This window comes from Cryptomeria japonica, chromosome 11 (genome assembly GCF_030272615.1).
Source record: "Cryptomeria japonica chromosome 11, Sugi_1.0, whole genome shotgun sequence".
NCBI lineage: Eukaryota > Viridiplantae > Streptophyta > Pinopsida > Cupressales > Cupressaceae > Cryptomeria > Cryptomeria japonica.
In genome coordinates this window covers 289,210,624-289,354,802 of record NC_081415.1, presented here as the reverse complement: position 1 = coordinate 289,354,802, position 144,179 = coordinate 289,210,624, and the positions used below count along the sequence as shown (strand labels likewise).

The 144,179-nt window shown below is 35.8% G+C and overlaps 1 protein-coding gene across 4 annotated transcripts; it reads right to left on the bottom strand.

Moving 5' to 3' along the window:
• Nucleotides 1-61,852: 61,852 nt before the first annotated feature.
• On the bottom strand, nucleotides 61,853-135,867 carry LOC131060783 (uncharacterized). 4 transcript variants are annotated; one of them, XM_057994405.2, is made up of 11 exons: nucleotides 134,922-135,867; nucleotides 134,542-134,757; nucleotides 134,335-134,464; nucleotides 133,999-134,127; nucleotides 133,692-133,754; nucleotides 120,135-120,193; nucleotides 119,819-119,929; nucleotides 104,230-104,287; nucleotides 104,051-104,119; nucleotides 62,367-62,430; nucleotides 61,853-62,050 (listed from the first exon to the last, which is right to left on the bottom strand). In XM_057994405.2, the coding sequence occupies exons 2-9, from the start codon at nucleotides 134,659-134,661 to the stop codon at nucleotides 104,103-104,105; spliced, it is 687 nt and encodes a 228-aa protein (XP_057850388.2). In that variant the 5' UTR covers nucleotides 134,662-134,757; nucleotides 134,922-135,867; the 3' UTR covers nucleotides 61,853-62,050; nucleotides 62,367-62,430; nucleotides 104,051-104,102. The 4 variants fall into 4 exon arrangements, with proteins under 4 accessions (XP_057850388.2, XP_057850198.2, XP_057850316.2 ...); XM_057994215.2 differs by lacking the exons at nucleotides 61,853-62,050; nucleotides 62,367-62,430 and adding an exon at nucleotides 87,173-87,858 and having other exon boundaries at nucleotides 134,922-135,866; XM_057994333.2 differs by lacking the exons at nucleotides 61,853-62,050; nucleotides 62,367-62,430 and adding an exon at nucleotides 91,644-92,156.
• Between the last annotated feature and the right edge of the window lie 8,312 nt (nucleotides 135,868-144,179).

Sequence of the window (144,179 nt, the reverse complement as noted above, 5' to 3'; positions counted from 1 at the left end):
TACAACTATCTCCACCTAAGAGGTCTTCTTTGACTATAACCTTTTCCCCAAGATTCAAAACTTTATTCAAAATTTGAAATTGTTTGCCAAAAAGTTGAGCTTCCACTCCCACTATTGAGAACAAGAACCTAACGCTCCTCTGACCTGCATGGTCTTTACAAATTCCCTCATCATGTTTTGCAAGAATAGTCTAACTTTAGAGGCATTTATTCATGTCCATGCATTTGTTGTGGCTGCCACCTATCTCACCTCAACCAGTTCCCTTGTATCTCCTTCTGGGAGTGATGAGGTTGAAGGTAGGTTATCATCTATACATTTATCTAAAGGCTTACCCATCTGTACCAACAACTTCTTATATTGCTCCAGTTGTGCCTTGACCTCTGATTGGGAGATTGCTCCTTTTCTACTCATCCCCTGATGACACCAGTAGCAAGTTCTAAAGTATCTATCTTTCCCCACTTGGTTTTTTTACGCAATTTGACCTGTGAAACCTAGTATTTCGGGGAGTCTTGACCTTCAGCTTGTGTTGGAATTGCTACATCAACAATCACTTCACCAGAACTTGTCCTTGACAAATGATGCATTGTCTTTGCTCTCTTTGTTTTCCGTGGTTCTTTAGTGATGGCCTATTGTAATGTAACCTTTGGTAACACCACATTGTTTTTCTTCTTAAAGGTCAAGTTTAACCATTGTGGCACATCCTTATCTTTTTCACCTTCATGTGGCACGATATCAATAGTCACCATGTGTACGTTTGACTACTCCTCTACTTTATCTTTCTCCTCTCCAACCTGCTCCTGAGTTTGAATATATGGGGTTGATGTAGCCGGTGGAATTTGGGCAGTTCGAAGAGTGACATAAACATTCAACTGTTGTTTCTTATGCAAATATCCTAACCTATCATTCATCTCTTCTTCAAACTCCCTACCACCTTTATTAGTTTTCTCCATACCTTGCTTGGTAACTATCTCTTTTAGTAGACCTTCTTGGTCTTTTGGAGTTAAGACCAATCTTTCATCTTGTGAATCTTCAGGCTCATTTCGTTCCTTCTCTCCCCCAAGTGGTTGCTCAACTAGTAGACCATGTTCATCAATGTTCATGGGGTCAACTGGTACCTATTCCTTGAGCTTGGAAAACTTCTTTTCTTTCTTCCCTTCGGTTCATCTTAGTAGCAATTGTTCCATAGGTTGCTCATCCTCTTGGTCATAATCTGATTCAATGTTATGAATGCTTACATTTTCTAAAGCAAGAAACAATAATGTAGTTACTTGAGGTAGAGTTGTTGATGTTGTTGCAAAGACACCAAATGATGTTGGCAGAGGGGTTGTAGTGGCTGACGCCAAAAGTGGAGCTTGTGTGGTTGCAGTTGGCGAGGGTTGAGTAGATGTACTTGTGGTATCAAGAGGAGGTTGTATATTTTCATCAGTTTTCCCTTGTTCATCATCCTCTTGAATTCCTTCTCCTTTCCTTTGTCCAATTGCTTCCCTAATAGGGAGTACCTCTGCCAATGGCATAACTCCTAACCCTTCTCTGATTCCAAAATCAGTTGCCTTCTTCAAAATTTTGGCCTTCCTCATTTTCTCCTTGGCTTGCTTGAGGAGTTCCTCAGTACTTTCTTCGGGTTGTGCCACCTCTTCTTGGTTCGTAGAGGTATTCTTTCTATAGTTGGAGCTTGTCTTGTGGGCATACTCCTTATAATTGCCTGACTGGGGAACACCTGAGGTTGATTCCTTTTTTCTTCCCCTTTGAAGTGCTCGGCCTAACCCTCAAACTTAGCCACTGCCTAGTTCTATCTACAATAGTTTGAGTTACTTTATCTATATCCACCTCTTCATGCCCCAACCATCTGATTGGAGAGAGGGGCTTCTTATCAATTTCATGTTCCTTATATGTAGGGTCTAATAAGTCACCATAATCCCTTAACTCTTTAGGGAGATTGGTCTCTATTTCAAAACTCCTTACCTGCGGAATTGAGACCATGGAATACTTTTTCTCTTTGACTACAAAAATATCTCGGAGGTTGGCCCAAAAATCTTCCAACCTTGACTTATATCCCTCATATGCCTTTGGCATTATTTGCTTTAGTTTGTCATATGGGTCATAATACTCTCTAGCATAACTGAACTATTTTATATTTAGATCCTGCAACTCTCGATCTATCATCTTTACTACCTGAATCTTGGAACAGGAAAAATAACCAATAAAAACTGAAAAAATCTACTCCTCTCATATGTTTTGAAGACAAAAGTGATTGCAACCCAAGCATCTTCCTGACATATTCTAATAATATAATGTGGTCATTGCAGTATCTTGGCAACAACATAGGGCTCCTTGTGAATCCATTGACCCTAATATATGTGGACCAACATGCTCATTCCTTGATTATGGCCATTTATTTTGGGCTTATTCTATAACCTCTATCACCTGTGAGTTTGATGATGATAGGGAAAAGGAAGGCTTTAGTTATTTTGTAATGTTCCTTTGCGTTGCCTAGAGGGAGTTGGGTGTAATACTCCCACACCTTCTTTTTCCTTCCTCATCTCCAAGATGGCCCTCTGTCTACAACTCTAGAAATTTTCCTGCTCGAACCGCTACCCAGACAACATATGAAGTGAAGAAAAATTTATTCGTTTCATGCACATCTACCAATTGCCTATGTATATTGTCAAATAAGATCTGAGCCCAATCGAAATTCTTCTTGCCAATCAGAACAGTAGTCATGTAATAAAACATCCATGGGTGGAAGTTTCCACAATATGTCTTGTCGAAGTCCTTGCTCAGCATAATAATCAGGTCACGTTGTGGCTCCTTGAAATCTGCCCTTAGGATATCGTTGACTTTTACTCCTATTTTCCTCTCCTCAAGCCAATTTTCATTCATATGCATTTTTATCAAAGTAATATCCCCATCCCATACTTTGACGGCTTCTTCTTGAGTTGTATGTTCCTCTCTTGAAGGAATACCGAACACATATCCCAACATATCAGCAGATAAATCTATTACTGTCCTTCCTTAGGCATCAGTGCACTTCCTAGTGTCTACATTGTAGAAGTGTGCCACGGTCATAATGAATTCAGGGGCTTGGATAGATTGAGGAAAAATAGTTGCTTCTACCAACCATGATCTCTTGATCCTCCTGTAAGGAGCCTCTAGTCTTGGTTTATCCAATTGTGTTGCAATGTCTTCTAATTCAACATGTCATGCCTCTGTATCAGTTACCCATTTGATTTGATCATCCAATTTTGAAACATATAACCTACCCTTGATAATGGTACTTCATGGTTGGGGGGAGTCTATCCAATTCCTTGCCTTTCTTGTTGGAAGTTGGGTCCATCTAATTTTTCTAATCATCAAGAAAGAACCACAAATTAGCCTATCCCACATCAAATATATCAATTATATTACCCACTTTGGGACTCCGAGGTTTTGGGGTGGGAAAATTCTTTCTCAAACAACTGACCTCGGAACTCCAAGGTTTCAAGTTGAGGATGGGCTAAAAACATGACCCAAAACTTCAGGGTTCCGAAGTTCCGAGGTGGACCAAAACAATGGAACTCGGGACTCTAGGGTTCCGGGGTTCTAGAGTGGACTAAACGCACAACTCATTCAAGACTTCGGGGACCCGAAGTCCCGAGGTAGTTCAAATAATGGCCTAAAAGATAAGAACTTCAGAACTTCGGGGTTATGAAGTTAGGTGTAGTTCATAAATTGGTCAAAAGGGATGGTCTGGAACTCCGGGGATCCATGGTTCCGGGGTGAAAGCACAATCCAAAAAGATCAACCTCAGGACTCTAGGGTTCTGGAGTTCCAAGGTGAAAATAATAGCTAAGCCTGGAACTCTAGAGTTTCAGGGTTGGAAAACCATAAGGGATGCAGGAAGAAAACTAACACTCAAAACGAGAAAAACTTTTAAAAACAAATCTAAGCTAAAAAAAAAAACTAAAAGAACTAAACTAGAAAAATCAAAGAGGGAAAAGAAATACACCAACCTGATGGAAGAAATCCCTCAAAAACTCGGCGATACAGAGGCACGAAGTTAGGAGGTAGAGCAAAGAAATTAGAAAAATTGAATGCACAAATAATCTAAAAAAAGTTCATTTCCTCTATTTATACCCTTGATATTTCGTCTGTACAGTCGACTTAAACATGACCTTAGGAGTCCGGGGTTCCAGACTTCCGAGGTCAAACTCAAAAAAGGCTAAAAACCACAAACAGACCTCACAACTCCGAGGTTGGAACAAGCAGGGGCACCTCGGGACTCCGGGGTTTCGGAGTTTTGGGGTTGCAAAGACAACACAACTTTGGGACTCTAGGGTTTCGGGGTTTCGAAGGGACTACCAACAAAACATGAAGAACTCAGAATTCTAGGACTTTGGACTTCCGAGGCTTCAACAACAAAAAGAGACAAGGCACGACTTCAGGACTTTGGGGTTCCGGGGTTCTGAGGTTGTGACAAAACACCAGAACAAAAACCTACCTCGGAACTCTAGGGCTCTAGGGTTTCGAGGTCAGAACACAACCAAAAACAAATGCCTACCTTGGGACTCTGGGGTTTCAGGGTATGACTTCAAAAACAAGAAAAGGACACCTCGGGACTCCAGGGATCCGGACTTCCGAAGTGTCAAGGTAGAAACTAAAAAAAATGAAGCTAAAAGAAGCAAAAAGAGGGACCCATATTTTCAAGACAAGGAAACTAATGGGGTTAGGTATGCAGGGCATAACAGGGGGATTTGGCAATGGAGGGTTTGTTACAGGAGGGTTTGGTGGTTGTGGTTGTTCATGATTTTCATTTTTATCCCCCATTTAACTTGATTGAATTTGAAATTTTCAATTTAATCAACAAATTTGAAAGAAAATTGTATTTCAATTAAAAAACCTAGTTTCAATGAAAAACTAAAAACCAAATAAAAAGTGCAAAAAAATTGATAAAAAAGAACAAAATGGCATGAAATCATACCCGAGATGAGAAAATCACTTTTTTTTATGCCCAAAATCGGATATCCGCTATTATCCGATATCAGATTTCTCTCCTTTAGCGTAGCCCATGGGTAAAAAATGACCCATGGGCTGTCACAGTGGGTATAAAAATACCCACAAAAATTGGATATCCGATTGTTTTAGGGTTTTTGTGTTTTAAATATTATATATCATATATAATATATAATACAGATTATATAATATAATATTATATAATATATAATATATAATATAATATATAATATATTATATATAATATATAATATATTATATATATAATATATTATATATATAATATATAATATATTAAAAATAATATATAATATAATATTATATATTATATATTATATAAGATCTAATATAATATACTATATTTTATATATTTTGTCAGAATGCGGCCATGTTCCTTCTAGACTTCGAGAAGGCATATGATAGGGTGGAATGGGAGTTCATTCTGATGATGCTAGAAGCCTTTGGTTTTCCAGTGGAATTCTGCAAATGGGTGAAGATTCTCCTCAAAGATGCATCGGCCCAGGTGGAAATTAATGGTTCCCTCTTGCAGATTATCAAACTCAGTAGGTCTATTAGACAAGGCTGCCCTCTAGCCCCTGGTATCTTTGTTATTGCTTCGGATGCCCTGTAATATATCCTAAGAGATTTTACCATCTCCCCTAAAGTAGAAGGTGTCAAACTTCCTAATTGATCTGAGCTGATTAATGCACATTTTGCTGATGACACTGCACTCTTTATCAAACTCACCAAACCAAATATGGAGGCATTGGAGTGCAAAATTAAGTTTTTAGGGGAGATTTCAGGAGCTAAGATATCTCAGGTCAAATCCACCATGCTTGGTTGGAAGGAACAACCTCCAGAGTGGTTGCAACAGTTTGGGGTCCAATGGGGGGGACCTAATAGGATTGTCATATATTTGGGAATTCCTTTTTCCATCTCACCATCTCTCAAGGAGATGTGGTTATGGGTTAGAAGAAAGATAGACAAGAAGCTCAATAAGTGGAATAATAGGTATCTCTCACTTGCCGGAAGAGTGCAGGTGTGTCAAAAAGTCTTATCTTTCTACAACATCTATTACTCCTCGGTGTGGATGTTCTCCAACTATCAAATCCTGGAAATACAAAAAGCCATCAGGAATTTCCTATGGTCCGATGGGAAAGGAAATAAAAAGATTCACTCTGTTAAATGAGAGTGGTGCCACAGAGAAAAGAGTCTGGGAGGACTTGGGTTAAAAGATTTGATAATTCAAGGGACTGCACTTGCAGCGAAATGGATCTTCCAGGCATTTGATGGTAATGAACCATGGAAAATTCTAGTAAGAAACAACATCCTGAGAGTTGTCCCTAAAAAGGCCAAATCTTGGAAATCCCTACCCTTTTGTGACCTAGTGGCTGGAGACTTTGCAGTCTCAGTGCAGGGCTCGAGTGTCTTTAAGTCTATTTGGAAAGCCTGGGAAACTATTAGACCTTTCATCAGCAATAATAGGGTCAACAACAATGACTTCATCCATGGGGATAGATCCATCTAGTGGAACCTCCTTCACTCTTCTAGACCTCTTGCTCTTATGCAAGGGTGCTCTTCTAAAGCCTAGGCCGCTAAAGGCATTTGCTTCTTTAGAGATATTATTGAGGATGGCAGACTTCTTAGCTAGGAAACCCTTAGAGGTAGATTTGATTTGCAAGATTCTCACAAGCGAACCTATAACATGATGAAAAAAGAAAGCGCAAACCTTCAGTTGCCCAAGAATTGCAAGAGTAGTAATGAAAATTGTAAGGATTTTATGTGGAATAACACTATCCCTGTGTCTAATATCAAAGCTATTAACATCTATTGATGCTTTGCAAAAAGGATGGTTAGGATAATAAACACCAACAAATAGGCAGAAACAAGTGTTAGTATTAGAAAATCAAAGATCAAACACTATCCTAAGAAAGCATATCAAGAGAGACACTAAAAGAAAAATAGAACATTTAACAAAGAAAACAAATGCAACAAGGCATCTCCAAATGCCTTCCACCATGCTTGTAGCTTCTCCTCCCTTGTTCCTCTGCTCTCCAAGTTCCCAAATGAGTGTAGCTCTCAGTAGCTTTTTGCACTATTCTGGATGTCTTATGGAGGTTCAAGATTGTAAATGCTTTAAACTATGCAAATGCAAGTGTAAAACAAACTAAATATGAGATATTATGTATTTAACTAAGATTAATTTTAACACAAAATGACATTGTGAAATGATTATGCTAAATGCTCTCTAAAATTCACTATAAGTTAGATGCATACAAGTTTCCAGGACCTGGATTATGAATAAATGAGCTCTATTTATAGGTAAAATGGAGCTATGGAGGGCTGAGATTGAGTAATCTCATCAAGGATCAGGATTGAAGGTCTTAAGATCCATGTGAGGGCTTTCAACCCAATCCCAGGATGACAAATGTCAACAAGAGATGGGCTGAGAGGAGACGGAATAAGCATTAAATGCTTGACATGACTGGAGGGTTAACTTGGGAGGTAAGGTTAATGTTGAGTTGAAAGAATAAAGGTATTATCCAATAAATAATGTCTTTATCCAATGGATAAACTCTTATGCAAGAGTTAGTGAGGATAACCATGGTCAAAGCAATAAATGCTTGAAGAGACCCATGGGTTAAATGAGGGTTGAGTTAGAGGTAAAGTCTCTAACCATGGGAGCAAGTGGATTTAACCATAAATGGTTATGTAAGAGTCATTAATGGTCATGTAAGAGCCATTAGTGGTTTGGAAGACTTTAGGGGTTAGCTTATTGAACATATAAAGTATTAAATGCTTTTCAAAGACTTTGGAGTCTTTGAGAAGTGACTCCAAGTTGCTTAAGAATGTGATAATATTTAGGGGATGGGATTAAGGTAATTAGGAATGATTAGAAAGTGGTTAGAAGGGTCTAGAAGGAAATTTAGGATTGCAAGTGGATTTGGTGGGTGAGGGAAAATAGGATTTAAATTAAAATAAAATTAATTTATTTCAACTTGTGGTTGCAACTTGCATTTGTAGGAGAATGCAAGTGAGGGGGGATTTAATGATTTAAATAAATGTTTTATTTATTTATTTAAAAGAGAAAAGGGGATTAAATAAAATAAATAGGATTTATTCATTTAATTGATTGTGAATTTGGTGTAATGAATTAATTAAAATAAATTGAATAATTTATTTAATTAATAGGAGAATGATTGAAGATGAATTAATTAAATGTTAATTATGTTAATTTAATTAATTGTTGGCTAGTGGATTTATTAATCAAATAAATAGTAAATATTCATTTAATTAAAATGGACATATTTATGTGATTACATCTATAATACTCTAACTTATGATGAATCCATTATACTATATGTTAACAAGCTCTAGTTTGCAGAATTTTCAGTGAAACAGTGGCAGAAGGTGCTTTCACGATTATGGAGTAGTCCTATTACACCCAAGGAAAAATGCTTTAAATGGCTGATGATAATCAATAGGTTGCCTTTCAGAAAAGATCATAATAATTGTGATACTTGTAATGTGTGCAGGGTTCCTGAGTCTGTTAGAAATATTTTCTTTGAATGTAGTATTGCTAGAGAAATTTGGTTGTTATTTGGTATTTCTTTTCCTAATTAGTTTACTATGCTAGATGTTCTAATTGGGTATTTTAAGGGTCTGAAAAAGGATACTAATTTATTTTGGCATATTCTTTCCATGGAAATTTTATGGTATATATGAAAAATCAGAAATGAAGACAAATTCCAAGGAATAGTTAGGGCCCTTACTAAGTCATTTTGTGAACTCACCCTTCATCACATTTTTTTGCAGGTCTCTGTGACTATGAATATTGAGAAGCACAAATTCCTTAGATTCATTAAGGATGGAAATGCAAAGATGTACCTTCAGGAGATGGAGAATGGATACAAATAGAGGCAGGCAACAGGAGGAAAACAAGATGTTGATCTAGCAATGGAGAGCCTTGGACTAGAGGTTGCCAAAGTTAGAGACCCAGTTAAAGACCAGATTCAGATGCTCTCACAATTACTTGAAGGCAAACAAGTTGTGTGGATGGAGGGTCCCCTGGGGTGGACGACCTGGATGGAAATGGTCAAGAACAGACGTTGATGTGACCTTAGCAATTCAGTACTTCGAATATGAACATTTTGTATATTTTGTATTGAAACATATGTTTTCTAGTCATATATGCATAACTTTGTGCATTTTTGTATATAGTCTGAAGTAGTCTTCTAGATCTACGTCCTAGTTTCTCGTTAGGATGTAGGTAGTTTGTTACTAGATCTATGGTCCATGCAAACATATCTCTGACCATTTTGTTCCTATCTTTTGTAACAGTTTTTTCCCTTATATGCAATATAAAAATATATAATATATTAAAAATAATATATAATATAATATTCTATATTATATTATATATTATATAAGATATAATATAAAATATGCTATATTATATATATGACATATTATATTATATATTATATAAGATATAATATAATATTTTTTTACATCCAAGCCAACCAAAAAGTCAACACGGATTTTTCACATTTTTAGGCGAGTGGAGAAGGCTATTTTTTTTCATATCGCCACTTTTTGGCACACCATGATCCTGCACATACCCTGGTTAAAATTGATCCACGAGCATACTTCAAAGCCCTTGCTGACAAGGGAATCAAATTGCCACCTGATTTGACATAACATTGCTTACAGCTAATGACAAATCGAGAGCTAGTGAATCTAAAAATACAAAGACAAACCATGATGAGAGGATAAAAGATCATAGACCTTTCTACTTGCAACCAGGATACAAGAGGTCTATGAAAACATCAAAACCTATACCTACCAATGATCCCATTTTCAGTGAATTGAGAGCATTGAGATGAGCTAGACACTCTCAAGAATAAGAAGGCATTGTCACACAAGTTTTCTATTGAGGACATATGTACCTATCCTTTTGATCCGAGTATTCTGATGCCACCTTTTCCTAGTCATTGGGAGATACCAATACTAGATATTTATAGAGGAAAAGGGGACCCTAAAGATCACTTGAGAGAATTTTGTGCTTCTAACTTAGAATTTGTAGTGGATGAAAAATACCTTATGAGACTATTCCCTCGTATTCTTGGAGGGGGCCCTATGGAATGGTTTTCCTTATTAGCCCACACCATCAAATTTTTCCAAGAGTTGGCTAACAAGTTCATTTCAGACTATGCTTATAACTACGAACATGAGGTAACCATGATAGACCTCTTCAACACAAAACAAAAATAAGGAGAATCCTTTATATCATTTTTGTAAAGATGAAGACATTTGACAAAAAGAGTACCTTATTACATTCTTGATAATCAACTTGTTGATCTCTTTTTCCGTAATTTGAACAAAGAAATTGGAAGAGAACTTCGCCTCAAGTGTTTGGACACCTTCAATAAGGTCATAGAATTAGGATTTCACATTGAATAACCCTTATCGACGATGGTACTATAAAGATAAATGATGATAAAGATCACAAAGGCTCGAGTTCGAACCACAAAATACCCTTTTGGGATAATAACAAGAATGTGGTTAATGACGAAGTTGTCACAAAAAATGCTAAAACATCATTATCTGTTACAACCTTAAGGGTCCATCCTCAGACAAAGGAAAAGAGAAACAAAGAAACTTCCCTACATGAAATTTTATACTCGAGTCGGCATTCCAAGAACTCCTTGAAAATGATCTTATAATGTTGCTTGAGATGAGAGAATGAAATACAATAGTCCACCCGCCATGGTGGCAATCACTTTTGCGACTATCATAGACACAAGGGTCACAAAACTAAAAGTTGCAATAAACTCTGACATGTGATACAAGACCTTCTTGATGAGGGAAAGATTTTAGTTGATGTACATACTTATTCCAATAACTCCGATCATGAGATATTCAAGAATCCTTTCCCTAAGCACGACAAGGATGAAGGGAAGGCCCCCAAATCTAGTGACAGTGTTAACTATACCAATGCTAAATATGATTATACCATAAACAACATCAGTGAGGCTGGCAATCATGTGAACACTTTCATCATAAAGGGAAAATAACTTGATTGTAATGTTACCACCCTCAAAGGCATGCTTGTCCTTAGGGACCCTAATTCCAAACCCGCTACACAATCCTCACAATGCAACCTTATAGAACATTTAGGGAAGACGCACGCACAGATCTCTATACTTAAGCTACTACACCTATCCCCTAAGCATAAAAATGTTCTTGATAAAGCACTTGCTACCGCTATAGTGCCTACACACCTACATGTAGATCAATTTCAAGCTATGGTGGGACATATCACCTCTCCTCATACCATCACTTTTAACGAGAATGATGAATCATCCATGCAACAACCACATAATGTTCCCTTACACATTGAGATCCTTGTCCATAGGTTCAAGATCAAATGAGTTATGATAGATGGAGGAGTGGGTCTAAACATTCATACCTTGAAGTTGATCACAGAACTAGGGTTCATTGAAATTGTACTTGATTCAAAGAAAAATATTACCATAAAGGCATATGATGAAGATGAACGCTCATCTAAGGGATCATTTACATTGCCTATAAAAGTGGGACCTATGGTGAAGGATGTGGTTTGCCAAGTCCTTGATCTCCCCTTGACCTATAATATTCTCCTTGGAATGCCATGGATCCATGGAATGCAAGTTGTACGCTCTACATACCATCAATGCATCAAATTTTTGCATAATGGGATCGACATTATAGTACCAGCAAATCCAAATCCTTTTATGTATTGCAATAATCTAAGCTTTAAGACCGAATTCACAATTCCTAGAAATCATGAAGCACCTCCTTCTCAAGCGTATGTTGACCCCGAGTCTTTGAAAGTGTCCACACCCAAATCTAATGAAGTTGAGATCAGAATACAGGTGAAAGAACATGGAGTAGTTGAATATTCTATGCATCGTGCTCTTTTCATCGAAAAGTCACCAAAATATCCTCAAACATATGGCAGACTAAAAAAGAAATGTGAAGCATCATATGATGAAAGGGCAAAACAAGATAATCCAAATTATCAAGGAATTAGGTACGAATCACCTGATGTTGTGGCTACTAATCCTAAATGCAAATATCCTATAAATGTGCAAGCAACTCTTGATATCAATAATCTTGAGAGTGGTTCCAACAAATAATCCATTGAATATATTGCCAACCCCTTTGAGAACTCACACAACCTTACCATCTCATCCACTCCTTCCATTTATGCTTCTCTCCTAGACTTGGATCGACAAGAATTACAAAAGCCCTAACTCATCGAAGATCGAAAATCAAGTTGTCAAAAGAATAATTCAAAAATAAAAAATAAGAAAAAAATTCTCTAGTCCAAATCAAAATCAAAAGCTATTGGACTCTAAAAAAATAAAAGTCAAGGATAAAAATCCTATGAAGAAAGAAGAATGTGAATTGATCTTCCTCAATGCTAAAAGAACTAGGGGCAAAAGTTCTAAAATTTCAAGTCAAAAGGCATACTTGTTGATGCTATGTCTCTATCATGCCATGCTACTTTCACTTCTTTTCACACTCATAATCCTTCATCCCACATTCATTTATTCCACACATCAATCCCCTTTTGGTGATACATCACATCAATGGACCTTTTGCAGAACTTCCTCAGAGGGCTTTTCTATTAGAGTTACCCAAACCTCTTTAGTTGATATGCATATGGGCCTATGTGGGGCACACATTAGTAATTCTACCCTAGTTTCTTCAACAAGGAAGGCAAAACACAAATATACTCATCATCCAGTCAAATATCGAGTTTCTCAACAAGATCGAGAAAAGAAAAAAGACAAGTTCAAGTTAGATCTGTTGGGTTCATACATCATTACTACTACATATAGAATAGGAACATATCAGTTGGCTACTTCAAAGGGTGAATCACTTGAAGATCCAATCAATATCATTTGCCTTCGTAGGTTTTACGCCTAATCATTTTGGAGAATTTCTTTAAAATATCCTTAAAAAACACAAAAAAGGGAGAAAAAGATCCTGAAAAAATAAAAAAATAAAAAAAGAGAAAAAGATCTCAAAAAAAAATACAAAAAATGAGAAAAAGGCCTAAAAAAACTCATCACTTTGGTGAAAACCTAGCAAACAATCGCCTATAACACAAAAAAAAAAGTGAAAAAATAAAAAAGTAAAGAAAAATAAATTCGTCCACTAATGAAAACTTGGCAAACAGGCGCCTTGGGCAAGTACCATGATGAAAGCCGGGTAACCGACACCATGCATAGAGATTTCACTCCTCTTTCCTTTAGTACTCTACTTGATTGTGTCTTATTTGTATCTACCCTCCTATTCCATAATAGCCTTCCCACCCCATCATAGCTTGTGGATTATTTTGCATACCTCATGCGCAATGTTGCTCCTGCATAATAAGCTAATCTTATCCCTCACTAGGGAATCTCCTCAACTTTAGCAGTAGGTTGGGATATTTGGCATCTCACAATTAGAGGAACTATCTAAAATGTCCTGTAAAAAATCATAAAATGTCTTGAAAAAAATCCTTAAAATCATAAAATGTCCTTAAAAAATCATAAAATGTCCTTAAAAAATCATATAAAGTCCTAAAAAAACCCTAAAAATCAAAACATTTCAAAATCCTTAAAAATCTTAAAAATCATAAAAAACCCTAAAAATTATAAAACTTTTCAACAAAATCCAAAAACATTTCATAAACGTTGTGAAGACACAAGCACTTCAGATGAGCATGCAACTTTTAACTTCAACAAAATCATGATGTGACGAGATTACGATTGAGCAGACATAACAACACTTTATCGACTTATCAAAACCAAACACATTAACTGTGAACAAAAATCATTCGACATGAAACATATTGTCTGTTTGTTTGCTTATGTCTTTTGATTAATTCTGATTTTATCTTTGGTGACATGTCTTTTAGCTTTTCTGGGATGACTTTGACTAGATATTTTATCTCTAAGATGTCTTTGACTAGAAAGGCGAGGATGGGGCATCTTCAACTGTTTGCTGCTTGTGGATTCTTCCTTAGTAATATGATGACCCCTCTGAGGACATGATCATCTAAGATCATCGAGGACATAACGATTTGATGCAAATTGAGGCATTCCTTTCTTGTCCGATGTGTTTTCTTTCACATAATTGGTATGTAACTTCATCTAGGTCTAATCCATATCTAGATGAGCTTTATCTTTTGCTATAATAAGCTCGATGATGATACAAGCACTTAAAAAGGACAAGAATTATCATCACTTTCATATCCTCTTTCTCATCATTCTTCTTTTTCATCACTTTTCTCCTTTCATCACCCCTTCCATCTCTCTTTTTCATCATCTTCTTCATTCTTCTCATTGCAGCGAGATCAATCAAATTTGCTTTATCCAACTAATACACATCTCTAAATCTTTAATCACTTTATCAAATCAATCAACTTGCTCCTTGGAATCTCATTTCCCCTAATCACTCAATCAATATCTGAAATTGTCTTCCGCTAACATTAATCCATATCAGCTTAATCATCTTATCAACCTGGCTAGACTATTCATTTCCATCAATTGTTCAGTTATGCCTCATCAATTATGTATTTCCATCAAATTTCCATCTCAATTTAATCACTTATGCAATATCAATCATCCAATCTCCTTTTCGTAATCTATCAAGCGATCAATCTCCATCAATGTGTTCAATCAATCTTGAGAGAGAGAATAACCAATCAATCATCACCCTTACCAAGATATCTCTAGGGCATGTATCAGTTGATCATTTTCTTTGAAACAACACAACATGTTGCATTGTCTCAAAGAGGGGCAAAATGTAGACACATAAAATTTGTCATCCTAATTGGCTTTAATCCTAGGTGGATTCATTTCATTTTCATGCATTATTCCATCTATTATCATTTATCATCAATATTATCCATTATTAATAATAATAATATTTATCATTTATCTAATAATATTATTTATTCATTAATACTATTATATATCATTATTCATTTATCCATTACTTATTCATTAATATTATCATATACCATTATTCATTTACCCATTAATACTATCATTGATTCATTAGCATTATTATAAATCATTTCAATTATCCTTTATTAATATCATTCATTTATTCGTTATCATTTTCTCATATATTCTATTCATCCATTTATTAATACTATTATCCATTTATATTATTATTCTCCATTTCACAAACATATTTCATGTATGCAACACCACTCATTTATGCTTTCTCCTTTGCCAATTTTCATCCACCTCACACATGTGGGATCAAATTCTCAAATCCTATTCTTTTTCCCACATTCATCCCACAATCTGGATTCATCTGGAGAATGCTTATAAAAGACAATCCCCCCTCCCATTTTGGTATCCACGATTTTGCATTCAAAATTTGTTGCTTGCATCCATCTCTTGCATCTTTTATGATTTAATCTCTTATCTTGCTTTCTATTGCATGTTTCATTTTCATTTCTTTGCAACATGAATCTCCATTCAACATAGCCTCTTGTGCATGTGCGTTTCTAAGAGCACTTTCAATTAAACACAAGATCTTGGTTGATACGAGTGAAAATGGAGTCAGAAATCCATTTACATGCATGCGTGTTTTAATAGTTCCTTTTTTTTTGCACGTGTGTGTGTTTTGGCAGGAACTTCATTGTTGGATGTTGGAGAAGCTAAATCCATGATTTAGTTTTTCATTTCCTCCATCTACAGTATCAAAGAAACTTAGAAATGTGGCTTCATGGAATGCCATGGTTGCACGATATGCACAAAATGAAAATTTTAAAAGGATTTACAAAATCTTGAGCATATGCAAATGGGAGGTAAAAATCCAATTTCCACAAATTTGACCATCATTTTTCTTACCTCTGTCAAAATGGGATCTTTCAAATAGAATATGTTTACAAGTTTTTGAATGATGGTTTGGTTGAGCTATTCGGTTAACTAAATCTTTAACTATATTTGCAATTGCTCATGCCTTTACCTTTACACTAGCTTCCTTTATGTTCTCTTATGCCTCTTTGCAACTAAAAGATCTGCATGGTTTATCTATAGGTAGGGATGAATGTATGACCTTCATGCAGCCCACAAAGGGACTACAATACAATTAGGGTCTATATGTAGGTGGTAGCAAGATCAATCACTCATATTGATACCAAGTACCTACGAGAATTCACTTTACTTTGATCGTCAATGGTAGGATCGTCTATCCATGAGGAAGTCATTAGTGTGCAAAGAAATTACAAAAGAAACAATGCAAAAGGAAAACATTTAACAATGAGGAGCTTGCATGGGCTCAACCTTGTTTGACTCTTAGGATGTGATCTTGTATCCACCACCCTTTTTTGAATGTGTATTATTATTTTCTAATTAATAGAATGTTGACACTTATCCATAAAAAAAATGGCATGCAACACTTTACGTGTGTCTACTATGTGTTACCAATTTCATTCACCTCATAAAAACTAATGCAAATTCCACAATAGCTAGTACTATATAAAGAAAATATGTTTAAAATCCAAACATTAGGAAACTACTTGATTTCTTTCATTTAGCACTTTTCCTATATGAACTAATACTAAAATGATTATGTGAAAACATTATTCTCTTCCCTTATATAGGTAGAGACTAAAAATATTGGGTTTTTTTTTACATGAGAACTTTTCAACTTAAAGTGCATATACAACATCTGACAATATTTTAAAATTTATGAAAAATATGAAGAACCTAAGTTATGCATTTATCTAACCATCGATGCTTATAGTGCATTTTGATGTTTGTATAGTCATTTCCCAAGTCCACCTTCTCAATTCCTCTCACTACTCACAAATTTCTAGTGGGTTTCTAAGAGCTTAGAGCGCACATACTTGAAGGCTTAAATGTTTGAAAATGCGAAATGTAGAATTTTTGGTGTAACATACAGTCCAACAAAGATCCAACATAAAAGATACAGTGATATGTATACATTTATTTGGTGTAACATACATATACAGCAAACTAAGGTGACCATTCTTGTCATAATACTTGCACGTGAAGAAATACTTCGAGGAGTGTCAAAACTTGTCTAAGATAATTACCCATGTCAAAGATAAAATCGATTATATCTAAGTTGTATTCATCGGCTGGTAAAAGCTATCAATTTGGAGGGAGTCGATAATTCTATCATCGACTTGGTAACATTAAAAATAAAGGGAGCAAGGTTACGATTTATATTGACTAAGTCAACAAATATAAATCGTGTATAAGACATATAATTTAATTGCCCAACAATCTGCGATTATAACATACAATGCAGCGATTCAAACCTAACAAAGGTTTTTTGTATCTTTCAAAAGACAGCGATTACGTACTATTGCATTGAGATGGTAGCGACTATGGAGTAAGGTGCGATTTTATGGACGAAACAAAGAAGGGTGTTGTCTGAATGAATGAAGAATAAAAGTATATATATAGTATTAAGCACATGTATATCTTAGACAATAGCAGCGATTAAATGACAAAGGATAAGACCCGATAAAACAATAGTCTCCTTCAAAGATCGAAATGTGTTGATGGCTTATCCTCCCGCATGGGAAGCTTACATGCTTCCTCCCCTCTGTGTGGCTGCAAATCTTGATTCGTCCCGACCCTATGCTTCCGGTGCGGCTCTGTCTGCTGGGCAGAGGCGGTTGGAATCGAAAGTACATTTTCAGCAAGGGTTGAAGAGACAGAAGTTTGATAGAGGGTTTATTCCCGTTTCTAATGCTATCACTATTAAGTTGAAAGCGAAGACGGAAGAGGAAATACTCTACAGTGTTTTTATTTTTTCTATTCATAGTGTTATTTGCCGGTTTAGAGGTTTTTGGCCTAACCTCCCTCACTTGCATGCCTGGATTTCAGAACATTGGGAGCCTCTCATTACTGGTAAAGTTCAGATCTATCTTATGGCTAAAGGTTTTTTCATAACTAAGTTTGAAATTGCTAAGGACAGAGACATTATTTTATGTGATCATTATTTTAGCTGGGAGGAAAAATTCATGCTGATGATTAAACCTTGGCATGAGGATTTTAATCCCTCTTTTGAATCTTTTAACAAGATACCGATTTGGGTTCGGCTACCTAATCTTCCCCTTCATCTTTGGGCTGATCCTCTTTTGGAGGAAGTGGGTGATGCCCTTGGTGATTTTTGAATGGTAGATGACAAATCTTTTGATATTCTTCACTCCACTTTTTCCCGTATTCTGGTTGATATGGATGTCTCAAAAGGGTTGCTTGCAGAGATTGTGCTCAAATCTTCTAAGGGTTGTTGGGTTCAATCTTTGAACTATGAGGGGTTACCTTTTTGGTGTAGAAGATGTTTTAAAACAGGTCATGTGGTTGCACAATGCAGATTAGAGAAAATGACTATGGCGGCTTCGTGGTGGAAAAGGGCTTCTGAACAACACTATATGATTGAGAAAAAATCCGAGCAACCTAGGAGTTTTTCTCAAGTGGTTGCTTCGGATTCACAGGGTGTTGCGGCATCCCCTTCGATGAATGTTGATGCATAGAAGGTTGTACATGGTGTTTCCCCAAAAGTGAGTGGGATTGTGCCCCAGGTTGCTTTGTCTTATGATAGTGTTCCTGCTATCAATCTTGGAGAATCTTCTAATGTTGGGAGGAAAGCTTTTGATTCTTCTGATAGGGTGTTTACTCTTTCTGTTGGTTCTCCTTCTCCACTTGATGGTGGACTTTCGTGGCTTGGCACGACAAGGCAGCTCAGGTAGAGGAGGGTTGGATTCCCGTTTAGGAAAAGAATGATAAGCCTTCAAAGCTTTTTTTTGATATGACTCTTCGTTCCCACAAGAGTAGTGCTAAGTGTAAATCTTGATTGTTTTGGGTTGGGGGAGTCTTGGCTAGATTTTCTGGTCTTTCTCTAGTTTTGGTTCAGATTGTGGGAGCCTTCTGTTAAAACCCATGTCTTTGTTTTGGGGAACTCTTTCCCTTGTTCGCTTTGTCTCTGCCCCATCGGTATTACATTGTATTTGTCTTCTATGGTGTTGTTTTGTTGTAGTGATCGGTTTGAGCTTAATGTCTTGTTAAATCTAAATGGATCTTCTTTTGTAAAGGGTTTCAAGTCCCTTCAAAACCTATTTTTGCCTTAATCCAAAACACTTGTTTAAGGCAAAACTTTTATGTCTCATCTAAGAGACACATATAATACAGGTGCTAAAAAATGTTAGTGAAAGAGAAGACATCGACTCTATTGGAATGATGAAAGGTGATTAAAGTTACGATTTCTATGATGTAATTTGTTTATTAAAAACTGGATGCTAAAGTCGCATCTTTTTCTAAGAGACGCAATCCTTGTAAAGAGACATATGAAAGATATAAAGCGTAAGTAATATAAATATAGAGTTGTGTGTGGTGCATGGAATGAAAAAGAAATATATATTTAAGAAGTGTAGTGCGGAATACAATGCTGAAATAATAATTCAGTAAAAGTGTACTTTTTAGGTGTATGTGGTGAGTGAGTGAAGAATGTAATACGTGTGAGTTGTGTGCAATAAGGAGTGTGAGTGAAATAAACGAATGAGTGATAAGTAATAAAGAAATATATAATTCAGATATATATGCTGACAGAAAAGAGGAGTATACACAAATATTAAAGAGGTATTTATACAGATATAAAGGAGGATATTATACAGATGCAAAGAAGGATATGATGCAGATTTAAAGAATAGTTTATAGTAGATGTAAGAAAGACTTTAAATCAGATTTGTGAAGAAGAATTGAGACAAATGTACATGTAGACTTGTGAAAAAGATTATATGCATGTGAGGAAGGAATACATGCAAATTTGAGAAGATCAAATTGTCCATCATTCATTGTTATAACAACATTGTCAAGGTGGAATTTCAGATTTAAGAGAAGTGGGTTGGTGCTCACAAAACAATTTGGAGAGTTGATGCTTCCTATAGGTTGGAGCCTACAAATTCAGTCTAGGGAGTTTGTCATGTCCCCAGAACAAAACAAGTAAATCAATATTACATACCCATGGTAAAGCTCCTTGTGTTATATTTATAAAATATTAGTAATTAATATAACGATGATGAGAGATTCAATTAGATCTTCACAATAAATATGATTAATAAGACAAATAATAATAAAATATTATTAAGCAAAGTACTTCATAATAATATTATAAAAATATTTAATAATATATTCATATAAATAAGATACTTGAATATCTAAAATATTGAATGCAAAGGCTACCAAGTCTGATGTGGATGCAACTTGTGAAGAAGCAATGTTTCAATAATCTAAATGGTGGTCAAAGAAAACTTCGAAGCTTAAAGATTGGTGGTTAATAAACAAAAACTAAACCGATATATATAATGTGATGTGATGAAGGTTGAATTAAGAATGCATTCAATTTATGAAACGGTGTATCAATGTTTTACAAAACCGACTTATTAAGAGTCATTGACTTGGCTAAGGAAAGTAACGATTAAGCAAAACACAAAAAGACTATGGAATACGATATAGTCAAATAACAAAAGATTATGGAATGAAACATATCATTATTATATAAAACAAACCAAAAATGGAATACGATAGTTAAACAAACAAATATGTCTCTTTATTTTTAAGAGTTATGTCTGTTGGAGATAAAAGATATATATGGAACTAATTGTGTGGTTTGTGATGGAGAAAGGAATATATGTAAAATATATATAGTTCAGAATAAAGATAAATTTGTGGGTGTGATGCTAAAAATGTGGTATATAAGAGGCATACACATATAATGAGACAATAAAATGCAATTGAAAAGCTTAATTGAAAACTAGATTAGAAATGCAAACCATAAACCTTCCTTGAAATGTCCCATTTTCCTCTATTCTTGAGGACCTTGAAGGTGTTGGATTGATGGGCTCTCAACAGAGCAATGACCTCCAAAATGACAACTCAAGAGTTGAGTAGCTTATTTGATCATGATTGACTATGGGGATGATATGAAATGCATGATTTAAGAAACTAGATTAACATGCTATGATTAATCCAAAAGATAATTACTAGATAATTGAAATGCAAAATGCCTATAGTAGCAATGCCTAAATTGATATGAGATGGGATCCTTATTGCTCCAAAATGGGGGATATTTATAAAAATTTCAAGGCCAAAGCCGAGGTGGCAGGAATCGACAGTCTAGATCTGATCTGAAGATATCAAGGGCCAAGATTGAGGAAGTTGGAGAAGAGGTTGGAGGAAGGGACACTTATCATCTCTGTGGTGACAAGTGTCAAGGAGCCTTTCTCATGAGAGGGCAAGTATCCAAGGGAGGAGACATGTGGCAAAAGTGCCATGTGTCTCAAGGAGAGAATATCCACGCCATGGGAGGTTAGGATAAGGAGGTTAGAATGTGCAAGATAAGATAGGGTTAGTTAGACCCAAGATTAGATTGAATGGGTTTAGTTAAGGGATGGTTAGGTTAGTTGGTTAAAAGTTAGGACCCATATGCTCATTTGAGTTTAGAAATTCAAATAATTGGAAAATAGTAATTAATCTCAACAAACTTGAGTTTGTTAATCTTAATTAGGGATTAGAAGAATTGATTTATATGGGGGGACATTAATTAATTTAGAATTAATTAATCGAAAGGGGATATGAAATAAACTATATAAATAAATCTAAATGATTTATTTACTAGTAGATGAATAGAGAAATTAATTAAATTGCCTGTGAATTCAATTAATTAGGAAGGGGAATTAATCAAATAACTAAGTATTTAATTAACTATCTTCAGACCATTTTTAGGTGTATACATTTTGCCCCTCTTTGAAGCGATGTGTGACGATGCATTGGTTCAAAGAAAACTCGATTGATGATGTTGTTGATATTGATTTCGATAGGATGCAGATTCGATCTTGATTTGATGCGGATTTGGTTTCGATATGATACTGATTTGATTTGGAGATGATAAATCTCGATATGATGCCCCAGACTCTGATTGATAGATATTGATGTGAGGATGCCCCCTCGGGAGATGAATTGGATAATTTTCGAATGTTTTTGAATTTTTCGTGATTTTTAATTTTTTTTTTTGAATTTTTTGAAATTTTTTCGATTTTTAGATTGTTAATGATTTTCTGATTTTTAGAGTCAATCTGATTCATTTATCGATAAGAAATTTGAAATTTCTGCCTTGCTAGGCTTATTAGTTGATTAGATGATTAAAAATCAGTGGAATAAAAATCCTACTTAAATGCCCCATTATGAGTTTAAAAAGGTGAATTCCTTTTACCACTCCTCATTTGTGCACTGCAGTTGTTTGAGAAAATTTGCTCTGGAGGAAGGAAATGGCGATCTCGTACCACCAGCATAGGTTCGAGCAAGTTCGGCGATATGAGCGTCCTCCGACATATGGTCCACTAGTACGTACTTCGAGAAAACCCAGCTTTGTTAATTTTTAGTTGATTTTTGAAAAATTTAGCTATTTGCATAAAAAATCATTTTTTAGCATTTTTGCCAGATGGGTTGGGAAAAAAATTATATTTTTGAGATGGGTTTTTCGATTCATGAAATGGGTTTTTCTAGATTTTTAAAAATTTTCCATTTGCATTCCAAAAAATTAAATTTATACATGCATTTTAAAAAAAAAATACATCAAATTTTATTTTTAAATTTTTTTGCATTTTTGGAGGGAAGAAGGGTGGTGGTGGAGGCCTAGCAACGATTGCCACCGCACGCACCATAGGTGTCATGGGCGGTGCCTTGGGTGCCACCGCAGGCATCATTGGCACCGCGAGAGGCACCGCAGGTGCCACCGTCGATGCTTTGGGCGGCACAAGGTGGGACAGATGCACTTTGTCGAGTATTTGAGGATGATGAGATAGGCGGTTATGATATTGCGTGGTAGGAGATGCTAGAGCTAGGATATGCCACATTACCAACTGTGCTTGCCAGATTTATTGGAGGCTTCCTTTGTCTTGATCACAGGTCAAAGGGATTATCTGTTGGATGGGGTCGTCTGCTTGAGCAGATGGTGACAGAGGGGACCCGATTGGCATGGGGGTTATGCATGTTGGTGCACTTGTATCATGACCTGCACTGAGTTGTGTACTAGGGATCAACATCGTTATCAGTAGGGGTGACTGTGCTTCAGATATGGGCCTGGGAGCATTTACCTATCACACGACCATTGGCTGACAAAGAGAGACCTGTAGGAAAGCCTTATGTTGATGGGTATCCAGGTATCATTGTCCAGCGAAAGCTTGGCAAATTGGAGTACTGGCAACGGACCTTGGATGATTTGGATACTATGATATGGAGGCCATACAGAGATTGTGAGATTTGACCTGAGGATGCATTGGAGATACTGTATGTATTCATTATGCGATATCTGATTGGATCGACACCCTATGTCATCAAGTGATTCCTTTGTACGAGGGTGTTGAGACAATATGGCAGGATATAGGGGATACCATAGGGTGCAACTCATTATGCTCGTCGGAGATTGGATGTGGCTACTTGGGGGCCTTCTATTTCATATGATCAGGCCTATGCAGAGTATCGATCATTGGGACCACTTGATTGGGATTATCTTCCAGGTGTGATGGACAGCGGGATGACACATGAGTACGCCATGTATTGTACTGTACATAGGTTTTCGAGGCTGACACGTCCGGATGAGCCTGAGCCAGTCTTAGATGAGGATGATGAGAGGCTAGGATGCAGAGCTCCTAGACAACGGAGGGATGGTGGGGAGGGGGGGAGGTGGAGGTAGAGATGATAGTGGAAATGGAGATAGATATGGGGGAGATGCAGGAGATTGTGGTGTTGGAGATGATGATGGGGGGGATGGGGGAGATGTTGATGGGGAAGATGGTCGAGCAGTGGCAGTGGCAGCAACAGGCACACCAGGATCTAGTAGTTCTAGATTTGCCAGAGATGTATATACAGATTGGATGGCTCAGGTGGTCAGACGCAGGAGATCAGGTCCAAGAGGTCAGGGGCATCAGGTTCTAGAGCAGGAGGTTCCCCCGGTTGAGCAGGTATCTATGACAATATCATGGGATGAGTAGCCACAAGCAGAGGCACCTCAATGAATCATCATTAGGATGTCGTCTCATCAGCAATAGGCTCAGATTATGAACTTACAGGCTCAGGTTTAGTAGCTAGAGAGTCGACTAGTAGAGAGGGACTCTCAAATGGTCCAGCTAGAGACTTAGATGGCTTCTCTCCTAGTCGAGAGAGACGCAACTAGGGATAGGTGTTTGCAAGCCGAGGCACAGGTATAGTTGTCAGGAGATTCTATTTCAGGGAAGACTGCCCTGAAGATGATGCGCCAGGGGATCCGAGAGGCTGAGTATTATAGGACATTATACTTTACCTATCGTTCCTCCGGATCGGAGGGCTCCAAGATTTTCACAGCTGAGCGGGAGATCAGGACATAGCCAGATTGAGAGTTGAGGAGTGACAGGGCCACTTCAGAGAGCTCCCCCAGGTGGGGACTCAAATACAGAGGTACCCTAGTGTTACTCTACCTGTCGCATCAGGCCAGAGTTTCACTTCGCATCCTAGTGGTCACACTGATATGGGACATTGATCCATTTATATACACACCTTTTTGTGATGAGATACTGATGATTTCTGTGATGTATATTTGTGATGTATCTCATATATTTTGTGATATCATTTTACCTTGGACATTGATCTTATTTTGATGATCTGATATATAGTCGATGCTATTCGCTCTACATGACCTATGAGATGATGGATGCATTCTATTTGATATATGATTATGATGTGCATTTACTTTCATGATGTATGTTTGATGTATGTTATAACTTCTATATGCTTATGAATTCTAGATGATGGATATATGATGATGTAGTATTTACATGATATATGCAAATGCAAATATATATGGTGATGTTGACAATTGCTATGTGATGCATGTGCAATGCAATTCTTTCTATGCTTATGATATTTTTATGATTTTCTCATGCATGTTAATATGAGATGGATGCAATGCAATGTAATGGTGCTATTTTATATGATTTGAGATTAGATGAATGCCATGCAATGGTTACATGAGATGAACTATCTTATCATGCAGGATGAATGAATTGATTATTTTTGTTATTGTCCAATGTACTCAATCACGTAATAAGAGAGATAACACCATATTAGTCTTTGGCCTTGGAAAAGATGAGCATTGTGATCCCATGCAGAATGAAATGCAAATCTACTTTAAAATGCAAATGCAAAAAAGAAATGAAATGCAGTGATCGGACCAGTCATGGAATCATTGCTTTGTTTCATCATTGAGCCTTTTAAAATGTGGGAAGTGAGTGCAAACATCAATGGTATAATTGAATCATGATGACCTGAGCACTACTTTCCTGGATTTTGATATTGCAAGTTAGCACAAGCATCAAGGTATAATTGAACCAAGATGACTTGAGTGTTGCTTGCATAAAATAGACAGTATTAACCATTTCTATATGCAAGTCCGAAATGTCTTCCATGATGCTCTGATGATCATGTCCTGAGACAACTTTGCACATATGAATGATTAATTTACAGACAGTAGACAAGAAAAATATCATGTTCCTTCCTCATTCCTCTAGTCAAAGACATCCTAAAGTTACTCAGAAATCATGATAGCGAAAATCAAAATAAAATATTTGAACTATTATTGCCAAAGTGTTAAAATCACGAGTCAAGATATATCATCCATTGATATGTGTTTTGTCATGTTTAGATTGATATGTGATAGTTAATGGTTGACAATGTGGTCTTATGTTCAATGTTGGATGTATCTCAGTTTTTCACTTGACAAGCGTTATCTGGCCGTTGTTCTACCTATTTGATTAAGCTCAAAATGATCAAAACTTTTTGCCCCCAGCCTAGAAACAAACCTTTATTATGATATAGTCAATGATCCAAACCATGACGAGAAATCACCTGGGATGCATGTGTATGTACAAATGCTTTATGATGGATATGAACAATGCTGATGGAAAAGAATGCAAGCGGAAGAATGTATGAACCAATAGATGGCAGAGCTAGCTGACAGATAGTGCCTGCTTGCCAGGTTTTCACCATCTGTTTTTATTGCACTTTTTCTCATGTTTGATTTTTTTTTATTTTTTCATTGTTTTTCACTATTTTTGTATTTTCTATTTTTTCACTATTTTGGGATTTTCTTCTTTTTCATTGTTTTTGGATTTTCTACTTTTTCACTATTTTTGGATTTTCTGCTTTTTCACTGTTTTTGGATTTTTCTGCTTTTTCATTGTTTTTGGATTTTTCAGACATAAAACTTCTTCAGATGCATGCTATTGATGGGTTCCTCGAGTCGATCCCCATCTCGTGTTGATAGTTGATATGCTCCTGACCCAAATGTTGTTGTGACCACAAATGGACCTAACCAATTTGGTTCAAATTTTCCTTTATTTTCTCGATCTGACTAATTTCATGGATTTTCCTTTAGCACTAGTTCTCCAACTTGAAAGATTCATGGTTTGACCTTGTGATTATAAATTTGGCACATTCTTTGCTGATATACCTTTAAATGATCAAAGGCATTTTGTCTTCGTTCATGGATCAATTCTAACTCATGCAGTCTAGATACTCATTGTTCTTCATCTTGAATAAGACCTTTTAATGATACTTGTAGAGAAGGTATCTCTACTTCGATTGGCAATATTGCTTCTGATCCGTATACAAGAGAGAAAGGTGTGGCACCTGTTGGTGTGAGGATACTGGTACAGTAGGCCCATAGAGCAGGGTTCAGTTGAATATGCCAATCTCTTCCAGCATCGTTCACTGTCTTTTTGAGGATTTTCAGAATAGTTTTGTTAGATGCTTCTGCCTGCCCATTCCCCTGTGGATAATAGGGTGTGGAGAATCTGTGCTAGATCTTGAACTTCTCACATAGCTCTTGTACATCTTGATTTTTGAATGGTCGCCCATTATCAGTGATAATGGTCATTGGTATTCCATAGCGACAGATGATGTAGTTCAAGATAAATGCAACAATTTGTTTTCCTGTGATATTTGTGAGAGGTACTGCCTCAATCCATTTTGTGAAATATTTTATAGCTATAAGGATGAATTTGTGACCATTAGATGAGGAAGGATTTATCTTTCCTACTAGATCCAGACCCCATTGACAAAGAGGCCAAGATGTTGCTAAAGCATGAAGTTCTTGTGCCGGTGCATGAATCAAATTCCCATGGATCTGACATTGTTTGCACATTCTAGCTATCTGAAAAAATCTCTTTCCATGGCTGGCCAATAATAGCCCAAGCATATGAGTTTTTTCGAAAGGGTGAGACCACTTGAATGAGTTCCATAAATGTCATTATGGACTTCATTTAAGACCTTCTCAGATTCTTCTTGTTCGAGACATCTTAAAAGAGTACCTTCTAGACCTCATTTAAATAGGGTATCCACAACAAGAGTATAATGGGAGGATTGGCGAATAAAGTTTCTCTTTTGATTGATGCAACCACCTGTTCTAATATCGCCAATTCTAGACAAGCCATTATTGCTCTATGTATCAGCCACTGAAGTATCATTAGGAGTTTTTCTCGCACAACAAGATAATGAAGGAAAAGAGCAGGCCATCCACTACATCAACAGAACACTAGTAGGATACGAGCTCAACTATTCCCCAACAGAAAAAACATGCTTGGCGGTAGTTTTTGCTTCTCAAAAATTAAGACACTGTCTATTATCTCACTCCATCAAGTTGATAGATAAAATCGATCCATTGAAGTATTTTCTCAGCAAGGCAACATTGACAGGACAATTTCGTCGTCAAAGAATGCAATATAAACTACTAACTTTGTTTGCAGCCATGGGAATTTGCACTTATATTTTTTAAATTAGGCACATAGACTAATTACAATGGAAATGAACAAACATGTCTTATGTGTTTTGATGATAGACAAGTATGCTCTCACCTTTCTTAGGTGATCAGAAAGCCAGACTCATCCTTTTCTTTCAATAGTGCATATCTTTAGCAGGCCTACCCTCCCAAGGAGCTAATAACTCTTAAAGCCCTTAAGGCCGGTGAGAGGGGAATGAACCAAGTGGGAACAACTAATGCCAAGTACTCCAACCCACTATAAAATAAACGTGATTTGATAAAAATCAAGTCAACGACAGTGCTCGGGAATAGCTCTCCCTCGTACCTTCGGGTATATCAAACCTTGGTTTTCAAGGTTGGGAGACCTCTTAATTGAGTTTATACCCCGATGCGCCGAATAGATCCCTTACTAGTTCCAAGTAAATTAGAAGCTACCCGGTTTACCTCCGAACATTATTAAATTCTTAGTGTATGGAGGGGAGATAATCTATCCTTAAGATACTCACCATATGTCCCTCTTGAGCGTATGTGTGAACTCCCCTTTTGAGACCTTATTGCTAGGCTCGTAATGGAACTCCACTAGCTCTCGCAAAGGCAAAAACACGGGCACCTTTTAGGGGGTGACAAGGTTGTGTGAGTTGATAGGGTACCAAGTTGTGGGCTAAGAACTAATAATGAAGCCAATCTCCTTAGGATAGACTGATTGATGTGTTTTCAATTGTTCAAAACCCATGAAAACTTGGGCTTTCTTTAAAGCTTCTTGAACATACACTTTATGTGTCCTTTGGTACAAAAATACAATCTGAATTATGTGTTTGTAAGTCAAGTAAAGATCTCATCCATTGGAATACAACAAAAATTGAAAAATCAAACTTCAAATGGTCAAATTCACAAGTTTCACAGCAGATTATCTCTTTCAGTCAAAACAGTCGCACCTACGATCCAAACAGTTGCATTCACAGTCCAAATACTAGCTCCATCAGTCCAAACAGTTGCATTCATAGTCCAAACATTAGCTCTTTTGGTCCAAACATTAGCACTGTCAGTCCAAACAGTCGCATCTACAGTTCAAACAGTTGCACCTACGGTCCAAACAGTCGCATTTTCAGTCCAAATGTCATCTCTCTTGGTGTGAATGTTAACTTTCTCATATTTCAACATTAACTCTCCAAAGTTGAGCACATTAGAGTTTCTGGTCTAAATAGCTGAGTTCCTGGTCTAAACAACAGAGTTCCTGGTCTAAACAACATAGTTCTTAGTCTAAACAGTAGCTCTCTTAGTTTAAAGGTCAACTCCCTTGGTCTAATCAACAACTCTTGTGAGTTGCATGTCAAATTGCTCATGTTGCAACATTAGATCTCCTAGTTTGTACTTGTTATGTCTAAATATCCATTCTCTGAGTTTGAAAATCACAAAGTTAGGTCAAAATTGAAATCTCCTAAGTTCAAACACTTAATTTGCTAAGTCTACACATCATTATTTGAACTTTAGAGTCACTGTATTGCAAAGCAGAGTTTTGGGTCATTCTGTCAGTGTTTCTGGTGTGCAGAACAACATTTTTGGTCTGTCTGTCAATGTTTCTAGTCTATCTATTTGTGTTTCTGGTATGTTTCTCAGCATTTCTGGTCAGTTTAGCAGCGTTTTTGGTAAGTTTGTCAACATTTTTGGTCAGTATAGCTGTAGCGTCCTAAAATTGCGACACTTGCAATTTTGACTGCATTTCGATCTTCACGATGGCGACGCAACACGGAACCTGAATGGAGACCCCGAAACCTGTTTATGACACCAAAAACTGCATTTTCTAGCACCCTGGCCTGAACCTCCTTTGCACCCTGCTGTCCCAGGAGGTGGGACCAGAGCGCCCAGCGCCTTGGTCCCTGGCCCTATTTTGGGCCCGGTCTCCTATGGGACTTCGGGTCTTTTTGTTTGCAAATTGGAAAATATCATTTCCTGGTCGGCCCAAGGTCGGAAAAATCAATCTATCAGCCCTAATTGACAAGTATATAAACTACATTTTCCTCTCCCATTTGGTAAGAAGATAGATGACAGAAAAAGCATGGAAACGATACTCAAACATTCAAGCATTCAAGCATTCAAGCACTCCCTCAAGCAATCGATCATTCCAAGTCTCCATTCAAGGCTAAGTGTTGCATTCAAGACAAGGATTCAACCATTGAAGAGGATATCACATACTACAACATACAACATACAACAAACAACAACATCTATACCTTCGCACATGAGGATACAAACATCCTTACAACAAGGTATTCGTACTTGTTTTACATTACAGACATTTACATTTACAGCAATTTCTCATTTCTTGGTTAATTCCAAAATCGGGGTTTGACCTAAAGGCAAACCCCTAATCCCTAACCCCCCAATCGTCTTCGCTTTTCTGTGTGTAGGTTGTAGGTACGCGGCTGAAATTGAAGATCTGGAATCCTTGTGCAGAGACGAACAGATCCCCCTTCGTTTCGCGGATTTTTCGGAGGACCGTGTGCACGCTGGGCGCCATCGTCCCGTCAACTTTTGCTCAAATTTGCAGGACAGCGCCGTATCAACATTTTACTGCTAATTCCAGGTCCGCAGCTTCATCCTATATCCCTATCTCAGTTTATAAGAAAATCTTTCTCACTTTCTATGCATTCCTAGCTTAATTCTCTTATCAACATTCTTTACAAAAGAGGGTAGCCTTGTTGTCTTAACCCTTGAAACTCATTTAGCATCCAATTTTGCATTGTGTGGGATTGGATCTTGTGGGTTTCAACCCCTCTTTTGAATGTAAAGTCTCCCTAAGTGAAAACCATCAACCCTAGCGACCTCCCTTCTCTCTCCTTGGAGTTGGAAGAGGGGAGAGCAACTAGAGTTCGATCGCGATTTTCCGCTTTACAATAGCAGAGTTCCTGGTCATTTTGTCAGCATTTCTTGTAAACTGCATCAACATAATAAAACAAAAACAACCCATTTCTCAAATAGTCAAACATAGAGAGTAGATCATCTTCTTGGGTCATTCAATCAAGTTATCTTCTATCAAAACAGATTCAAGAACAAGACACACAAAGGTCTCAAGTATTCACCTCAAACAAGTTAAAGATCAAACACCTTAAAGTGCAACATCATATTGTCTTTGATAAACTGGTCGTTCAAACATAGTTTCTCATTAGGATCTATCATCCTTTAATCATGAAACTACAACGCTTGAATAGAATAATCTCGTTCTTTATCATAGGATATATCATTCTTATTTAACTTGGTCATATCAAAAATCACAAAATCTACACTCCAAAACTAAGATCGAAAAACAAACAAATACTTGAAAATATCATGGTGCAGGAGCACTCCTGAAGACAGGGTGGACTAGGGTCACTGATAGGCCCTAATAGAGAATCAAAGGACAATGAAGTATAAAATGCCTTTAAGGTCTTAAAACAATGTAATAATGGCCAATAGAGCCTAAATATGCAATGAAATCTAATGAAAAGATCAAAAAGTGTAAAATTGTCAAATGTTGGCAATTAGGCCTAAAAAGGGCTAATTTGGGGTTTTAAGGGTAGGTTTGAGTTTTTAGTCAATAAAACATGTTATAAATGTTTATAAGTTCATTTTAAGACCATTTTGATAGGTTAGGAGGGTTTGAGTTCAAGTTTGATCATATTGACAACTTCATGTGTGCAACTTTTATTGTCAAAATTGAAAAAAATGTCAAAAAGGGTAGTTATAGGTGGTTATTAGTTACATTTCAGCCTTAGAAGGCTTGGAGAACTATAAAATGGTGAAATTAATCCATTTTGAGAGAGATATTGGATGTGGAGGTCGAGATTTGAGAAGTGGAGCAATAAAATTGTACTTTTTCATTTGCAAATTGATATGCATTTGTTTGATTAAGTTATCTTACTAGGATGAAAGTGAAATGAACTAAGAGTACTTTTGTTTTTATTTGGTTCAATTTCATTATTATTTGTGGAAGATATTGACATTTGTTTCAAAACTGTCAAAACCCTTACTAGGGCATCCAGTGGCCTCATAAATGTAATAAATTTTGTTTAGATGTTTTTCCAAACCCCATTTTGGAAAGGGATGAGGGTAAGGATGTATTTTACCTGTCCATGGTGTGTGCAGGGTTCCATGATGGATTTGGCACATGCTTCATGAAGGTTTCAGACTGAAAAATAGTCAGATTTGGGGTGTGACTGCAACAGTCCTGATGCTAGGGAAATATCTCATCACTGAACCATTGGATCTTCTTAAATTTTGGATATGTTGTTAAGGGTTAAGTTTGGCAGAATCTCACCAAAGCGATTGAGTAAATATTTTTTTTCAAAATTTATAGATCTGTGAGTAAGGGTCAATCCATTTTGTTTATTTAGTTTCAAAGTTGTGTTTAATGGTTCAATGGAGTATGTATGGAAATGGATAGAGCCTAAGGAGATGAGTGAGTGTCTTGAGTACATTGTGAATGTGTGAAACCAAAGGGAGAGAGTTTTATGAGTTTTTTGGTCAACAAATATTATCATTTATGCTTTTGACTGTCCTAAAATAGTGAGATAGTGTGTTGGGGGTGTTATTCTAGTATGTGGAGAGTAGGGGATCAGAGGTGATGTGTTTAACCAATGAGAGGTCTTGAGGAATGATTTGTGTGGGTGTGGGTAAGATTACTTAGGTGTTTGGGTAAGATCCTCCTACCCTCCGCATCAGATCATTTCTTCAACAATTGATCACTTATAACAACACATTACTCAAGATTTAAATCTTGCAAAATGTTCAAAATACGTGTATGCCCGTTCTAACCAGGGCTCAGAGATGAAAGATTGCAGAAACAGAAATAGAAACGTTTGAAATAACCGAAGACTATAGAAACATGGAACACAAACATGAAATACAAGTTGAAGGGGAAATAACAGAACAACGTGTCAGAGACATCAAAAAAGACCCTCAATTCGATAAATTTATGCAGAAAATATTGGAGGGAGAAAAAGAAAAATATTTCCTAATGTTAGCAAAATCTGGTGCTAAACTCCCCCAAGATTTTGATATGAACAAATTGACACAAAAGAGAAATGACCCTCCCCCCCTTAATAACGAACAATACGAGGATATTTTTGGTCTCAAACTCAATGACATGTCAATTCCTAGTAACACCAGAACCAATGAGGAAACTTACATTTCCACAAAGGATGAAGTAGAAATTCTAAATAATGCTCAATCCAATGAGGATACAAGAAGGGGTAGAGATGATACAAGAAGAGATCAAGATCCTCCTAGAAAGCAAAATCATGGTTATGCAAGAACAAATCATGTTGATAATCCTATCACAACTCTCGCACAATAAATACAAACACTACAAACACAAATTCAAGATATGCAAAGAGGAAATGTTAGAAGATACTCACTTCAAGAAATCTGTCCTTATCCATTCGACAAAAACCTAAACATGAGACCATTTCCTATAGGTTTTGAAACTCCTAGATATGAAAAATATGATGGAAGCACTGACCCCCAAGATCATATACGAGAATTTTGCACAATGAGTATGGAGTTTTCACATGAGGATACCTACTTGATGAGATTATTTCCAAAAAGCTTAACTAGACTAGCTATGGAATGGTTCTCCAAACTTACACCTGGAATTAGATCATTCTCAGAATTGGTGGATAATTTTGTTTCACAATACTCTTACAACATCCAGCATGAAGTAACAATGCTAGACCTATGTAACACCAAACAAAAGAGTGGAGAACCTTTCATGACATTTTTACAATGATGGAGTCGGTTAGCTTCGTGGTATCCTCGTACATTGCTAGAGTATGAAAAAATGGACATATTCATTGACAACTTAAATGATCAAATAAGTTATTACTTAAAAATGCAAGGAAATCAATTTTTTGCAAAAATGATTGATAATGGAATCAGAATGGAAGAAGCCATGATAAAGAAAGGTGAGTTGAAAATATTCAAAGGAGTTCACCCTCCTAACAACACTAACAACAAAAATCACAATGATAAACCAAAGTTTTGGAATAGAAATCGTAATGTCGTCAATGATGGGATAGTGGATAACAACAATGTGAAACCAAAGCAACCAATTTTTAATTTATCCAATCACTCAGTAGCAGCTCAACAAAACAACAATCACCAAAAAGCAACTATCAAAAATTTCTTTCGAAGACAATTTACAAACATTGGTGAATCCCTTGGATCCGCATTAAAAACCCTTATCGCAAACAAATTGATTACTTTACTAGAAGAAAGAAACTTTGAACCCAAGGTAAAACTTGCTTGGTGGAATGACAACCATTATTGTGATTTCCATCGAAACAAAGGACACCAAATAGATGCTTGTAAACGATTAAAACCTGTCATCCAATATTTGATTGATAATGGAATAATAACTATGGATGGACATACAACAAACAAATCTCACACAACTTTCAAAACTCCGCTTCCTAATTATGAGAAGGGTGAATCATCAACAGGGCAGAATGGTAAAGGTAAAGCAAAGGTAAACTATGCTCATACATATGACAATGTGGTAAATGTGATCATGATTAAAACACGAAGCAAAGCCAAAGTGGTTTTGCCGGGTCCTACAACAAACACGTTATCCACTACCAAACAATACAATCTAGTGGATCGATTACAGAAAACACCCACACAAATATCCATCTTAGAACTTTTAAAGCTTTCACCTACAGACAAAGAAATTCTTGAACAAGCATTAGTAGGTACCACAGTGTCCAAAGATCTTGATATAGATCAATTCCAAACCATGGTCGGACACCTCACAACTCCTCATTGCTTATCATTTACCGAAGAAGATGACATGTCCTTGCAACATCCTCACAACACTCCTTTGCATATTGAAGTCCTCATTCACAAAACACAAGTTAAATGTGTTCTAATAGATGGTGGAGCTAGCCTAAATATTTGTTCATTGAGTCTTGTTCATTCCTTAGGATATTCAGAAGATGCAGTTGATCCCAAAAAAAAGATCACCATAAAATCCTATGATGAAGAAGAACGTTCCTCCAAAGGAATTGTGATACTACCCATCAGAGTGGGACCTTTGCAGAAAGACACAGCATGCCAAGTTCTAGACTTGGACTTATCATATAATGTACTCCTGGGGAGACCATGGATGCATGACTTGCAAGATGTCCCATCAACATATCATCAGTGTGTCAAATTTCCCTACAATGGACAAGAAATCACAATCTTTGTAGATTCAAATCCATTTCAATACTGCAACAATCTAAAAATGGCTCAAGAAGTCATTGTTCCTCATAACAGGGAGGCATCATCTTTGAACACACAATCCAAGGAACAATCATTTGCCTCTATTTTATCAAGTATGGAAAACAAATGCAGCGAAGAGATCGAGGGAACTGAGAATACTCAATATCACAATTACCACTCTCTCCTAAATCCTTTGGAAAACCATCAAACTCTAAACAACAACCAATTGTGAAACATATTCTAATATTTGATGGAGCATTCATTAGTGTTGTAACCTTATCAGAGGAGACAGAAAACAAAGATGTGCTACATTGGCTATACAAAGATGAAGAAGTTCAACAAAAGGTCAACAATGTCAGAATACCTACAGAAAAATATGGAAAAGGATTCAACATTCTTCAAAGGATGGGATATACTGGAACAGGTCCTATAGGAAAAAGAAAAGAAGGTATCTTAGAACCTATCCAACCTCATACTCAGCAAGCCACAGACAAAGCAGGCTTAGGGTATGGACAAGTTACTCTACTAGAAGACACATTCTCTAATCAGCACCAAAAGGAATATGAAAATAGACAAGAACAACTTCCAATTGAAAGGGAAGAAGCATCTACAAAGCAACAAGCACAAACAAACATGAAATGGAAAAAGAAACAATCCACAAACCAATAAGAGAAGCAAACCAATGATACCTCCCAAGTAGCATTAACTCTCAATCAAAACAAACATGAACCTAGTACTAATCAAGGAGAACTAATAGTAAAGTTGACAGAACTCAATCTCAGTCCAGAAGAAGTTGAATATGAAAGAAGAAAAGATATAGCAAGACAAACAGAAGAGAAAAATCAAAAGCTATATGAACAAATTTGTAGATTGCAAGTTGCAAGTGAGACAGATTTTGACGAATGGGAATGGGATTCCTATCATTCTGAAGAATCGGCTGAAGAAAATTTCTTTGAAGAAGATGTAGGAGTCAATGTAGTTCACTCATATGCAGGGCAAACATTAGGAACTAGTTCACTTGAATTAGAATCACATTCGGATGACTTGGACTTAACTGAAGATGATCAAGAACTTCTTGGGCGAGGTTATTTTGATGAGGGTACCATTTTAGACATTGACATACATATCGAAAAACTTTGATAACTCAATCATGACCCTAAATACTCTCGAAACATCTCAACCTGATGACCCCTTACCTCTAATCCACCCCAAACTTATTGATTGGGAAAATGAAGGACATACTGCCATTGATACCTTTCCGAATAACCATGCCATATCCATATATCTTAATGCAATCGAACCCGCAACAATTTCCACCAGGAATTTCAGCAACGCATCTTCCAATCAAGTGGGTGTCAAATCTCCTAGTCGCAAAAGGGAAAATAAAGAAAACAATATCAGGTCTAATGATGAAAACCATTTCTTGGCAACATTAGATCAAGAAAAACTAAAAAGAAAGGACGCATCTAATAGTGAAAACCTCCTCGAGGCACCAGAAGATGGGAGATTTGACACTTTACTTGAGTACTATCAAGAAAGGTCATCAATTTTGATCAAACCAACAAAAGTAGTTAACATTGGGACAACGGAGCAACCAGAGATCCTACATCCAGCAACTTCCCTGTCAGAAGAAGAAAGGAAACAACATATGGAATTATTTAAATGAAGGAAAATCAATTTGGCCTGGTCATATGCAGATATGCCAGGATTGGATCCATAGCTTATTATGCATCACTTAAATGTCAATCCAGGAGCCAAACCAGTCAAACAAAAATTAAGAAAGATGCATCCACATATTTCTCTCTTGGTCAAAGTAGAACTAAAAAAATTACTAGATGTAGGATTCATCAGACCTATAGCATATCCTCAATGGTATCAAACATCATTCCTATTTCAAAGCCAGACAAAAGTATTGGAGTATGCACAAACTTCGAAGATATTAATAATGCATGTCCAAAGGATAACTTTCCTTTGCCTAACATTGACATCATTGTAGATTTAACAACTGGAAACTCCATGTTCTCTCTCATGGATGGTTTCTCTGGATACAATTGGATTAAAATAGCACCTGAAGATCAAGAAAAGACAGCTTTCACATGTCCATGGGGTACTTTTTGTTGGAACGTCATGCCTTTTGGACTAAAGAACATAGGTGCCACATATCAGAGAGCTGTGACAACGATATTCCATGACATGATGCATACATTCATGGAAGACTATGTGGATGACATCTTGGCAAAATCATACAACAGAGAAGAACATATCGAGATACTGGAAAAGATCTTTGACCGGTTAGAACAGTACAAGCTACAACTAAATCCTAAGAAATGTGCCTTTGGTGTCACTTCAGGAAAGCTATTGGGATACATTGTTTCAGCTAGAGGCATTGAAGTAGATCAAGCTAAGGTCAAAGAAATCATGGAAATGGCACCTCCCAAGAATATAAGTCAGCTCAGATCACTACAAGGAAGACTCTAGTCAATCAGAAGATTTGTTACTCAACTAGCAGATAAATGTCAACCATTTACTCATCTATTGCATAAAAATGTTCATTTCAAGTGGGACCATCAATGTGAGGACGCATTCAACAAGATCAAGGCGTATCTAATGCAACCACCCATTCTAATGTCACCAATTCCAGACAAGTCATTATTGCTCTATGTATCAACCACTGAAGTATCATTAGGAGTTTTGCTCGAACAACAGGATAATGAAGGAAAGAGCGGACCATCTACTACATCAGCAGAACACTAGTAGGATACGAGATCAACTATTCCCCAATAGAAAAAGCATGCTTGGCGGTAGTTTTTGCTTCTCAAAAATTAAGAAACTATCTATCATCTCACTCCATCAAGTTGATAGCTAAAATTGATCCATTGAAGTATTTTCTTAGCAAGGCAACATTGATAGGACAACTAGCAAAATGGATCATGATCCTAAGTGAGTTTGATATTGAGTATGTAGACAGAAAAGCTATCAAGGGACAAGTCATTGCAGACCAACTAGCTGAGGCACCGCTTCAAGATGATCATCCTTTACAAATTGAATTTCCCGATGCTGATATCCTAACAGTCACCACAAAAACATGGCAATTATACTTTGATGGTTCATATACACAACATGGATCAGGAGCAAGTATTCTATTCATTACACCACAAGGCCATACAATTCTGAAAGCATACAAATTAAGCTTCCCATGCACCAACAACACAACAGAATATGAAGCTTTGGTTACAGGTATCAAAATGGCTATGGAATGGAACATTACACAACTTCAGGTCTTTGGAGACTCTCAGCTCATCATCAATCAAATCAATGATGAAAGCTTAATTAAAAACTAGATTAGAAATGAAAACCATAAGCCTTCCTTGAAATGTCCCATTTTCCTCTATTCTTGAGGACCTTGAAGGTGTTAGATTGATGGGCTCTTAGTGGAGCAATGACCTCCAAAGTGACAACTCAAGAGTTGAGTAGCTTATTTGATCATGATTGACTATGGGGATGATATGAAATGCATGATTTAAGAAACTAGATTAACATGCTATGATTAATCCAAAAGATAATTACTAGATAATTGAAATGCAAAATTCCTATAGTAACAATGCCTAAATTGATATGAGATGGGATCCTTATTGCTCCAAAATGGGGGATATTTATAGGAATTTCAAGGCTAAAGTTGAGGTGGCAGGAATCGATGGTCCAGATTTGATCTGAAGATATCAAGGGCCAAGATTGAGGAAGTTGGAGAAGAGGTTGGAGGAAGGGACACTTGTCATCTCTGTGGTGAAAAGTGTCAAGGAGCCTTGCTTATGAGAGGGCAAGTGTCCAAGGGAGGAGACATGTAGAAAAAGTGTCATGTGTCTCAAGGAGAGAATATCCACACCATGGGAGGTTAGGATAAGGAGGTTAGAATGTGCAAGATAAGATAGGGTTAGTTAGACCCAAGATTAGATTGAATGGGTTTAGTTAGGGGATGGTTAGGTTAGTTGGTTAAAAGTTAGGAGTTATGTGCTCATTTGAATTTATAAATTCAAATAATTGGAAAATGGTAATTAATCTCAACAAACTTGAGTTTGTTAATCTTAATTAGGGATTAGAAGAATTGATTTATATGGGGGGGCATTAATTAATTTAGAATTAATTAATCAAAGGGGGATATGAAATGAACTATATAAATAAATCATTTAGATTTATTTACTAGTAGATGAATAGAGAAAGTAATTAAATTGCTTGTGAATTCAATTAATTGGGAAGGGGAATTAATCAAATAACTGCGTATTTAATTAACTATCTTCAGACCATTTTTAGGTGTATAAAATGGGTGTATATGTGTTGAGATTATAATAATTATATACTTTTGTAAGAGAGAAAAAGAAAGAACAAAAGGAATTCGTGCAGACTACCAGCAAGAAATAAGAGTAAGGATTGGATCAGGTCAGCAAGATGAAAGAATTTCCTAGCCTGCCAATGAAGATAGGAAGAAGTTCAAACAGTGACAGGTACGTATATACATAGTTTCTTGGTTCAGACATTAAAAATATATCAGTCAACATGTTATATATGTTTAAGTCCAAATGTATGCATCGGTAGATAATGAATTAAAAGGGATGTTCTTATAAGATTAATGATAATTAATATGTTGTAAATTGAAAGGACAAATTATGTTTATATATCTTTCAAACAACATTAAAAATACAGTACTGGTAAACATAATAGATAAGTACTTGCACAAACCAAGGATATATATAAAACAATCAAATTCAGGTTGCATAGATTACTGTAATAATGATATGGGAAATAATAAATTAATGGAACACTGACAATGAACAATACTGATACAAAGTAATATTCAGATAGTATTAATGGTAATACAAGACACTAAAGTTATATTGTGTAATATAAAAATTATGTCAAACGCAATTGATTAGCATAATGAGATAAATTGAATAAATATTACTTCACTGGAATATCACAAATGATTCATTGGAAAGGAGGGACTCTTTTTTAAGTACGCCACTCCATAGTGGATGCCTAACACCTGCCACATGGAGCCAAGAGGGGTGAAGCATCTGCTCTTGGGCTTAAGAGAGAGGGTGGTTAAGATGAGGGGGAACGGTGATAGAACATCTCGTTGGGTATGCCACTCCATAATGGATGCCTAACACCTACCATATGGAGCCAAGGGGGATATGGTATTCTGCCCTTGGGCCTAGGAGGGATGGTTTCTTGGACATCCTATCCAACTAGCCTACCCTAGTGTAATAAGGGATTGGATAATTAAGGAAAGCAACTAACCTATCACCTGATTTTATCTAAAAAACCTAGCTGCATCTAATAAATATAGCAATCCTAATTTATGTAATAGATCTCATACTAATGGTAATTAATGGATTAAGATTAACAACACTCAATATATTTATTTAGTATGTGTTTCAGTTTATTAAGTATCATTTCATATATGTTCCCTGGTTTTTATATGTAGGAAAACAGTAAACATAGGTATTCCCATAAACTTAATTTACTTATTTAGATTTGGGTAAATTTGGGTTAACTTTAAAGGCATAACTAACTAGGGTCCATTACAGAGTTGGTGCTTCCTGTAGGTTGGAGCCTACAAATTTAGTCTAGGGAGTTGGAGCTTCATGTAGGTTGGAGCCTACAAATTCAGTTTAGGGAGTTGGAGCTTCCTGTAGGTTGGAGCCTACAAATTCAGTTTGGGGAGTTGGTGCTTCCCGTGGGTAGGTTCTCACAAATCAAGTAAGGGGTTGGTGCCTCTAAAGTTATTGTAAAAGAAATTTATAAAACTATCATCTATCGTGGTTTTCTCTCGTAAGGGTTTCCACCTATATATCTTGTGTTCTATTTATGTTCATAATAATTAGATCACATATGAATATGTTTATGAGATAACTTATATACTTGTGAACGAAGTTGAAAAAGTTCAAATTGGTAAAAGTTGTTGTTATATCGATTCACCCGCCCTCCCTCTTAGTATAACTGTGTGCTCTTCACATTTGTTGATTTACATATGAAATAATTATGAGTAATATATAAAATAAATATGTTGTAAGAATAAATCCCATAGCCACAAATAGTATGCCAAGAATAGGAACCCACCCAACTATTGTCTCCTCTCTCCCTCATGTGTGTGTAATTTATATAAATGTTTGTTAACAATTCCTATAAATTAATATCTACAATGTACATCACTATGGATTATACAACCTTTCCTTTTAAATAATTTGTAGAGTTGTATATTGAAAATAATATAATGGTCAAGTGCACCAAACTAGGGGATAAAAAATTAGAAAAAATAATGGTAGAGGGAGAGGGAGAAGGAGAGTTAGAGATAGCGATAAAGATAGAGATAGAGATAGATGGATAGGGATGGAGAGTCAATAATTTGTCATTTACATTATGTAACATTTTCAAATCAATCAATAATTCATACTAAAAATTATTTTATTTCTTCAAATCAACTAATAATTCACCAAATAAATAATTTTTTTGTTTTTATTTATCGGTCTATAATTTGCAAGTAAAAAATAGCTTTATTGAACAAAGTGCACAAATTTGACATTTGCATATATATATATATATAGATTCACTTGAATCTTATATAAAATCTAATGACATCTTACATATTAGTTGATTAATAAAGCTTTGTAATGGTTTGATGCACCTTGTTTTATTTGCATTTTTTTTTATGAACTTGGCTTATACTTTTGTCAACTTTTTGCTTTACCTTGTCATATGTGTAAGGCCCCACCTAGTAATGGAATCTATTTTAAAATTATGAGAAAATTTAATTGATTTTATGACTTTGTTATCATTGTCTAGTATAAAAAGATATGTGCATATATGAACTAATGAATATGACTTGAATCATAAGGTAGGCATGTTATATTCAAATTGTAGAATATATAGTTCATCATTAAAAGTATGGATTAAAGATTAAAATAAGTTATCTTTGTAATCTAATTGCATTCCTACGGTTTATTGTATGGGAACATAGGATGCAAGGAAGAATTATCTAATCCCAAAAAAGTACTTCAATTGTGGAGTTCTCCTATATAAACAATAAGGGGATGTACAAGTTTTATGTGGTTAGCCTAGTATAAGTATTATCATTGTGGAGTCATTTGGTTAGGTTGTGTAAATGTAATTAGGGGGATGGAACCTTTGTTATGCTTTAAATTTCGAATTTGATTTTGAAGGGGGTTTTAAAGGAGTTAATTGGTCAATTTTATTGGTTTTTGGGTAAAAATAAACCCCTAGGGTAAGTACCTAAGGGATGGGGGCTTATTGGACACATAATACAATACCTTAGTCATGATTTGACTTCTCAAAAGGTTACTTGAAAGTAAGTGACGATTTTGTAGTGTTGGGGAAGGTGTGGGGACTTTTCACCATCTCAACTCCCTTACCAAGTCTTGGTTGAGGGGTTGTGTCAAGCACAACCCTCTTCCCCATGTCTTACACATGTGAGCACATGAGATGCATGTGCCCTCGTGTAGGGTTTGAAATTCGGTAAGAGTGGTAGGGTTGAGATCCATATATATCTTGTGATGGTTAGAGGTAAAGCCATTAACCACTTCTCCCTTTGGAGAACATTTTTCTTGTAGAAGTAGAGATGGATAGTTAGAGTTGAAGAAGAGGGAGATCTTATTTATGGAGATGGAAGTGAAGAATGAGCTAGGAAGGGTGGAGGGAGATCTTGGATATGGAGGTGAAAACTAGGAGGATCATGTTGAGAGTTAAGTTATACTTTATCTCTTTTTCTTATGCATAAGTTTTAGTGAAATGTTTAGTTCTGTATTTGAGTTGCAACAATGTGTTAAAGAGAGAACACTAGATTAATATGTTGTATAATGAGCAATGGTGACTTGATTATACATTTCAACCATCTATTTTGATGGTTATGTATTGCTACTCTCTTGCTCGGGGGTATGACTAAGTTTCATGAAACATCATCATGTCATTGTGGAAGGGTGGAGAGCAACACTTGGCATTTATTTTGAAAATGTAACACTTTAAGTAAGAATTATATGTTGCCTTAACGATGGCAAATATTTGAAAAATGGGCCTTTTAATTGCTTGTCCTGGGGATTTATGTAATGAGGATTATTTGATGTGTTTGAGTAGGTAAATTCAAGAGCAATCCTTCACTTGCTACTTTTCATTGTTTTACTTCCACTTTACTACATTTCTTATGAGTTCTTGAATTCAAAGATCATTGACGTGTTTGAAACTATGAAATAGAGTAAGCATGGCCCTCTTGGCACATTACTTTTCACTTCTCTTAATTAGATCTTTATACAAAGCATTGGTGTACTACATCATTTGTGTCTCTCTTGTATGTTTTGTTCTAAAAAAAAATGAGTTGGTAGCAAGCATAAAATTATATCTTGAATAATGAATGCATTAGCTTTGTATTAAAATTTGGATCAAATAAAGATGAGATAGGAGAAAGGTATAAAGAAGGCTTGGGGTGATAAAAAAATATTAAGTTTAAGAGAGCTATATTTATTGATTTGCCATAAAAGGGTTTATAAGTTGAGCACTGGTAAAATGGGCATAATACACTTTTATTATTTGCAAGATAAACTCATGTCAAGCAAGGAAATTTGAATGTCACTTTTAGCATGGAATTTTTATGTGTAGGCTTACAATCCAATTTTTACCTACTTCATGTATCATCATCTATAAGTTATTGAATAACAATACTATATATGTTGTAGATCTAAACATTATTCATTCTTGCCAAAGGCAGGATACTGTTGCATTCATCCAATTTTATTTTTCAATTAATTGAACTAATCAAAATTTAGAATTAAAAATTTTGAGGAAAAAACCTATAGTCCATATTTATTTTGTATTTTACATTACAAAAATATCATTTTTCTTTGTTTTAATTTGCTCATATAAAAAACAATGGATTAATGTAAAATAATATATTTACCTCTATTAGTGACATTGAACTCAACCTGCCATTTGTACAATACATTTAATAGCAGAGTACTTGAAATATAATTTTTTCCAACTGTGTTGGGCATGTAACGATGGATATTTTCTATACAAATTTCAAAATTTAATAATAATAAAAACTTTGTTTTATTATGATACTCCTTTCATTTCATAGATTGCAACTGTTTTGTCTTTTCCCATTATAATGACCAAGATAAATTTGTGTAGGGGTAAATTTTTTTAGCTAATAATAATTTTTCCCTAAATATTGTGTTGGTCAATTAAATTGGTTTACAACTTATAAGAGAAGTTGAAGGGAATGCTTGCCTCTATTAACCTAGTGTTGTTCCTTATTAACAATCAATTATTTATTCATTTATTTTTAATTTAGTAGTTTACTTAAAAGAAACTAAAATATAATATGTAGTTAAATATTAATATATTTATATTGTAATATTTTTATTTATTTATTTATTTATTTATTATAATAAAGTTCGGTAAACTTTTTAATGTGACTGGCGATGTTGGCATGACACGCCCTCCAGCTCCACGTGAAATTCTTTTGACCCCGAGCTATGAACCGATGAGGCAACAATCGAGGGACCTCATCCCCACACTTCACTTGTTCAAACCCGCGAGCACAACGACCCGACGAAGACACAAGGCCTATGAGCACAATGGCCCAACAGAGGTTTGAACCTTGGTGGCCACATCACCAACAAAGTGTTTTAACTGCGACATTACATGTCCGAAGACAACTCTAGGAATATATTGTAATAAAATTTATACAAATTTGAATTATTAATTTTATTATATTAAAAATTATTTGTGATATATTCTATATTACGATTAAATTTATACAATTTAAAATTATTATATATCTAAATATATTAATGTTTTTCAATTTAAAGGTAAATATAATTAATGTTGAAATCAATAATAAACTAGCATATATACCTTAAATTTTAATTTAATCCATATAAAATACGTCGAGAGATATCCTTCTCGAGGCACCTATTTTTAATCAATTTTACACCCTAAAGTAAAATAGGCGCCTCGAGAAGGATATCTCTCGGTGTATTTTATATGGATTAAATTAATATTTAAGGTATATATGCTAGTGGCAGCCACGCAGTGCAACATAGGAAGCATAAAATAAATCAATATATAATTATATAGTATCTTTTTATTAAAATAAAATATATGATAATATTATAATATATTATTATATTATTACCCAAAGATATATGATTTTTTATATATCTATTTAGACTATTTTTTATAATATACATGTGTTGCAAGATCAAAGCAAATACTAAAATCTAAGGTATATTAAACTTTATTTAATCGCGAGTATTATGGTTATGGTAAGCATTAGGGTTAAGGTTAGTGTTATAGTCAGGGTTAAGCTTTACATCAAGTTTTGGGCTAGGTTTATGATTAGGGTTAGGGTTTACCATTAGGGTTAGCATCAACATTAGGGTTTGGTTTTGGTTTAGGATTATTGTTAGCTTTAGGGTTTAGGATTATAGTTAGGATTATGGTTAGGGTTAGGGTTATGGTTACAGTTTAATATTAAGGTTAAATTTATGATTAGGGTTAGGGTTTAGTGTCAAGGTTACAATTATGTTTAGGGTTTACATCAAAGTTAGGGGTAGGGAAAGCATAATTACATTAGGATGAGGGTTAGAAATATAACTGGGGGTATGGTAAGGATTAGGATTTGGTTTATATTTATGTTTTGGATTAGGGTTAAGGTCTATATCATAGTTAGGGATATGATTAGGGTTAGGGTTAGGGTTATAATTATAATTAGGGTTGGGGTTATGGTTAGGGTTAGGGTTAAAGATTATAATTAGTGATTATAATTAAAATTAGGGTTAGGGTTAGGGTTAGAATTATAACACAAATATAATTAAGATTAGGGTTAAGATTGCAATTAGAGATAGTATACATGATGATAGCTATAAGAGTTATGGTTTGGGTTAGGAATACAGTTAGGTTTAGATTTTACGTTAGATATATAGTAAGTTTTAGGGTCATTATCAAGTTATGGATAGGGTTAAGATCTATATTAGAGGAAGTCATAGCATTATATATTAAATAGTAGTTATAATTGATTTTACTTAACAATTATGGTTATTATACTATAGGATAATGCTTGGGTTAAGGGTTAAGGTTCAATTAGAATCAATGTTAGGGTTAGGGTTAGGGTTTAATTAGGTTAAGGGTTAGTATTACAACTAAATTAAGGTTAGAATTGGTGTTGTAAATTAGGAAGAGTTAGGATTTAAGAATAAAACATGTTGTTAGGTTTATGGTTATATAATAAAGCTTGGTTTCAAGGTTAGCCTTAGGGTTTAAATGGGTTTATGGGTTATGTTAGCATAAAGATTGGGATATGGTCAAGGTTAGGATGGATTTACAATTAAGGTTACTTTAGGGTTATGGTTCAGGTTCAAAATAGGGTTTAGTAATTATGGTTAGGGTTAATTTTAGGGTTAGCTTATTATCAGGGTTCAATTATAGTAAGTGCTAGAGTTAAATTATGGTTAGCATTAGGGTTGTGTTTCAATTACATTAGGGTTAGGGGTAAATTAGTATTATACTTCAATTATAATTAGGGTTTGGGCTCGATTAGGGTTAGGATTAGAGTTTAATTAAGATTATAATTCAATTAGGGTTAGGGTTAGGGTTAAGTTTAGGGATAGGGTTCGATTATGGTCATAATTGGGTTAGGGTTAGGGTTAAGATTAAGAATAGGGTTCAATTAGGCATAGATTAGGGTTAAAGTTGTAGTTAGGTTTCAAATCTATGGTTAGAGTTGAGTTTAGGATCAACATTCAATTAGGGAGATTAGGGTTAAGGATTAAGGTTATAGTTAATTAGAGTTAGGATTTGATTGTGGAAAGGGTTTAATTATAGTTAGGGTTAAGTTTATAGATATGGTTCAATTATGGTTATATTAGGGTTGAAGTTTACTATTAGAGTTTAATTAGGAATAGGGTTTGTGCTCGGATTAGAGTTCAATTATAGTTAGGGTTAAGTTTAGTGCTAGAGTTCAATTAGGATTAGTTAGGGTTAGGGTTAAGTTTAGAGATGGGGTTCAATTATGGTTAGATTAGGGTTGAAGTTGTGGTTAGGGTTTAATTATAGGGGTAGAGTTAAGCTTATGGTTAGGTTTCAATTATGGTAAGATTAGGTTTAGGCTTAAGGTTACATTATAATTAGGGTTACTATTCTAGGATAATGCTTCAAGTAAGGGTTGGGGTTCATTAAGAATTACATTCAGGTTTAGGGCTATGATTCAATGAGGAATAGGGTTAGTATTACAATCCATTTACGATTTGAGTTAGTGTTATTATTCAAATAGGGTAAGGGTTTAAGGATAAATCATGGTGTGAGGGTTAGGATTATATAATAAATCTTGACTTTAAAGTTAAATTTATAATTTAATTAGAGTTGTGGTTATATTTGCATAAAGGTTCAATTAGGGTTAGGGTTCAATTAGGTCTAGATTAGGGATATCATCAAGGTTAAGAGTTGATTATGGTAAGGTTTTAGTTATAGATAGGGTTTGCATTAGATTTCAATTAGGGTTAGAATGAGGCTTACAATTTAATTACATTAGGGTTAGGGTTAAAAGAGGATTGAAGTTCAATTAGGGTTAGGTCTAAGCTAGAACTTAATTAGGATTAGGATTCAATAAGGGTTAGGGTTTAAGTCAAGGTTAGATTAAGGTTGAAGTTGTAGGTAAGGTTTAATTATATGGTTAGAGTTAAGTTTAGGGTTAGGTTAGGGTTGGGATTCAATTAGAGGGATTAGGGTGAAGGTTTAAGGTTATAGAACTAATTAGAGTTAAGGTTTGATTAAATGGTTACGGTTTCATTAAGGTATGCGTAATTATATTTAGGGTTAGGATTAGATTTTAATTTGGGTTATGATTTAATTATATCAAGATTAAGGTTAAAATAGTATAAGAGATTGATAAATATAAGGGTTTGGGTTATATTAAGGTGAGGGGTTAGATTATAATTAGAGTTTAATTATGGTTAGGGTTAAGTTTAGGGCAAAGATTTAATTTTGGTTACATTAGGGTTCAAGTTGTAGTTAGAACTTAATTCTAGGGTTATATTTAAATTTAGGTTTAGGTTATAATTAGGTTTCAATTATGGTAAGATTAAGGTTTAAGTTTAGGGTTAGGTTATGGTTTAGGGTTCAATTAGGTCTAGATTAGGACATTATCAAGGTTAGGGTTTTATTATGGTAAGGTTTTAATTATAGTTAGGGTTCGTATAAGAGCTTAATTAGGGTCAAGGTTAAATTGGAAGTGAATTTTAATTAGGCTTAAGATTCATGCTAGAATTCAATTAGGCTCAAAGTTGAATAAGGTTTAGGGTTTAGATTAGGGTTAGGGTTCAATTAGGGTTAGATTAAGGTTGAATTTGTAGGTCGCGTTTAATTGTAGAGTTATGTTTAGAGTTAGGTTAGGGTAGAATTAAATTAGGGTTATATTTAAGTTTAGGGTTAGGGTATGGTTTAGGCTTCAATTAGGTCTAGATTGGGGATATTGTTAAGGTTAGGGTTTGATTATGGTAAGATTTTAATTATATTTAGGGTTTATATTACAGTTCAATTAGGATTATAATCAAGCTTATCATTCAATAAAATTAGGGTTAAGGGTTAAATTAGGACTAAAGTTCAATTAGGGTTAGGGTTTGGACTAGAATTCAATTTATATTAGGGTACAATAAGGGTTAGGGTTCATATTAAGGTTAGGTTATAATTAGGGTTAGATTAAGGTTGATTTTTTTATAAGTAGGATTTAAGTAGAGTTTAGGATTAAGTTGAGGCTAAAATTAGGGTTACTATTGTAGGGTAATGTATTGATACCACTTATTATCGTTTTCTTATAAAATATTAATTTTTTTTCATTATAATGTACTTTTCTTATGAATATTTAGAATATAGACATTTTAAAATAGTTTGAAGTTTCTTTTAATTAAAATTAGCTTACTTGTAACCTTTATTCCAATCCTAACCTTAAACCCTAACTATATCCCTAATACAGCCTTAATCCTAACAATAATTAACCAAAATCTTAATTAAGGGTTTAACGTTTATGAAATAATATTAAAAATTTAATCATTTAAAATTTAAATTATTTGAATAATAATAAAAATAACAAAGGCTACATTAATATACAGAATAATTTGATATTTCTATTTTTTATGATACTTATTTATATAAATTATATATTTAAATATTTTTTTAAAAAAGTAAAACTTATATTATGTAGGCATTAGTAGAAATTAATTGATCTTAAATGGGTAGAATATTGTGGAATTGAAAAAAAGAATTTAGAAATTAATCTAAAGCAACATTTATATTCTGCATTTTCTTTTTGCATGCAAATCAATTCAAATTCTAAAATTAAAATAGATTCAATTTTTTTAAATTGTTAAATGAATCAACAATTAGATTTAGAATAAATTTAAAAACTAAAAATTACATAATCTTAAATGGGTAGAGTATGCTTTTAGTTGTGAAATTGAAAACAACAAAAAAATCAATGTAGATACATAACCAACATTTCTAGTCTATTTTTTCTTTTTACATGCAACAATTAGTTTTAATTTAAAACTTTCTAAAAAAATTATAGATATACAACTAACATTTTTATTCCATTTTAATCATCAATTTTAGAATAAATCTAAAAATAGAATCTAGTAATAGAATCTTTCTATATTTTCTAGATATAAATTTCTATTTTATTTTCCCTTTTGCATGTAAATCAGTTCAACTTCTAAATTAAAATATATTTCTTTTGTTATAAATTAAGAATTAATTTTAAAATAAATAGAAAAAAAAACATTATCATTCAATTCATTCAATTAAAACCTCATTAATTATTTTTATGTTAGATATAGTATGATGATTGATTTGATCTAATTTTTAAGGACTTGTTGTGTTTTAGAATTATAACAACAAAAAATTACTTCTGAAACACTCTTTCTAAAATTCCAGTTTAGTTCAATTTAATTATGTCTTATTATTCTCACAATTTAGTTTAATTCGAATATCATCTAGAAGGAATATCTAAGAAAAAAATTGCGATAGAAGAAGAGACAAAGGCGCTAAACTTCTTTACAGTTCAATTTTTGAAATAAAATACAGATTCTAACAATGTTCTTCCCTAACCTCTTGCTTTTGTTTCCTCTATTAGTGTATTCTCTCCATCTAAAGAAAAGTCTCCTATGCAATATCCTCTAAACATTTAATAGAAATATAAAAATAAATAAAATTTATTTCCCGAATCTAAGCCTGCGCACCATTGCCTATATCCATCCATTAATGGAAATCACCTTAAATGAAATATATACTATTTTGCATGCATATCCTACTTTGTGAACAAACCATGATTGAATACACAAGAATTTAATAAGTTTGACATCTTACTTCTGGTTGGTTGGAGTTGCTTGTTTTCAAAACAAATTCAGCACTCACCAAAAATGTTTCTACAAAAAATCCAATTGCTGATATAGATATCAATCAAGGAAAAAAGGAAATAAGTAAAATCTGTTACTGTAGCCAACAATATAGAGTAAGTAAAAAGAAATAGAAACTGAAAAAAATAAGCACACCTGCATAGAAAGCAAAACGCGAAGGCGATAGCAATGGAAGGAGATCATGTTGGACCAAAATGCATATAATATACAACTTCATTTCATGAAACTTGTAACATACCACCGACAATTCTTTGAACGGTTATAATGCAAAGTAATGGAAACGTTTGGTGTTATTTTATTAATTTCAGCAACTCACACCACTATCCTTGCTTTGCTTTCTTTGGCACATCTATCATTAGTTTCTTTGTCACATATTGAACGTCAATTTAAATCTGCATAGATATTGTTTACATGGATGTGTTGCGGTTGTAACTGTCAGAATACAATGCCAACTCCTTCCACCTCGACAATAATTTGAATGCTTGTTATTTCCATGCATGACTGACAGGAATACCAAGAGTTTCTTTTTTCGTACACCATTACTCATGATGACCTCCTATTGATGCCATTGTAGGTTACGCCTCTCGGCGTAATAAATTTAAGATATATAAATATCATTTTATTATTGAATTTATATTTTTTAATAATAATATAGAGCACATCTTATATGAGAAATCCATGCAGAATATCAAATGAATAAAATTTAAAGCTATATTTTTAAAATTAAACATATTTATTTATTGTTATATACTATATTTTACTCTAACATAATATAAATTATTAAATATATTGTAAAATTACATACTTATATTAACTATGCTGTATTTTTACTGTTTGAAAGTATTGTTGACTTTTTTTATGCTCTATTTTGCACTAGGGCCTTACTGGACATTTTAATTTATTAATAGTGATGGTGAGTTATGTTAATATTGTTTGATATTAATAATATTTTTATTCATATTCTATTTATATTTATATTCTATTGTATCTCCCAACCTTTTTTTGTGAATATGTACTTTAATATTTTTATCTAATAGAGAAGGTCTATTCATCAAAAAAAAAATTAATAAAGTAAAAAATAATATTACTTTTATCTAATTATTTATCAACGTAATAAGCTTATTATATAATAGGATTATTATTTAAATTTAATTTTTTTAAATTAAATTATTATTATTAACATATTTTAATCTTCTCTATTTTGACTTTTTATTTTTGTTTATTTTATTTTAGTTTAAAATTAAGATTTATATTTAAAATTGTTTTTATTAATTATGCAAATTTTATGAAATTAAAATAATAAATAAAAGCTATTAGAAGTAAGTCAATTTATAATTATTTTTGCTCTATTAAATTTGAACTATTGTAAAGGTGCTGAGGTTTACATATGAAAACAATGACTACGAGCTCTGCATATCGGCAGCCGCTCCTTGGCGGTCATCATTTTCATCAGGGCAAGGGTCCCAACGGTGTTGGCAGGCCTCCATCCGACAGGGAACCATCTACACAAAACCATCTGTGACAATTGGTAAAGGGCAGAAGAGCGGCTAGGGTAGAAAAGAGGGAGGCTAGGGTTCCTCTGGAATGGTCAAATGTGTGGGCAATCCCCATCACCACATGAATCCCTTGTTGCGCCACCAATGCAAATCACATACCACTAGGATTTCGAGCAAATGCTTTTGGTCCTGGTCATCCCCTTCGAAAGCCACAACATATATCTCGCCCACATACCTATCATGCGGAAGGTTACAGAGGACCTTCCATGAATGGAGGAAGGGCAATGGCGTTTCATGGCCGTAATTTAGTTAATTCAAAGTCGGCTTCGAGGTGGGGGAACTCGCTCCACCATTAAAGAAAGAATGCTATCAAAGTGACAAGGAGCGAGGATGCCCTAGCACTAACAAACCCGACCTGGATTGCATCAAGATTTTGAATACCAGGGAAGCCATGGAATTAAGTAACTACTACAGAGGTCATGGGATCTTTGCAAAATGGGGAGGGAACAATCAAATTATCAACCTCTCACCAGAATAGTTGAATGGTGGAAAACAACATTCCATGGGAAGGTACGTATCACTACCCTGGCTAATAACTTTTTGTACATTGAATGCTACAAAAAGTCTCTGAAAGCCAAGCTACTGCATGAAGAATATGTTTTTTACAAAGGTGCAAATTTCATTTTTATTGAATGGCAACCTAGATTCGATGCTAATAGATATGAATTCAAAACAATATTGAAATGGGTAGAAATCCATAATGTTCCTGTTGAATTAATGCATGCCAAAATTCTTATAGAAATTGGGGATAAATTGGGCAAATTCATTGCCGTAGAAAAGAACTGGTCGAATAAATCTGATATAAAACTATTAATAGAAGTAAATAAGGGCATGAAAAATCTAAAAAACATAACCCTAGAGACAGTAGATGGTAATTACACCCTAAAATCGATATGGTATATTGGCCCGGTATCTGAAGATTTAGCATTTTGTAAAAGGTCGAACCCTAATTTACAGAAGTCTCAAGTAAAGGCAAGAGACAACCATAGAGCATCGAAAGACAATAAATATTCAATTTAACAATGACAGGGGTGACTTTATTATAAACACTGATCAACAAGAGACTGTTAATATTCCAACCCCACTTCCTTCCCCAATCTTGCATAACAGTCCTGATAGAGCTAAAAATAACAATGAAACTCCTTACGATAATGAGAATCGAATCCAAGTAGAACTGAACAATGTCATAGAAAACGCAAATGGGTAAATTAGCTGAAGAATTTGTCGAGGAGGTACTCATTGATACTCTGACAAATAGGGCAAATAATGTCATCATCTCCAATCCAGAATATGTTGGGACCCCCTTCAAAACCCCATCATTAGACACCAACCCGACTAAGGTTGCTCAAGAGGAAAACAACACAGTTTCTCCCACTTTGGAGGAATCCACTGTTGTGGAAGGATTGAATGCAAATGAGGAAAGAGAATTCATTATTAATGAACTGATCAGTATGTAGGAAGGGGAAGATTGCATATTATTAGATAATAACTCAATCAACCTACAAAATAGAGGTATCCTCCAGATGGGATGTGAGAAACTAACTCTAGACTGTGGCAAAACCATGAGCAACAAAAGAGGTCGAAAGTCTTTTTTAGACAAAAGAAAGATGGACGGGGATGCAAAGGGGTAGGCCAAAATCACAACCCTCCTGGGGCAAGGAAAATCCCCCCTTCCCCTCGTAAAGGAATAAATATACTAACATGGAATGTTAGGGGTATGGGGGCCCCTAACAAACAAAGATTAATTAAGCAAAGCATATTGAAATCTACTATGGACCTAGTTATGCTACAAGAAACAAAACTGGGTAAGACTGATATGAACAATTTTAGCATAAAATTCACCCAATGACAGATGGAAATGGAGTCTATAGGGGAATCAGGTGGACTGGATATAATGTGGAAAAAGAACTCAATTGTATTTACATGCCATACCAAGATGCAAAATTGGATGGCTGGTAAAGTAAGAGCCCTTAGTCTAAATCTTGAGTTTATCATCATTAATGTATATGGACCAATTCCAACAAATAAAAAGAGATTAGTTTGGTAGGAAATTGAACACTTCTTAAACAATCAGGATGAGAAACACATCATCATAGGTGGCAACTTCAACACCATCTTGTACTCAACTGATAAAAGCGGTGGGGTAAAAACCATAAGACAACCACAAAGAGACTTCACAAACTGGATAAATAACAACAACCTTCTATAAATCAAGACTGGGATGGGTTTTCACGCATGGAATAACAGAAGAAAAGGTTTTTCCAACATTGCAGAAACACTTGACAGATTTTTCCTCAAAGGGGACCTAAGCAACCTCAAAACAGAATTAAAAACTTTTGTATTGCCATGCTCAGGTTCTGATCATTACCCAGTGCTATTAGAACTCATGGGGGAAGCAAAGAAAACTGGGTATCCCTTCAAATTCTAAATGATGTAGTTTACACATGAAGACTTCCTCCCCAACATACAGAAATGGTGGAAGGATAGTGTCTTTGAAGGATCTAAAATGTATTGTCTTGTCTCTAAGCTGAAAGAGATTAAACACAAACTGTTAGATTGGAACAAAAAGAAATTCAAAAACATATTTGAGGAGAAGTCAATAATTGAGACAGAGTTGGAAACAATAAATAATGTTGTGATGCAAAACGGGATGACCTGTGAATCATACGAGGCTGAAAAAATGCTTTTATGTGAATATGAAGGTATTCTGGCCAGAGAAGAGATATACTGGAAACAAAAATCTTGAGAAACATGGTTAGAAGATGGAGATAGAAACACTAAATTTTTTCACAACAGTGTCAAATTGAAAAGGGCAACAAATAAGATTACTCAGATCATCACGGATCAAAATCTGATGGCAAAAGATGCTACCAAGTACTTTGAAAATATTCTCAATAACTGGGAGCACTCGGACCTCCCTAACAATAGAACCTTATTGAATAACATACCCAAACTGATAATAGAGGGTGATAATCAAATGTTAAACTCCAAAATCACCCATGAAGAAGTCAAAAGACCTCTAGCACAATTTCAAGGAGACAAAGCCCCTGGACCGGATGGCTTCCCGACTAGTTTTTTTCAGAATTAGTGGCACATCTTAGGGGAGGAGCTTACTAATGCCTTGGAATCTACCCGTAATACAGGGAAGTTCCTAAAAGCGATCAATAATACCTTTTTGGCCTTAATTCCAAAGAAGGAGAATCCCACAAAGTGGGAAGAATTCAGGCTCATTTCTTTGTGCAACATGACTTATAAACTACTAGCTAAAGTCATGGCCAATAGAATAAAAAAAATTTGCCTGTCATAATATCAGAAGAGCAAACTAGCTTTGTACCCAATAGATCAATTTTGGATGGGATCATCATAATCCAAGAAGCCATCCACTCCTGTTAGGTCCAAGGGCAACCTAATATGTTGATAAAATTAGATATTAAAAAGGCTTATGACAAAGTGGATTGGTATTTCCTTTGTAGCTGCATGAAGGCCTTTGGCTTTAACAAACAATGGGTTAATTGGGTCTACTTCTGCATATCAAACCCTAGGTTTTCTATATTACTAAATGGGAAACCAAAAGGCTTCTTTGGAGTATCTAGGGGGCTCAGATAGGGAGATCCCCTATCCCCATTCTTATTCATCATTATGTCTGAAGCCTTAGGAAGAAGCCTAGATGCATCATGGAGAACTGGCAGACTAATAGGGATTCAGATCATCGGAGGGGTGGATCCATGTACTCATCAACAGTTTGTTGATGACACAATGATTCTGGGGAAAGGGAAGTTGAATGAAGCTAAGGAAATCAAGAAAATATTACAATCTTATGGGTTGGCATCCGGGGAGATGGTAAACAAGGAGAAATCGGAGATATTCTTTTTCAACATGGAAGCACAGGAGGAATTCAGAATAGCTTCGTGTCTAGGGTACAAAATTGGTCATCTACCATTCTCGTATTTAGGGATGCCTCTATACAAAGGTATCAGAACCAACAAACTCTGGGATCCCCTGATTGAGAGGGTTAGAAAGAAGCTGTCATCTTGGAAAGCCTTATGGCTGACAGGGGCAAGAAGATTAACCCTCATAAAAATAGGCTGACAGGGGCAGGAAGATTAACCCTCATAAAAATAGTCTTAGCAGCAATTCCTATCTATCTTCTATCAAGCATACCACTTCCAAAAGGGGCCTACAAGAAATTAACTCAAACAATCAGAGATTTCTATTGGAACGGTACCAAGGATAAGAACAAAATGAAATTGATATCATGGGACAAGATATGTCAAGAAAAGAGTGATGGAGGCACAGGAATAAGAAAATTACAATGGCAAAATAAGGCCCTAGGGGCAAAACTAGCATGGAGAATGTACACATCCTCAGAAGCCAAATGGGCCAGAATCCTTAGGAGCAAATATATATCACAAAATAAGAGAGAGGTAGTATTTAGGGACACAGACCCACACAAGGGATCTAGAATCTGGAATTTTATAAAAGAGAGTTGAATGCTCATATCGAATCATCTATCCTGGGATATTCACGATGGTAAATTTGCCTTGTTCTGGGAAGATTCCTAGGGGGGATACCCCCCGATAGACAGTCTAATGGATACTACCGGTATTAAGGACCAAATGAAATCTTTATGGGGTAATCATGTAAGGGATTATACAACAATAGTACCAGAATCGACAATGGGATGGAAATGGAAAGACATGCTCCCATTCTTGGCAGATAGCAAAGTCCAAGAACTGTTGCAAAGTCTTGGATGCAGAATAATAATATTCAAACCTGGGCCAGATGAGCTTATATAGTCTAGATCAAAGGATGGACAATACAACTATAAAGATGGTTTCAGAACCATATATGATGAGGTAAACATTGTCAAGGACTACATCCCTAATACACTATGTTGGGACAGATTTTGTCTCCCAAAAGTTGGCTTCTTTTCCTGGGCGGCAATTCAGGGGAAGGTCCTAACTGCTAAACAATTTAAACTTAGGTACTACGAAGGGCCCTCAATTTGTCTCTTATGCAAAGAAGACGAGGAGACAAACGACCATATCTTCACAACTTGTAACTACACAGAGAAATGTTGGTATTGGCTGATGGCCCAACTAGGTTGGTCAGGTGCCCTTATCCCTTCCCTAAAGGAATGACTCAGAGGTTGGCCAATCATCAAAAGGAATAGCATATTCCACAATTTATGGATATGCAGCCCAGCAATAGTAATCTGGGAAGTTTGGAAAGAGAGGAACAGGAGAATTTTTCAGGAAGCAAAAATGAAGGTAGAGAATCTTATAGCAAAAATAGAAGCCTCCATCATAGAAATCTCCAACAAAAAGAATGTGTTCATCCCCCAACATGATAAGACATTCATAGACTGGGACAACTTCATTAGAAGGCAGTGGAAGGGGATCAAAATCCCTTCGTTCACTGGGAAGGGTGGCATAGACAAAGCCGAAGCAAGGAAAGCTTGCAAATGGATGCCCCCGGAGGTTGGATGGTGCAAACTCAACTTCGATGGAGCATCCAGAGGTAATCCAGGGGAGGCAGGGGAAGGCTGTATAATTCACTTGGATGAGGGGAGTTGTATTGGATCTAGATACAGATATCTAGGTCAATGCACTAACAATAAGACAAAACTGTTGAGCCTAATAGATGGTTTAAACCTGTGCAAACAGTTAAAAATATCCAAATTGGAAATAGAAGGGGACTCTGCCATTATAGTTAATGCAATGAGGACTAGAACAATGCCAAACTGGGAACTCAGAAGTTTAGTGGATAGAGCCCTACCTCTAATGGAAATCTTCTCAGTTTACATAATCAATCACATTTATAGGGAGGCTAATACATTGGCAGATAATCTAGCCAATTTAGGGGCAGATGGAACAAACAAAACCAGATCATTACGATCTAGGTAATTAGACCAGGGAACTTATAGGTAGGCAAGGGTTTAGCTATAATCCTAAACAACACATTAACACACATATTGGAAGACATATATATGTATATGCACAAATAGCGGTATATGTGTACGTATATATTTATACTTATATACTTATATGTGCATACGTGCATATATATGATACACACACACACACACATATATATATATAACTATTTATATAGATACATACTCACACATATATAGATATATGCATATATATTCATATATATACCTACCGATAATAATCTTAGAGCAGAGCTCATCATAACCCCTCCTTTGTTCCTAATAGATCTCTCAATATAGTAGTTGTATACGCTCATTTGTATACATACAATATGTTTATATGCCTATATGATTATATATATACATATGTATGCATACATATATAAACATATAAATATGTATATCTATATATGCATACAATTATATATGTATATACATACATAAACATATACACATTTAAACTAGCTCATTTGTATACACATTATATGTTTATATGCCTATATGATTATATATATGCATACATATATAAACATATAAATATGTATATCTATATATGCATACAATTATATATGTATATACATACATAGACATATACACATTTAAACACACACACACACACACACACATATGCGTAGACATCATCATATGTCAAGACCTTATCATTTAGGTATTGTTCGACTGCTTAAGCAATCATACATTGGAGATGCTAGGGTTTAAGGTGAACAGAGAATCATGGAAATCAATCAACAACCCCATAGTCGATATAGAAGGGCAGTATGGGGATGGAAATCTCTTAGATTTGTCAGAGATACATATGCTCATTTGTATACACAAAACATGTATATATGCATATATCTATATATACATACATATATATGCATATATATATAGACATATAAATATGTATATCTATATATGTATATAGTTATATATGTATATACATATATAGACATAAATACAATTAAACATATATATATTTATATAGAGATATAAATATATGTTTTCACATATATATATATATATATATATATATATATATATACACACACACACACACATATACATAGGCTTATAAATCAAATGTCAGACATCATCATATAGGCACTGCATGATTGCTTAAAGCAATCATACATTGGAGATGCTAGGGAATAAGGCTAACAGACAATCATGAAAAAGCAATCAACATTCCTATAGTCGATACAGTAGGGCAATATGGGGATGGAAATCTTCTAGATTTATCAGAGAATAATCATAATACTTACCAGGAGGTGAATGGGAAACCATCACAAGAAAAGCTTGTCACAACCGGGTTATAACTCGATTTACCGATAAGATCGGTTAACAAAACCAGTATATCTAAGTGGACACATCCATCATTTATCTCTGTGAAAAAATGGACTCTGGTATTTGTCTATGCCCTGAGAAGCATGAGATGTCCTTTGTCGGAGAGATATCTAGCAAACGTTGGTCGATTATTCTGAGAGCAAAAGATGATCTAGTGATTCATGCGACCAAGAGGATTTAGGGCATTGAGATTATACACACAGAGCATAGGAAACGAGTCAATAGTGACATTCTGCGGGGTTTGTAGCAATACTCCTCACAATGGGAGAAGATAAGGCAGTCACAGTAACACTATGCAGGCTAATATTCAAGAAAGAATATATGGTTAACCTGGAAATGGCTATCAAATGCATGGATGATAAACTACAAATACCTTATCCAGAAGATTACATCAAAGTTGCAGAAGCCATAGACAAGGAAGAAGCACTCGACATAGAGTTTAAGAGGCCTATCCTCAGTAGCAAAGATCAAAAACTATGCCAACAGTGACAATCAGAGATAACAAGGAGTATTGCATTCCTTAAACAATGGCTTGGTGTGGTAGAAGAGCCAAAAGGTGATTGGTGGGTAAGCTATATGGTAGAGGAGGGTTGGACCCTGTTCCAAGATGAAAATACCAATGACATGGAGGGTGAGGAAACACAGGCCTCTAGCATGGATGCAGTAGATGATAAGGATGAATAATAAATTTTCATAACACAATTTTGTTTGCCGTATACTGATATAACTACTCTAATATACAAGGATGTAGGATATATAGATAGTATAAGGCACATATAGAATTGTTTATGAAAGCACTTTGATATTAGGATGGCTTAGAAATGTATGACTCTGTTATAGCATAGATAGCGAAGGGTAAGGATACTTACTTGATGGTATTTATAAGACATATATATACTAAAATAAGTAAAGTTTAGAATCTGGATTGTTCTTTGAGTTAGGCATATACTCTTATGTTGGCTTTCTATTATTAGCTCCTCGGAGATGAATGAACATGCTCAACCTAAGGACACCCGCACTCATTCATCTGCAATATAGTAACAGGAAGTACTTTCGTAACTCTTGCATATTGGTTTAATTCAGAATTTGCATTTAGTCATCTCTAAGATCAGAATATCAAGAAAATATCATGAACTACATGACAGATGGGTTGTGTTATTATCAGTCTCTTGATGACCAGTGTTTATGCCTCTATTATTATTGTAGCCTGAGAAATCTTTCATTTTAGAGCCAACAATATGATCCTAATGCTGACTTAATATGAAAGAAGCCTAGGCTATAATAACAACAGTGGAAAGTATAACAAAGTATGCAGAGATAATACTAGTTATTCTTCTTTTTTACACTAACACCTCATGAAGTGGTTTGCAGCAGGATTGTCTTGTGAATCTGTTTTGTAGGTAAACCAGAAGGCAGAAAATATGGTAAAAGCGGAAACCATTCACAAGGAAGTCTGGTGAAAGCAAGTTAGCACATGGAAAGTTATAGATACTACCTGTGAAGGGCTTTTTGTATGCCCAGAATGAAGAGATTGTAAAGGAATATATGTAACTCAATAAATGATGTAGAAATGTAAATATTAGCCACTGACTAGACCTATTGTCCCGAGAAAGGCCAAAGATTTTCTCCTCTCCGCTCTTACCTACCGGCACCCGCACTGAGCAGAGATTGTAATTTTATTTATTAATAAAATATGGCTTCGACCTTTTACCGAGCAAAAAAATAAAAATAAATAAAAATAAAAATTGAACTATTGTAAAGTAATTATATTTTGATTTGTTATCTCTCTTTCAATTACTTGTCTCTATCACTTCCCCTCCCCCCTCTCTCTCTCTCTCATCTTCCTTGTCTATCACTCTTTTCCTCTATCTCTATCTCCATATCCCTTCCTCCTCTCTCCTATGCTCTCACTCCTTTATCTCTTTCTATCCATATGTGTCTCTCTAGTTTTATCTCTCTTTATCTTTCCTACCCTTTTCTATCTCTTTATATATCATCCTCTATCTATATCTACCTCTCATAATTCCAAATGCTTTTCTATTTTCTACTCTAAAATAACCACACTATTGATAGGTATTTCATGGGTTGTGTCTCTTATTTTGTTCTTGTGACGAGTCTATATATAAAAATTAACACTTACCTGAACAAAGATAACTGTCATTTCATATCAAGGGGTGAAAATATGCCATTAAACCTACTCTTTAGTTAAAAATGAAAGTATGTGCATAGATGTTAGTGAGCAATAATAGGAAGCATAATCATGATACATGGTTAATTAAAGAGACAAATGACAAGGACAATAAATAATAATATTATTCAAATATAGGCGAAAGAAGAAAATTATATCTGCAACCAAGGTCAGGAGGTTTTGTATCAACTCGATTGTGTCATTTAAGAAATGGATACATATCAAATTTTTTTCCCACCTCTAATCAATGGTACCTATTCTTCTAAATTAAAATTAAAGCACAAAACAAAAGAAATCCTAACCAATGTATCTTCACATCCCGTAAATTTTAAACCTAAAATATGAATTTTGGTAAGGTACAGGTTACAGAGTCAAGTCTTTTTAGCAACCAAATGATCTTAAGGAGGTCATCTCAATTTACAGCCATTGTCAACACCCTCCCTACCTGCACACCAAGGTGAAAGCTTGAGATGGATTAAGAGCAACCATCAAAGAGAAAAATGTATAGGAATTTTGTCAAATGATACATCTAGTTAATATATATGTAAAGTGTAGTTTGACTTGCCATAGCATTGAACCAAGTTGGATCTTGGTGCCACCATTCTATTCAAAACTAAGTATGGTTATATATCTCAACACCGCCATGCCTATAGGAACATAAGAAAAGGAACTAACAAGTACCTATGTTTAGACATACTCTTAGCTAGATGGATGTATACCAATCAAAAGTGATAATAATGGCTAGACACCTAGCACCTCACCTGGCAAAATTAAAAAGGTGTTTCCAGTATTGTCATTGTCGTATCAAACCATTGTATCTTCTCTCTGACCAGAAAAAAAAGAAAATAAATTAGTGTGTACATGAAAATGTGAGCAACAAAATAATTAAAAGTTATTTTAACAATCTAACTACACAATCAAGAAGCAAAACACTCAAGATCGGACGATAAAAAGACAAGTAATGAGCAAGAAAATGCAAACTTAATAGCTCCTTTTGATGAGGATTTATCCTTTGATTTGGTTCGATGTGTGCTCGCTATCTAATAGATGCTCAATTTCGCTCCATGATGGTAAATGCAAGATGAATATTAAGCTAAAATGGGATGCAAGGATGTAAACTAAATGGATATGGATGTGTAAAAGGTGAGTAAACAATTCTACATTACAATGGTACGAAAATGAAAGTGGATGCAAAATGGATGTAAGATGATTCAAAATGGCATTATAACGATATGAAAATGAGAAGTTGATGGATTGTGAAGGAAAATGAAGGGATTAAATAGGCTTGGATGAGAGGATGAGGAGGCATGAAAATGAGACACTTGTCCCTGAGAAGGGCAAGTGTCATGGATGGAAATGACATGTGTCCTTAACGACAAGTGTCATTGGGTGGAATGGCATGTGTCCCTGAGGACACATGCCTATTTGGGAGAGAGACACCCAATTAGGAAGTTTCTACTCCAAATATGGATATATTCCCACATATTAGGATATTTAGGATATTTCCCCAAATTATAGGAAATTTCCCCAAATTATAGGAAATTTGGGATATTTTGGGAATGTGCACACATATGGTGAAGGCAAGGGGATAAGGTTGACTAAAACTTATGGTTAGATAGGTGGATGAGATTAGGAGAAGAGTTAAATGAGGGTTAGAGTTAGGAGACATGTGGGAAAATTGAATTTTAATTAATTTAATTAATTAATTCTATGAGGAAATTAAGAGGAAAAGTCAAAATGAATTAAATAATCAAATTATGCATTTGATGTAGTCATTAAAGGGGTCAAATTTAACTAATTGATAGATTTATAATTATCAAATAATTAATTAAAAGGGGACTATAGCATAATTAATAAAATTAATTAGCTAGAAGGAAGGAACACTAATTAATAAAATAACGTGTAATTATTTAATTGAAGGCACTCGAGATAACTAAATTCAATTAATTAAATTAATCAAAATTAGGGGTCTACATTTTGCCCCTCTATGCGGTGGCACTAAATTAACGCCAATGCAAAGACCAAAAGACACCAGTGACTCAAAGAAAACAGAGCAAGAAAAATGCCCCAAGTTGAACTGACGACGGATGAAGGACAAATAAGTGATGTCCCCTTGAGAGGGTGCATGGGAAACAGAAGATTGGGTGGCATCTCTAAAGAAACATTGCCCTAGCAAATAGGATGAAGGACAACACAAAGTGAAGACTAAAAGAGAAAACGGATGGGAAAGAGGAGTGAATGCATATGCAACGAATGACATGAGTGAAATGATCATGGAGTGTGAGCACCTTTGGAAACTAGTTAGCATGCAGTGAGCACTTATTTTGATTTAGCATTGTATAAGATGCACCAGGGTACGAGGAACCAAGGTGATTTCATAACCAATGCATAGACTAACACAACAAACAAACACAAAAAGGTTAGTCTAGCACCACACAGAGTTACAGAGAACTTTGCAGGAAACCATGGTAGAAAAACCGTAAGCAGAAGATATGCCCTAGTGTAACATGAGATAGTCGAGACCTCTTGAGGGAACAACTTGGGACACATCAAGAAAACACACAAGGAAAAGAAAACAAGACCATGCCCCAAGTTTCATCACTCATAGCGCACCATGATATAAAGGATCGCGACAACTAAAAGGAAACAAAACAAAGGAGCTCAAAAAGATAAACAAAGATAAAAAAGAATCAAAGCCAACACGAGTGCCTCATATATCTTTTTCCAAAAGGATAACTGATGGATGGGATTTGATATTCATCTGACTAGAGGAAGGATACATCCTGTCAGTCTGATGATTGGATGAGGGATCGACGTGATTGAATGACAGAAGGTACTTGATACAATCACGATGACAAAGATGCTCAAGGATGATTGTTGAAGAATCGGCTAATGAGATACGATCTTGATGACACACTATCGATGGATGCAAAGGAAAAGACCTAAGGAAACATATATACAAGTGGACCTGGATGGAAACACGTGACTGACGATATGTACAAGACACTATTTACAAGATGTACAAGACCTATGGATGATGGATTAGGACACAGGGACAGACATGATGTTGCCCCAGTCAAGATGAAAAGCCATGGGAGATTGATGATTGATAGGGTGTTGTTGATGTGGGAACAATGAATCCCAAAACAACACAAGGATTGGGAAGGATGCATGCTGATGATGATGATTGGATTGTGATCAAGGCTTGCAGCAAGGCTGGGAACATGACCATGGATGTGATTGGATGATTTGATTGGTGTTTACTTTTGGATAGTTGAAGGAGATTGTAGTACCCCTTCTCGATCAGACTTTTTAGACCCATGTTTGACTTCAGTTGATTGTTCAGTGGATACATTATTGTTATATTTTATTCAAACTTTATGCGATGTTATTACATGCTTTAATTTGATTTGTAATGTATGCTTTCATGCAGTATTTCCTTATTTATGTTAAATGTGATTTTTATGGATTACTGACATGGACTGACACATTTACTTGATATGTGCAATGCGTTATATACATGTTTCATGTTTGCAAGTGTATGGGGTGCGAGGGGATTATTTTCCTTCACTCACTCCAGTGAGATAGGGAACGTCACGATTCTCCTTCATCGGGGTGTGTGTCGTGTCTGTTTATATATTTGTCTATAAGAACGTGTGGTTCTTTGATGTAGGACATTGTAAGTACAAGTACCGGGTAGGTACGGGGTATCAACTCAACCTAGTTTCACAGGTATGAGCGTGCCTTATTTGTCCGATGGGAGTGGAGGAGATAGTTGTTAGACCCTATTATTGACTTGCAATTACACTCTTGTGAGTGTTGTCAGTCGGTCGTCTTTTACCGTGGGACTGATATGCGAGTCATAGTGTTTTGGCATTTTTGTTTTGTGAGTCGTTGTATGGTCATTTCTCGTTTTGCGTGCTTCCAGTTATTTGAAAACATTTAATTTGAGTGAATTGTGTTAGTTTGTGTTGGCATGATTAATTTAATTAATATGCCCTTGAGTTTATTGATTTAATTAAATAAATGGAGTTGTTAAATTAAATGGTTAAATTGCATGTTATATTGTGAAAATAGTTGTATTAAATTATTTTAAAAAGAAATAAGTTAAATGCTATGCTATTTGAATTTTAGTGCAAATGTTGAGTTAAATTCATATGGGGAAAAGAAAATAAATAAAAAGCATTTCCATTGACCTTTTAGTTAGCTTTTAGATTTTTGTTTTTGTTTAAAAGAATTGTGTCGTGAAAAAGGAGAAATTAGATTTTTTTATTTTTTAAATATTATATTCCTATTGGTTGAGGAAAACTTTTAACCTAAAAGTTTAGGTTAAAAATATTTTTCCTATATTACCTGTGAATTCACGGGAAGGGAAGGAGGCATTTTTGAAAACCAAAACTTGGAAACCATTTGGAAGGAGTAATCTAGATTTTGGAATTGGTGTGCAGGATTGAAGCTTTTCTACAATTTTCTTCCTGGATTGCTTTTCGGGTTGGATAGATTTCTCTCTTTTGTTGCAATAAAAATTTAAATGTTTGAGCTTTTTCCTGTGTGTGTGATTGAAAATTGTTAAAAGTTATTGGAAATTCTTGTTTGAAAGTTTGGTTTGGAAATAGAGTAGTTTTCTTTTGAATTTAATCAAATTCCAAATCAATGTTTTTTTTGTTGAAGAGATTGTCCAATATCTTGTTGGCTGTGTGCTTTCAAGTTTTTTTTGTAAAATTTAGTTTTTGATTATTTTCTCAATTGGAGTAGTAAGAAATAGATTTTGTTTTCTATATGTTTTCAAGTTTCTATTTGTTTAAAATTAGGGGGTCATGCTGGCAAAATTTTGTCAATTTTCCCTCTTTGTATGATGCAAATATTTTTCCTATGTGTGAAGAAATGAAGAAATGAATCAAATCCCCTCTAATTGCTTAAAATTCTTTTGAATTTTTGCCCAAGATCTTTGGATTTGGGTCTTTTATGCTTTAATTTATAAACAAAAATCCTTATTGAAAATTTCACTGAAAGAAAATTTTTCTATTCACTATAATTTTTTTACCAGTGAAATTGTTGCAGAATAAGAAATTGTTTTTTGTAGGTATTTAATATATATATATATATATATATATATATGAAACCCCCCACTTGGCAGGGTGTACCCCACCATGTGGGATGGTAGCCTCTGCTACCATAGGGTAGAAACGCTACCGCTTGGTAGCGGCTGCTACCGTAGGGTAGCAGTGCTACCATTTGGTAGGGACTGCTACCATATGGTAGCAGCGCTACCAAAGGTAGCAACCACTGTCCCCCCAAAACAACCTTTTTCCTTCTTCGCTGTATAAATTGGAATTGTTGTTTAAAATGGTTTGTTGTTCTATAACAGCGTGTTTATAAATTTATGCTTTCGTTTCGATTTTAATTTATTATTATTTTATGTGTGTGTGTGTGTGTGTGTGTGTGTGTTTACTTGTCTAACCAAGGCATTAGTTTTATGTGATCAATTTGGTAAATTAGATTTATTCTGGAAGTAGATTAAATATTTTAATATGATTCATATGTTATATATATATATATATATATATATATATATATATATATATATATATATATATATATATATATATATAATATGAATTTTTATTATTTTATTAGGATTATTGTATTGGAATATAAAAATTGAATGATGTCTTTGGAAAGATGTATTATTTAATGTGGGGTGTTATATTCATTAAAATGATTATTGTTGTTGCTTGTTCAAATTGGAAAGAGGTAAATTGATTATTTATGATTAGTTAGATTTCTAGTCTTATTAGTTCAATTATGACTTGATTTTCTCTTAATCATTATGGTGGTGTTTTATTAAATTTTAAAAGATGAATTTGCAAGTGTATATGATATTGTTAATTTCAAAAGATTGTCTGAGTTCGGTCTTAGTGAATTTATCATTTCTTGCAAGGGGCATATTTTGCTGCAAATTCTTGTCTATGTTTAGTCGTCCTGTTGTGGTGTATATTGTACCTCTTGATCAGGTGTTGTATTTATGACCTTGTTGTTTTAACCATATTGTGCTTATCCCTTATGGCTAACCAAGGGTTAGTAAAACTATGTTTCTAGTCACCTATGTTTTTGTAGTGGTGTTATGGTTGTTTGTTTCGTCATAGGGTCCTCATAGAGTGACCATGTTTGTTTAGCGTCCTATGGGAGAGTGGCTTTCGAGTGGGGGCCGCACCCGAAGTAGTTGGCAGGATAACCCCTCGAAAGTGAGATAATAAGTGATAACCTAATTTTTTATTAAGGGGTGGGTAGTTCTTAATATTAATTAAGATATTGTACCCCGTGCATGGTTGAGTGCTCGTATAGACTCAAAATGTAGTGGGAAGGCCTAGAATGGCAAACCGACCACCTTGTCTTCATGAAGGGTTGGTAGGGTCTGCATGAGACTTAGATGGAACCGGGGGTTCAGGAAAGGTTACCAGGATAACCCAGGATGGGGGCTAAGACCTATCGGGGCCTACCTAGGGTAACCATCATAATCTATGTGATGACACTCTCTCTTTAGGGTCACTAGTGTGTTGTGATGTTGAGTCCACCTAGAGTATTGTGGAGTCGCTCTTGTATTGTCGTCCATGTCTTGCTTATGCTTGCTTGAGGGTCTTTTGCTATCTCCTAGCATGGTGGGGCGATTTTGTTTTGGGATCACATGGTCAGGTGGTAGTGCCACTTCTCATCAGATGTTTATGTTCGTGCCTTCATGCGAGGAGTGGCTTCGCAGATATTCCCGTGGTTCGTGATTCGTATATCATCTCATGTTAGAGATTATTGTACTTTTGAGACCTATGTGGTCATTTGTATCAATGGATTTATGTAACCTCCTATTTGGCAATGATGTAATTTTTTATGTATTATTGGAAGCCATGTATTTGATGAATAATGTAATCTTAAGTTAATGAATTTTATTAGCTTAGTTATCCTTATGCTTTGAGAAAATGCTTTCTTAAAGAGAAATTTATATTGTAATACTTTCAATCTTTCAATGATGAAATCTGTTATGTGATTATGGTTTATTGTATTATTAAGTAATTGATGTATAATAGGATTAATCTTTAATTTGGAATTTTATCGTTCTTATAATTCTTTGTTGGTAACCCCTTTAGGAAGTCTTGTGTTAAGTCTTCCTTCCGCTTGCGTAATTATGTGCAATGTAGTAATTAAAACACTTTATGTGATTTATACTTTTAAAATATATATATATATATATATATATATATATATATATATTTCACCCTTAGTTGCTTAGTTGTATGGTTTTCCTTTGGGGTTCCTGGTGGAGCATTACAAAGATGGATAGGATTTTCATCCAATGGTGGATTGTGAGGAGTAGATGGATTAATTAAATGGATGGCATTGGATTGTGTGGGGGTATCCTAGAGATGGATACCAATGAAAAGGGGTGTAAGAGGTGGTAGAATGATATGATGGGAAGGATTGAGAAATGGAGGATAGGATGAAAAGGATTTGGAGATGGAAGCATTATGGATGAGGCCAGGAGATGAAAGGATGAGGGAGGAAGGTATGGAGGTAGATGAGGATTGGGAGAGGATCATGTTATGGATGAAGGGATGGAGGAACTAGGAGATAAGGATTGGTGGATGGATGGATTAATTAATGGATGGTGGGTGAGATGGGGTCTCTAAAGACTATGTCACAAAAGGATAAGATACCCCTTTTAGGATATGCCATTTGTGATGAGGCATTAGGAGGGATATGAAGGTATGTGGAAGGATTACATGAGCGTGAGGAAGGATGGGTGGATAGGAAGGCAAATAGAGGAAAAGTGTGATGGAGAAATGGAGGCTAAGAGGTGTCCAAAGCATGTATACATGGTGGTCTTTTCTTTTGATCAAGATCCAAAGGAGGAGGGAGGAAGTGAAAGGGATAGGATATGAAAAGTATGGTAGGTAGATGAGAAAGAACTTGCCCCCAAGTGTGGAAAACAAAAAGATGGAGGGAATCACACATGACGCATGTTTGTCGGGTTTTTATCATGGCACTTGTCCAAGGTGCTTGTTTGCCAAGTTTTCACCATTGAACGAATCTTTCTCTTTAATTTTTTCTTTTCTTTTTCTTTTCTTTTCTTTTTTATATTTTTTGTTTTTCAATTTTTTGGATTTTTTCAGTTTTTCAATTTTTCAATTTTTTGGCTTTTCAATTATTTTGGATTTTTTTTTTCAATTTTTTTTACTTTTGGATTTTTTTTAATTTTAGAATGTTACATTGCCAAAAAATTAGGCATAGAATCTCTTCAGATGCAGGATATTTAGGGGATCATTGAGAGTTTCCCCTTCTAGAGTGGATAGCTAATAGGCCCCTGAACCATATTTTGTTGTGACTACATATGGGCCAATTGACTTCAAATCTTCCTTTCTCTTCTATGTCCTGTTAATTTCATGGATTTTCTCAAAGCACTAGATCACCAACCTCGAATTCACAAGGATGAAATTTTTTTCTGATACTAATTTTTGAACCTAGTTTGATATATCTATAAATGATCATACGTTTTTTGACATTGTTCATCAAGGAGATCCAATTGAGCTAGCCTTGCCACCCTATAATCTTCATTAGAAATAAAATCTATTAAGGACATATGCAAGGATGGTAACTCGACCTCAATCGGTAAGACTACTTCTGCTCCATAGACAAGGGAGTATGTGGTGTCTCCAGTGGGAGTTCAGATACTGGTATGATATGCCCAAAGGGTGGGATTGAGATGGATATGCAAATCACAACTAGTTTCATTGACATCCTTTTTGAGGATATGTAACAAGGTTTTATTGGTTGCCTCAGCCTAGCCATTGCCTTGTGGATAATATGGGGTGGACCAATGGTGTTGGATATGAAATGTGGAAGAGAGATCACACATATGATGGTTCTTAAAAGGGGTTCCATTATTAGTAATGACGGTAGAGGGAACTCCATAGAGATAAAGGATATGATATAGGATAAATTTAGACACTTGGACACCAATGGTAAGAGTGAGGGGGATAGATTCAACCAGCTTGGTAAAATACTCAATAGCTGCAATGATGAACTTATGTCCATCTGAAGAAGGAGGATGAATCTTACCAACAAGGTTAAGGCCCCATGTATAAATAGGCCATGGTGTTGTGATAGGCTATAAATCTTGTGCTAGAACATGAATTAGGTCTTTGTGTTGTTGACAAGACAAACATATCTTGACAAATTCACAATAGTCATGCTCAATTATGGGCCAATAGTATCCCACTCTCAAGAGTTGTTTGGCAAGAACATATCCACTCATATGAGCACCACAAGTTTTGGCGTGCACTTCTTTCATTGAAATATTAGCTTCATTAGAATCTAGACATCTAAGGAGGATGTCATGATATATGCGATGATATAGATTATCTCCCATAAGTGTAAATCGAGCACAACAATGAATGAGATTTTGACGATCATTTTGGGATATCTTGGGTGGAAGGGTAGCATCCTTAATGTAGGCATAAATATCATGGTACTAGGGTGATTGAGGACCAATAATGTTTCAAACCATATCTATGTGTGATTCAAAAGTTGGTCGGAGAAGTTGTTCGACCAGAAACTTATATTTAGGACTATCTGACTCCATTGCAAGCAATGAACTCATAGTGGTCATCGCATTGGCTGCCTTATTTTGTGCCCTAGGGATCTGATCAAAGATAATATTTTGAAAGTTCTTCTTGAGATCATCAACCATTCTTTTTGTATGACAAGAGTTTGTCATCCTCAGTTTGGTACTCATCATTCACCTGTTTAACAACCAATTTTGAATCCCCATAAACAAGGATAACCACAAGATTCCATTGAATAGTTGTTTTGAGACCAGTGATAAGACCTTCATACTCAACAATATTATTGGTAAAGCAAAAAATCAAACTTGAACAATTTGGAAATGAGATCCCCTTATGGAGTCACAAATAGGAACCCTGCCCCTGATCCATTCTATGTATGTGAACCATCAAAATAAAGTTTCCAAGGAGGTTGTGTTGTGATTATACATACATATTCATCCAAAAATTTTGCAATTAATGGATTAGTATCCATCAAGGGTGTTTTTGCAAGCTAGTCTGCAATAACCTGTCCTTTGAGGGCCTTTCTATCGAAATATTGAATATCAAATTCACTGAGCAACATAACCCATTCAGCCATACGAACAGTAAGGGTTGTTTTTTATAACAAGTATTTTAAAGGATCAATCTAACAGATGAGCTTAATAGAATGACTTAGCATGTAATGTTGGAGTTTCTATGAACATAAGACAACAACTAGAAATGATTTTTCCATAGATGAGCAATTGAGCTCATATCCCACCAAGGTTCGACTAATATAGTAAATGGCACATTCTTTTCCCTGATCATCATGTTGGGTAAGGAGTGTGCCCCCTGCAACTGGAGTAACTGAGATATACAGAAGGAATGGTCATCCTGAAATTCGTGGCATTAACACTGGAGAATGGGCCAAATATTCTTTTATTTAGTCAAATGATTGCTTACATTGGGCATCCCATTTAAAATCTCTACTTTTTTTGAGGAGATGTGTAAATGGATGGAATTTATCTACAAGTTGAATATTAAAGTGCCCAACAAATTGTAATTTTCATCGGAGACTATGTAAATTCTTTAATGTTTTGGGAGGAGGCATTTCTAAGATCGCCTTGAATTTATTGGGATCAACCTCTATACCACACCTAGAAACTATGAAACCTAGGAGCTTACCCGATCTAACTCCAAACACACACTTTTTAGGATTGAGGTGTAATTTATACTTATTCAGACTCTCAAATATCTGTTCAAGGATAGCTAGATGTTCTTCTCTGGTTTTTATTTCCCTAGTCAATCATCTACATAATCCTCCAGTATCTTATGCATAAGGTCATGAAATATTACTGTCATGGCATGCTGATATGTAGCGCCTGCATTCTTGAGACCAAAGGGCGTGACTTGATGACAAAAAGTGCCCCACTGAGTGGTGAAAATTGTTTTATGTTGATCATCTTCTACAATTTTTATCTAATTATACCCTAAAACACCATCTATAAAGGAACACATTTCATGTCCCAATGTCAAATCCACAAGAATATCAATGTTGGCTAGTCGAAAATCATCTTTCAAACAGGATTTATTGAGATCTTTGAAATCAATATAGAATCAGATAGCCCCACTGGGTTTAAAAATTGGTACCATGTTAGAAGTCCATTCTAAATAATCAATTGGTCAGATGAACTTGACTTCCAACAATTTTTCCAACTCTAATTTGACCAACAATGCAATTCGAGGATGCATCTTTCAGAGCTTTCGTTTAACAAGTTTGACATTTGGATCAAAAAACCAAGTGATGTACTACAAGCTCAGGACTGATTCCAGACATGTATTCATAAGACCATGCAAAGTTGATGGGCCACTTGTAGAAGATTTGGAAGAAAACTTGGAACTCTTCGTCAGTTAGGGAGTTTGTCACATAAGTAATTTGGGGATTTTTTGCAATACCCAAATTAACTTCTCTTGTCTTATCAATGAGAATTTGTGATTTATCAGGAACCTGTATGTCAATGAGAGGAAGAGGGGAATCCTCATCTTCTAGTGCCTCAGAGAGGTTTTCATTGGAAGATACATCCTTTATTTTTACTTTTTTAGGATCTACAGGTGCCTTAGAAAGGTTTTCACTGGGAGACACTTGATCTTTTATTTCTTTTTCACTTTTACAATTAAGGATCCCCTCTTCCCTAAAGTATCCTTGAGGGTCCAACTTATATAATTTTTCCTCAATTGGATGATAGTATGGTGCACACTCAGTTGCCCCCAAGAAGCATAGGAGTGTTGTGTCATTATGGATGTATCAAGGTGTGCAACAATTTGGCCCTAATCAATGATTCAAGATGGTGAAGTGGAAGGTCAATTAGAAAAATAGGCATGTCAAAGAGGGTGGATGTGCCAAAGGTCAAGGAGCTATCCATATCATCGTATGCTTGTTTGACAACCTCCTCAAGTATGTCTTTGATATTGATCAAAAAAATTTCATTGTATTTGGAAGTACTTGTTGAATTTGAGGCTTCATGGGAGGAATGTCCAAAACCAAGCCCTTGATGGCTCACATTAGAAACTAGGTCAACTAGTCTTTTGATTCCATGTTCTTCCTACCCCAATCCTCCACCTTGGTAATCCAATTTCTTAGTAGCCAATTTAAAAGCTACTGGGTATTTCTCTTTGAAGTGATTAAGGCGAATATCATTGTCCACAACAAAATATCTGAAAATCCATTGATTGATATCTCCTTTTATAATCTCATGATTGAGTTCACCATGAGATTGGAATGTAGTAGAACCACACATACTGACCACGGGTGCTTTCTTCTTTTACTCTTTGGTAGGTTTCCCATGAGTATGAGGATCTAAGGGTAGTGCACCCACTGCAAGGGTCCCTTGTGAAGCATATTTTCCATGGTTGACGTACTTGATCTTGAGCTATAAAAAGGTGGAAGAGATGGAGGTTTTTTCTTTGGCAGCAGTAAGTATGGAATCAAGGTCAACATATGAGGATGATGGAGTATCTTGAAGGATTCCAATGTTGATGTCTTGACAATGATGGGAATATGGTTAAGATGTCTCAAGAGCACAACAATACTCAACTGGTTGAGTGTCACCACGAATAGTGGTTTCACAACCCTAGTATGGAAATTTAAGGCATTGATGGTAAGTGGATGACATAGCCTGCATGGCATGGATCCATGGATGACCAAGAAGGATATTAAATGGAAGATCAAGATCAATGACATGGGAAAACATGTCTTGTGTTACTAGGCCCACCTGAATTGGAAGATTGATCATCCCCACTAAGATTCTCTCTGCATTATCATATGCCTTGATGGTGATATATTGATTGTGCAAATCCATGACAGTGTACCCCACTTGTGTAACAAACTTTAATGTACAAAGATTCAGGGAAAAACCATTATCGATTAGAACTCTCTTTACTTTGTAGTGTTTTATAATGGTTTCAATATTAAGCGGGTGGGTGTGATTAGGATCAGGAACCATAGCATCGGATTGGGTAAAACTAAGATGGTATGTGGCAGATATATGTGCTACCAAGGCTTTAAATTGCATAGGGTCTATGTTGCTAGGAACATGAGTCTCTTGCAATGCACAGTTACAAATCTCATGATGAGTGGGTGATGCTTTTAGCAAATATAAAATGGAGATCTGTGCAGGGGTCCTTCCTAGATGCTCAAGAATGTTGTACTACGTAGACATAATAACTTGAGGTGTGCTAGAAGTTGGGGCTCCAAGGACCATCATGTGATCTCTTCTAATGGTTGCAGCACATTAATTATCAACTCCTTTGACATGAATCATGGTGACATGATCCTTTGAATGAAGAATACAACCTATCGTACTACCATAGTCAAATGACACATTATTATAGCTAATGTTGTTGGTTGTATGAGATTGACCTACACTGGAAGTACTAGCCTCTCCTTGATGCTTGGGAAGAGCATCTTTATACATACCTAGATCTGCATCGGGTGAATTTCATGTGGTAGGGTCAAACATCAAATTTCCCTTGGTCAATAAGATCTTGGACTAGATCCTTAAGTTTCATACACGTGTTCATGGCATGATCCTTGACACAATGATATGCACAATAATAATTTTCCTTATACCAATCATCCTTAAGTTTAGATTCATCAAACGGTATTGTTTGTGAATACACAACCATATTATGTTGCTCCATGCGTTTAAAGATCACATCCAAGGGTTCCCCCATGGGTGTAAATTGACGTCTTGGGTTGTTATAACTTGTCTAATGAGGGGGAGCCTGAGAAACAGTTATGGCATTTGTATGATTAGTTTGCACATTCAATGTCTATATTTGAGGATTATGATAAGCCTAAGGTGGTGGATTGACATGTATTGTTGATGATGGACTGGTATATGATTTTTGTAGAGAATTGGAATATATTTGTGGAAGTGGCAGTTTTGTGGCCACACCATTTGAACTATTTTGGAATCGATCACTCCATCTCCCACAACATTTTTGTTTTTGTTCCAATATCTTTTTTTTGTCACCACTTGGTTTGTCAGAAGACTCTTTATAGAGTTTGATGATTCCTTCATCAATCAGTGCATTTTCTATTGATGGTCCTTTAGACATGATATCCTTGAATGTGGTTGCATAGTTTAATCGAATATGATATGCAATCTTTAGATGAATATTGGGACCAAATGAGTGTCAAGAATTGCACAATGGAGAGAACCGACAAGGTCTATCCATCTTTGAATATAATCTAAGAGACTTTCCTTTCCTTTCTATTTAGTTTAATAAATATCAAGCATGAAAATGTCATTTTACACATTATAATGATAATGAGCCACAAATCTCTCCGATAAGTCTATGAAGGTAGTGATAGCGCCAAATGGAAACTTAGAAAACCTTTCTAGAGATGGACCACTAAGACTTTTAGGAAACATACATAGGAGATAGTTATCACAATATGCCATTTCTTGACAAGCCATATAGTATTCCTTGATATGATGACAAGGATCACCTTTCCCTTCATATTTATCAAATTTTGATATTTCAAAATATTTGAAGAATGGCATTAATGTTATTGACTTGTCAAATGGATATGGGCATATCTCATCAAATTTGAAGACTTGCTCAAAGTTACTATCTTGTAAAGTTTTGAGAACTGCCTTCATTCCTTCCTATTCAGTATTGACTAGAAACGGCTCAAGAGATGGCGTAGGCGTTTGCTAAAGTGGTGTTTGATATTTCATTTGAGATTGATGAACATAATTTGATTGTTGTGGTGGGTATTGATAACCTGGCATGTTTTGATAAATAAGAACATTTTGTTGAACCAAAGGTGGTTGTCGTCGATATTGAGGTGGTCATGAGTAAGTTGCTACATTCTATTATAGAGGAATATGTTGTTGTTGATATTGCACATTTTGAGGTTGTTGAACTTGAGGAATACCACCTTATAGATAACTACCTCCAGTATAACCAGGATGAGACACATTAGGTTGTTGTGTATTATACAATGGAGGATTTTGACTAATGCCACCTGACAACTGTTGAACATTTGGAACAATATAAGATGAAGATGGAACTTGCAAGTAACTGAATCATGATTGTGAGATGACAAGTTGTGAAGTCACTTGAAGCTAAATATGAAACACACTAGCAATCTCTAGCATAGATTGCATGGATGGGGGAACAGATGATGTTGGCGCTATATAACTCATGCTCCCAATCATGGCCTATGTAATAGGTGGCAGAGGATAACCTAGAATTCATGTGGTCCAAGTTGGTGTTTGTGTAGAAGGTAAGTTAAATAGTTGCATGACTAGATTAAGAAAAGGAGTAAAGTGCATGACACTAGAAGTCATGGGCATCTAAGGCATCACGGGGATTGAAGTGATAAGTTGCATAGATGGTGCAACAGTTACTGCATTGCAAATAACTCCCCCTAAGGTTGGAGATGCCACAAGCACTGATGAAGAGTCATAGAAAGGTTGATAATGTCTTTCTATCATACCCATAGGTGGTAATCCCATAGACGTAAATGGAGTACTTTGTTGTGGTAGTGTTATTGAAGTTTGTATTGGAAGTGACACTGATGGGGATTGTTGTCGAGGGACTTTCTATGGAGGTAGACCTTGTGGATTAGAAATCATAGGTGTATCAAGTGACACAATAGTCATACCTTGGGAAACCATATTAGAAAAGAATAGATTATTGCGACTATCAATGATTTCATCCACCATTTGAGCATTATCTGGGTTTGCAACGAATTGATCAACAGGATTAACTGGGACATCAGTCTCATCTAGTTGATTAACCATCTCTTCAAGACAACTTGATTAAGTGGATCAAAATTGACAGGGACACTTTCTGACACAACAGGGTTAACAACCAAATCGGGATTCAGTTGTGGGTCAGACATCCCTAATCCTAACTAAGAAGATTGTTGTTCCACTGCTTGTCTTAAAACAAAATGCAGTTGTAAACATGTACTTCCTAGGTTGGAAATGTGATACTGTTTGTTGAATCCCCACTTGGATTTCTCCAAATACCTAAACAAAGTGGATAGAAAGATATTTTAGTGGCGTTGACTCCCCTACCATGACACACACTTCTTGGGCACATCAAAATTTCATACCTCGAACATCCAAAGATCTTGTGAACTGAGGGACATCTATCTCGACAATGTAAGGCGCGAATTGGGGCGGCTTCAGAGGTCAAACCTCATGCACCAACAAGAAAAAATGTTTTGGGTTACTAAAAATTTGCTTCATAGTGAAGGAACTTCAGCAAAACCTGGTGTCTATCCATGCAATGGCGACTTTCTTAAGAGTCTATTTATCGGTGTAGATGCACATCACCAAACAGTTGCGGTTTTCACCTGACTTTTTAATTTATATAGTGGGATAAAGAAGTACCACTCAGGTCATTCACCCAACCTTAATGGCTTCTCAGGAGGCAAGCCCTCTACTAAAAATATAAAATGAGCGTCACTAACACTTTTCTCTTGGACCCAGGACCACAAGAGCCAGGAGAGAGGATAGTGTGTGTTAGCAATAGGTCCACTCACATGCACAAGTGCGCCAAACATAGAATACAGAGGTTCATTTCCTTATGAAATTGAAGTGTTTTCTAACTAAGAGAAGACACATGATTCATTGTAATATAAATTATTTACAAATGCAACCCTCTTTGGTAGTCCTACAAAAAACGAGTTAGAGTTTTGAGCTTTGGGGCCTTCTACTATCGAACCTGCACCAATATTAGTAAAAAAAATAACAATCCAACAACAGATTAATGGGTTAGTAGCAAAATGATATGAAATAAAGACTCAAAAAGAACATAGTAAAGTGCCTAAACCCTAAACTTGCTAAACCACAATTCAAATCCACTAGAGTTTCAATGGAACATGCAAACCCGCTAAACTATTGAATGTAAAATGCAACCCCAAAAGCATAAACAAAAAGAAAAGTTTAACTAATCCGAACTCATGTGAGTTAACCTCAAACCCGTTACACTAGTTAAACGACTGAGTAACAACTAGACAAAATCAAGAATAAAAAGACCCAGATATAAATTCACCAATGCAAACCCACGGGAGTTACAATCAAACCTAATATAGTGCAAAAAATACAAAAAAATTTATACCTGCAGACAAAATTAGAGGAATGCGTTCCCACTGGAGTTGATAGTGAATCTACTATTTTTTGCCACGTTCCAGCTAGATTGTAAAAGTCGACTTGGTGACAAAATGACTTCTGTCGAAGCGGTGGTCAACCTCCGAGGTCACGTTTATGCCTCCAAGTATTGAACATCTGCAATTTAAATTCACTAATACAACAAAAAAGCATTAAAATGACTTGTTAAGTGGGTCCCACTAGGTGTGCCAGAAATGTGTGTGTGAACACGTGAGCAATAAAATGATTGAAAGCTATTTTAACAATCTAACTACACAATCAACAAGCAAAACACTCAAGATTAGACTATAAAAAGAAAGCTAAAAAGACAATTAATGAGCAAGAAAAATCTATCTTAATAGCTCCTTGATGAGGATTTGTCCTTCGATTTGGTTCGATGTGTGCTCGCTATTTGATAGATGATCGATTTTGTTGCATGATAGTAAATGCAAAATAAATATTAAGCTAAAATGGGATGCAAGGATGTAAACTAAATGGATATGGATGTGTAACATGTGAGTAAACAATTCTGCATTACAATGGTATGAAAATGAAAGTGGATGCAAAATGGATGTAAGATGAGGATTCAAATTGACATTATATCAATATGAAAATGAGAAGTGGATGGATTGTGAAGGAAAATGAAGGGATTAATAGGCTTGGATGAGAGGATGAGGAGGCATGAAAATGAGACACTTGTCCCTGAGAAGGGCAAGTGTCATGGATGGAAATGACATGTGTCCTTAAGAAGGACAAGTGTCATTGGGTGGAATGACATGTGTCCTTGAGGACACATGTTTATTTGGGAGAGAGACACCCATATAGGAATGTTCTACTCCAAATATAGATATATTCCCACATATTAGGATATTTCCCCAAATTCTAGGAAATTCGGGATATTTTGGTAATGTGCACACATATGGTGAAGGCAAGGGGATAAGGTTGACTAAAACCTATGGTTAGCTAGGAGAAGAGTTAATGAGGCTTAGAGTTAGGAGACATGTGGGAAAATAGAATTAACTAATTAATTCTATGAGGAAATTAAGAGGAAAATTCAAAATGAATTAGATAGTCAAATTATGTATTAGATGTATTTAATATAAGGGGTCAATTTTAACTAATTAGTTGATTTATGATTATCAAATAATTAAAAGGGGACTATAGTGTAATTAATTAGCTAGAAGTAAGGAACGCTAATTGATTAAATAACATGTAATTATTTAATTAAAGACGTTCAAGATAACTAAATTCAATTAATTCAATTAATCAAATTTAGGAGTCTACAATTAGTAGTTATAAAATTGTGCATGTAACATAATAGCACAATAGAAAATTTGATAATCACAGTCAATACGATTCTACAACCTCCTCATGTCACTCGAAGGACTACCTCAGGTTAGTTTTAAATTCTTTAGTTAATTAGTATTCTGCGATCAGACATTGTTGGTATAAACAAGAGTCAGTATCTAATCACACTTAAATAGTAAGGCACAACTTTGAGAGTCATCCCCAATTGGGACCACATTTCTAATTGTAGAAGCGTATTTGTTGTAGCAGATACCCAGACTCAGTGGATCAATAATATTATGCAACAATGTGGATAAAGTCCTTGGTCGAAGTCAAATCACATCAACAAGGATGTCACTAATATCCTGCAGCACTTAAGATAGCATTTCCTTGATTGGAACTAGGTTTAAGGTATCATTGTTACAAAAAAACTGAAACTACAATTCAACAAAATTTGTTAGAAAAGAAAAAGTTTAGAGAATATGTGGATTTAGATCATAAACTTTATTTAATGGCGGAGGCAAGGAGATTCGACCGTTAGACCTGTTGAGGCAGAAACACAGGAAACCAAGGAATGCATGAACACAAGAATACAAAGAGCAATGGAAAGCATTGAAACTATTAACACAAGGTGAGCTCTGAACACAAGGTAGGAAACATGGTAGGGAAGAATGCCCATTAGCTCTCTGGAGACGGATAGAAAGGGACAAGAAGTGATCTTTCTTGAAGCAACCAAGGGTCCAACAGGCAGCGATAGAAGACACAAAATCCCAGGTCCACTGTCACCTTCTCTTGATTTCTCTTTATCTCTTTATTTATTTAATAGTTTCTTGTGTCTCCATCTACAAAAGAGAACAAAACAAACAAAGCTTTCTGAAAAAATAGCAAACCCACACTTAAACCACAGTAAATGATCAAATGGGAATCAAACAAAAGGGTTTGAACGAAAACTTAGACATGGCATTTCAAGGTTTCAATAATGCAAAGACTCAGAAATGTGCTTTAAAAAACTCCTCTTAGATCAAAACATGGGGTTCGAAATCCCAGGGGTGGTAAAATGGGCACCAAGTAGTTTCAAACCAACACAAGGGTTATCAAAACCATTTCTAGGCTCAGAATGGGGAGATAATGTCAAACCATGGAAGTCATTTTTACCAAAGTTTTATCAGTCTAGCAGGGATATCATAAGTGAAAATGTAATTTTCATAAATGAAAAACAATATTTGGGGATTTTAAGACGTAGCCAAATCCGTAAGAGGGGGCAGTTGCAGACAAAGAGTTGGATGAAGAAGAAGATCAATGACATGATTTAAATGTATGAGGCATGTGATTAGTATATTATCTATTTGATATTGATTTCTTGATATTTTTTGGTGAAATCTAAATGTTGTGATAGTGTGGGAGGACTTGTTTGTGATTGTGTGGGAGGACTTGTTTGTGATTATGTGGGAGAACTTGTACTTTGTGATTATCTTTACATGTCAAGTCATTTATACTTTTACAACAAATATTTGTATCATGTTGTGTTTTATGGAAAATTTAATGGATGAATCCTTTTAATGGTGTGTTATGCAATAACACAATTATTCCTATTATGATGTATGATGCACTTGATACTATTTTGTATCTATGCTCTTAATCTAATTCGAGGAGATGATGTTTTCCAATCTTGATATTTTAACAAGTCTATGATATTTGCATGAGTTGTTCTAGATAATACCTTAGGGAATGTGTGTTGAATTAAAGGATCATTAAGAAGTGTTGCAGATAATACCCTTTATTGGACATATTGATGTAATATATATTTATTATTGTTATCAATTCTCTAAGTATGATGTTTTGTTCTCATAAAATGACACTTGCATCTAGGGTTTGACTCTATTGTCTTAGATAGACACTATTAAGAGGATACCTTCTTATTCAAAACATAGATTCTAAAACCCTAAAATCAGAAAATAAACATTTTACTTTTTGTTTTTGTGTTCAAAAGTTTCCATGTTCTCAAGGTGTTGAATAAGATAAATATTAAGGATTTAACTAATATTAGGTAGGATCACTTCAATCCTTAGTATAAATGGGGGAACATTGTGCTCTAATCAATATGCTCCTTGTTTTTATTTTCTCTATGAACCTTTAAGGCTAAGAGTAAAAATAAAATATTTTATAGCTCTACTCCCCAATCCCTATTTATATAAATCTAGCCACAACTCTTCCCCTTGATAATTTTTACCCCCTTTCTCTTCTTCTCATTTGATTCATTTACTTTTCAACCTTTTTTTCCTTTAAAATCTAAGCTAGAGAGAGAGAGAGAGGGAGAGAGGGAAGGAGAGAGAGACTTGAGAGAGAAAGAGAGTAATAGTCAAAGAGAGGGTGATGTGAGAGAGAAAGAGAAAGGGAGGACTGGGAGAGAATGGACAAAATGGGATGGAGACATCTGTGAGAGAGAGAGAGAGAGAGAGAGAGAGAGAGAGAGAGAGAGATTGATAATATTCATAATATCTACAAGTCATCCACGAGTTAGTTTATCAATCACAATGTCTAGTTAGCTAGGTCCCAAAACCCACACGTTACTCCAAGAGTGGGGACATGAACGACATGTCACCCAACCCACACTATACTTGGTCCAATGAACATCCACACACTTTGTCTAGCTAGTGCATAATGCAATACTCTAGTGTATTTATTTGGAAAACCCTGGTACAAACTATGAACTAGTCATAGTGAGCATAATGTCAACCTTAACTTTCCTTCTTGATCACCCCCTATAAAATTTGAATATATTTGTCTTCATGTTTAGACTTGCTAATTTTTCAAACTAAAAGCCTCAAAACAACATAGTGATAGAACGTGGTACAAAATATTGCATCAATGTACTAATAGGTTGTGAGCAATAGACCTTTGAAAAATATCATAAATAATTTTTAATATAAAAATGTTTAATATCCCATAGGTCAATTTTGATTTTTACATATAATTACATATAGAAATGTATAATATCCCATATAATATCCCATACCTTGGCAATGTTTTCTTATAATTTCATATAAAAAATGTTTAATATCCCATAGGTCAATTTTAATTTTTACATATAATTATAATATCCCATTTAATTATAATATCCCATTTAATTTTGTAATTGAAATATCACATTTACATATAATTATAATATCTCATAGGTCAATTTCAATTTCAAATTACTTTGCAAAGCAAAAGACTTCGAAAAACTTCATTCCCGCAAGGCAAAGCAGGAGGGGAGATTCACAGATGGTGGTGAATGAAGAGTTCATTCATGCACGGGAGAGGAGATTTACAGGAGGAGGAAATTAGTTTACAAGTGAGCAATCACTTAGCTTCATCTTGGCAACCACACATGTCAATTGTTGCACAGATCTGCTATCACATGAGAGAATTTAGGGTTGATATTACTTGCAACCAAGCACATTGGGGTTTCTTTAAAGCATTTCAAAAAGTTATGCAGGCTAGGTATAGAATTCCTACCAATGTGATAATGAAATATGAAGGGTAGACACCTTCGTAGTTGATAAGGACAATTGCTACATGGAGGCTATAGAGCCTAGGACAATCTAGTTTCCCACACTCTCCTATGAGATCACTGAAGAGGAACTAATTGGTTATGTTGATATCTTGCTAATCCATCATAAAGATCCTATTCCAAACTTTTTGGAACATATGATGAGATCAAAGAAGAGAGAAATAAGAAAAGTGTGGAGGAGTATATAAACAAAAACAAAGAGAAGTTGTATAAAAAATGATGCATTTCCACCAAAGCTTCTATAGTGGATCCCCAATCCAAACCTGTGCAACCGAAGAAGGCTCAAGCATCTAGAAGGTCAAACAAATCTACATCTGCCACTACAACCACTCCATAGCCCTCTAGATCTACACAATCTACATCCTCAAGAAAAAGGACCACATCTAATCCTCCAACACCAAAGAAGACCTCAAAAAAGAGACATAGTAGACAAAAACAATTTGCCAAAAGACAGAAAGTGGAGATTGTAAATATTGATGAAGAGGACGAAGAAACATCAAAGTTAAAGAAGAGAGAAAAGAAAACCAAGCAAACTCGTCTAGTAGCTCCTCCTCAAGATCCTCTTCAATTGGAGGTTGTCCTAAATGGAATTGAGCAATATGGAATTCTCGAGGAGATCACAAACCTTTATCCAGAGGCACTTCCCTCCAATCAGGCTACTATTGAAAAGGCAATTGTCATGTATATGATCAAATATAATGTGTATCTTAGTGACATCTTAGATCAAATTTCGAAGAGAATTGCTCAAGTATTGAGGCAAAGGGGAGAAGAGGTCACACAAGAGAATAAAGAGCTAAGGCAAGATGCAATCAATAAGACAAAATCATTTGTCTCACATGAGGAGAAGGATGCAAAAGATGTACAAGTGCCTACTCTAGATGTCACTAATCTACAAGACATACCGGAGTACTTCACACAAGATGTAGATCTTTCATCCTCTGAGGTTCTCACATCAGAGAATATTGCGCAAGAAAAGCATGATGATCCAAATAAGGGAATTATTCCTCCTCCGGTAAACATAGAACAAGCAAATGATAGGACCAAGGCAGATGATAACACCAAGGAGAATCCTGAGAAAGGTCAGGATACTACGAAAAAATCTATAGAGTTCCAGGTAGGTGATACCACTAAGGGCAACTTTGAAAGAGGTCAAGAATCTTCTTCTCCCTCAATGGATTCATTCAAAGACCTATTAGCCTTGCACGTGCAATTCCAACCAGTGGTGACTCTACAAATGCTTCAATTGCCAACACATTATGTACAAATAGATTTATCCAATATATCAACCCTCCATAAAAGGCAACTTGGAGACATTTTTTATTCTTCACCAGAGAAGGAGATACTTAAGCAACATATGGAGAATACTAAGTTATTAGATGAAGCTATAAAGTTAATTAAGGAAATTTTGCCAAAGGTAAAAGTTGATTCACCTTTGCCCCCTACACAACAATTGAGACATTTGTTGAACTCCTTCAAAGTCCACTCATCACATCCAGAAAAACAAGCTAAATTGGAAGCAAACAAGAACATGAATGACAAAAGAATGGCAAAGGCTTCTAATAGGTGTGCTAATGCACACAAGTTACAAGAAAATTTGATTGCTCAAATATCCTTTAAATTCACCTCATATCCTAATGCAAATACATATTCCAATTTTCTAGCAATTCACATGCATTTGTTATTTCCATTTTTGCTGAAATTCCAAGCTAAATTTCCACTAGTGAGAAAAATTATTGAGTCTCGGCAACAAGGCCTAATGAGCTACCCAAGTACAATGAAAACTCTCACAAAGTGGAGAAAAAGAGAACCTAGTGGAATAAAAACTACCCACCAAAAGAGAGAAAAAAAAAGAGAACTAGAAGACCCTTTCTAAAGAGTACGAACTCTCTAAATGTTGATCAAATGCTCCAAGTGATGTCCTACTAGAAAGAATCCTTGGATTCTCTTTGTGAAGCATCTTTCAAATCTCATGTGGCAAAAGGTGCAAGAACAAAATGACAACCAAAAAAGTAAGATGATTCTACAATAGAGAAATATTAGAAGCGACACAAAACTCTAAAGTAGCAACAGGTACTATAGAAGTGCCATCTAAATTTGAGAAAAAAAAAACTCTACAAACAAACAAGATATTCCTAGTAGAAATCAATTCAATGAAGTGAATCCTAAAGACTGTATTGCACAACATGAATAGAAGCTCTTAGAAAAGCAACACAAAGTCATGAAGGAGATGAACTATCCATATTAAATGAATCATTAAGTGCAAGGTGAGAAAAGGTGAGATCTTAGAAGTGTCAAATCTTCCCAACTGCAACAACTTTTTTACTTTGAGAATCTTTAATAAATGTTGAAATGGACATAAATTCGACTCTTTTATGTAAATAAATGAGCTAATATACAAAAAGGTCAAGTCGGGAATGAACAATACGTTATGGATAGATCCATTACCTATATCTATTGTTCCTTGTCCACAAACAAGAAAATAACAACCATCTATCAAGATTTTGGTGTCTAAAGGATGAGTGACATAAAGACTTCTAAGGAAAGATATGATCGCAAGCATCGAAGTGAAGAACCCATCAATTTATCTTAGAAGATAAAGATGCCATAGATGCAGAAGGAATGTGGAAATGAGAAGAACACAACATAAATACACCCCCTTGAATTTGTATTAAAGACCCTCCCAAAAATTTGGCAATTTATAATTTTAGAGCAAAATCATGTCCCATGGATCAAGCATAAAAAAAAATTAATCACTAAAAAAGCACTCCATTTCAATAAATTACTTTGCAATGTGAACAGAAACTAGAGGGAGGTTGAGATGGATTTTAAGCACCCTTGGATTGGTTGCAACGAAGGGCTAAAATCTCATGTGATATGTCGATTCAAAACACAAAGGTCAATAAAACTGGTAGAAGGCTCAATGATCAAATGATCAAATGAAAATGCACAATGCAAAGAGCTACAACCATGAGTTGAAGGCTCGATCGTTAGATGAAAACGCACGATGCAAAAAGCTTTAACCACAAGTCAAAGGCTCAACGGTCAAATGAAAACACAACAAAAACTAGAGGGAGGTTGAGATGGATTTTAAGCACCCTTGGATTGGTTGTCAACAGTCAAATGAAAACACAACAGAAACTAGAGGGAGGTTGAGATAGATTTTAACCACCCTTGGATTGGTTGCGACTAAGGGCTAAAATCTCATGTGATCTGTCGATTCAAAACACAAAGGTCCATTAAAAAAAGCTCTAACCATGAGTGGAAGGCTCAATGATCAAATGAAAATGCACAATGCAAAGAGCTACAACCAAGAGTTGAAGGCTCGATCGTTAGATGAAAACGCACGATGCAAAAAGCTTCAACAAGTCAAAGGCTCAACAGTCAAATGAAAACACGACACCCTATCAAATATGCTCAATTTGCAGGTTGAAGGTTATAAACCATAGGTCACCACAAATAAAAAAGAGCTCAATCTACGACAATGCAACATAATGTTATTCTCATATTTAAATGCGAGAAATTAAATGCACTTCTTAGATAAAAATGTAGGATAATAAGTACCAATTCATTGCTCAAATGATGATTGTTGTTGATAATTAAATATATCGGAATACCAACAGATTGCCTGGAATGGATCCCTAGTTCAACCTCTTTCGGCTATGTGCAATCAAGGAGGAAGAAGCACACTACATCGCTCTAAAGAGGAGTTGGTTCCATCAATAACAATGCTCAACACAAGTGCCACCACCCAAGCCCTAGCCAAGATGGTTTCAAGTACACATTGTACCCCGAGTTGCACACACACTATGTGCCCCCTTCTCCAATGCTCACAGTCGGCTAACTGAATCTATCTCATTCATGCAATCTCTCAATAATTCCCTTTTTTTTTTGTACTCTATCCTTACATAATAGTTTTCACAAGCTTTATACAACAATAAAAGGCAATTCCAACTATCACACCCCTCTTTAACAATTATTACATTACATTACATAAGTTCATCCCTTGAAAACTTGACAACTTATTATGTTCTTTTCTATTTATTTTAACTTTACAATAAAAAACCTCGCTTTAGTACATAAATATCTTTACATTCTTTTATGGGAATAAAGTCCCATAACAATTCTCCCCCTGTAATTTAGTTGTTGTCCTTAGTTGCATGAGATGTATCTACATCACAACTCAAACAAATATATAATCAATAATTGAAGATGTCAACAATGAATATTTATACTTCTACATTATTTTCTTGTTTTATTTTGTAGTTCTATTCTACCTTGATTTTAATTTCATGAGCATCACTAAAATCATTTTTTCAATTAAAATTATGATGAGAACTATATATATGTGTACTTATTATAAAATATATCATGAATTGAAAATCTAATGCTATTCTATTTTTACAAAAAATATTATCATGTGCTCGCAACCCACAAAACACTCAGCATTATATACTCAAAATATATTATAAGATGATATTCATGCAAATCAAACTAAATGAGTATCCTCTTTTACTATAAAATAAAGCACATGTACAAGGTTATTGGGTTGATCAAGTACAATAGGTAAATATGGTACGAAAAATTTATCAGGTGCATCTTAAGTAAAAGATAATAATAATAATAATAATAGGGTATGTCCACCCACAAAGCACTTCATAAAAATATTAGGTCTATAATTTAATTTAATTTAATTTTAATTATGCCCAAAGGCATCTACAATGACATCAAAATGTCCATAAACAAAAATTCAATTTTGAAACAATTTGACATGCAAATGACGGGTAAATGCATGAAATATGCCATCTTTTGGTTTTTGTGGTGTTATTTTATTACTCCAAATAAAATAGAACCCTCGCCACTTGTCTCCAACTATATGAAACCATTACATTCAAATAAAACTGGTACATACTTAAGCAACTCTAAGCAACTCTATTATTATCCATATTTTTGAAACTCTTGTATACTACTAATATTGTTGCAATCATCGAATTTCCATCTATTATAAGATATCTCTCAGCATAATTTACCTATATTTTTTAAATATAGATATACTAGTTTAGGAACAAATATCTATTCAATATATATATTGAAAAAAAATAGAGGTTATCTCTCCCCCTATAAAGTTCAACATGTCCCTATGTCTAAGGTTAAGAGAAACATTTGAATTCCTTATCTTAGAAAATAAGGTATTATTTTAATCTTTGTGTTCTAATAGCTATTTTACCAATTTTAGGATAAAAAAACCATCCTCTGACCTATGGGTTATGGTCCCAACACACTTTCACATATTAACATTTCATACTCTTACATCATAGATAATCATACATTCTATTTTCTAAAAGCCTTGAGAGTTGTATTTGTGATAAACCCGTATTTTAAATACTTTAGAGGGGAAGAAATACCCTTTCATTTCCCTTGTCCTTTGAATATCTTGCCAAACTTACCCTACATTTTGCTTTAGTCAAACACTTGGATCAATATAATAATTTTACACAAGTTGGAAGGTACACCAAGCAAAATACATATGCCTATTATATCCTTATTTGTTTGTTATCTTCAAACATCTTAGGGGAAAGGACCCAGCAGTTGAGCATGTACCAATTGTTGTGAGGGTTGTTGATACCTTTTGTTCCAAAAATTGAACAAATAAAACCTATTGTTTGAAACAAAAAATATCAATTTTTGTTAGGAAATGTACCAACAGTTGTTAGGAAACGTACCAATAGTTGTTAAGAAATGTACTAATATTGTAAAAAGTAACCAATCAGGTGATGCCATGTCAGCTGCACAACTATTGGGGTCTCTTTTGCACGCCTATTGGTCTCACTTTTTTGGGGGGCTGTTTTGGACACCTTGGCAAAAAGCATGCTGATGTGGCATCATATTTGATGAGGTGGCCCTAAAACCTTAGTTATAAGCAGGGGACTTGCCAAATAAGCTGCTGTAAAAAAATCAGAGTGATTTGAAATTTCCAAGTAGGATTTTGAGAAGCGCGAAGTTAGGGTGCACAACTACCGGATCCTTTCCCCTATATGATGAAATGACTAGTGCTTTGTTATACAATAATCTAGCACGCAATGTTGAATATTTTAAAATCAAGTGGATTAGGAATAACTAGACGGATACCAAATGTAAGTTGTGGCATTACAACTCTCTTCACTACCCCTCCTTTAAATTGACTACATAGATAAAAGAAATTTGAGATTGAATTTCAACTTGAGGTAGCCCTTAGGACATAAACTATGCACCATTTATATATATGAGATAATACAAAGTTTTAAAAAAGTAAATTTCCCCATGTACAAATATGTTCTATTAAGTTAAATTATACCAAAATGTGTTTAGAATAGGCTGTCATTTTTGTTTTTGTCTTTAATTGTAAATGTTATACAATAAGTTGTGTAGAAAATAGGAGGATTGTTAAACAATATAGCTGGCAAAAAGCAACGGTCAAACACACTACAAACAGTCATCAGCACTTTAATCTAAATGAAACAAATACAACAATGCCATTAAAATACAGAGTGATGTAATAGTCTATGAGATCTTCGTCCATTAGAGGAGATCCTTTCGAGAATGTTAGAACATTGCTCTCTCATTACCAGGAATGGTGGCCAAGTTCAATTAGGTTTTATCGTCTATGTGGATGTTAACCCCCTAGCTTATTATTGATATAACTGGGGAACTGAGTTTGATGGAACGTATCAGAAAAAATTAAATTGTTTTGGGGATAAGAGCGATTGGTAACCCCCAAACTTCTGGTTTAAGAGCAATTAAATGTGGATTATTCATACAACATCAATTATGAATAGATCTGGATGATGGCAATATTCTTATATTTCTGTGTCATGAAATTAATTATGATAGCTACTAGCATTTCTATTGGAGTATGTGAGAGTTATGCCCATCACTATATTCAAGGATCTTCTATGTAATACAAAAGAGCATGAACTTCTGGGTGCTCCAGCCCCAAATGTCTGCAAAAATAAACCAAATATTTGGTATTCCAATGTTGATTTTTGTTTGTCAGCCAACAAAATCTGGGAAAATGACACTGGCCTCGCTTAGCAAGATTTTGTTAATCCATCCACAAGCTACTTGTGAAGAGGTCAAAATGTACTACAAAATTTCTAACAATAGGTAAGGTCAACCTGGTTTTTAATTTTTGGTGTGCCAACATTCATCGTACAAATCACCCTAAAGTGGCCACATTCATCTCAAAAGGTGCACTCATTAACAAGAAATCCGTTTACAACTGAAACTTGTGATATTGGTTTACAAACAATAAACAACATTATCCAATGGTGACTCAATGTGACTGGTGCAAGTCGTTTGCAGTGATCTACTTATTATAGAAAGGCACCCTAATAACTTATTTGGATTTCAAACATTATTATTTTTTGAAATACTTTAGAAAGTCTCAAGTTGATTTAATCTGAAGATATAACGAGGGTTACTATAACCTTCACCAACATGCTCTTTTTACGGCATGCTTAAGGAGATTAGATTAGATCATTTATTGAAGAGGTGTATGAGCTTTATAAAGGGCTCTTATATTGCAGTCAAATTTTTTCTTTATCTTTGCCATGGGTCATGAACTGTGATGCAAAGCGTTTATTTTTGTAAAGATTTTGAACACAGTTTTGATTGAGAATTTCTTTGTTTCAAAGGCTTTGGGCTGCAGAATTTTATATTCTCAAAGTCTACAATCATATTTTTTGTAGGAAATAAATCCATATTTGTCCAAAACCAGAGGTCATGGTGATTTACTATTGATTTTTGTTAGAACTTGGACGTTATAAATACTCAAACTGTGTAGATGTTTAAAGTTTAAACAAATCTTATGATCTCATTAGTATTGATTATTTTGTAGGAAAGCCATCAATATTTGTCTAACACCAGAGGTCATGGTGATTTACTATTGATTTTTGTTAGAAGTCATAAATACTCAAATTGTGTAGGTGTGCCCTTAACTTTGAGTTACTTTCTATATGATGTTGTGACTCATCCAATGACATCCCAACCAATCACTGCACAAAATGTACAAAATTGAATATAAAGTTGAGAACATAATCAATAATTACACCAAGAGACGTCTACAGTGGCAGCAAACAATCCGTGTACATAAAAACTCTTTCGATTGATTTTGACGTGTACATGACTGTTGCACCATGAGTAACTAACTGGTAATGCCAGACGCTTCAAGCATAATCAGTGGTAATGTAACAGTGGTGGTGTATCGTTGTCTTTTAACAACACCTGCCTGATTTTTAATGAAATCAATATATAGCTTCAATCCGCCCATCTTCCAACGACACCACCATCCTCCTCCTCAACTGCAGCACTAAATCCATTGTTACATGGAATGCCACTCATTTTTGTGTACACCATAATTCTTCCAACATATTATTTTTGACAATCTTGTTCTTCCAGAAATGTGGAGGTCTGGACAATCAGATTAATCTGCTGAAATAGAGACTTATCAATGATTGTTTATGAAAAAACTAAAGAAATCTGTGGAGAGAAAATTGAAATTGCTAAAAATCGAGAGACTGCACAATTACATGTTAAGTTGGGTTAAACTTACTACCTACAAAAATCTGAGCATAATTACGCAGGGGCTGAATGCAGGTAGAAGAGTCAATATACTGTTAACTTACTCATTAAGATTTTGTGTTCTTTAAATCTTTTCTTTTCTCCAAACTCGAGTTCTTCCATAATGGTGGCGATGGTTCAAGATTGTTGCTGATTTTATGAATTAATGAAAACTCTGTCAATGGAACAATTTTAGTGTATGAAGCCAAATAAAAGTTTATTTTCAAATGATGGTGTAAGCTCATCTTCAGGGGTACTACCTTAAGTTTATCAATACATATCCATATATCATGATAGTTCTAACTTCTAACCCATGTTCAGGATTGAAACAAGTCAGAAACTGATATATTATGCTTATAATAGAAAGAATTTCTTTGAATTCACTGTCCTTTCTGTTGTAGAATGTAGATTATAGAATTTTTTTTCCAAAATGGTCAGTGCAATTAATTTCTTTACAAGAAGCTCATAACAAAGGGTTTCTATTTTCCTCCCCTGTTTTTATCTGTTGTGCTTTCTTACTACTGTGGCATTGCAAAACTGTTTGAAACAACATTTTAAGCCAAGTATCAAGCGTTCTTTTGAAACAAGGATTCTGTCCCAGAGCGCTTAATCAGAAGAAGAGACAACAATGAGAAGTAACGCACATACAAATCTTTCTAATTTATTTAACAACTTATTTTTTGCTCCCAGATTATCTTTCTCCCCTGGACACCTCTTTCATGGTTGTGCTGGATGTTTCCTCAATCCTGTGCAATTTATGAATGGTTTAAGAATAAGCTTCAATTGCAGAGGTGGAGATTGCTCCGTTTATGTTGCCTTGCCATATTCTTCACTCTAACATTTGCAATTACAAAGGATTATAAAGGATACTACCTCTATAACTATTGTGGAATCTCCTTCACCTTTTTCTCATTTATTCTACTTATGCAAACTGATTTTTCATTATTTTTGAGCATGATGTGTTCGTTTTTGGAATGTATTTGCTTCATTTTATATACAGTTCATGTTTATTTTCCCTAACTTTTAGTTTAAGTTTTTTTCTGCCAAAGGCTGCTTCACCTTTTGGTTATAGTCATAGTAAGTACACATAGTTTGTATTGTTTTCTGCAAACAAATTCTTTAAATTTAACAGGTTGGGGTTCTTGCAACTACCCATATGACTGATTCACCATATTTGGATTTCTACGAGTTTAATTATACATGACATTGAAATTCAAGTTTAGAAATTCATATAATGTGTTGAGTTCAATATTAAAATTAAATCAAAGATTCAAAATGTAATAGACATGGCTAAATGATATAATATGATTTAGATTTTTAGTCTGAAATTTCAGTTCTCAAAAACAAAACTTTTTAACTAGGGATTAAGATCACCATTTTGAGTTTCCAAAAAGAATGATTCTTGTATGTTGTGGCTTTGCCTGTTCCTCTTTGGAGGTCTGCACTGCATTATAGAATATTACTAGTTTTTGTCTATTTAAATAGGTATTCAATGAATTCAATTTAGTTTTTTGTTCTAGATTTAAAACAATACATTATGATCGGGTAGCTCAGAGCTCTTATAAACTTCTTTGGGGGATTAAAATGTTGTAATTTGAAGAATTGGAACAGCATCCAAAAAATTTAAATTCTTAATTTCATTAAGGTTTTGTTCATTAAGCTACTCACAATACTACAGGCAGTTGTGACTCAGACTACAAATAAACACTCTTTTTTAAGAAAATGGTAAAACTACACATTCTAAAATATTTGTTTTAGTTAAATGCAACATATTTTAACTTTATAAATCCTTTAGTTTTAATAACTAAATTTTTTGATTAGTAGCGACCTTCATAATCAGCTTTACGGAGAAAAGCCTTCAGTTTTGCTCGCGTCTTAATTATAGTTTATTTAAGCGTGTCTTAATTTTAATTATATGGTTTCGTAACAGTGTTTTGACAGTTTTTCTTAGGTATTTAAAGTTTAGGTTCAATTATATAGAGTGTTAAGTCTTCTCGAGAATGATATCTCTTGGCATATTTTACATAGATTTTTCAAAATATAGGTATGCTAGTTGATAATGCAATGGCAATTGTCATATTATAAAAGTTAAAAAAATAAATTAAAATCATTTATATCATAGTATCATTACTTTAAATCAAGGTTGACTTAGCAGACCAAAGTATACATGAAATTCAATTACTAGGAGGTTTAATTGGGAAAAACTAAGGACCTCTTCCATCCAACACAATGAAAAACAATTTTACTTTCTTTTTCTTTTTAAAACTAGAGCAATGGTCTAGGGGTGGTGTTGATGTGTCTTTTATACACGATCAAACACAGAGTAAAATACCCAAAGGTACCTTATCCTCTCTTGAACAAAGCTTCCCCGAATGCTGAAGATTTTGCCTAAAGATCAATCGAGGCAACCCCAAGGTTCTAATATGTAGGTTCTCTACGTGTGAATAAGCACCAGTGTTTGCTGTTTCATCAAGGGGCCTACGTACTTTCTATGAAAGCTAGTTCTTGCAACTACTTAACCAATGAGGAACTGGGTTTTCCTACTACTAACCGATGTTTCAAAAAAAGACAAAAGATAAGGGATTAGAGAAGACGGATTAGAGAAGACTATATTAAACTAAGCCTAAGAATGACTAAATGGAGGGCGATCTTAGTGAAACTCTACCAATTTCAGGATTGCCATAGAACAACAACTCTACTGGAATCGGTGCGATCTTCTAAGGGAATTCAATGGTTTTCAAATCATTCATGAATATAGATACCATCAATGGGGTGCATATCAGTACTCATGTAGTAATTAAACTTCAAACGATTTTAATATCTCTAGTTGACCACACAAGGCGCTCTTACAATCAGGAAGAGGCTAGTGGTTTGGACTATGAGCTTCACTAAAAGATCAAACACAACATTTATCACTCAATCTATCTCTAACATCCAAATACTATCTTCAATAAAGTGATTCAAGAAGATGAACAACCATGCAAGAAGCCACAAAGATTGCAATAAAGCACCATAACTTCAATGTTTCATTAATCTCATGACAAAATGTAACAACAATTGCTCAGCTTTCTCTCTTCACCAAATCTATACTTTCTATGAATAACTACTTTTTTTCTCTGCTGCTAATAGTCTTATTCTTCTTAACCTTTACAAATAAATTGAGTGAGACCTTATATAGCATTCTCAAATACAATGAATGGCCCAGATTTAAAGAAGATCAAAGGCTGAGATTTTGACACCTAAACCCTAATTAGGGTTTGTTACAAAAATAACCCTATTTAGATAAGCATTATCATAACATAGCCAATAGAAATTGGCATGAATAACGAGGAAGCATCCTCCAATAGGGATTGAATCGCCACATCATTTCATAACAACTTTTCATCTAGAATTTTGTTCCCTTTTCCTTGTTCCTTTCTAGCATATTCAATGAATCTGGACGTAATCCCCTCAATCTTTGCAATGGGAATCTCAGGCAAGTTCTTCATTCGCTCTTCTAAGTGAAGGACCTCATCAAAGGCCACAAGAAGAGTCATCTCCCATCCGTGCTCCAGCTCTTTTGTTTTCTCAATCAAGAACATAGTAGTATTCATCTGATCTCGTTGCTCTTCTGTGATCATGTCTTCCTCTCTACAAAAGATGACCTTGATCCTATCCTCCAATTCTTGAATATCCACATCGGTTTCAATCTCTATCCTTCTATCAAGGATTGCACATAATACATCAAACACCTTATCCTTAATAGGATGGATAGTGTCCTCAACTCGGCTGCACCTACTATTGATGTCCTTGAATAGAACCTCCTTCATTTGGAGCAAAGTTGACCATTGTAGGAGATTACAGGTTCCACCATCAACTATCTTTTCTTGTGCTAAAACCTGTCTTGATGTCTTCCTTACCACTTGCAATACTAGGATGGTAATGTCTCTAGTGTGAATGAATGCATCGACAGTTACCACTAGATTATGAATGATCTCAAGGACTTGGATAGCCCTGTGGACTGTTTTCATCATTCTTCCAACAAATTCCTTGGCTACCATGTAAGATCTATCAATCCATGTATCCATGAGTGGGGCTGAGTTCTTCATCTTTTCTACCTGATTTATTGACTCAAGAGGAAGTGCCTGCAAGGGTGAGACTACTGGATCCTATCGCCCTAATGGCTCATTAAGCTAGCTAAAATAATTCCTCCAAGCATTAATCTCCTTTTCCAACCTTTTATTCTTTTCTATCTCTTCTTTTAGCTTATCATCGACTGCCCTCACTGAATCAGTTGCATCTTCCATGGCTTGCTCAGAGGTAAGTGGACCAAGATCAAATGTCTCCAAATCGTATTCTTCTGCCATGATCTCATCATCATACTTGTCCACCGCTGGTGTAGCTATCTGTATCTTTCTGGAGTCTATATCATCTTTGATCACCTTAAATATCTTTGTAGCTTTCTTCTTTTCAATCCCCTCTTGAGACTTGCCTAGAAGACCTTCCAAATCAAATACTTGCTCCTCTTCTTCAACCACAACTACCCTTGTAAGTCTTTCTCTAAGCCAATCTGGAATGGAAGACTTTCTCTCTTTTACTTGCACTTCCTCGGGCAATGGTCGCTCACCTCTAAAAGGAGATGTCGCTTCATCATCATCTCTTTCTCCTTGTTGATCATTATCACAAACTTGGAGAGGAAGAGACTGACTTGATGAGCGTTGAGGTGTCCTTCCTTTGTCTTGTTTATCATTTTGTATTGTGGACTCCATGGACTCATCTATCTCATACACCTTCTCTCTTTGATCCTCTCCTTGACTTATCTCCTTTTCATGTCTAGAAGAAGCACTAGAGGGATGATTAGGATTCACCTTTTGTTTCTTCTTGGACGATTCTCTCTTTTCAGGTTCCTCCTTTCTCTTCGACCCCTTAGAATGAGAAGTGTTCTCACTTGCGCTCGCCTCTCCTTCTTCCGGTCTTGTTTCTAAGCTAAATGTCATAGCTATGTTTTGTTCCTTCAACCTTTGATGCTAGACATCTACCCATTTGCGAGTACAACTAAAGACTGGATCCATCAATGCTCTCAAGTCCGGACCTCTTGCTCATCCCAATCGATCTTCACTTCTTTATCTTCTTTCTCATAGGAAGATTGGAGATATATGCCACTATCTTGTGCTTGATTCACTACTCTAAAAACTTTGCATCTCCTTATAAGATCCAAGGGCAATCGAGAGTACATCCTCTTCTTTATTTCCAAATCATCTTGAGCATTTATCCAAAAATCCTCTACTTGGGACACATGCTTATACCTCTTCCCGACTGTTTCTTCCATGTGACCGCTAGGATCAAAATTATCTCTTGAAGCGAAAGATGTGAATGAGTAGAGAGATAGCTCCTTTTCTGCATCTTCAGCTGCTTGAGAATTAGGACAAACTTCAATTGAATTTCCAAGTGAAATAGGTATAGGGATACCATTCCCATGCTTATGTCTTGATGCCTTAGCACAAGCTGCCAATTGTCTAGTCACCTCAAGTAGTACTATCCTATCCGTTGGATACCTTGGCAAAATATAAGGAGGTCTATGAATTCTGATGTAGGTGAATTTAGGAAATTGAATGAACCGCGCACCATGTTTCTTCATGAGCTCTTGGGCTTCTGGAGACAGTCGATGGTGAATCCCTCCTTGTAGTGTCCTAGTGATATGCATTGTGAAAGTATCATTGACTAGCTTGTAGTAATTCTTAGGTGGATGATGCAATTGGGCATAAGAATCACATATTCTTATCTCTTCGGGCCCTCTCCCAACAACTCCTGTGTGGTAGTCCCGCATACTCAAAACATCTGGCTAGAGAATATATAACATATGAGCTCATGTGGAATGATTTGGTAGGGACTAACCTCCTCAACTGCACATCTAGGTTGTTACTGATAATCCTGGCCCAATTGAACATCCCTTTCCCTTGAACGATCTCTTGTATAAAGAAGAACATCCACTTGTCGAAAAAGAAGGCTTGAGAGGCACCTACAATTCGATTAAGCATGGTTATCAAGTCTTTGAATTCTTATTAAAAAAATTTTAAAAGTCTCTGAATTCTTCTTGGAAATCAATTCTGTGAGGTGTATTAGGTATCTTATTTAGGCGAGGCCTACTCTTGAGCAACCAATTCTTATTGACAAAATTCAAACAAGTATCAGGATCATCTTCGTAGATAGACTTGGCTCCTTCTAGGCTCTTGTAGATCATACCCCTCTACTCTGGAAGACGAAAAGCTTCACTTATAGCTCCCTCTGAGAGACAAGCGAGGATAGTTCCATCCTTGGCCACAATTGTCCTTGAATGAGAATCATAGTGCCTGGCACATTCGATCATTAGCTCATGACATCTGACTGCGAGAGGGAAACCTGCCGCCTTGATGATTCCACTCTCAATTATCTTCTTGGCTATGGGTGATGGCTTGCCGATGTAGGGTGCTTCTCGACACTTCTTCACATTGAAGTTTCCTAAGTTGGTGTCTCCAATATTGCTCCACTTGGACGTGATCCTCGTCTCCAAGTCATCACTCCTTTGATCTTCCTTAATGAGGGCTTGCCGAGTAGAGGATCCGCTTGCCCTGGGGTTTGCCATTTGTCACCTATGAAAGGGTTTAAGTTAGGTTTTAGGTATAGTCACAAAGATAGGCGATTCAAGACCTTAAAAAGAACAATTGAACTTCAATTTGAACTTAAATGAATAAGCATTAAAATTTACAAATTGAAATTACAAATGAATCAATCTAAATAAGAAGACCTATCTTTACAAAAATAATCTTTATTGAACAAAATCAGATCTTCATTTAAATTCAGACATTGAACATACCTCAAACTTGATCTTTGAGCTTTGAAAGGAATGAACCTGAAAAGAGGGGTAAATAATGTCTTGCTATTGAATTTACCTCCTTCCTAAATGTTGTTCAAAGGAGTTCGTTCTTCTTAAAAGCTTCAGGTCTGCACCTTAAGTAAATCAAATTCACCTTCGGAGGATTGCTGATCTTCTAGTTTGTCCTTGAGAGGGTCAGTCCTGAGATAAAAAATGTTGAATCTGCCTTGGCCTGCCTTTATATGATATGTCTTTTGCCTTCTCAAACCTGAAATTCGCCTTCTATTTGCTGGAATTCGCTTCTTCAAACCTGCTCCTCAAATTCGCTCTAAGGAAGAAACCACTTGATTGAATGATTAATGCTTTTAGGATCCACTCTCCTTTATAGGCGCCTTCACCCTTCTTCTAAAAAGGCAGACCTTGCTATATTATAAAAAAATTATAATACCCTTTCCAAGCTGGCCGACTTTTCATTAACATTTGAAAAAAAAATGCTTTGGCGCCAAAGGGTGAATATTTGAAATTTTGAATTTAGCAAGTGTTTAATTTAGGTGAATTTGCTTCATTAATTGCTCGAAATAAAGTTTGATTAGTGGTTTGAATGAGGAATAAAGTGTTTTGAAGAAATTCGCTCTGGACCCTTTGGAAGGGTCAGGAGCGAAATAGTTATTTGCACTCAACCTTTCATCATTTCCTTGAACTTTGCTCCTAGGTTTGGCTTTTGGGTCCTCCCTCCATACTATCAAGCTCATCTACCCTCAAAGTGATGTCCATTTCAACGTTTTTGGCAGGAAATTAGACTATCCTAAGGATTTCGCTCTGGACCCTTTGGAAGGGTCAGGAGCGATTTTGCTCTTTTAGACCCAAATCCTTCACCTTTTCACCCCTCAATTGCTTCCAAGGCATGATAACATCTTAGCTAAGGCTCCAAGGCACAAAATTGGTCCAAATTTGAAGCAAAAGGGAGGATCCTATGAAAATTCGCTCTGGACCCTTTGGAAGGGTCAGGAGCGATTTTTTGTCTTTTAGCCTCAAATCTATCATTGCCTTCACTTCAATTCACTTCTTAAGGCAAGTATACATCAATCCTCCCTTAACCATGTCCTAGAAACAAAAACTTTGATTTGAACAAGGAGGAAATATGTGGTAATTTGCTCTGGACCCTTTGGAAGGGTCAGGAGCGAAATTCTTCCTAGGCTCAATTCATCATTCATTCATCCTTTCTTTACCTTGAACTTGACTTATCAAACCTTCTCCTATCATGATCAAGTCAATTTACCATCAATTTAGCTTAAAACGAGGTTCTTTTAGTGCATTAGGCAAAATACAGAGTCTTTCTAGGAATTTCACTCTGGACCCTTTGGAAGGGTCAGGAGCGAAATTCGCAATTCTAGACTCTATTCACACTTAATTTGCCTAGGATTTGTCCTTTCCACCCTTATCTTATCATACTCAGGCCAACTTGCTCTTAAAGTGATGTCTACTCAATGCATTTTGATGGGGCGATGTGTGAAATGGTCACAACAGGTGGCAAGAAAAATGTTAAAGGAAATGGGTTAAGTTTAAAATTGATTAGGGTTTCCCAAGTGGTGTGGGGGGCTTGTGGGCCCCCAAGCCCCTTTTTAAATGTTATTTTAATCTTAAGTTTTTTTAACTAAATAATTGTTCAAACAAGGGACATCTAACTATCCTCGAGATAATCAAGGGATGTTTTAGATGTCCTCAATACATGAGACCCCCATGCCTAATGTTTCAAAGATACATCCTCAGTTTCTTCATGAATAGGGTTTGACCAAGTGACATCCCCTACAATCCCCTTGTCCTAGGGATGCCAAAAGGGGAATGAGGATACAAAGTGGAGGGATGCAATTGTGTCCCTATGTTACATAGCTATAGCATGTTTTCTTGCTATCTAAAACGCTCCATACCAAGCATTAGTGAAGAGTCATGACAAAAAAAAATGGCTTGAATAACAAAGGTAGAAATGAAATTATTTGTCTATAACTTTCAAAGGTCCTAGGGGAAGGGAGCATGATACTCTTCTTTTTTAAAGTGGGCATTTGTACCATTCCATAGGACCCTAGCTTTGCCACTTACATCATCTTGGCGTTGCCTTTGTTTTTGTCAATTTTCTCTCTTACCTTTAGGATTCTGAAACATCTATGCATGTCTATAAAATTGTCACTGTGAAGATAAATAGTTTGTCAAGAGATTTCAGGCACTAACACAATAATGATTCATATGCAACTTTCCAAAAAATATTGTTGTGGACTAGGAAATGCATACAACTATCTATGGGTCCTATGGTATAGAATCACACAACACTGAACACTTTTGAGATTGATATTCAATGGCAAGAGAGGCAAGGTCACCCTTCTAATTCTGCACACAAGATTTATATATGCAAAAATGCCTCACATTACAGGAAAATATATGTAAATACCAGCTCTCAGCCAGCTATTTCATATATATATATAACAAGATGAATTCTTCAATATCAATATCAATATCAATACATTTTGAAATATTTTTGAATTTGCCCGATTCTCCTTCATCCTTTATGGTCTACCCATTCTATACTGATGAACTAAAGATCTATGGCGAAAGGTCATTTTCCATGCAAAAGTGACCTAACAAAAAAACACAATCAGTTTCTTCTCTGCCTAATACTGGGTTATGATACAAAATCAAAGGCCCAGATGATTTAGATTGACCATAATCTAGAATGTCATTTCTCTTGGAATGCCAACATCCTGTGAGCTTTAAGAACTGGCAAATATCATGTGATGAAAGAATAACCCAGCAGTTGTTGTGCATCAACATATTATAGCATGCACAAACAAGAGGATTTTGTGGTTCTTTGTACAGATATTAGTGACTGAAGAATAACTGGCGAGAAATTGGCTACGTCAGAATGTCTTATGTATAATCTAAATAAAATAAGAATGACAGTAATCTTAACACTAGGGGTCCCATAATAGAGACCAACCAGCACACTCTCATTCATCAATATAGATGATCTGTCAAAAATATTACGCACAAAAATTCCACTTTCAGAGATTTGAATGTCACATTCCCTTTCTCAAATTGGCTTCATAAAGTAGACCTATAGCCTATTTTTTCTTTCCCATAAGCTAAAGTTTGAGCAAGAGAAATTTATAATATTCTTTTTAGTTGGGGCCATCAATCTTTCATTTAAGGGGCAACTAATATAATAATAACAATAAAATATTTTTTTTAAAGAATTCAACTAAATATATATTTAAATACTTGGAGGGAATTGGATCCTAGTGCCCGAATTGAAAAAAGGTATTTAAAAATGGTACCTAGCTTAATTTGGATTATCTGATTTCATTTGAGCAATTTTTCATTTTGAGTTGAGTTTGAATTTTGCACTAAAGGACAGAAATCCCTGGCTGCACAAATTGAGAGGTTAGGAGGAAAACCCTTGCTTCTCACTTGGCAATTCTACACAAGGATTGCTAGGTGTACTGAAACCAAAGTTTGTGCATAGATGATCAAGATTTGCAAGCAATTATAAGGAGTGATTGGCTGATTGATTTGAGTACCATTGTTTGAGGGTTTCAACATACATAATATCACTGTTTGGCAGGTCACATCATTCCTTGACTGGTTGCATCCAATATTCATCATCATAGAGATTTGGTGGCAGTTGCGGAGGGGGTGTTAGGCAGAATTCAGATCTGTGGAGAGCCACATAAGCTAATAGTCTCTCCCCTGCCCTCAGCAAGGGGATGTAGCTTCTGTGAAGGCCTATGTGGAAGCTTAATTGTCTGAGTGCTGCATCTTTCCAGGGCTGTCACTGCCTAATTCAGTTGTGAATTTCTGATTTGTACCTTGGTTGGTTTGCTGAAGGAGCAGATCTGAGTGTAGTTATTCGTAATTCAGGACTTGGAACAGGGTTACATCATTCACTGATGATTCTGTAGCCATTATTCACCACCTGAGAAGGAATCTACAATAACTTGCAGACTAGAGGAGCATTTCATTGGCTGCCTGTGGTTTTCCCAGGGATACACAGTTGACAAGTTGAACCTGGATATAGAAGTTGGATTCATCTGTAGCACTTATAGCCACTAATCCCTACTCAGATCTGAGTTGTCAATCCATTGCCAGGACAAATCATTATTTTCCCAGCAAACTGTCTCTGTACATGAGATCGTAAGTTCAACTGCACACTAAAGGTGATGCCAGTAATCTCAGATTTGAATAATATGATACATATTTCTGAAAACTGCTTTGGTTGTCCAGGTATGAAATTGTTTACTGTCAGCAAATGTAAAAATTGATCATAATATAAGCAGAGTAGTGAAACTGTTCCTTGTTCTCAGTTCATAACCCATTCAGTATAAACAAAGGGGTCAATTAGCAAATAATATCATTGGAAATTATTCTCTGTTTGGCTCTTACTTTACAAAGAAAATTCAATTTGCTTTATTTGTCCAGACTAATTTTCAGTTCATTAGTTGTAGTTTTTACTTTGGAATAACCCAGAAGTTAAAAATAATTCAAAACTTATGCCCTGGAACACCACATTGAATCTTATAACAAGAAATGTTTATGTTAAACCCCTGCAGAACTAATAATAACACCTGTGAAGATATCATACTAATCAATTTAAATTTATCAAAATTTCTTCTGGTGAAATTTGAACTCGCTAAGTTATTCCTATAAATGTACTCAGATATTGTTCTCAGGATGGCATATCTTTCCAAGCTCCTTTGTCAACTTTTATAAAAATCAAACACATGAATCAAGGAGAAACCCTGTTGAGATAACTAACAATCAAACCCATAGTTTCTTATTTTCTGAAATGATATCATGTCATATCTTACCAAACGACTACTCACATTTGAAACTTTTAATACCTTAAAATTTCATAATAACATGCGTCGGTAGAACACTGGCATACCTTGAAATGCAATTATTATTGTTATTATCCTCATTTCCATACTCGCTAAAGCTCAATATGTTGCTTCTTCTGGAGTATTTGCATTGTTAGAATAATGAACGTCCATTAGCAACAAAAAAGGCAAAAAAAACTCGAATAATTAAAAATTTAAATCAAGAAACAAAGATACAAAAACTAACCAATGTCTCCCCCATCATCCATATCCAAATAGTCTTCATCATCATCGAACCCAAAATTCTGTAAATGCAAAATTTATGACAACAATATTAGCTGACATCATGTATGTTTTGTAAAGCCTATTCTTACATTATCTAAAATTCAACAAAGAGAAAATGGAAAGCAGAGCTTAAGTGTTCAGGAAGTAAAATAATTGTGGAGCAAATATATGTGACTGTTTCAGAAATAATCTTAAATTTGGAAAAACATGAAAATTGTTAAAGGGCTTCAACAACTTCAAATTTAAGTGGTTATTTAGTTAAGTCTTTCTATACTTTGAGTAGCATTAATCTGGTCTAACGGATGTCCTATACACAAACACTTATATGGAAACACAAATTGGAAATTCCCTCCTCCCTTACAATACCTAGACTGTATATAGCAATCATAAATAGCAGACATAATCAAGTAGATCAGTCAATTATAATTTCCGGTCATGTCTAAAGGCCCTCATGCCAATTGGTTCACATGTTTCCAGTTTTGCACAGAGTTTCCTAATGAGGGGACACAAAGACAGGTTTCAGGGACAGGGGGACCAAGGGCCAGAGTTTGGAGACAGTCGGGGGATGGCGGCAAGGGGGCAACAGGGAAAGGTGGTGCAAATACATATAGTACTTGAAAAATTAGTTATAAAAAGATGTTTAAGGAATATGTTGTCCTCATTTTTTAATTTTCAAAAATGTGACAACCCCTACAATTTTTTGCTCAAAATGTGTCATTTTTGTCTCCAAGGCATGTTTTACAAGGTGCAAAACTCATATTTGATAGGGTCAAATCATTAGGGGGTGTCTTTGCCATTGTTGTCCAAGTTTTGGTGAGTTTTGGCCTTCATTTTCTTAGCTTTTTCTTCAATTTCGGGTTTCAAAGCAGTCACTACAAGTAGGAGATTTTTTGCTTGAAATTTGTGATTTTAAGGCTCAAGGGCACACTTCCCAAGGTGGAAAGTCTACATTTATTGATGGTAAATCAATCACGAGCTTATCTTTCATCTCTGTGAAAATTTTGGTTACTTTTGACCTTCATTTTAGCCATTTTCTGTGCAATTTCGAGTCTTAGAGCAGTCACTGCAAGTGGGGGTTGTCATTGCAAGTTAACTCACTGCAAATGGGGGTATTTTGGATGTCATTACAAGTAAACTCACTTTATGTTTCTTTTTTCACTTTAAGTGTTTCTATGAACTTTTTGAGGTGATTGCAAGTAAAAAAGAATTACAAGTTTTTCAACTTGTAATGAGTCTCCCAAAACCCGAAATTGCCTTTTAAGTCAAAAAGTAACTTGTAAAGTGACTTTTGAAACCCGAAATTGGCTTTAAGTCATATTTCAACTTGTACAGTGATTTTAAAAGCCCCCATTACAAGTTGCTTTTCAAAAAGCAACTTGTAATGGGTCATAAAAAACCCGATTTGCATGCAATGAGGATTACAGGTCATTTTAAACTTGTAATGAGTCACCCAAAACCCGAAATCAGTTTTGCAACTGATTTTTACTTGCCCTTGTTCATTCAAACCCCTATTGGAGGGATTTTTGGCATGAAGAACACTTGGCAAGGTCTGCAACTTTATTGAATCCCCATTTTTGCTCTACCTTTGCCACAATTTTGCAAATTTGGTTTTAGTTTTCTTTTCTTTCCTTGACCACGTGAAGACTTGGTGCTTGTTTCATTGTCATTATTTGATCTTTCAAAGCATGGGCAGGTATGATGGCTTTCATGCCTATTGTTGTTGTTTCCTCCTTATTATGCCCTCAAGTTTCATTTCAAGTTTCAAAAGGGTGATTGCAAGTTCATAACTCATGGCTTTCATTACTTGTAGTCGGGTCTCTAAGACCCAATTGCAAGTGATTTCAAAAGTTTTAAAACATTGCTTGCCTCCACAAAATTCCCATAGACAGATTATGAAGGCTTTCTCACAAGATTGCAAGCTTATACCCAATCAAAATGCTTACTTGCAGTCGGGTCTTCAAGACCCAATTACAAGTGTAAGTGCCAAGGTTTTTCCCTACATTGCACTTGCAATCAGCCTTTCAAAACCCGAAATTGGTCCAAAATGCACTCAAAAACACTTGAAAATGAGTCTCTAGGATGCAATCACAAGTGCCAACTTGTATTTTCCCATTATACATATGAAGTTGCATGTTTGTTCTCCACAATTGCAAATCAATGCTCTTGCTTTTCCACACATGTAATGCAGTCTTCAAAACCCGAAATTCACTTGTGAGCATATTTTTGCATCAATTTATCCCTTCCCTTGTCAGTCTTGTTTGCACACACGATCTATCAAACCAACAAATCAAGGCATGGGCATTGTTTTATAACAATATCATCTTGAATAAGGTGTTATGGGTTCTTCATCAATGAACAAAAGAAGATGAGATACAACAACAATTCATGGATGCAAACTATAGAATGCTTTCAAGAAAGAGATAGGCTTCCTACCTCAGCCTTGCAAAGAACTTCCCTCTTGAAAAGCCAGTACTAACCCAAGCAAGAAGATAAGATTGAAGTTCGTTGGCCAAGGACACAAAGATCATTAAGGATGCAAATTCTCATTCCGGTTCGAGATATCTTCACCAATCCTGAATACTTCAAGTTCTAGCATCCTGAATCAGCATGAAGATCATCACAAACAAAGGATGATGTAGATAGAGTCATGTCTTGGACACTTAGTTTCAATTATCCATTTGTAATTTTGTTTCGACAAGTTACAAGTAAAAACAAGTTTTCTAATTGCAAGTGTCACTTTCATTTGCATTTTTGTAAAATGTAATTATATGTAAAACAACTACAAGTTGAGCTAAATTAGGACTCTAGTTGGAATAAGTCATGGTGGTCAAGAGAATTTCTCGAGTTAGTTGGGATCCTCCCACCTTTTTCTCAAGACTCCTGTCCTATATATAGACGAGGGTGCTCTATGTAATTTTTATCTTTTGGCAATGCGAGAAAAATTCTGTCAGTTTGTATGTGCACTCTAAGACTTTGAGCTTAGTTGTAAATCAAATTGCAGTAAATTAAAAGAGGCAAATTGCTTTCAAAGTTTGTGTTGATTCAAGGTGTTATGTGATGACATTTTCTGGAGATTGATTGTGAGTTTTGAGGTGTTATATAAGAGGGATTCAAGTTCAATCTAGTAGACTTTGAGTTGCTTATTGCATTTGAAGTTTTAGATTGGTTATCAGATTTGATACTGCAAACTTTGAGCTGTATGTCACGTTTGAAACTATTGTAGGATGCACAAGCAAAGGGGGTAACTTGCAGACTTTGTGCTGCTTTTATTTTCTATGTTTGTGCATAAGAGGTGCATCATGTAGCTAGACTTTGAGCTACTACAAACTATGCTTGGTTACCAAAAAAACATCTAAAAAGGTTGATAGGAGAGTAGATAGTTGAAGACTTTGAGCTTTCTTTCTGTTTTCCCGTCCCAGAGAAGCAACGGAGGACTTTGTGCCTTCGAAACTTTGCTTCTTTATTTGGTTTACTTCATTAATCATTTGTGCTTTCAGCTGTGATTCTTTTCTGAAAAAAGAGAACAAGACAGAATTTCACCCATATTTAGAATAGATTTAGAGTTAGAGTTTATTTCTGAATTGATAAAGTAGAAAGCAAAGGGGGAGCCTTCCCTTTGAAAATAGGAGAGTTTATCTCACACACTGTGGCTGAAACCACAATTTTGTACTTCTTCCCACGTGTACAAAATTTTCAACCAACAAAATAAGTATAAGAACTACAAATGAAACTTTGCCACACTATGTAAAGTTTACAACTTTCCATTAATAAACATCAAAAACATGAAAATGATTGCGTTGAAAATTTGAAATTTGATCATTAACTATGGTAGGCAGAGTTTTGGAACTTTGGGAGCAAAGTGCAAACCAAGAATAAGTATTAAGAATTGCAAATGAAACTTTGGCATACTAAGTGAAGTTTAAAAAAGTTAAAAACATAAAAAACGTGGAAATGATTGCATAAACAATAAGAATGGTGGGTGGAGGTTTGGGGTCAAGGGGTAGTGCCCCTTGCAGGGGTCTTTATTAGATTTGACTATGAACATGCAGAGATTTGCAACCAAGGGATATTTATTATGTAGATTTTTATGATCATGATTCATCATTGGCATATTACTTAGATTTATAGTTTCATGGGGGTTTGTGGGCAATAGAAAAACAAGGTGGAGGGTAGCACCCCTTGCAGGGGTCAAGGTCTAAGAGAGAGAGATGTAGAGATATAGGTCTAGATCTAGGAGGAGAGAAGAGAGTGAGATAGAGAGAGGTAGACAGAGGGGATAGAGGAAGAGGGATAGGGAGAGAGATAGGGAGAGAGTTCAAGAGAGATAAAGAGAGTGAGATAGAGAGAGCAAGAGAATGCTAATAGAAGCTTGTTGATTACTGAAATTTGACTAAGTCTGAAAAATTTATAAATCTTCTAAAACCTAAAATTTGCATTATAGCTCCTAGAGATCTGAAACCACTCTCAAACATCCTACCAATATACATGAAATATAACTAGAGTATATGAAAAATGTAATATTTCATGTATATATTCTGATGAAGAGAATGAGACTGACTTGAAGACTAGGAATCCATTTTCACAAAATTTTCACCATTTTTTGCTTAGGGACTGAGTTTCTAAGTGGGGGCTATGGGAGACTCTTAGGCTTCCCTCGAACGGCCAGGAGACTTCTGGGCATCCCCAGGACATCCCGAAGACACCTAGACATCCTCGACGCCCCTAGCAAGTCTCCAATGTCCCGGCAACGATGGAGGGACGGAGGGGGGACATCCCGTCCCTATGGTTCACTACATGTTTCCCTACAATAATGAGTAAAACCGACCCATGTAGCAAGAAGCTGATTTAGAAATCCCCCATGATAGGAATTTCCCCCTGATATAAGCTCTTTTTACAGAACATAAAAAGAAACAATGGAATTCACCCAAGGACCATGTTGACACATAAAACCCACCTAAAGTAGACTATAGCCAATTTAACAATATGGCACTAAACCAATTTCAAGAATAAGAAATTGCTTTTGATATTAAATGATTATAGCCTTACCTTAACATTGTATTACATGAGTCCCATTTTATAGGCCAAGCAAGATGAAATCTTAATTGAATGCTGACTAGATTTGATTGAGAATTAACCTCATTGATTGAAAGTGACCAAGAGTTACCCACAAATGAGTCTATTGAACTCAATCATCTAATTTGACAAGGAATTTAATTAGAATTAAATAAGAAGCTGACTAGGAAGGTTTCTAACTAGGATTAACTTCTAGTTCTACCCCATGAGGTGGATATTATGAATTACTCACAATCATATAATCAAACTTAAACTACCTAGGTAAACTATGGTAAACTTAAAATGATAAGATGTATAAATATTAAACACCAACATCCCCCCTTATTTTTAACTTACGGAAGTAGGGGAAGGAATGAGGAATTAGAAATCTATCCCCCTCTTAAGAAGTGTTTTCTTCAACTCAAATTAAGATTTTAAGATCTACCAAAGATGCCTCACTAAAGGGTTGAAAGAAAACAACTGCAAAAAGGCTATGGAAGGCCCCGAAAAGAGTCATGCTACAATAAACTTGGGTTTTGGAACCCATTTGAAATGGCCAACTTTCCTTTGACTACGATTTGTGAATTAGATACAGATATAAAGTTATTTTTTGTTTATTTTGCTAGAAAAATATGAACACAGAAGAAAAAATATACATTTATTTTTAGGAGCAAATGCAATCCATGAGTCAGAATAATAATAATTTTATTTACAATTTCCAACCTAGAATTCAACCATACAACCAGGAAAGAACCACTTAAATTAATCTAGCCTTCTTAACCACTAGGCCAGCAGATGAGATTATAATAGGATCTAAAGATGACACAACAATCTAAGGATCAGTGAACAGTACTGTAAGAAAACAACTACAACAAGATTAGTGGAAGGCTCAGGAAAGTGTTGTGATACAATCAACTTGGGTTTTGGAACACATTTGAAATGATCAACTTTCCTTTGCAAAAATTTGTGAGTTAGATACAGATATAGAGTTGCTTGTTGTTTATTTTGCTAGAAAAATAAGAATACACAAGAAAAAAATAAACAATTTTTTTAGGAGCAAATGGCAATCCATGAATCAGAATAATAATGTTTATATTTACAATTTCCACCCTAGAATTCATCCATACAACCAGGAAAGTGCCACTTCAATTAATCTAGCCTCGTTAAGTGCTAGGCCAGCAGATGAGCTTATAACAGGATCTAATAACAACATAACAACTGCCTTTACTCTACATTGCTTAGGTAATGAACAATCAAGGCATGAATGCCAATAATGTTCTCTGATCATTGGATCTTCCATCCCTGAGTACTTATCATTGGTACACAAATTACAAATGAAATCCAACCCAAGAAGAGCCTTCATATACTTTCTAAAGTTATAAAAAGGGATCTTGATTATTGCAAGTGTGCCTACTCAACAACTCCTCACAATCTTGTACAATCTTAATAACAGAATATCCAGGAAGGGGACCAAGAAGGGCAACACCAGCAAAATGAACAATAAGAAGTAGGACCCTAGTCCTATAGAATAGTATGAAGAAATCATTCCTATCACTAACATATCAGAGGGTAAGGAGCTTATGACCTCTAATACTCTCACACAAGCAGCCTTTTTCCTTCTATTTGTCAAGGGATCTTCGTAATAATTTGATTTCAAGCTCTCATGTATTCACTAGTGTTATAAATGAATAATATAAAACAGTCTATAGACTCTATACTAGTGCAAATCTTTTTGACCACAGTTGCAGCTGTCATACTACAATTTTCACTACCTCTAGTATTGCCCCTGAAAGCCCTACTAAAATTTCAACCTAGAAGAATGTTGTTCCTCTTAAGCCCATCCCTACCCCCTGCCATCCCAGCCCACCAGAATAGTGATTCCAATCTCCCATAACAAACTCCGTTATTCCTTGGTAATCTCTCTCCCAACATTAGTGATAAATTAGTTGGGCTTGTTCTTAAGATGAAGGAAAAAGGAGCTGATATGCCTCTACAGTAACTATATATTTGCATGTCACTCAACCATATACAATGGAAAAAAGAAAACAAGATCAAACTTTAAAACTGCATGAGGCAGCAAATAGAATGGCTAAAATTGTTAAATGATCTGCAAACTTCATGGATATTCCATAAGAGATGCATTCACATGGATTTAGTTCCAGCACCCTGTTACTCACAAATTCTATGCTTATTTGAACAAATTTTAAGGTTTCAAACTAATTTGTGAGTACAACTATGGCTAATTTCTACCAGTTTATAATCTTTATGCAAGAGTTAATATGCTCACATAAATGCCCACATCCATTGCAACCTTTAATTCATATCCTAAAAATGCAACTATACACATGCGGATACTTTATAAATCTACTAAACTACAATGCAACAAAGCGTGTGCTTATGTGAGGTTAATTCCAGCAACTATATGTTGTCAAGAATGATTATTATGCTTGTAAATGTTAAGTTTTGGATCAGAATTATATAGGCAGCGGTACAGAATTAAAATTTCTCTGATTTGCTATAATCTGAAGCAATATATATCAATATATTGCTTGATATCAATTTTCCTTCAAGTGCTATATTTTTCCAATGTATTTAATTTGTTTGTTCTCAGTTTTCTGATCGTTAATTACAGGCATATAAGAATATATATCTTTCACGAGTTTTGACTGAATGTGCACAGCATATAATTTATCGATGATACAGCATATAACTCTCACAGGCTTCACATATAATCACCACAGATCATTCACTGACTGTCGCATGTATAAGAACAGAATGTAATTCTCCAGTTGTCACTTCTAATGCACCGATAGAAAGGATAAAATACCCGTTTCAAGGGATGTAAACAGACATGACCCCAATCGGGGAGACACAACAAAGAGGGGGTGCGCTTAAATTAACACCCGATAGACGATCATACTTAATTATCCATTAACAAATGGATACTAACTGGATACTAACTAAAACACTCCACACGTAGAATATCGAACATGCAAATTATTATTGACTATAGTTAGTAGAAATGAGATCGCTGATAAGACAGCGATGAATAAGATATTGATAACAGTTAAGACAGCAGACAAGAGAAAGATATCTCCTGCTGCTATAACATCAACACTCCCTCTTAGCTAGGGAGGTATCTTTCCATATATACATGTCATGGAGTCTCTCAACATGACATCCACAATGGCTACTCCCATTTGTGAAAAAGAATTCATCACGGAGTCACTCAACGTGATGTCCACCACGGCTTCTCCCATGTGTGGAAGGGAATATGTGCATAAGTGCCCATCACGGAGTCACTCGACGTGATGTCGTCATGGAGTCGCTCAACATGATGTCCACCATGGCTACTCCCATGTGTGGAAAAACACAAGTACAAGGAATCATCATGGTGTCTCTCAACATGATGTTGTCATGGAGTCACTCAACATGACATCCACCATGGCTACTCCCAGAGGGTGGAAAGAACCACATCTTCGTCTCAGAGATAAACAAGGGCTTTCACCTCAAATTTCTCTATCACAAAGAAAGATGCATTATAGCAAATCACAGAAGATCACTGATGTTGAGTCTACATCTCAGCAAGAGCTTCATTCTCCACAACTCCAAGCTTGTCTCGAAAATGCACAAACTTCACTCTGGAGAGAGGCTTGGTGAGAATACCAGTTGTCTATTCATCAGTGCAAATATATCTCAATTGAATAGCTTTCCTTAATACCATATCTCTGATGTAATGGTATTTGATCTCAACATGTTTTGTTTTGTCATGGAACACAGGATTGATAGATAGCTTCACACAGCTTTGATCGTCACAATGAATAATAGTCGGCTCCAATGATTGTCCAAACAATCCTGCAAGGAGCTTTCAAAGCCATACTGCTTCTTGAGCTGCTACACATGCTACAATATATTTTGCCTCTGTTGTGCTTAGTGCCACTGAAGACTGCTTCCTGCTGCACCAAGAAATCATCGCAAATACCAAGCTAAAGCAACATCCAGAGGTGCTCTTTTTTTCAGCTACACTCCCGGCCCAATCAAAATCTAAGTAGCCTTGTAGCTTTAGATCTATACTGGAAGAATATCTCAAACCATATCCAACTGTGCCACGCAAGTATCTCAAGATATGCTTAGTTGCAACTAGATGAATTTGCCTTGGTTCACACATGAACTAACTGAGGGCACTCACTGCATAGCAAATGTTTGGTCTAGTATTGACTAGATACATCAATGATCCAATCAACTACCTATACATGGTGGGATCTACCAGATCTGAACTAGCTGCAGACTCACTCAATTTCTTCAAATTTGTTTCCATTGGTGAAGACATAGATTTGCAATCCATCATCCCAAATCTCTTCAAGATATCTATGGTTTATTTCCCTTGACTTAGAATAATCTCATTGGGTCTCTACCACACCTCCAATCCTAGAAAGTATAAGACCTAAATCCTTCATCTCAAACTCAAAAGCTAACTCCTTGCATTTGACAATGAGATGTTATTCTCCAGTAAGAAATAAGTCATCAACATAAAGGACCAATATTAGAGTCTCACCATCAATTACCTTGAAGTAGAGATTTGAATCTGCATCATTCTTAGAGAACCCAAGCTCATCAAGTATCGATCAATCCTCTCATACCAAGCACAAGGTGCTTGTTTAAGGCCATACAATGCCTTTTTCAATTTGCCATAGAAACCCATCTGGTTGTTCAATGTACACTTCTTCAATTACACCATTAAGGAATGTTGTCTTTACGTCCATTTGGTGTAGCTTCCATCCTTTAGCTGATGCAATAGCAATAATAGTCCTAATGGATTTATAGCGAGCAATGGGAGCAAAGGCCCCCTCATAATCTATTCCCTCTTTCTGAGAGAATCCTCTAGCCACAAATATCGCTTTCTACTTTTCAATGCTCCCATCAGCTGCATGCTTGATCTTGAAAAGCCACTTGGAAGATACAACTGATTTCCCTTTTGGTCTAGGTACAACATCCCAAACATCATTCTTGAGAATGGACTGATACTCCTTTGTCATAGCATCTTTCCACACTTGTTGAGTTGATGCTTCCTCAACACTAGAAGGTTCAGATTCAATGATGTGACTTATCAATGCTACATAGCCACGAAACTTTTGTGGTCTCTTGCTTTCCCCGAATGTGCCTTTAGGGGCTGCATACTTCTCTACTTCTTGCATAGTCTGTCTAGCCCATAGAGGTCTCTTTCGACTTATGGCAATATCTTTTGGACCATCAGTAGGTTCCAAAGGCTCAATTGGATCAATAGCCTCTTTAGGTTCAGTAGACTCCCTCTGAATCTCGGGAGTATGATCAGCGTCCATGTCCTAAGGAGTTTCCTGGTCTTCATTATCTATGTCCATGTATGAACCTTTAGATCTTTTGAATGCAACATCTTCTTCAAAAGAGACATCCCTACTGATCTCTATCTGTTTCTGTCCTGGAATGTAAATCATGTAGGCTTTTGAAGATTCACTGCAACCCACAAATATCCCTTTCTTGCCAGATGGTTCTAACTTAAAACTCTTATCTTTAGGCACATGAATATAAACGGGACAACCAAAGATTCTCAAGTGACTAACCTCAGGTTTTATACCTATAAATGCTTCTTCAGGAGTCATACTTTCCAATATTCGATTAGGGCTTCAATTCTGAACATACACTGCAGTTCTAGATGCTTCTGCCCAAAGGAAGGTTTGTAAGTCTTGATCATGAATCATAGATTTGGCTGCCTCAACTATGGATCTATTATTCCTTTCCGCAACTCCATTTTGTTGGGCATTGTAAGGAACACAAAACTCCCTCTGAATCCCTGCCTCAATACAGAAATTACGAAAGCTTCCAGAGGTGTATTCTCCTCCATTATCAGATCTCAGAACCTTGATACTTTTCCCGGACAAGTTTTCTACTTGAGATTTAAATTCTTTGAATTTCTCAAGCACTTCTTCAAATTCCTTAGACTTCAAAAAATAAATCCAAGTCTTTCTAGAGTAGTCATCAATGAAAGTTACATAATACCAAAAACCACTTAAGGATGCCACAGATATTGAACCACACAAATCAGAATGAACAAGATCTAAAATACATTTCGATCTACTTTCACTATATGAAAAGGACCCTTAGTATTCTTACCCATTGCACATCCTCTACAAGTACCATTATGTTTCTGACTGAGTTTCGGAAGGCCGGTAACCATCTTCTCCATGGATGGAAGAGCTCTGAAGTGAAGGTGAGCAAGTCTCCTATGCCATAGATCACTTGAACTAGTGGAATCATGCATCAATGCTTGAATTGGGCTAGTAAAAATTCTATATAGACTCTCTTGGCGAACACCAATAACCTTAGCTGTTTTAATGCTAGAGTTCTTCAGCCAAGCAAGAACTTTCCCTTCTAAGAATGCAACTTGATATCCTTTGTCCTCCAAAGGTGAAATTGACACAAGGTTCCTCTTGATACCTGGTACGAACAAGACATCACTCAAATGAAGAGGGATACCGAAAACTAGATGAAGAGAGGTGGTTCCAGCACCTTTCACTAAATAGCAAGCATCATCTCCGATTATCACTTTCAAGTTGGTTTCTCTTTCTACTAAGTCAGAAAGATGCTCTCGATATCCTGTAATGTGACATGAAGCACCACTATCAATCAACCAAGTAATACTGTTGGTTGGGACATTGCTTGGAAGAGATGAAATGAATAGATATCCACTTGAGTTATCTCTTGATTCCTTCAGAGGAGATACATCATCCACATCTGCAGTAGAGACATGATGCTTTGGTCTTGTTGGACAATCTTTAGCATAGTAACCATACTTGTCACATCTAAAGCACTGAATATGGTAGAGATCCTTCTTCTTCTTTGATTCAGGAGCAGCATCTGATTTCCTATCTCTATTCCTCTTGAAATTTCCTTTTCTCCCTTCTCTTCTTTTCCTCTTTGAAGTTTGAGCAGCAAGAACATAATTGTCTTCATTGTGAGAGCTACGACCAATACCTCTTGCTGCCAACCTGGATTCCTCTTGAATGCAATCTTCTCTAAGACGAACAAACTTTGGTAGCTTAGATCTTCCACTGATACTTTGGATAAAAGGCTCCCAAGATTGGGGAAGATCGTTAAGTGCCAACATGACTAAGTCCCTGTCTTGAACTATGTCTCCAATGGCATTAGTTGATCCTTCAATTCAGGGATCTTCATGGAGAAGGAGATGACTGAATCTCCTTTAGCCATCTTGATGTGATGAAGTTGTTGCCTTAAAGCAAGAGCTCTGCTGGTGTTATTGATCTCGTACATTCCCTCCAAAGTTTTGAGCATTTATCTAGCTGTCTTTAACTTGGAGATAATAGGCACAAGGTGATCCTTCACGGAATCAATCAATATCTTCTTGGCCTTCGTGCCATTCTTCCTCCATTGTGTTTTCTCAGTCTCGTCGGAAGGCTCAGGCACTTCTTTCTCCATGAACTCGAGAATATCGTTTTCTTCTAATGCAATTAGAACTCTAAACTTCCAAGAGGTTAAGTTAGAGGCACCATCAAGTCTATCTTCAACCTTGAGTCCGTTCACCATTTTTGATGCATAGATGCCCTAAGGAGAAGAGAAGAATATTTCGCTTGTTTAAATAATTCTGATCACGATCTTTGCTAGACCCGCTCTAATACCATGTTAAGTTTTGGATCAAAATTATATACGCAGCAGTACAAAATTAAAATTTCTCTGATTTGCTATAATCTGAAGCATTATATATCAATATATTGCTTGATATCGATTTTCCTTCAAGTGCTATATTTCTCCAATGTATTTAATTTGTTTGCTCTCAGTTTGCTGATCATTAATTACAGGCATATAAGAATATATATCTTTCACGAGTTTTGACTGAATGTGCACAGCATATAATTTATGGATGACTCTCACAAGCTTCATGTATAATCACCACAGATCATTCACTGACTATCACATGTATAAGAACAGGATGTAATTCTCCAGTCGTCACTTCTAATGCCCCGATAGAAAGGATAAAATACCCGTTTCAAGGGACGTAAACAGACATGACCCCAATCGGGGTGACACAACAAAGAGGGGGTGCGTTTAAATTAGCACCCAATAGGTGATTAATTATCCATTAACAAATGGATACTAACTAAAACACTCCACACATAGAATATCGAACATGCAAATTATTATTAACTATAGTTAGTGGAAATGAGATCGCCGATAAGACAGCGATGAATAAGATATTGATAACAGTTAAGACAGCAGACAGGAGAAAGATATCTCCCGCTACTATAACATCAACAGTAAATAGTTCATATAGCTGTTCACTCATATAAATAGCAGATTCTTATCAGCATACGTTCTACTTTCATTGCATCCTTTATTTCATAACCCAAAACATGCTACATTTCACCTAGATACTGAGATGGGTGGACAGTGGGACGCATTTCGGGGACACGATATTTTTAGGCCATTTTTTGGGACAGGGATGGGGACAGCTATATATATATTGGAAATTTCAGATATTCATATGATAACATTGATAAAGTTTCGAATGTAATAATATTGACATTTACATTATAGAATCAAAAGCAAAACACAACAATAGCGTTCACATGAGAGTCGAACAAATTAATAGTAATAATTAATTGCTTCCATAATTGATAAATCATGTCAATGTGCATATGAAAAATAGTAATACTGCATACAACAAAATGCCCAAAGGCTACAAGTTTGCACTACAAATGTCAAAAACTGTAAAATATAATGATGAAAAGCAAAAAGTTTGTCGGCGCAGACGCGACTCAGCAACCCAAAAGTTTGAGGGGCAGAAATGACACAAGATGTTGGATGTGAAAAGATGAAGCAGAAATGAAAAAAAGGGGAAAACTGGCCATCCCTCAGACGTTTGGGGACATCTCAGACATCCCCTATGTGTCCCGGGGACAGCCATTTGTCCCCTTGGCATTCTACTACGCTAAGTTGTTGGTTCTAGTACATGGTTGAGTACAGGGTTTTGGTTGCCAGTCAGCAAAATTTTCTTACTAATCCTTAAATACATCACAAACTTACTAATCCTTTTTGTTGAGATTAATAAAACCATCTCAGCCCAGATTGTACTTGGAGATACCACCTATATTTATACAATTTATGGATCCATGAAATGTTTTTTTCATCAAAAATTGTATCTATAAATGTTAATGAATAAAGAATATATAAAATATTTTAAGTACATCAACCTTAATCGCATTGACCTACGAGAGTGTTAATGTTGATACTAATGGACCCTCATTGTTAACTACATAGTACATGGTAATTCAAACCTTCATAAGACTATCAACAATGAATGTTTTGGGAACTTTTCTTCATTACATAATAATTTTATCACATTGGCCCACAAGAATCTATAATGTTAATATCTGTAGATCCCTATTGTAATTGTAACTGTTAGTTCCTACATTGGTAAGTAAGTTGGTTCTAGAGAAACATACAGTTCATCAAACAAGACCATTTTGGCAACAAGAAGTCCCACCAATTATCATATAGGACACTAAGAACCAATGTCTTTATTTATGCATGTGCGTGTGAGCTAGGGGTTCCAATATCCACCATGTGCATATGAGAGTACATTAAAGTATTTGATAACTTCATTATCATTTCAAATATCTAACACTGGTTACAAGTCCTAATGCCTTTCTCAAAAAAATCACAATCACAATAAAAACAAAGAAAACAAAGAAATTATCCAATGGTATGAGCTCACATGGTAAATTATAGGAGCTTTCATAGAGGACTCGTGTCCAGATGCCCAGGAGACTAGTTACATGATAAATTACAAATGTTGAGTGTTTAAATCAGGAATATTACCATGTCAAATAGTGAGTGTTGTGTACTCCAAGGGGCAAGCTCAAAGGCAAGTATTAGATGAATTTGATGAAAAAGATACCCCTCAATCATGGCATCTAAGCCAAAGGATTTTACCAATTAAAATTAAAGAATAAGTAAATCATATGTACAAGGGAGAACATTTGCGTTATACATATGCTAGGTTACCGTGTCATCCATTATTTGCCCCTCTCATCATCTTAGATGGAATAGGTTCAGGAGCAAGGCGAGATTAGGCCTAAATTTGGCCAGAGCATACACTTACCATCCCAAGTACCTTATGGTTATGAGTTGTGCTAGTGGTTGATGAAAAGACTTGAACCATTGACACAGGTGATCATGAAGGCACTAAAGAAGTAAAAGAAAAGGAAGATGGACTAGGACGTGCAAGGTTTCATGCTAAAGTCACAAGGGAATATGATAGAAAGTGCTCAAATACACCCTGTAGGTATGCCAAGAAAAAGATAGCAATCTGCAACACACAGGTTTCTGATGAATGTTCGTAATCAGTGCCCATTCCTATTGAGCATTTTACAAAGACCAAATGAGAAAGTCACAACAAAAAATTAGAGAAAAGTTTCCCTTTTGCATTTGTAAAAAAACAACTGCACCTGGTTGTAATCATCATCTCCTAAATCTTCCTCCTCGTCCTCTATCTCCTCTTCTTCAGCATCTTCATTTTCACCCTCTTTCTTTTCATCAGGTTCTTTATCTCCCACTTTCTAAAAAATTAAAAAAATCCTTCTTTAATACTTATCAAAAAAGCAACTACAGCAACTACTTGGACTTGCAACATTATCCATAAACAACTTGTGCATTGTAATATTGAGAATAAAAAAGAGCCTTTGTCGTGAGCTTCCTCCAACTGTTGGAAAATCAAAGAAATCCTCTCTAGGTGCTACACATAGGCCAAAGTGTTATCCTTACCTCACTTCTTTGCTGTGCCTTTTGCTCAAGATTTTCAAGACGGTCTAATTTCTGGAGATCTGATTGAAATCCAAGAATTTCAAACAAGTTAAGATAATCTCTAATCTTAAAATTTAGCAACAAATTTATTAATTTCACTTCAATCTTTAAAAAAGTTAGATTTTCACAGTTGAACATAATATCATGCATTTGGATACCACTGTGTATTGTTTTTTATTCTAATGTTTCAAGGCTTCTTCAAGACACCTCTTCAAGGAAATTACAATCCTTAGTCAAGAAGAATTGTAAAAATGAAAACTCAAAGAATGAATATGATCTATGTTAAAATTCAGCACATGGTAAGCAGATTCTACACTCAAGGTTTGAATATAATCTCTGTTAAAATTCAGCACATGGTACACAACTCTTAAGGTTTGAATAAAATTGACTAATCTCAACCTTCAATCAAACCCACAGCAGGAGTGACTTAACCTGCACACACAGAAAACTGAAGGTACAGAAACCATAAATAAAAGCTGAAATCAGAATAAGCCTGCAATCTGGAAAAAAAAAATATTATTCTAGAAAATCACAGAAGCTTTTCTCTGCAGTTTAAATTACAATAAAGTAGTGACACCAAGGGATGATAAATAACAAATGAACTAGGCACACAATCTACTTATTTAGATTGTTTTAAACAGCAACATCTAACCTTACAAGAATCCAATCACCCCAGAATAAAATAATAAAAAAAGCTTAAAAAGGTATTGTAGCCCGAAAAATAGGACAAAAAGAAGCTAAAGAAAAAAGCTTTATTCACTAAATTAAGCACTTAAAGATAAACTGAACTTGCACTTATCAATCAGGGAAAAAAAAATGTTATCAATAGGTATTTCAACGCCTAGAAAACTAGCATAGCTAAACTCCAAAGGCCTATCAAAAATAGAGTTTAAATTCTGAATTTTGAAATTCTAATTTTATAACTGCTGCAATTCTTCCCAGAACAACTGCCGAGCAACCAGCAGAAATTCCAACAATCTCTTCTCCCAATTTAAACACTAATTTATAGATTTTTAACAATGATTTATCACAAACAAAGTGAAGAAAATTAAAGAAAAAGTAGATTTAGGAAATCAAATTTGGAAGTGACTAAATAGTTTGCATATATGGAACACAATAAATTGGAGATCAAATAATGAGTATTTTATTTTAAACTAGATTTGGCTAAGCCTAATAATTAAGAATAATATGTTCTCTACGGAATGAAAAAGAAAATGATCTTACACCAACTTTGCCTAAAGCATCATAATTAAGATTAATAAGATATCAAGGGGATTGAAAAAATCATAACAGTGGAATACCAAACTAAAAGTTTCAAAATGCTTTGAAGTACAGTATGCCTGATTCATCTAGTGTGCTACCTATATTGTTACTCAAAACCCTAATCAAATTCTATTTAGTAAAAGAGGCAAGATAACTGACTAAATTTGGCAACTTGATGACTTCTTGTAAAGAAATACCCTGAACACTAAAATATGTTGTTCAATACTACAGTGACTTATATCTGGAACTTGTGCATTACCTGAATTGCAATATGGCACATATCTATACATAAGGTGATTTAAAGCCAAAAAAGAACAAATATCCATGCACCCAATACCAACAGAATGTTTAAGAGTCTCCAATCAAAAACAATTACAGTTCCATGAAACCTGCCAAGAAGTGGCTTTTATTCTATTAAAAGATTTTCTATAATTAGTTCCCTACTTCAAGCATCACATTTGGAAATAGATCTAATAGGTATGTTATTGTGTAAAGATCATAAATGAAATCTTACAGGATTAATTAGATATCATAAGGATGAGGTAAGGATCATCTTCACATTCAACTTATTTTTTAAGCTCATACAATGATTCAAATTGTGTCATGAAGTACTGGTAAAATATGCTAATTCTGAAAAAGATTGCAAAGTAACTTGTAAAACGCTTCCTAATGACCGTTTCCAGTCAAGTTTCAGAAAAAAAAATGGAGTAGAGACAGTGAAAGTGATCCGCAGGGGAAAAGTCATGCCTATGGGGATCCAAACATTGTAAAACTTGATGTATGGTATTGAAACTGCCAATTCAAGCAGGCAGCAGTTGTGCAATCGCTAGTTTATGTAGGCAGCATTTATGCAACCACTAGTTTATGCAAGTCACAATTGCATAGATACCAATACTTTATGAGGCAGTTTCTAAAACTGCTGTGGAAAATGTGTTTTGGATTCCTTTATAATGCAGTAGATTCATTCTACAACTGCATAATGCAATAATTTTGTCATGCAACAAAGAACAATTAGAGTAATGGTAAAACACCCACCTCTATCAATAGTAATAATAGACCAAGCTTAGTTTATTGATTAAAGAGTTAGGAAGCTTCTACCATGATTATGAATAGCTTAACAAAGGCATGTAAATTACTGTATGAACTAAGGCCTTACACCCCTTCTCATCTTCCTCGCCCTCCTAGATAAACCTTAGACCCTGGTGTTAGAATCGGATGTACATGTTCACCAATTTGGAATCATGCAAAATCACAAGTACATTTGAACCAATTTGGAAACATGCCTCTAGGAATCTTTAGCAAAACATGTTGACTAGGAGGATGGCAATTTGTGTTTGGTTTCATTGTGATATATTTGTTGAAGCTAGCTTACAGCACATTGTTAGGACAATTGTGGGTGGATAAGTCCAAGTTAGGTATGTGTATGAAGGAGGTGCAACAGCGCGAAAAAGTAATGAGTCTAATATTGTTAATAAAATGCATCATCCAACTTGGACAATGTAAGCGAATTTGATGACAACATCATAGACACAACAAATAATGAAGTCCTGCAACAAGAACAATGCTTAGAGTATGAGGAAAATGTTGGAGTAATTAGGATAATTACCTAATTAATTATCTAATTAGGTCCTTTATTACATTTAAGCTAAACTTAGGAGTGCATTTCTATGTTTAGATTGAGCTAATTATAGATCAAGTTGTCTCAAGTCATATGATTAAGACACTTGTCATGCTCTAAATTAATCCTTTCCTAGAATTTTCATCTAGGGTTTCATTTTCATGCTTTTATAAGCAATCATTGTATTCATTATAATCTATCCAATTCATTTACAAGTCAATCTCAATATCACATTACTATTTGGATCAATCTCTCTCAAGGTTGCATAGCATAAATCATGGCTTCTTCCCTTCAAATGTGATAGGCATTTTGGTTGCAAATGATTTCTAGGAGAAATGGAGTTATCTATCAACTCCAACATGGTATCAGAGCACCAAATCTATGACTTCCTATCCATTTTCTAAGAGATCCAACCTTGAGGAGAAAAATCGGCTCATCTTGGAGAAAAGAGAACATCACCATTGCATTCAAAGCAGCCAAAAACCTAAAGATCAACTGTTGTTTCATCAAAATATGAGCAACTGAATTTTGGGGTTTTTTTCAGAGGGCACAAGATTTGAGACAAAATCTAGCCATCAACAAAAATGTGTGCACTTTGGGGCAAATCAAACCTCTTTGTTGTGTCCAAAAGGCCCAAAAATATAAAAAACATCTATTCAAACCATAGAAACGGGAATCACCATGAATCGCCTAAACTCGGCGAGTCCGAGTCCGAGTCCTACTCACTGAGTCTCTAGGACTCGGACTCAGACTCGCCGAGTTGGCGAGTTTGGCTCAAACTCGCCAAACTCAATGAGTCCTGAGCCCCAAACTCGGCTACTGCCTAGGTTAAGTAGCATGACAAATATAAAACATTTTAAAAAGTTTTTTTAAAATGAATGGTCTCGTCTTTGTTCACTACAACCTCCGCCTGAGAATGAGAAAAATTATGGTTACAACATGTCAGCCAATAGAAAAATAACACCCGACGCCTTTATTAAATAATAATTTTTTTTGGTCTTGCAGGACGCTGCCCCTCGACCCCGCCCTGTATCGCAACAGGGAGAGCGCAAGGGGCGCTGCCCCCAAACCCCCGTCGAAAAATATGGGGGGAAACTGCGTCGATAGAAGTAGGGAAAATGTAACCTCCAAGTCTGACACTGATTGGATCGACCAGGTAGATATAGAGGCTGAGACTGTAGCCATGGCAGAGGAGGAGCGGAGAGCATGAGCACAAACAAGAGATTCAGAGGCAGATAGTGACACGGATGTTCCTGATGTTGGTGAGCATGGCATGGTATCATGGGGAGCGGCCATGGCTGTCCAATCATCCAGGACCTGCCTTAGACGCCTTCGCAGGGGGTCGGGGCCGGAGGGTGCTGCCGTGCAAGCTCCTCTGAGCCATAGGCTTGTAGTTGTATTTACCTTTGGTATTTGTATGAAACATTTGATGATGATCATATGATGACATGGATTTTTATACCATGAGTTATGTAATATTGTATACATTTGACAATATTTATATATCTATGTTTGTTATTGCCTTCAGCTACAATTTGCGTTTATGCTTATGTGATTGTTGTATACTTGTGTATGTAATCAAATGAGCCGAGTTTGATGATGTTATTGTGTCTTTAAGGTGTATTCAATAAAGGGTGTCTGAAACATGTTTTAAATCTTTTAAAAACTCTAAATTTCTTGAGTTTTTCACTTTCCCGAGTCCAGCCGAGTCTGGAGCCGAGTCTGACGCCGAGTCCCGAGTCTGAGTCCGAGTCGGCCTTGCCGAGTCCGAGCCGAGTCCGAGTCCCGTTTCTTTGGTTCAAACACCAAAATCGACATCTACTGAAAAAAAAATTAAAATTTTATTTTCGAAAAAAAGGCAAGCACTTTAGAGCGTTGCACAAGTGTACCCTATGTTGCAAGTTGTACACCTACACATGCAATCCATACCCCTACACATGCAAGCCTGACTCAAGTGTAGTACAGCTAGCGAGCCCCTCTTTTCAGGCACCCTCCACAAGGAATATTCCCTGACTCCTTCAACATATACCCTCAAGATTTTGGCAACATTTTGGGCTAAGGAATCTTCCAACGGGTCATGGCATATTTTGTCTGCTGATTTCAACATGGCATCATCACTATACCCTACTCGCCCACTCCAAGCCCTAGTTTGCATGTAAATGAGCAATTTTTTCTTTCAATCATAACTTAAGCATACGGAGTCGAAATCGGGCAAACGAAATATCATCAAAAAGTTGGTTCTAAGCACTTTCCAGTGGTGCAAATCTCATCCAAAGATTTTGATGTCAGATCCTATTATTCCCAATCAAAGTTATATCAACATTTTTTGCTTCTAAGCTCATATCTTTTACCCCCGTATGGAGGGTCTGAATCATAGTCCTAATCTCCCTCTAGGCCTGTACTCCTAAAAATAAGGAAATGAGATCACAAACATTAGTCCAATCTGCAAACCTTGGTTTGGATTTGCCAAGACAGAGGTAGTGTTTCCATCCTAACCTCGAAGGGGCAATTGAGGGTTTTTGTCCTATTGCAGGATTGGCTGAAATAAACCAGATTGTTGGTACCAAAAAAATTTCCTTGATGATCATTTGAGTTTTCAAATCTTTTATTAAAACTAATACTAGGTTGAGTTTTGAATTTGACTTGGCCTCAAGCAAAAATAATATTAAAACTAAGACTAGGTTGGTCCTAGAAGCAATTTTATTGTTATTATTAAAATAATTAGTATTATTAATATTATTTGATAATATAATTATAATAGTAGCGTTTAAAATCTCTCTTATTAATTAAAATAAAATAATGCTTAGAGTGAAGCAGTGCAAGGGACATGATAGTCCTCCCACCCCAAATATTGCTTGTCCTCAACAAATGATGACCACATAATCACTGCCCACTTCATGCAAATGATGCTCCTAGATCCTAGGTACCACTATCAGAGATTCACGACTAAATTATCCTCTTTAGCTGTAATACTCACCCATCCTTCCTTCCCTTCGGCTTTTACTTTCTTATTGATTTTATCACCATTTGTGCAAGCTTCTTGTATAATCACCTCTCCCAGACTACTGTTATGAAGATTATTGACGGATTTCCGATTCCTAATTGTGCTATTCATTGTTGTCCACTCCTTAGATCCAAGAAACACCTTAGCATGTGCTGGTTCAACTCTATCCCGACATGATACAATCAGCGGCAGCATCTTGTTACAGCGGTAACATTGCATCCTTTTGCTTTGAACCTGAGTTATAAAGGTTGGAAGCCATCCTTCATCACTGATTATGGATTGTAATCTCCACACTTGGATTGGAAACTCTTCTTGTTTCCTATCTCTTCTTGTTTCCTATCCCACAATCATATTGTCCCCATTGTTACTCCCACTGCTATTCTACTAGCAAAAACTGAAATCTCTAGCCTCTTTTTGTGAGACTTTCTTATGTGCCTCTCTTCTTCTTATTCGTCCTTTTGGGGGCTTCTTGTTTCAGTTTCCTTTTGCTGCCCTTTGTAGTCATGCTTATAATCCGTTGATGACTTAGGTTGGTTTCTACCATCACTAGCAAGGATTGATTTTCCTCTGGACTTAAGACGGATTGAATTTTCAAATATGGAAGTAATCAGTATTGATATGATCTCCTTGGTAATAGACTGGCTTGACCAAGTCCTTATTAGCCTCTGATCTATCTGGCTTGACAATCTCAATGCTATTCCCCATTTTAAGATTTCCAACACTATCAACAACAGCAATATCTGGTTCCAGAGATTTTTTTGAATTAATGGTCAACATTATTTGGTTTCATCCCATTCCCGTTATTGACAACACCATCTTTTTCAATCACAATTTTAGAGTTGATATCCCATGTTTTTGCATTTGAAGAATTGCCAATACCAACATTATCTGATTTTAGTGATTTTTTGGTGGCATTCATGACTTTAGTTGTTTGTAACTCAATGTCAACATAGAGAACACTCTCTACTTCAGTCACTGGTGGGCAATTGATATACCCTGTATTAAAATATGCAGCACGCTCAATATCTATTGTCTCAGGTTTCAACATATTTATGGAGTTATTGTTGAAGTTTTATGGTATCAACACATTCCCAACATCTACAACATCATTATCATAGAACACAACTTCACCATTGATATCCTTGGTTTTCATATCTGTTGAACTGTCAGTATCTAATTTCAGCACATTTCTGCTGTCTTCATCAATGTTGTCTACTACCAACTTATTCCCAGGATTAACAATGATAATTAAATCAATCCCCAGTGGACAATTTTTGTCTCCTGTTTTTATATTCACAGCCTTGTCAACAAAAGCATCTGATTCCAACAAATTTGTTAAGAGATTATTAACATCTTCTTCCTAATCATTATCAATATTGACAGACCTCTTCACTTTTGTAACGGCTAGGAAATTAATATACCCATCACTGACAATAGAATCTTCTTCAGTCACATTTGCATGGCTAATTTCCCCATTTTCATGGTAGTCTTGGGCTCATGTATCCTCCTGCCAACACCTATCCCTGTCATGTTTATTTGATGACTCTTAACAAGAAATTCCCACTTCGCAAATATCTCATTTGGTAGCCACTTAGAAGGATAGTATTGAATGCATCCAAAGAAAAGTGAACATTATCATAATGAAGCATCTTCCCTTGAAATCTTCTTGCAGTTCCACTAACTCTCTCAATGGAAATACCATGCCTTCTCAGCTCGTGATGATCCACTCTACTCAATAGTGACCCTGAAAATTTAAACACCATGCAATGCTGGTCCATTTTAACCCAAGTATAATCACCAAAACATGACTCATCTTTGGGTGCGGTGGTGATCACTGCACTTTGATGTTCCATTCCCGTTGACATGACACATTTTGGAATTTCCTATTTGATGCCTAGTAGCACTACCATTTTGCTTTTAGTTTTCATGATGAATTTCCCCATAAAATGCTCATGCTCCCTATGCAATCTCCATGTTTTGCTGATCTCTCCAAGACCCGTGATATTAAAATCTTTGCACATCTCTTGCTCACCCCAAAGAATGATCAATTGTCATCCCTTCCTAGTGCTAGGAATGTGTAGTGCCTTATCTTTCATAAACCCCCAAACTTGCTTGTGTCTTGATACCCACGATGACATACCAAACTTAGTAACAAAATCTTGAATATTGACATGTCACTTGTTTTGCTTACCTTCTAGTATCAAATACCCCAAGGTAACTATCTCCTTTTGGTCCTCAAGGTGGTGAGATGACAATTTGGTGAATGTGTCCATTGTACTTCAATGTCCATTTTGGGCGACTCTCTATCATATTGCAAATCTTCATCAAGCATCTTATAAACTTGTGAAGTCTCATCAAGAGGATCTGTCAACATGTTATTCCCAAAATATAAGTCACTGCATATCTTGTGCTTGCACATTGTCAAGCTTAATAGTTGTTCTACCCAAGGATGGGGAATCTACAGCCAACAATAGGCGTAGCTCCATCAAATACACACTCTTTAGGGTCCCATACCATTACATGTGAATGTCCTTGGACTTGAAGAAAAGGATCCTTATGCCCCAAACTATAGGGTATAACCTTCATCTCCCCAATATCAACAAGGTTTTCATGATACTCTTGTGTTTCCTCCTCATGGGAGTCAACCCTAGTCAAATCATTTTTCACAATAGCATAACCAATATCTTGCAAATCATTATCACATGGTTCAATTACTTCCATACATGAAAATTGTGTGGACGCTTCTTGGACATCACTTGAAATTATGGACACATCTTCCTTCAACTTTAACTCTTTGTGCACAACAAATGGAGTCTTTCCCACCTTCACTTCATCAGTCTTTTGTTGGTATGCTCAATCATTATAAATCAACAATGAGTTTTCACCCTCAACTTGCTTATTGGGACCCTCTTGCTGTTGCTTCATGATGTCTTGTGGCCCTTAATTTGGTTGTTCCTCTTGCCTTAACTATGCTAGTTCTCTGAAGTGAGTTTCTGGATCCTCCCTATCAAACCTCTCCGCCAACCTTTGGTTGAACTCCTCTAAGGTAATGATTGAACCATGCCCTTGGATCACCGTGCTCTGATACAACCACTCATGGGCTACTTCCTCTAGATGCAAGGTAGCAAACTTGACTACCTCTTTTGCAAACATTGGATTAAAAGAGAAGTTTGTGTTCAATTTTCACAACCATGCTCTTGCTGAACAACTTCCCAATCCATCAAAGGCAGGTATTGTAATCTTTCCCAAGCGGTGTTGTATATCCTGTCGGAGCTGCTCCTCCAATGCCCTCTCCTAGTCTTCATCTCATAGTACTCCGCAAAATACATGTCACAGCGAATAGTTGCACTTTAAGGCATTCTATTCATCATGATATCATGTCATTTCATCTCCTTGAGTAGGTTGCTCTTCTTCCACAGGTAATGCCGCTTATCTTTCCAAAAATTTGGCTCTAAAAGTATTTAAGTTCGGGTTAACCGAAACCCTATCACCGCCAAAGTTACTTCCTTCAGTACTATTCTGATTAAACCTACCAACACTCAGCTGATAATTGAGGCATCTTAGGATTCGGACCATCTTAGCCCTAGAATCTCTCGTAGCAGTCTGAAACTCCTTGCTTTCCCTAAGAAATTCTTGTCAATTATCTTCATTCTGTCACCCATGGCTGCCTCTTGTCTTCTTCTCCCTCCACTGATACCTGATTTCTCTGTCACTCAAGCTCATGAATCTACATCAGACACCCACAGGCTGGCAGAAATTAGGCTCTGATACCAATGTGGTGTCCCCTTATAACTTGATTGTTATAAATAAATTATGTTATAATCCTTCTGTTAAGAGATTAGTAACTCAACAAATAAAGTTAGAATTAATAACTCACAAATTTTAAAGCGGGCCTGAAAGAAGAAATATATAATTTGGTTTCTACAACATATAGCAAATTTGATTCAATCATACAGTAAGCAGGTCTAAGTACATCCCTAGGAGTTTGTGATGTCAACTTGCAATTATCAGCAAATTGTATTCAAATTAGAACTAAGTCTTACACACATGAAACTTGATCTTACTCGCAAACAATCTATTGCCCATTTGGAGGAGCAAGGAGTGCCTAGATCTAAGTATGGGTGATTGTAAACCTTGACACAAACTCAGATCCGATATCAATGACCGCAGATTTTCCAGGGCTTAGGTCCAGTATGGAACAGAAACTCTATATGCACGTAGAGTAGTTGATGTATTCTTCTTCCTCTACCCTTAGACTGCCCTAGGTGGTGGATTGACCCCAATATGGAGGGTCTGAATTGTTGTCAAATGCAAGTTGTGCCTGGGTAATTCTGGCAAGCTCAATGAGGGTTAAACCAATTTGTGATCAACTGTAGCTCCTTTTCCTTGCTGTAACCACGCTCTCCTTTTCGTGAGTTTCTTCAGACCTGGCAGTATGAAAACAATGATGAACTGGAACTGAATCTGGTTCAATCAGCTCCCCACAAAATTTTCCTCTTTGGCACCCACCAAAAATGGTATGATTCTTTCAGAATGTTGCACTCCTACACAGGCAGTCCTTGATTGTAGTCCTAATCTCTCTCAACGCCTGTACTCCTAAAAATAAGGAAATGAGATCACAAACATTAGCCCAATCTGCAATTGCCAAGACAATGGTAGGGTTTCCGTCCTAACCTTGAAGAGGCAATTGAGGGTTTTCGTCCTCAATGCAGGATTAGATGGAATAAACCAATTTGTTGGTAGCAGACAATTTTCCTTCCTTGATGATTATTTGAGTTTTCAAATCTTTTATTTATACCAGATGACATAGTGGACGGAGCAGGTTGGCCACCAAAAAAGGAAAAGAGTTGGCACCCAGAATTTAAATTTGAGTCAGCCTCAAGCATAAATAATATAATTATTATTTAAAACTAAGACCAAGTCAGCCCTAGATGCAATTTTATAACTATCATTCAAATAATTAGTATTATTAATATTATATCACAATATGATTATATTAGTAGTGTTTAAAAACACACTTATTAATTAAAATAAAATAAGGCTTAGAGTGTAGTGGTGCAGGGGGGCATGACAAAGAACAAAAAAAATGGTTTTTCAGATGTACAAGTTGGACCTGTCCCTAAATATACAAATTGGTAAACAATAAGAGTGCGACTCTGCATCACAAAAGACTGAAACAAATGTGTAACATATCTACAAGAATCCAAAATTGTAAATAAATAATATTGACTTAACTAAAGCAAGGAAAGCATGTGTTAGAAGTAGATCCCTGATAAAAATTAATCTTGTCTAGATGATAGAAACAATAATAGCACAACTTATCTCCACCAACTTGATGACCTAACCTTCTCCTTTAAGTACTATGCATGCAGGAGACATATTTTTTCTTAAGTTGTTGAACAATTGAGCCTAGAGGCAATGAAGAGGAAACACTTCTGTGGTACCGCAAACCGAACTGATGCACGACATTCCTTCCACAGCCTTTGGTTATGACACTTAGCCATTTTAGGCCTCTCTGGTTACTTGGGCACCTTTGTCCTAGCATCTTTTTGCCTTACATTGTCAATATGAGTATACCTTTTTCGTAATGAAGGTCATAAACATGATGAAACAATGACCTCATGAATAGAATCAAGTAAATTCAAACTCTGCAACAATGATCTCATTATTCAATAATCATTTCTACACGTCTAGCATGTTGGATATAAGTTTCCACCTCTTTATAGCAGTCCCTTGTAAAGGATATTTGGGTCCTTGGGGATGCATGTTATGCTCTTGAAGAGGGATATTTTTCAGTTTTTGTGGCATTTAAGTAACTCATTTTTGCATAGAATATAGTCGCAAAGACCATGAAGCATTTTATAAGTCCTAAAACCTTTTTGTAAAGCATTTCAAAATTTATTGTGTATTTCTAAAATATTTGGCAGGTAAGCGATTATGCCCATCTGAATGCCAAATTACTATCATTTCTCTTGTTGGAATATATGCTCCAACAATAAACATGTGTCAAGAGTCTTAGCTGTCTATAACATCTAGTTTGTTGTCAATCATCCTAGTTAGCTCTCAAACATATTTGCTATTTTGTAGGAAGACAGTTGAGTCTTCTACACCTCTAAAATTGTAATTTGTTGATGAATAAATCAAGTTTTTTATTCTGTTCCAATCTACTCTCTGTTCACAGTTCTCTGTTTTTTTTTTAATTTGATATCAGAACCGTTCTATCCTTTCCTATTTGATGTCACATATCTGCTTATCATATGCATTTACAATATTTCTCTGTGAAACATATGAAGTCCAGTATGTCATAAACCTGAGTTGTTAAAGTTTGGTGCTGAGTTGATATGTGAGGACCTTCACTTGTGTGTGTTTGCTCTTAGATATGAAAACCAGTATTTCATATAGCGTTGTCTAGGCTCTATGTAAGCTGCTCACCTAGGCACCCCTGCTTCTGTGGAAATAGAAGCTGCATTCAGAAACAATTGCCATGGAAATAGAAGCTGCATCCAGAAATCATAAAGCCTCAAATGCTATTCATTGTGTAGGATATTGGATATCCTGAAGTGAAAGAGGAGCTGCCAAAGGTGAAGAAGCAGCCAGTGACCAAGCCAAAGCCTGTTGAAAAGGAGCCTGCCAGCTTTGAAGCAAGGAAATTGCAGTTATTTGCAATCAAGGGACTGTTAAAAGTTTTATAATGCTTTCTAATGGCAATTTTCAAAGGGGTCAGAAGATCGATTTCCATATTGTTTTATCAGCCCATCAAAGACAGGGAAGCTTATTGCAGTATAGCCGTTGTTGAAGAACCACCAAATGACAGTGACAATGACTACATTGAAGATGAGGCACTTGTCTTATTTTGAAGAGGCCAACACTTTCAAGACAGGGAGGGGTGCAGTAGAGAATAGATAGAAACTCAATAGTCTGAGATGCTTGTAGATCAAAGAAACTATACCTCATTGGGGTTATGAGACATACGTGTGAGGATTGGTATCCAATAGTTCAGAGGGGGATCCAAAATCTGTAAGTTTGATATTCCTTCACAAGGGTGATGAGACACTTCATGTGTAAATGGTGTCCAATGATGTTGGGAACTTGGGTTATAGCTAGGCAACTATACTTGGGAGCAGCTTTAAGACATCTTACTGGTCCAAGAACTGTTTTCAAAGAACAACTTCTACATAATGTATTGTTTTATGTTGTTATTTAGTTTATTATTGTATTCGAATATATGCTCTAACAATAAACACCTGTCAAGAGTCTTAGTTAGTAGTCTATAACATCTAGTTTGCTGTCAATCATCTTGGTTAGCTGTCAAATGTATTTGCTATTTTGTAAGAAGACAATTGAGTCTTCTACACCTTTAATATTGTAATTTGCTGATGAATAAATCAGGTTTCTTATTCTGTTCTAATCTACTCCTTGTTCATTGTTCTCTGTTTACTTAATTTCTCTGTGGTCTTGAATACAAAGCTTTATATGATGAGACATGAAGTGTATTCCGAGATCAGTATACGATGTTAGTTAGCTTCATAGGCCACAGCAAAATCCCTTGAATAACATGACAATGACCAATTTTAAATTGGTTGCACAATCCCAAAAGTTAAAACACGTTGCCAGGCATGGAAAGATGGGTTACCTGCTGCATCTGGTTGCACCGTCCATTGTGATGTTCCTTTGTATGCCCGGGCCCGCTTTGAACCTATCAAAATTTTTTTGCATGGCAACATCATTTAATTAATGCTGTAAATACATTTTATAAGCATTAATGACACAACTGATGACTAATCAACGAATGGTCTTTTTCTGGAAGTAGTTCAAAGTAGAACAGATTTCTTCTTTAAAATTAATCAATATGCTGAGATAAATTCCTCGGAAAGGAGATATCATATGACAATATTTAGTGAAAACGAAATAAATCCAAAGGAATATCTAAGAATTCATACCTTGGTTCAATATCTCTGAAGGAAAATATGCTGCAGCAAGCTTTAGAACAGATGAAAGTGGAGGACGATTTATGCGCACATTTGGTTTATACCTGTCAGAATATCGTTCTATTTCAGCTATCACTCCCACTGGAGACAAAAACATAAAGTTTGTCAATTTGTTGTTCGAAAATAAAAAAACACAATTTAAAAATATAGAAGCTTGGGTGTCAGATAGCTCAATAAAATGAACTAAAAAATTCAAAATAGAATTCCATATTTATGTAGCTACAGCAAGTCATTAAAGGTATTGCGATCACAGATATAAAGCTCCGCAGGCACCAAAATCAAACTAACCAGTCTTCTCCTTTGGATTTTCAATGTAATAGGGTGATAGTTCCCAAAAATGATCAAGTTTTCTCCTCTTAGACACAAGTTCTTCATCCTTCATTGCAATCTCTAGCAGTACCGGTAATACTTTTATGTCCTGCATCCAATTGCATTGCAAATTGCAATATAATGCTTTAATGCCAAAACCTATACATAGTAAACTAGAATGCATACCTGAAAGAGAGTAGGTGGCTCAGGCTTCTTAATATTCCCATTCTCATCTTTAATAGGAGCTTGATAGGTCCTCCTCCCTGCGAACCTTCCACCACCTCCTCCTCTTCCTCTAAATGACATTGCTTGCGAGCAATTTTCTACCCTGCTTGTCTGCTTCCTCCTCTAAATGAATAGCTAATATAGCAGTAACTCTACAGAAATCAAGGAAAGCCCAGCCTGTAGAAAGAAAGAAAGTGTAGCTATAAGAAAGGAACTCTGGTCATAGATTTCACTGATAAAAATTTAGATTAATGAAAAAACTCCAAGAACTCAGAAGAGCATTTCTTTTAAATGATTCCAATATAGTAGGATCTAATAAAAAATGCATAAGTGTTTCATACCTTAAATTCGTTATCTGATGCATCCCTTGCATTTGTAACCAATGATTGAACGCCAAAGGGCTTCAATTACCTATAGGAGGGTTACTCGTCCTTTGCAGGACTTATATTAGCAGAATCTTCTATATCCTGATTAAAAAAGGTATTGCTAAAAATTCTCTCCCAAATACAAATTATTGAAAAGCACATAAAGGGGGTACGACTCTGATTAATCTGTTTTAGATTTCCACAACATTTCAAGACGTGTCTCTAGGTAAAACTCTGATTAAAATTTGTTTTTATTTTTTATTAAAAAAAAACATCCAACGTGTTAGTATACGTTCTAAACACTTCTCAGCAAACTGTACATATGTCATACCCAATTGGAATTTCAGGCCTGGTTACAAATAACATGACAAGTGTCTGTGAATAAACACTAGGTGATAGTAGGTTAAGAATATAGAAGCTATTCTAGCAGTACATTTTATAGCACTCTAAACAGTTGCAGATTGGGAGACTAATCGAACATTATCGGCAAAGCAACCATAAATATTGGTAGCGATGTTTATCAGCCGTGAAATTTTTAACATTTCAACTCCATAGAGTCTCAACGGAGTTATATTGCTTGTTTACAGTACGGTTAAAATCGAAACCTTCGATTTCTCGTTCTACATAGAAAAGAATATCAGATTTAAACGGTTTGAAGTAAAAAACTTAGCACCCTGTTCAGAAATATTAAAGTTCAGATTTAAACGTTTTGAAGTAAAAATCTTAGCAGTTTGCTCGTGTAACTTAAATGAGAAAATTCTTTATGCTTCCTGCTTGTTCACAGTCCAAAACTTAGATGAGAAAATTGAGGAATGGGATCTAAAATTAGATCACAGACCAGTTTATTTAAGTATTTTGTGGCCAGAAAAGGAGCATTATGAGAAGTAGCATCTTTAAGGCTACGCTTGAGAAAAATTTAATGTGGTGAAAATTTCGTTTTTCAATGGTTATGAGTTAACAAATCTTATTTATGAGGCTCTTATAAAGTGCGAAAAAAAAATAATTGTGACAGAGAGAATTTTAAGAGAGTCAAATAAAGAAGAGAGACACAATATTTTAAATTAAAAAAAAAAGCTGTTTTTTTTATCACAAGGATGGAAATTCAAGAAGAAATGTTCTCTAGAACTATGTGGTTGATCATGTTCATGTTCGTGATGATTGGATGCATTTATTACGCTACAAAGTTGTTTGTGGATTCATGTTATGTTGATTAGATGATATGGGATGATGATTTAAGATGTTTTCGAAAGTCTGGTGTACTTTACTTGGTTCGGAAGTTATATTGTTATCTTTGGTGACTGCTCTAGTGAACTATATTCTGATCTAAAATGTATGTTTGTATTGGATATGCTTCAAATGATTGTGTTGCCTATTACAGAATTGTTCTAACAATTTGCCTTTAGATTTCCAAATTGTTTGGATAGTTGTTCGTGGACAACATTGTTGTTCGGATGTTGCTTTCAGGAGTGTGGAGGATTGAGTTGCCCTTCTCGCCTTAACATTGTTCTAAATCAATTTGTTTTTTATTATAAAGCAATGCTAGCTAGGGCACCAACCCTTTAACATAGTTAGAGACTATCCACAGCACATTAACAGCAATAAAAAAACAGTTAAACCAGGTGAGAGTTTAGCAAGAAATAAAAGACAAGAGTTTAGTAGGAAATCAACAGCAGGGGCATACCCCAAGTACCAAAAAACAAAAAAAAACAATCCTAAGATCTAAGGGGCCTCTTTACAACCTATCATATCTATGATCTTCTCCTAGTCTCCAAAGAGGAACTTGTAAAGTTCCCTGGCAACTTGTTTATCAACTTCATCTTCAGCAGTTCTGTCGCAGAGACGAGAAAGTGTCAATGTTGAACTATGTAGAACCTAGATGTAGAACTTGTTGATGTTGACCAATTGTTTATCTCTCACACCCAACCTATTGTTAATTGCCCAAATTTCCTCCTTCGGCCTCTAAATTTCCCCATCCGACCCTGGGCTGTTAATGCGGTTTGTCAAATTACTATTGAGGGTTTGTAGCTCACCCACATTAGGGTATATGGGTTCAATGTTCTCATCCTCCTTAAAATCCCTATCCTTGTCCTTTTTCTTTTTCTTCTTGTTTTTGTCATTCTTCCTTTCTTTACTTGCGCCTTCCAAGACAACCTCATCATCTTTCTGGGCTTCCAGCTCAAAGGCCATTGTAATAACAAGCTCCATCTCATCAATAATATTGTCAAGGGCCATTTTCTCTTGAGTCTCAATCTATTGTGAAACATCGAGTCCCAAAGAGGGATCGAGGTCCTCCAAGTCAGCAATATTTATGCTAAGAGTGACATTCTCTTCCCTCATGGTATATTTTTCAATTTCATCCCCGTCACCCTCATCGAGATCTTCCTCGATATTAGCATGTGTACAGGTTTCACCTTTCTTTTTAGTGGAGCCCTTGGAAGCCAGCCTACGAGATCTACGTCTTTCAATTGTGTCATCAATAGGGTCTTCCTCTTCCGACTCTTCAGAACTAGAATTATCAATGATAATTCATTTGTGTTTCCCAGTTTTACCTTTTCCTTTAGCACCAGAGGACTTCTTGTCCAACCCAGAGGAGGGGGGAGGACAAGTGGGAGTTCTTAGCTCAGTAATAGTGACAAAGGAGGAAGGCATCACAGGGGAAGTGAATGCCTCGTTAGAGAGCTAAAAGAACCTAGATAGAGTAAATGCAGTAGCATACACTGCTAGAGGGTGAGAGGTGAGAACAGGGGATTGAACAAGCATAATGTTTCTATGGGGGTAGAGGGCCAAATGATAATCGTAAAGCCTATAAATTAAGCCCTAGTGGAGGGGAATCGAAGGTTTTCCTTCATTCTCGTGGTTGAGGACAACCTTAATAGAATGCTCCATAGAACGGAGTGGGTAGAAGGGCAAACAAAGCAAGTCTTAATTCTTAAAATGGTTTAGCAGAGGCAAGTGATAATAATAAAAAATCTTATGACGTCCCTCAAACATAAAATATTTCATGATTAAGAGACATACCATATCCCAGTGATACTTGAGCTCCTCTCTATCGAACCCACCTTGAAGTTTAACTGGAGTCTCCTTTCTTCTGAAAAACCTATTAAGTCCTTCAATATTGGTGGTATGGCTTCTACATTCCCATATTCTCCCTTTCAGGGATAGACCAATGGCCTAGGAAATGACTTCCTTTGTGATCTAGAAACAGATTTTTCCACAATGACTCTTCTATTGTTCTATGAGGTCACAAACTATATAGAAAGTTGTTCATCATGGCCTTTTGAGTCTTTCCATGGTTTCTGCCACTCTGCCCTCAATATAGCAATTCCAGACCATGGCATCCTTCTTGAAATCCTCTAGATTATCTGGCTCATAATGAACTCTATCCTCTCCCATAGTAGAATCGCAAGCGCAGATAGTTAAAGTTTTTTCGTTCGCTCTAGACATAGGCACAATAGCAGTGAAACAATGCCTCGAGTAAAAATTAAACTTTTCTTGCCATAAAATATTGGGATGTCATGCAAGCCTTCCACGAAATAATTGTTGCGATAATTCTCCGAACAAAGAGAAGCATGTGAACTGTAGCCCAGTCTTCCAAAGAAACATTAAAAATAATATGTGTCGCCTCAAAGTCAAAGCATGAAAAAATATCATTAACAATGCCACCACGTGTCAAAAAATCCCCAACTTGCCCTCTGCATGCACAGTCTTCCATATGAAGCGCATAATTTATCACACAAGTGGATTGCATCATCATTAGATACAAGAGGCAATGCCAAATAATGATAATAGGATGAGCATTAAGATTCGTGGCAGAGGTGGCAATCCACCTAAGATGACCATTGGTGCCATTAGGTAGGAAGTTAAACCCTTTTGAATTTGAAAATTTCCTCCTCAGTGCTCTCTACCAGTTCAAAAGGAGAGGGGGAAAGAGTCTATGAGGTTTCTGTCCATTGGAAATTGTATTGCTAAGCTCTCCTTCAATAAGGAGTCTAATACTGGAAGGCGAGGAGTTGCAGTTTCTCCAACATCTCAGACAATGTCCATGGAGTCTGAGAATTGCCATAGCATCTACCACCCTGTTACCTTCTCTATAGATATGGTTTGATAGAAAGGAGTCAAAGGCAGATACAAGACTACAAATATATCTGATGATGTCATTAATCGACCAATTGATTCCCCTTTTATAGCAATAACTTGAACATCAATAGAGAATGTAATATGGAGGCCCCAATCCAGTGCCATAGCTTCATCTTGATTTCTTGAATAGTCATTCAAATTACCAGCATAGGCTGTAACCAGCTCCACAGTAGGAGATATTAAAACTCCACCCCTAGTTGTCATACCAAGTCTTGCAACACCATCAAAGTTGAGCTTGATGTAACCCTGGTTAGTAGGTGGTATCCATTTGGTATTCAACCTGCAGATGCGTTTAGAGTTATCAAAGGTTGCAAAAGAGTGCGAGAGGTTCCACCTGAGCGCAACTTCAAAATCAAAAGTGGATGGGAGATCATGAAGAAATTTGACAGAAGTGACAGATAGGTTCTCCAATAGAAGTTTAAGAAATCCCCAGAAGACAAACTCAACCGAAGCTTCAATACAATGGAAAATCCTATTATTCCTTTCTTTCCAGATATTCCAAATCAAATGTGGTGGTATCTGTTTCTAGAGCTGACAAATCAAGGGGTTATGAGTCGAGCTTTCCCATTCCTACACAAGTTGAATCAAATTTTCATTCATGGACCAGTGGAGGTTGAATTTTTGGCAGACCATCCCCCATAGGATTGTAGCAAAGTCACAATGTAGGAAGAGACATGTGAGGAATTTTTGACATCCAATTTACATATGACACATTTGTTAGGGAACTGGAACCCCCTCTTAGAGAGATTATCAAGCGTGAGGATTTTATTGTGAAGGGTGACCCACCAAAATAAATTGATTTTGGGGATAAGGTGAGGATTCCAAATTTGCTTCCACTAGTTTGGGGAGTTGTTGATCCTTAGGAGACTATGGTAGGTAGATTTAATAGAAAGCATTCCACCCGAGTTCCATTTCCAGATAAGTTTACCCTCTATAGGGAAGAGGGGTAACCTGATTCTATTGAGCATAGCCTATAATTCATGGGCAACATGCAAAAGATGGGGTTGATCCTAGCAGCAGGCAGAGATGTCTTTCCAAGAGTTTCCAGAGAAGAAGTAACAAACTCGCAAGCCAAAGAACTTTGTGGTGGAGCGATAAATCCTTCTAAGGGAAGGGGAGGAAACCATGGGTGTGTCTCCCAACTAGCAATCTTCCCAAAATCAAATATTTCTCCCATTACCAATGAGCCACCTCACACCCTGATTAACAATGTCTCTGCATTTGAGGATATTATTCTAGATTTTGGATCCCCGAGGGACCTCTTCCACCCCCAAGAACTTGTAGAAGTTATCTTGGGTGAGGTATTTAGCACATATAAGGTATTTAGCACATATATTGTAACCCCATTCAGTGTCTTGATAGTTCAACATCCAAGTAGTTTTGGCCATAAGAGCCTTGTTAAAATGAGAGATTCTCCTTATCCCCTGCCCACCATAGCATTTTGGGACACAAACTTTATCCTAGCTTATTAGGAAAATCCTCCTCTTTTCATCCATGCTCGTCCAAAGGAAAGTCCTTTGGATTTTTCTAGTTTCTCTGCCATTGAGGCTAAGATTTTAAAAAGAGAGAGGAATTACACTGGGATCCCTTGAAGGGAGGAAGCTAGGAGCTAAAGTTTCCTTGAGCTGGTTAGAAGTTTACCCTTCCACCCATCCATTTTCTTTTGCATTCTCTCGAGAATAGAGACCCATAAAGAGTTAGAAAATTCCTTCACAATTAGAGGTCTTCCAAGGTATATGCCCAAGACTAACGCAATCTGACACCCCACAATAGCCTTGGCCTTGATTTGGAGTCTTTCAGCAATGTAGAAGAAATGGATGTTACTTTTGTCATAGTTGATATGCTGACTCAAGGCCTCAACATAGGAATTGAGGAAAGATTTCCATTCCCTAGCCTCAACCACAAAATAAATTTGTTACTATTGCTAAGGTGTTATGGTTATTTTGTGGTGAACTGCTTATTCTTGAAGAACACAAATGGACACTGAGAGGGGGGGGTGAATCAGTGTATTATAAAATTTTCTAAATTAAGTGTGCAAATATTAAGAATGCAATGCAAATGAGAACACACACACACACATACAAGAATCAATCCACAACACAAGATTTATGAGGAAAAATCACAGTTGGAAAAACCTCAGTGAGAATAGTTGCTAGAGTCTGCTGCTCTAGTCCAGCCTCACAACAAAAATCATTTATTACAATATGTTTAGGGCACCAACCCAAGGAGCACTAACTCAAGGAGCACCTACCCCTCCTCTAAGCACCCACTCAGAGAAATTACAATGAAAGAAAGGATTACAAATTTAGGTGCCCTATTACAAATGAGTTTTTGTAACACATTGTTTGTCCTCCTCTTCTGCAATATTAGACTCTCTGCACCCTGGTCCACTTATACTCTTCAACTCTCTGTATTCTGCTGTATTTTTCTGTCTGCTCACTATTCTCAACTTACTGCTTTGCAACTTTTCACACACTATATCTCACTCGGCAGCAACAACATTTTTTACCATCGACTACTTGTTCTATTTTTCAACCAACTTAGCTACCACACCTTCCTATGTCCAATCTCATTGACTGCCCTACTTAATCAGTTTTGCAATAGAGAATGTTTTTCTCCAATTCCACATTTAAAATTAATTCTTATGTCTCTCGAAGATCATGTCTATAACAAATTTGATACTCTATCTTGGATCAACTACCTGCAATAAATACATCTCCTTTGTTCTCCAATTATTCTCTATACTCGGTTTGCTATATTTAGCAAACTCAATCTATCTAACAGATTTTATTTTGCCTCTGTCAATCACCTCGAGCCCTGCAACCATCTATAGTTGTGACGTCATTAATGCATTCTCTATCCTCTGTCGACCTTCCCTGAAGAGATGGATAACAACCCATCATTTTTTGACTTCATCCATATCCGATTTCTCAAGCCTGGATGCCACATGTCTTCAAAATCATCCTCCAAATTGCTCAGTCAACATCGGTCAACTGCCACGTGGATCCCTATCAGGCTGCCAACATGTCGATCAAATCATCTCACATCCTTAGACTATGTCATTGCATAACATCTTCCTATTCTCTTACCCTGCAAGGTCCTCTTCCTATCCTTTTGGTTGTCGCGGGATAGCATGAATCACCAACCTTTGCATTATCTCATTGCCCCACAGGTCTTTTTGCTACCGTCTAACCAACCATGGGATAGCAGGGAACATCGTTTGCCCTACTTCTATGTTACCCTGCAAAGTCATCTCTTTGTCAACCATCTTGTCGTGGCATAGTGGTAACTTAACTTGATTCGCTTAAGTGTTATCCCATAAGATCACTTTTCACTCGTCCATCATGCCACGAGATAGCGAGGTGCACCAAATCCTTTGCCTTTATATTATCCTGCATGGTAGTACATTGGATATTAGAGTTGTTGGAATATGTTGTTGTCATTGATGTCAACATATTCTTGTGTTTCCTTTGCTTCGGTGTTGCAGTTAGTTGGTTTGGTTGCAGATATGTTGATGCAGATTAATGGGTTTTGAGATACTTGTCTCTAGATGATTCAATATGAGTTTTAGTGTTCTAGAAGGTGATTTTATAGAGTCATGTGATTTGGTGGATGACTGGTTTTTCTGTTGGTTCTGTATTGCAGAGTTGTGATTTCAGGTTTGTATTGCTTCCAAATTGATTCTTTATGTTGTGCGTATTTTGGAGAGTGTTTGGGACATTCATGTGTGTCCTCGGCTCAGATGGTTCATGATTTGGAACTTCACAAGCGTATCTTTTAGTTTGTTGTTGGTGTTATTGAGCTTCGGTGATCAAATGATGATGATTCTACTTATCTGAGGTGTTGTGGTTGTTGTGGAGGAATTCACGTTGCTTGTTCATGTTCTTTGATCATGTTCTATGTGTTTTGGTGGTCCACATTCATCACGGTGCACATTATTAAAGATTGTGTTGCTCTGGTGGTATTCTTCATGTTATACAACTTTCTAGTTGACCTAATGGTTGTTGTGTGTTGTGGATGATTTTGGCGGGATATTTTGTGGTGTTGTGTGTTCAAGGTTTTGATTTGGGTCCATGCTATGTCCTTGTCAATATTGTATTGGTCCGCATATTGATTTATGTATCGTGTGATGTAATTTTGTAATTAGGTTTTATGTGTTGAGCCGACCTTGAGGTTGAGGTTGATGATTTGAATAAATAAGTGTTGTAATCATGTAAGATGTATGTTTGCATTGTGTCTGCATTATTTGATAGAGTTGTATGTGTGATCAAGCGAATTGATCTTTGAGAAGAGTGTAGAAGAGCAGAGGAGTGTTGTAGAGCAGATAGTGTGCTTAACCAGAACTATGATTAGGCATTTGGAGATGTTATTCTTTCAGTTCATGTAATTCGGATTGGTGTCTAATCTTTGTAAGGCAGTGAGCCTTCCCAAGGTTGTAGCCCTTTGATTTTTTTGAGTGGTGAGCTCTAGGTAGTGTGTCTAAATGCATGTGCATTTCCCATTATAATATTTACACATACTACTATAGAGTATCATCATATTGTGGGTAGGTTCCCACCGTGGTTTTTCCCTTAATCGGGTTTTCCACGTCAGAAATTTGTGTGTTATGTGTGTTGTTGATGTGGTTTTTATCTTTGTTATTGTTGATCTTGATGAGATCTTAAGTTGAGGTTAATTTGTTTAAGTTTGGTGAAAATTGATTCACCCCCCCCCCCCCACCTCTCAATTTTCCTGCATTGTTGTTGCCAACAATTGGTATCTAAGCTAAATCCTCTAGAAGAAGCTTGACTATTTGAGGAGATCCAAGATGGCAACTATTTTTTTCAAGAAGGAGAGTCTGAGATTTGATGGAACTAATAACACTATATGGAAGGACCGGATGGAGTGTCACTTGAAATGTATTGGAGAAGATTATTGGAAGATCACAAAGAATGCCTACAATGTTCCTCAAAATGGTCATGTTACTGCAGCTGAGATCGAGGATGTTGAACATAATATAAGAGCTAAAGAAGCATTGTTGAGTGCCCTGACTAATTTAGAGATGACTAATGTGATGGGATTGCAGACTTCTCATGATATTTGGGAGAAGCTAGAAAC

Bases quoted from the DNA above. Each gene is read 5' to 3' on its own strand.
- LOC131060783 (XM_057994405.2), bottom strand. From the start codon at position 134,661: ATGTCATTTAGAGGAAGAGGAGGAGGTGGTGGAAGGTTCGCAGGGAGG. The intron at 133,755-133,998 runs GTATGAATTCTT...AAATTTTGATAG, and splicing joins TTCAGAGATATTGAACCAAG to GTTCAAAGCGGGCCCGGGCA. The intron at 104,288-119,818 runs GTGCAGTTGTTT...TTGCATTTACAG, and splicing joins GAGATGATGATTACAACCAG to AATTTTGGGTTCGATGATGA.